We start from the raw sequence: 144,179 nt of genomic DNA, 5'->3' as shown, positions 1-144,179 counted from the left end.
ATTTGCATTGCAAGACAAGTGCATAAATAAATCAAAAGCATTGTACAGAACCAATTTAGACAAAAAAATCTGAATTTCAGAATTTCCATACAGCATTAGGGTCACATTTATTCACATCTTTACAAAATCTGACAAAATAAATCTACACCAGATGTCTGCTTAATGGAGGTTCAGCAGAAACTTCTAGAACTACAAAGCCATCCTGTTCCCATGTGAGGTAAAAAAGGTGGAAACACAGAAGTCTATGACCATCTATTTTAGTGTCCATTATGAACAAAATGAGGGCTACTGACACAGTGTCAGCCATGCCAGGAATAGAATGCAGCAGTGTAGCATGGTGGTTAAGGAGCAGGATTTGTAACCTAAAGGTTGCTGCTGTATAAATGGATAACATTGTAAAAAAACTGTAACTGATGTAAATCGCTGTGGATAAGGGCGTCTGCTAAATGCCAATAATACATTACATTATTGGCATTTAGCAGACGTTCTTATCCAGAGCAACTTATACAGTTTACAGCTTTCAACACGACAATAAAAAAGTGGGAGGAATAAACATAAGACTGGATCATATCACAGCAATGTTATGCACAGCCCCATGGATAAACAGTTTGTTGTTATGCCAATAATGTTTGCCTCTTTGACTGGAAAAGCCGATAACATTTCAAAGGATGAAGCAGTGCAGTAAGGTTTGCAGTGCAGAACAAACAACAGAAGACAGGTAGCTGCCTACTGTCAAGGAAATATGAAATTTGGACCAGACAATTTTTAGTGTATTCAAAACCATTTTGACCCTTGGACATACTAAAATTTATCTTTAAAATAGTAAAGGCATTGTAGAAAAAATATCATTAGGTAGTCGTAGGTGTTTCTTAGCTACTGCACCATTTGTAGAAGCTCAACTCAGTGGTGGAGGCATACTAAGAGGGAAACATTTGCCCATTAATTTACCTCTCTGCAAGCTCAGCAAGAAACATCAGTGTGACTATGACTCTTTGTAGGCACTGGAAAGTTCACAATGCAGTCTGTCAGGCAGCGAGCTGTTTGGGGCATCAGAGTATCAACAGGACAGTTCAGACATGGAAGACAGGTCCTTGCTGAGGCCTAATCACAATGAATTGCATACAGTGACAGGGGTGCAAGGTAAAAGCAGCTGCAAAAAATCAGTGGGGAGTCTAGATGAGATGGGAGGGAGCCATGGACAGGGAATGTGCGCAGAAGGATATCTGGCAGACATCACTGGCAACATATGATGTACTTCCATGCCCAAGAAATCAGAGCAGGTGGTATGGAAATGAAGAAAGCTGCCAAGCCTGTGGTGTAACAAACGCTTCCCTTCGGCATATCCTTTCAGGTTGTAGAACAGCACTTCAGCAAGGTCAGTGCCACTGGCACCATGACAGTGCTCTCCAAAAGACAAGCTGAGATTGGAAGGCGAGGGGAAAAAATGGGAAACAAATACAGGGAAACAAGCAAAAAAAAAAAAAAAAGAAAAGAAAAACACAACCATTTCATTTGTATGTGTGAAACAAAGACAACTACAGCTGAGTGAAAAGGGGGACTGAAGGGAAGTGTACTAGAGGAAGGCGTCATAGATTTTAGTATTAGATTACCACTAGTCTCTACACAGACTACAGAGACCACACAGAATGTGGTTAGATGGAAAAAGCAAAACAAAGAGCTAGTTTGGAACTCAGGCAACTCACCATCCCCAGGGAGATGAAACTGGACAGTGTCACGTGACCCATAGAGTGTGAATTCAGAGAAGACAGCATCAAATGGAAGAATACTGGATGGAGTGTATGGTCTGGTCTTTGTTCACTACTTTTTCCCCAGCATCAGAAGATGTTCTGGGCAAAGCAGTGAAATACTGAGAATGGACAGAGAACGAGTTCTTTACCCTCTGCTTGTCCTCTCTATTCACAAGCGATACAAGGGACAAATCTATAACCTAAATGTTATCTGCCTGTTTCTTTAAACTGATGAATGCAAGCCATCTGTTTTAGTTATTTAGCATATAGCTATCGTTATATTAGACCACAAACTATTTCTGATTTTTTTTTTCAGTTTCTGACTGGATACATTAGCTTAATGATACCTGCTAATGAATTGTCCAATAATCATGATGTTAACTGATGAGTATGAATCAGCCAGTAATCATGACAGTAACTGTTCTGATTCATCAATTATGAATTGTCAAGTGTGTTCAACTATGACCATGACACCTCTGAAAATGATCTATACTAATTGACACTAATTGATTACTACTAGATGACTCTTTCCTAATAATATATTTTATACAATGGCACACACATGAAAGCACACATGCTATGATGAAGGTCAAGAGATCACAACATTCATGATTCAGTAATGAGATGATATTAGAGGAAGTGATGAGTAGTGTGTGCAGTGTCTTTAAAACAATTTGAATGCAGAATTACAAATGTAGTAAAACAAGGATCATCATAAAATGTGCACTGTCTGGATAATTTGTTTTCTGTAGACATTTTTTATTTCATCTAGGGAATGTGAAGCCTTACTACATACTACTGGATGAAAACAGACATGTTACTGCATCCATATACTATAGATTGGTTGATTTCTATAGTGCCTTCTCCCCATTGATGCCTATGAACAATGAAATATCCAAGACCATTGCGATGCAGAAAAGACAAACCCAACTGGTTATTCATGAGCACGGACAAAAAAATGTTTTAGAGCAGCAGGAGCGCTATGTTAGTTCCATAACTTTTCCACAATAGATACACTGCGGATACTGTAGGTGGAAATTTCTTGGCAAAAGCTCTGTGTGGAATACATATAAACATTCAATGAAAATTTAGATCCCCTCAAAGTTTTAGCATTGTTTCACCTTCCATATCCAGTGAGTCTGCATACAGGTACACAGTAAACAATACATCTGCACTTGGGTACCAGACTATTGTTACATGAACACCCACTGCCACTACTTATTTCATCTGCAATGTCATGGCACACCTGGAAGAGGGTTTTATTTATTCTGGGGTTGAGAGTAACCTTACCTAACCTTAAGACTCAGTTTTGTACCATTGCACCTTTCATTTACACCCACAAAAATCATTCATGATATTGACCATCCACCAGTTTAATAATAAATGTAGTCTAAAAATTCAACAGGAGTAAATAAAGGAAAAATCTTCAGACATTGCATTGTTAGAATTGATTTTCAGGCATTCATTTCCGTAACTGAAAGCTGAGAATCAATTATTCACAAACTCCAAATTGCTATGAGGATGGTTGACTTTTAAAGAGGATTCAAACAATGCAAGCTTGAGGGAGGATAGACTAGTTGTCTAGTGCAAAGGTCCTATATAATTTGCATTTCTAAAGATCAAAGACCACAATATTTTGGGCCCTAACACCCTCCTCCAAAAAAAACAAAATAATAATATAAATTCATGTGAGCAAGTTTCACCCGGCAAGGCCATTAGCCGCCAGCAAACCCAGAGTCTCCCACAATATTCACTCTGGAGTAACTCCCAAGTTGTAGTCAGCATGTAGAATGATTATCAGTGATTTAGCAATTTGCTTTTGCAAGCATAAAAGTATATGCATGCAGACCCTTTTTACTATATGTTTTATTAGCAGAAAACACCCTATGCTACCCTTTTATAGTCTTGTATACTTTTATATTTAATGCAACAGCTTGTGGGATTGGTGATTGTTTGTTATTAAGCAGCTTTGGAAGCTCATAAGGAGTTGATCATTTGAATCAGCTGTGTTGTAGCAGGGAGAGATCTAAAACATGCAGGACAAGGGGTCCTCCACGAGAGGTTTGGGAAACGCTGTTCTACAGTATATGTAATCATGACTTTTTGGTCACAGCATGTTCAAATTTTATTTTTATTTTAAAGTAATTTTAGTGCTACTGGGAAATCTTAATATCTAATATTTTAATATTTTATCTAACATCACATGCTATGACATTCTAATTCATTTTTCATCTTTGAAAAAAAATACTAGATGACACAATGACAAGCTGTTAGTAGTGTGTTACATCTGTTATTTTATATACTGTAGGACTGTAGGGTCACTGTACAGCATAATATAAAATATAACAATATATAACAACTGTATAATATTATAGTTTTTCAGCTGATGATGGGACCTCAAGTAAATTAGGTCACTGCATTTCATTTTACTACTTGTATTTAAGCATGCTTAATTTCATTATTGCACTTTATTTGATGTTAGTGACAAGAGGAACATATCTTACTCCCTGAATTTCTATATGAAGTTCTGTAAAAAGGAAATATTTGCAAAACTGCTATACTTCTGACAAAAGACCTTGATCAGATGTAAAAAAAACTTCCACTTATGAACATATGCTATGAAGTCACATTTTGTTTGTGGAAAAATATGGACACTGAAAATTTGGAATGTGTTGTACAATCAAGAATACATTTATATACATTAAGCATAGATATCTAATTACATTTCTGTTGAACTAGGAAATAGGCTTTCATGGGGTAGGGGTTAAATATAATCGTGTATTATACCTCTGCATTAGAAATCATAATGTTTCAGGCAAATTAATAGTACCACCCTCCAATACATAACTGCATTCAGCACAACTTATTTTTTTCATGTAGTTATTTGCAGAGATCCTTAAAGACCTTATGCATGTGGCTCCAAATCTGTGTGGCATAAGACAAGGTAATGTTCCCTTGAAATGTGCTTATTTTGAGTTTATGGGTCATTATTTATCATAGGTGTTTTTCAACTATATGTTCAGCTCTGCATCGGGTATCTCAAACTATAGCATGTATGTGCTTCATAAGCTTTTATTCAAAGTATATGCCATTGAACTTATATATTCAATATGGTGGTCACTTGGGCTTGAAATCCATTTGAAGCTCTCTAATATCCACCAAAGTACATACAATTCAATGTAGGACAGAATATGTAGAAATATCATTTTATACATATATATATATATATATATATATATATATATATATATATATATATATATATATATATATTATAACCTCATGTGTGTGCCATACCTGGCCACTCCTGCAAAGCAAAAAGCACATTTGCATTGAGCTCATAACATATTTATTTTCTGATTCGTATTAATGCCACCTATTAAATTATATAGAGGGCCTTTCTTCATTTTTCCCAGGTCACACTGAATTCCATTTCCCCAGTGCTCATCATAATTTGAAATGGAATGAATTGTCTCAGTCAGAGAGGTACCCTGCTGCTTGCCACTTGACCTTATTGACTGACATTTGCCAGTAAGTTACTATCCCACGTCAAACTGCACCAGAGCAGCCCTCTGTCCTCATCCACTTCTGTTTTTGAGGAATTTTAATGGTTATGCCTTTCAATAACTAATGATACTGTAATTTAATAAATTACTTCTCGTTGGTTCCAAGAGGCTTGTCCTTTTTTTGTGGTTTTTTACACCATACAGTTTTTACAGTCATTTGCAGTGCTCAGCAGCCTTATGCCTAATGTTCTATTCACAAACACAAGAGACCTGGCTGCTTCTTAGCAACCAGTTAGCTTGGAGAAATCAGTTATGCATTCAATATGTTTGATTTCACAATGTGTTTTTGGCCAGAGTGGGTGGCATTTTCCAGTATTCCTCACAGTGAATGGAGCATGTTAAGAAAGCATTCTATTATGATTCAGATTAATGGAGTAAAATAAATGGATTTCTGACGTAAAAGTAAGTGGTTCCTTCATTATCTTAATCTGTCCCTGAAGGGGGTGCCTGCTGATGTTTGCTCTCTCACTCTCTCTCCCTCTCTCTATCAACATGACCTTGTCAGCACTTACACAAATCATGAACAGGTGTACGAATTTATATAAAATCAAACTGCAGAGCCATAATTTTGAAATACAAATGTACAAAATAGGTATTGTATTTGTTCCTGGTTCAGTATTAATAAAGATTCTTAAGAATGAATTCAAGCCACTCTGAAAATAATTACCAGGGAGTTTCATGTGGTTGTGTACTTATAATAGCCTTCAGCCTAAGTCATATGATTCTTTCTCAGACTTAAGTGAGAGCATGTATTATGTCATTGCTAGAGAAATGACATGAGCGTTGTGACTGAGCATCGTAAGGCCATGTTCCTTATGGGCAGGTATGTGTGTAATCTTGGATGGGAAGTTCTGTTGGCTAAGTACTACTAATGCTAAGTACTATTTTGCCAGTCCTCTTCAAATTCTCCCAGAGAATTTGCCATGCAGTGGTGTTGTAGTGAATACAATACTGAGAACATCCCACTTCCCTTCTTAATAAGGGAATTTAGGCATATACAAATTACAAATATTGGAGCACATCAACTGCTGTGTGCTTAGCTTCATCTTTCTGTAAGTATTGAAATAAGTATTGAGGATAGATTCATGATGATACTGCTAAATTACTTACTGTAGGTTATTAAGGTATGTAACTAATATAAACATACGAATCAATTTACAAAGTAAAGCACAAAAAACCTTACTGTCTCATTAAAACAAACGAAAATGTGCGCTTTTTTGTATTTTAAATACAAATTTATAGGTATGTGTTTTGTATGTTGCCTATATATTTTTTTAATTGTCATACTTTGTCATTGGCACATCTTCTAGCACTATTTAATATGGCAGTTTGGTGGAAAATACCCCAAACTTCACATTCCAAGACCAATAATTGAAGCTCCTTATCCGTATACAGCAAATGAACTTGACTGAATTCAAATACTGAGTAGAACTCCTTGGAGTGCAACTTGATTGCTACAAGTAATAGCATTGTAATGTTTGTGCATATAAAATGCGTAAATATGTTGCTTGCAAATTATTCATAGGTTTGGATATCCCAGAACCAAATGACTATGACTAATTGTTGTTCCCTGCCAACAATTGGACAATATAAAATTTGTGTGTACATCTTCCATTAATGTAGATATAGTGTACTAAATACTGTAAATCAGCACTGTTAACTGGACGAAACTAGCTAAGCATTGTCCTAGGGTATGCATGTATGTATATATCTTACACAAACTTGTCCTTCATTGGAGCCATTATGCATATGTGTGGGCAACATGAGCAATGGCAGGAAATCCAGCAATTGCTACAAATTGCTGCAAGTGATTTTTTCTGGACTGGCATTTGTGGGGAAGACAATAAACTGACTTAGAATGTATGATGTGGAGAGGGCATTGCCTGTATGGTCTAACTAGGTAATAACTTTGCTGACGGTAGACTGTGACAGTCCCAGATTGTCATCACTACACTGCCTCATCTTTCCTGAAGCCAGGTAATGCAGCGTTGTCAGAACTTTTATCTCAGTTGTGATGGTTTTATTCTGTTGTTTTGTGTGTTAAATAAATCTGTCACAAAAACAACCTATTGCTGATCTAGTCAATAGCTTGTTGACATACCCCTGTTATTGAGAATAGACATTTGTCCTCCCCTCAAAAAAATCTTGAAAAAATGCTTGTCACAAGCAGCAGCCATTTTCTGGGGCTGAGAAAATACTTGGCTTTTTAGGAGAGTGAGCACTCCTAACTTTTTCTATTTCAAGAGGACACAAAAGTGCTGAAAGGCATTAAGAATGACTGTGAGCCACATTCTTACACATACAGTAAGAGAAAATTGTTGTCACTTAAGAGCTATTCTCATTGCTGAAAATTTTTATGAATAGGGGCCTAGGCTGTGAACAAGGCCTCAATCTCTCTTCCCTGTGCTTTTAACTGCTGTTTATTGCCATCAGGGCTGAGTCTGTCTAAATCAAACTGAATTGAACACCCCAAAAACTGCACAAGGGTATGCCATTTTGTCTCACAGCACTGGAAACACTCTCAGCTATAACAGGTCCAGCCTCGCCTTGCTGAACAATGATGCATCCATCCTCATCTCAGACCTAAGGAATCTCGTATTAGAGGAAGTCAACCTCAGTAGCAAGGCAATGCATCAAAACCTCCTTTGTAAAACTGAAGATAACAGAGCTCAGGTTTAGGAATAATCGACCTGATCGAATTAGCCATCCGGTATTTGCTGATCTCATAAATCTAAAATGCCTTGATCTTTTTGGCAAGTGAATAGGGGCCTTTGAAGGGAAAAACTTTGCAGCCCCAGTGGGCCTTTAGTACCCAAACCTGGGGAACAATAGTCTGAGAAGATTCACCCAGACGTGGTTTCATAAGGTCTTTCTCACAGACTCGCAGGTGCACCTCAGGGGAAGAATTTAATCTGAGTGTGGGCTCAAGACTCATGACCCTGAATATGCCTGATTTAGAGGATCCCTTGGGGTTTGAAGTTTAAGTGGTGCATGGGGAGAATGCAATGTATTGATCTGTAGTGCATAGTCACAGCATTCTGAACCCCTGTAGAGCAGCTTGTTTCTGTTAGCTCATCAGACAAACTCACCCTCCATTCATAATGTAATAAAACACATCCTGACCATCTGGCTATCGCTGTCTTAGTACTGCTAGCTTTGTGTTTGCACCACAATGGACATCAGAACTGGCTTGCGGACCGAAATTGGCTTGTGTACCCTGCTGATGCCTGTCACTGCAACAGCAAGTCCTGTGAAGCCAATAAACCTCCCTTTATATTCCCTGACACACAGCCTGAAAGAGGTTATCTCAGCTCATCCCAACTCTGCTGGCCACACTGTCCAAGCAGGATGATATCCTTAAAAACTGCATATCTACACAGAATAATCTGATTCTCAAATATTTTGGCATACATTTGTATCCAATGTATTTTACATACATTGGTGTAAAAAATGTAGCTAGATATTCAACTACCACCAGGAGAGATGGTAAGAGTAACACAGAATGAATAACTTTGCTAGCTCATGACACAAGTCTACCTAACATACAGCTAGATCAGACTTGGTTAACGGACCATAAAATGAAACGTACAACAGAAAATTCATACAAGCAATAACTATTTATTATATTCTGTGTATTTTTTGCTCAGCTGATAATGTAACCAAACAAAACTTTATATTGACATTTATGATTTTTTTTGTTTTCATTTTCCCCTTCCGAGCAATGCCTTTTACATCAAATACTAAAAGAGAAACCTCATTCACATTCACAAAATTTGTAAATTCATGGAAATTGACAAGGTATTTTTCATACAGTGATTCACATTTACCTAGTACACAAATGTGAAAACATGGTTCTGAAAAGCATGAGCAAGGGAGATGGGAATACTGCAGATCACAGTGCTGCAAGGCTGCACAGACCCAGACTGGCACTTCAGTCCATTAATATTCTTGTCTCACAATGCCCTTTCAGGGAGGCTGAGATGGGACTTCTTCGATAACTGAAGTACATGGCAATGGATGCAATCCTCTGAATTGTCTGAAACCTGACCTGCAAGCTAAACTCTTTATAATCCTGTTTGGAAGCAAATCAATGGTTGTAATTGGGTAATTTTTTCTCATGCTCTTGTTTCAAACACTAACCCAGCTGGTCTTGTGTTACTTATTGTCCTTAAGCCAGAAAGACAGAGTGAGGGAAACAGTATTATCAATTAGGATTCCTTCAAAACCGTTATATTGGGGATCTGCATCAATGTTAAGATAATTCATACAGACTGATAGTCCACAGAATAAAACAAGGCAGATAAAATGACCATAGGTAAACAGAGAGATATGAAAGAGGTCGAGGACCACTGGACTGAAATTTGGTGTAACAGCTGACAAAACAATAAAGTGATTGTACATTCTTATTCTTTAGACAGTCTGCACCACTAGGAAAATTTTATGTCCAAGAGTAACAGGTTTTAATTGAATGGCATACAGTATCTGTCATATATTTATTGCATATTTTCCACATGTCAATACAGACAATATTACTAACATTAATGACAATAGCGTTTGACACATTCAGGGTCAAAACACCAAAAACATTGACTCTATTTGAGCAAACAAATAACTTAATAATAATAATAATAATTTAATTAACAAAACACATTTCACAATGGCCCTGAAGTACAATCTGAATTTCAGAATGAAGCTAGTTTTCAAAAATACAAGGCTTTCCTGCATTGTCATTCAAAAGATGAAATGTCTCTGGCAGAAACTGCCCTTTAGAGAAACGATGCTGTTCCAAAAGGCATGTGCAGAGTTCCCAAATTGCACAAACTTACCAACTTACTGATTTACCAGCTTACACACTTATAGCAGCAAAAACAGAAAAAGTCCATCATGGACCATGCTCAGGCTGCTTGGTGTAGCTACATCAAAGAGGAGAGTAATAAAAACGAAGTACAGCTTTGTTGCAAATAATGCATAAATTTATTATATTCCAGCACTTATGTAGCAGAGATGTTTAGCATAAAAGAGCTTGCAAGAGTCTGCTACAGAAGTTAACATCACCCACTAGAGCCGGAACAAGAGTGCAGTTAGTTGTCTCAGTCAAGAATCCTGGACTTTAGCTAAGGAAACATTTCTACATTTCTATACATTCAAACTGCAACAAACCATAGTTTTCACGATACCACCAATATATCATCAAAATGGCATATACCTAATCTTGTTACATCCACGGCCCACCGTAATGTTCGCATATTTATTTGCAGTCTGGCATAAGCAGCAGTTGTGCGTAGTACTCTATGGTCCTGAGGTTAATATGACTTGGCTAACTGATGTAACAGCGCTACCTTTTCCCTGTTTGGTATTAGCATATTTTCCAGTGTTAGAGGTTAATGCTGCCTATGTTACTGCTCAGCTTTAGTGACTGCCTCATTTACTGAACCATGTATATTATAATGGAATACTGGACATTGATGGAACCTCACAAAGATAGTGTCTTGCAATGATTGCTTTAAATAAGTTGAGACTCTCAAGGTAGGTAACTGTAAACAGAGATCTTAGTTAATTAAGTGACAAATAAAGATTAACAATGTCAATTACAGATCACTGGGTAGGTCAAAATGGCTTAAATAAATGTTATAGGTTGTCAAGCCAAATTGCAGTCTCTACATCTTACCCTGTGTTAATTCATCCTGCTCCCAAATTGAAGTACTTTGTAGCGCACAAGCCTCAAACGAGCTGCTAAGCATTTTGTGCATTCAAAACACAAATTATTCTCAAGGGACTTCATGTAGATTCCACCTCTGCGTGATGGAAAAAAAAATCAAATGCCGACCAAATGTTATGAGGTATTTGCCAGTGGTAATATATCACTATGCATAAATCATTCCTCAGAGATAGGGGAATGGAATATTCACTGCGTGACACCACAGCGTCTGACTGAGACCCATGATATATCACTGAACGTTCCCTTTTTAAGGTGATTTGATTATAATAGTTCAGTGATGAGCCTTAAACAAAGCATCAGTGACACTGTGGTAGCTGACAGCAGGAGGAGCAGAGCAGACTGCCTCATTCCTGCCCCAGATGTTTAGACTTACCCCAGGCTGCTCTTACTCATAAATGCCCTCAATCATTTATCGAGCAATGAGTGAGCTGAAACTGAGCTTGACTTGTGCCTTTGTGAATGAAATGACACGCAATGCCATTGCTCTATTGGCGCAGCAATATTTTCAATCGTTGAGAGAAGAGAGAACAGGGCGAACCAGGGAATATCAATGTATTCTTTTTCTGATACCTATTATTCAACAAAGGAATGAGATACACAGGGTTTTCAGATGCAAAATTAACTTTTCTTAATTATGAAAGATGACATTGCATTCTTTTAGATCCAATCAATAGATACAGCAATGTCAATACTTTTCATATACTAAAAAGTTTACTAGGAACAATGTGACATTAATATAAATAAGTGCTTGGCTTTGTTACAACTGGAGTACTGCCATGATTTTACAAGGATGTGTCTATATTTTATCCTACTGAGGCATGGCATAAATACCTCGTCTCTATAGGAAAGGCCAACCATCCATGTCTCCATGACAGCAAGGTTTCACAATATTGCTTTGGAACCGTTATTATACCAAACCTCCATCATATTTGTTTCAAGGGTTTTCAACATGGCCTTGACATGCAGCAGAATCATATGCACTCAGGTGAAATTGCATTACAAAGGCAAGGATGAGTCAAAGCCCTATGACAGGTTACAAGCATAAATTCAGCCCAATTAATGAGGATGAGTTGCATGAAAGGCCTTGACATGTATCTTAACACAAAAACGGATGGCTATGATGGGAGCATTAGCTGAAGAGCAACATATATCACCCACGTTTTGGTCTCAATTTCCCCTTCCTCAAATGTGAACAAGGCTCTGAGTAGCAGAATGTGAGAGGCTGCTTGCGCATCACTGCTTAAAAACTGTTGGGGTAAATGACTACAAGACCGCTTAAGGCCCAAGCACCCAGTGATCATAAAACTGTGTCCTTATTTGTGCTGCAGGACATGACACATGAGAGGCAATGAGACACTGACATGACGTGAGTCATTGCAATGTGAACATCTATCCACATGTATAGTTACGAGATCACTTCGATAGTAACAATGACTGTTTCACATAAATATGCATTTCCAGCATTAAAAAACTGTCCTCCCATCAGGCCCATGAAACCGGCCCAATCATTACGCAATTTGGCATTTTCTCCAGCACATTCAATAAAAGCAATTAACTAAAAAAAATCTTTAAGCCAGACAGATTTCTACTTCCCAGAATTATTACCCTATTAGCTGTTTCTGTGTATCTTCTTCTACACTGATGAGAGAATGTCAACTATAAAATCAATATAGCTACGTCAAACTTGAGTAAGATATGAGCAGGACGCCTCAGGGATAGCAAGTTCCAGTAATAAGTTCCAAGAACTGCATTCTATAACTGATATGACTGCCTCTGCTTATTCATACCATGATGAGACTGCAGTAAACTGATAAACTAGATCCCTTTTCCTTAGGTCAATGTACGGCATTGTGATATGCTAGCTGCATTTCCCTCTTTCCACAGATAATGAACATTGCCATCTAGTGACATCCACATTTCACCCAAAAGGTTAAAAGCACTAAGTGTAAGATTTCTCAGAAGGGAGCTATCACACTAACTGTAATGAAAGCTAAATGTCAGGTTCCAGGGGTCATGTTGTCTCTGCCAAAGCCACAAAAACAATACAGGAGAAAAGCCCCTCGATATTTTAGACAGAGAAGTTTTAACAAGCCTCAGGGAATTTCTCCATTCAGGTGCTTTTCAGAGTATGAGAGACACTGGTCTGGTGTCTGGCTTCAGCTATCCGTCTTAACATTTGTATTCAAATTCCCAAATCCCCACCTTCTTTCAATTAGTTTTCTTGGATTTACTGCTCTTTTAACTTCATCTTCTTTGACTCCCTGGCTGTAAAAAGAGGAGAGGGTGAAGTTAAAGTGAGCTGAGGCAATCAAGTGGACAATTAACATCCTACAGCACTGAAGTATTAGCCAAAGAGTAGCTGAGCTACTCTCAAAATGATTAAATGTGGCAAACTGCACATTGCTGCTGGGGCTGTGTGTTAATGCTACTGAAGGTCCACTGTACAGCAGCTCACTCTGATCAGAGAGGCAGAGAGTCCCTGATAGTCAGTTTCACTTATTGTGTCATTCCAAAGAGCTGAGCCTTCACTTTTCTTTAGCACTCTCACCTTACCTTATTTGTTCTAGCGCAGATGCTGGCGTTATATTCATGCATCCATCTCATTTATCAATAAACTGTTTATTTGGTTTTTTTGGAGATGTATCACTGTAGTCAAGGCATATTGATCAAATTAGTTGTTCCCTACACCAAACAAAAAAAAAACAGGGACCTGCACAGGAATAATATCCCACCCAAGTAAAAAAAAGAAAAAAACATACATTCTGAAAAAGTTAATGCTTAACATAATATTCATGAAAATACTGTTATCATGAATTTTTCATTTTTATTCCTCATGAAACTTCTTGAAGTAGTTGCGCAATCACATGTTCAAGTCAGCTTGTGTACAGTAAGACAGTGGATAGTACGCATAAATTCCAACAGAAAATGGTGAAGTGTGATTTAGTGCAATGTTGAGGTTGACATGTGATGTAAGAGTTTGCATTTCAGGATGTCAGGAGATTACAGTTGGTGCTAATTGACGCTTCCCTGAACGCACAATGGTAGGTATAGTAAACTCACTCCCAGATAACACAAAATAATGGCTTCATTTGCACATGTGCACAAACATCACATTCATTTGTCAGACACCTCTAGCATTCAGCAACATTTGTATGATGGACTTTCATATTCACTAGCATGAATCCAAAACAGAACCTCTAAGATACCCTTGATGGCCATGGTCATCGTCAGGATGCACAACCACATATGCTCTATCAGAGATGAATGAAGGCTCTTCAGAATGCAGAAGGTGCAGAATATTCTAAGGTTCTTCTAATGCAGATGGCATGTCAGGCACAAGTATGCAGCAAATGGAGGGCACAAGAAATGCAACATACTCGAAAACTGAATTGACTGAATTGATTTTATCAAAAAAATCATCCACATGTGTTTCACTTCATTTGATTTGATATTGGGGTTGAACATTAACGCATCATAAGTGTCCAAGCATTCAATTCTTTTCTTCCTAAAACTGCATTTTTTCCTGTTGATTATAAGTTGGAGCCATTAACATTTGTTGTATTTGTATGCATTTATAACATTTGACTCCCTAGTAGCTCAATGGATAAAGTATTCACCTTGAGCACAAGTTGAGTTCTACATCTTGGGTTTGGGTCCAGCTATGTCATTAGCCAATGATGACCAGGAGCCCACAGTGGACTAGGGGTGGGCAGGGTGGGCAGGCTTCACTCATCTTTCCATTCTCAAAGGCCTGAAAGTTTTTCAGATGGCATCAGCAGAGTAATGTCTATCCTCCAATGATTGCCCACTCCACTGCGACTTGCAGTGTAAAAATAGCTGTGTAAGTATATGGGAGGACTGCATTCTATCTCTCATTGTTCTCAGTGTTGTCATGGTGAGACAAGCCTGGTATACAATTCAGAATAATAAATTAGGGTTGCATAAAGCGGAAGAGCATTAAATATTACCAAAATATTACCAAGTGTATGATACCCTTAACACAGTTAATGCCAGTAATAATTAATAAAATGTAACAATTTGAAGATTCCTTCATCCTCACAGTTATAATTAAAGATACTGGAATGTCTTAGCTAATACTGTCTTGTTGAAACTAGAGTCTCTGTAGTCTCTACTTGTTTTTAATCCAAAGCCGTTGCTGAATCCAAACATTAATTTTTATGTAATGGCATTGTCCTGCAATAGATCATAGTAAGCCATAGCCAAAGACAAAAAGCACTGGATGCAGGATGGAACATATCCTGAACCATTATGGGGCTGACACATACACTGGGGACAACCTTGAGAGACATGGATTGACCTTGACAGTAAGTGATTGAATCAAAGGAAGAAACCGGAGCACCTGGAAGAAACCCACACAGACAGAACATGCAACCTCCCCTCAAGTAGGCCCATATTTAACCTGAGGTCCTACAGCTGACAGACAGTGGTACTACCCATAGCACCTCTGCATAGAATATTATGATATTTTAATATTTCATTGCAGCGCCATTTCTGTTGTATTCCATATTTCATAGTATCTTTCAATGAATGTACTGTGTGGAGTTGTCAGGATGCATAAGAGAAGGGGTACAATGGTCTGCAGGTCGGCTGTGAGATGTTGTGTGCAAACAGAGAACACAAGCAGACCACTTAGCGAATATGAAAACTTTATATGGCATGCTAACAGCAGGAGACCTTCCAATGTCACCAAGAGCACTAAATGGGTAATCGTAAAATGATTCAGATGGAGTGTCTATGTGTGGAGAAAAAGCCTGGCTTACTGTAGAAAGCAACTAACAGACTGGTATACTACTTTCTCGAATTCTTGTCAGTGTAAAAAACATGGCAATTCCCTCAAGTATTTCAATGAAATTCAGTACAGACAAAGCAAATGTCATGAACAAAACAAAACAACTGCAAAATGCTCTGCTGTGTGAAAGTAAGGCCTTGTTGATGTATTAAATTTTGCAGCTGCCTTTGGATTCTGAAGTTGTGAAAATGTGAAGCAAATGCATGAATTCTCACTTCATATTTTTTTATGAGTACAAACACAACCACCATTTAAGTTGTATGTGTTAAGTCCAATGTGAGACAAAATTTTCTTATATTTTAAGAATGCAAGCATCATATCCTTTGTGCAAGAGTGTAAGTAAAGTTGCACTTGTGCAATAACTAAAACACACCAAATAATCTAAGAAAATGAATTCATCCAACGTTCAGTGAATACTTTGGGTTCACTCACACAACAAATTAACTGTTCTTGTTGATTCTCTTCTTAATCTTGGCTTTCATTTTTAAAAGACTGTTGTTACTTACTTATAATACATTTGCAAGCACTGCACAATGGCTGCTGTGCAGATCAGCTGATCTTTAAATCAGCAAGATGGGCTGATGATGTGCACAAATCATTTGATTACTACACCCCAATGACATAAAGATGATTACATCTGCGCAGCCCTGCTTCAAACTGATGTCTGTGAACAAGTGGGGTGTCTCTTGCTCAAAGAGTCTCTTTAAAGGAAGGGCTGTTGATCTTGTAGATTCAATTAAGTAGGAACTCTTCCCTTGCAGTATATGAAGAAATATATTACAATATTCAAATGTAATACCACATTTTGAAGCAAAGCAGCTTCCCCCACACCAATGTACACATATGCCACAGAAATTTAAGGCATGGAAGCCAACACCTATGTGAGGTGAAGTAAAGTATATACAGTAATGCCTTTATCTAACTAGTATTACACTGGACAAATCAAAATGCCAGGTGTCATTGAGTTCTGCTGTTTCTACAAATTAAGATACCCGAGAGAAATTTGACTGATAGGACTTCAACCACTTTTATAAAATATAAAAATGTCTTTTATTTATTTATTTTTTAAATGTTACTTTTACAGCAAAAAATCAAACGCCAGACTGAAACAAGTTAGATGCTGGCATCTGTTCTGATGTGAAGAACAGCTGCCCTTATTTCCAAAGAATTTCCGACAAATGGCAACAAAGTGGCTGCTTCTACACACAACCACCACAGCTCCACTTATTGTAGCCCAAAGCCAGATTGCTTCAAGTGTGAGGGAAAATAATTTCACAGAGGAAGAAAAAGGACATCACAACAACTACATGACTGAAAATATAATACTATATTTGATTCATTGTTCATCTTTGGTAAATGAGTAACTAAGAAAGTACCTGACCTTTTTTGGCTAAATGTAAATATGTTAGTATGTGTAATACTTTAAATGCTAAAGGTTAACACCATTGATGAATAGCCTATGAACGACCAAGTTTTATATTAATCTGTTCTGTTCATCTGTTAAAATCTTTATTGCAAGATGTGTAACCTAATATCTAGAAAAATAGGTAATTTCAGGTGAATTTGGTTTCTAAAGATTAATTAATGTAGTATGCAAATATTTTTGACTGCTATATCCTATATATATGTATAAATATTTCAAAGAATTATCTATTACCTGTTACACATTAGAAACAGAAATTTTTTTAAAAAAACTTCAAAAATGGGAAGCGGACTTCAAGCTGACTGTATTATCAAGGGAATGGTGTGCCCACCAGAGCACCAGTGACAGAGCTGCAGATTGCTGGATGCTCTACAACATCCATAAAATCCGTCCATTTCTTACAACTAAGACAGCACAACTCCTGGTTCTCTCCAGACATGACTACTGTAACTCTGTTTTGGTCAGCCACCCGACAAGTGCTGAGAGACCTCTCCAGCTGGTTCGGCATGCAGCTGTTTGTCTGATCCACAATTTATGGAACTACTATCATATCATACCTCTCCTCATCTGTCTAATCTGATGACCTGTTATAGTTTGGATTGGAATTCAAAATTCTGGATCTAGTCTATGAAGCTGGAATAAAAACTGCCCCCCTATATTTATAGTCCATCAACATACCATACTCTCCTGACAACTTCACTCTGCTCACCTGGTAGTCCCCTCCTGGGAATGTCACATGTCATGTTCACATCCCTTTTCTACCCTTGGACCCAAGTGGTGGGGAATGAAGTCCACGCTACTCTCAGAATTACAGAATCACCGTCCATTTTCTGCCACAAATTTAAAATACACCTATTTAGGATAGACCTGGACATTCTCTAACACCCCCCCCCCCCCCCCCCCCCCGACTGTGATTTAAACCTAAAAAACAAAAGTCTGGCGACCCCTCAAGCTTTCGCAATGTCATTAACCCACGTATAAACATTATGACAATACAAATCTGTGGCATTTAAGGTTACAAGGTGTAATCTTACTGTTGATTGGTAATAATCTAAAGATGTATGATGTATTGCAGCACTTAATCCCTCTGTGGGGATGCTTTCTACACTGCATTTCAAAGATAGCACTAATATTTTTAGCATATGTGCAGCTCATTGCCTAACCTATTGACTGTACTTTTGTAAGTCACTCTAGACAAGACCATCTGAAAAATAACTAAATGTAAATGGGACACAATGTTAGTTAGTTTGTATGATACGCCTACTTAAAATGGGGGTATCTCTCTAACATCACACATTTGTACCATATTTGTGTCCCACAATATTGCATATTCATTTTTCCTTCTCATGCCTCACATCTTTAGCAAATTTAGTTCTACTGCTTGCATTGCATGCTCTTCTTTTCATGTTGCTCCATTGCTCTGATTCCTCCATTCCTCTACCAGCGAACTATCTTTGTGATCCCTTTGTTCCCCCATTTCTAAATCTTACTCTTTTCTCACTCCCCAGTGGTATAATAAATAACCAATCAGGATAACAGGTACATAGTCTTATGTTATCTGTTGCTTCCACAATTTTTCTGTTGTTCGTGGCTCATTAATTTTTGTCTTCGGTTTCCTCTGTGTTGTAATCTGTAGTGTCTGCCAAATGTATACATGTATGCAATTGATATTTTGTATATGAATGTTTGATATTGTGTTTGTTTCCATCTTTTTTCATCCTGGATCAGGGCACTCTCCAAGTGACTACTAATATAAATTATTACTTCTACGAGATGAATGCAAGCTTTAAAAAATTCCATTACTGCTTACTGGAATTTGACAGTATAAGTATGTGGTAAGAATATGGTGAATTATTATGCATGTTGGCATTCTCTCAATCCTTTTAATTCCCTCCCAACATGGGACATTTTTATGTCTTTAATGCAATATTGCTCATTTATTAAATTAATGAAAACTATCTTTATTGTCCTGGAATTTATTCTGTAAGGTTTTGGAATAAGGTTAGCTACAGTTCATTCATTTGAAAAATTTAATGACTTCCTACTTCTTCGACAATGACATGATTTATGGGGGGTACTTTTTTCTTACTACTAGCACACTACAGCTGAGGAAAAATCAATTTTGTTGTGGCCTGTCTAAGACTCTTCACCCAGGGGAGTCATTTATACTTCTTATTAATAATGCAGCAAAAGAAACTGGCTCATGTCATGCATGCAGTTAATTATTTTTTTGATAAATGTAAGTGCATTTCACAAATTCCGGATAAAAAAAAATATGAAAATTGTAATAATGGTAGTAGTTACCATGATGGTCAGGCCACCAGGGGAGGTAATGCCCATCAATCTTTTCAGACACACTAATGTACTAGGACCATGCTGAGCCTAAGGAAGGTGTTCTTTTGCCCTTAATAGGGATGCACCAGTGAGCACTATGTCAGCTTTCATCACACTTTTCTCTACTCACTGTGTGCTGTCACAGTCCTCAGAAGCTTGTAGAATCTCAAAGACAAGCTGTCTGTCAAGTGTGCAAGCGATATAGAAAACACTGGCCATGATTCTGTCTGTATTGTCAATGTCAGATGCCACTTTTCATGTAAATGACTGTGAGGCCAGAAAATGTCATCACCCGAATGAAAGGGCACTAGGTCCTGGATCAGGGATGTTGGGCAGGTCACACACATTCTGGTTTCTTTCCACACAACCATTGCTATCCATGCACATGGCAATGATTGAAAGCAGATATTTAAAATAGATTTGTAGGAAGACCTTATAACTTAACATCCTCTTCTTCATGTGACTGCTGTCTTACCATTGTTGTGTTCAAGCTTTGTTTTTGTGGTTGCCATTATTTACTGACATTCAGTTTAGGTCTCCGACTTTCATCTGATGCTCGACACTCAAACATCTACTGTGTGTTCTCTGTCACATATTCTAGTTCTCACCTCCTAGTCTACACATCATAATGCATTCTGTTATACAAAGGAAAGAGGAAATAACGCAAAACACCAAGCTACCTGACCTTGTGCGTCTTCTGCTGTACCCACTCAGGTCTGTCTGTCATACCTAGGCTGTACCGAGGGAAACACAAATGCAAAGCATATATCGGGGAGGAAGAAACAACTTCAGCAGAAGACAGCCTGCTCTGTCTCCCCCTCTCAAACTGAGGTCCTTCTGAAAATGAAAACGGTTCCCAGCGTGTGTGCCTGGGCCCGCTGATTGTCTTGGCTCTTTGGCCTCAAGTCTCACTGTTGCCATCCAGGCACATTTCAGGCCCGCCCCTGTTGCCTGGGCAGCCTGCAGGCAAGTGCAGCAGTCTTCAGGGTCGCAGTTTAACGCACAGCAACATGTCAACACGTGGACACTGCACAGCTTGCACAAGGCCCATAACTGTCACCTCCTGATGGCTCTCCTCCCCCCTCTACATCAGCACCACCCCGACAGACGTCATGATGGCTCCCCCAGTGAGCTGCCTCGTCATTGCCTGCTTCCTGATCTGCTCGATACACACAAAAGCCACGGTCTCATCTCTCATGCTGTTCACCCACTGCTATAGGGATGTCATGCAGTTTCACTGCCTGCTGCACACATGCACCTCTCATGGGCCATTCTCTCTTTTCCTCTACACCCAGGTGAGGGTTTAAGCAGGTCTTATCAAGTTAATCCACTAATCTCCACCTTCTCCCCAGCACTCCACCAGGAATGCAACAGCACCATACTAAATAACTCTGATACAATGAATAATGAGCTAAAATGCTGTGATATTATAGCTTGTTCACAGAGCAATAGACACAAACACTTTTAGACACAATTTAATATATTAGTAATTTAACTGGAATTTCATTGAAATTCCAAATCCATTTTTGATTTAAACCCATCTCAGGTTATGGCTTTCTATAGATTTAACATCTAAGGTTCATATAGTTCTCATCAAAGTATGCAAGACGTCATAGAACAGAAAGAAAAAAAAAACAGCTTGTGGCATTAATGTGTTCTCTCATTATTAATTTGATTAGAATTGTTAAACTTGTATTTCTGTTGTTTCATGAGTTACAGGTATGAGATTAAAATATTGAAACTATAGGATCTGATCCTTTTAGGAGAGGAGTGATGTGTATAAAAAGTGAAAATAGCTGCTTTTATGCCAGATATTCTTTTTTTTTATCTCAGAACCTTTCACCAGCCTTTTACTAGACTTCAAATGCTGGATTCAGTCTTTGTTCTCCCTGTGTTGCGGACTCTGAAAGTAAACCACAATGGCTCTGTCCCTGCTGAAGCTACACAGGAACCTTGTTTGGACCAAATACTGATGGCCCTGTGATGATGGAAGAATGTTCCTTCCCACAGCAGGTTTTCTTTAATTTCTCAAAGTACATTTGTGAAAAAAATCACAGCCAAGTCAGCACCCATGCATATAAATGATAAGAATCAATTGAACCTGCTTTCAAATAGAAAGATGCTGAACATGTCAGTCAAGATTTTTTTCAATGCTTTTCATTGAAAAAAACAGCCTGTTTTTTGTTGTTTTTTTGCTTTTCTTTCCATCCCCATTGCAGAATATTTTCTAGATATATGCTAAAAGTTACCAAAGGTATTTTGAGTAAGTCATTATTCAAATCCTGTGCAGCCCAATGAGTTTCTCCATAGAACATTACTGTACAGCAAATCATGGTTTGATTTTAAGCTGTATGCACTCCCTCAGTCCAAAAGGATTAAATGAGCTAAATCACACCCAAATGCTGTTCAGACTTGAGAGACAGAAACAGTAGTTAGTGTTATTATTTACACATTGTTGTTCATTCTGTTAATATGAGTGAACAAATCTGTCTTCGCTCAGGCTCCCACTACTGCAATTTACTCTAACTTTCTGTTTGTAATTAATACCATAAACATGGAACTCAACAGCTTTACTGATTGCATGCTCACGTCTTGGAATCCATAGAAACCCAAGTTTTACGCTTCAGTTAAACTATTTTTTTATTATTATTATTGGCTGAAACAAAAAAGACAACTCTGCCAGACATGAAATAGATTTTGAATATGCCTAGGAATACTCCAAGTATATGAGAAGGCAATTTTAGTCTCCAAATTGAGTGGGTTTCTCTTTTTGCAAGTAGACATTTTGTGCACATTAACGCAAATTTCCATATGCCAGGTGTGAAATGGTTCACTTTTCCGTTGGTATACCCATACAAGTATTGTCCTTCACCATTCCCTCCCACATTCCAACTGTTTCAGATTGGCAGTCACAAGATTATTTCAAATGGACATAAATCCCTTCACTGTATAATTAAAATTAAGTCTAAGAATGAGCCTTTATGAGTTTTGTCCCATGGGCTGTAGACCAGGCCCTCATCTTTATCTTTATTGGTTAAGATTGGGAAATAGCAAACCTTTATTTCAAAGGGATATAATCTGATCGCCTTGATTGCTCTTGAATGCGACAGAGCACTGTTGAAATTCTGTAATCTAAGTGGCACATGGTTAACACAGAGATGGCAATCAAGACACATGGTTAACACAGAGATGGCAATCAGTACATACCCAGCCATTGTGGCAGGGGACTGAAATGCCAGAGCTATGCTTTATGACAGTCTCATGGCTGGCGTTTGTTTCATGGGTGAAAAGGAAAAGCTAGTAAACCTTTTAAGAATGGCAACTGAAGGCAGGCTGGGAATTAATCAGTGAGTGCTCCTCATTAGATATAATAGCACAGACATCTGCGTTCCTGCTATTTCAGGAAGCACATGTGGAGAACAGTGGTAGGGCTGTGTTGCACAGCAGTGAAGACAAATTCAAATATTTCACAATTACCAACTCACTGAAACATAAGACTAAAGAGATGTAACATTTATATATTTTAATCTGAATATATATTATGAAAAATACTATTTAGCATTAAAGAATGTGACTTACATCAGGGGGAAGATACATTTCTGAAGTAATTCTAAGAAAATAGACAAACATGTTACATACATGCTGACCACTCTGATGTGGGGTACATGTAAGAGTACATGTAGATGCAACAAACACACAGATATACAGTAAAGTACACAGAGTTGTTAAAAAGGAAAAAGGAACGTATGCAACCTCTACCATGAGTAATAAGTACATTTTCACCAAACCGCTGCCTTGTCAGAGTTCTCATACCTGTTCTCCATGGATGTTACACAACTGAACCATACCAGTGTGTACTTGTAGATATTGGATTGCACTTCACTTCTTTTTTTTCCCTATAAATGACTCTACACGTGTTGCAGCCTGCAAAGTGTCCCTCACGCCACCTTTACGTCATTGTTAGCTCCTTGCCTTTAAGAGAGACATGCAGGGTAAGGATGAATGAATGGAGATGGTCATGCATTTTCATATTTTACATCACCGCACCGATGGGCCCTGAGGTGGCTTTCAGATTCAGTTGCAGTTTAACTGAGGTGGCAGTGTATTAAGACAGATTCTCCAGATTTCATGTGACAAAAATAAGGCAAAGCCTCTTTCATTTGGGATCTCAAAAATGTGTATAGTGAGGAAACTGCAAATGAATTCATTTTAAATCACAACAAACAGACTGCAGAAAGGTAACTGCAGTTACCCCAGTAGGGCCTGGACTTTTGTTTAGCCATCAGGGAATACAGAATTCTTTGCAGGCCATGGTGTCAATTTGGTGTCAAGAGTAAAGCTTTTAAAGCTAGAGTGCAGCTTGTTATGTATAATTCATACCTTTTATATATTTAAAATGAACTTCACAAGCAGTCAACAAACTGATCTGAACTATCCCTTCTAATCAAACAAGATGTTAAAGACCAGCATGCCTTTGTCACAGACCACTACACCTGATTGCATAAGAGAGGAAACCTAGCTGAAGAGAAGCTGGGCTCATCTACTGGAACCAAGGCTTTTTAATAAGGAGTGTGTGTTGATTTTGAATACATTTCTTGACTAATCTTAAACATCCCCAGAGCATAAAAAGGATGGAGAGGAGCTGTTGACAAAAGGCTTAATCATCTTAGGGCTGGATGAATCAAGACTTCATGCATGTATCTGCTAAGAAAGATAAGACAAATTCAATCTTTTTCTCCTTCAGCCCCAGGGCTTGTGTTTATCTGCTCACTATCACAGGACAGGAATCTCACCAGCAAACGCCTGGTCCCTCCCTGTGCTTCTAATGGCCTGGCCTGGAAGGGACAATTCCTCCACCTGCTCTCTCTGTCTCGCCCACCAGTGTCCCCCTTCCCTTATCAATGTGACACTTCTATCACATGTTGGGAAAGCAAGCTGCGATCACATGCCATTCTAACTTTCATTCATTTGAAATCCATTGAAAACTTTAACCCTCCACATTTGTCTTGTAACTTCCCAATGTTCTAGACTTATGGAATTTGGTTGAAATAAAATGAGTAGATCACCCAATAGTGAGCTAAAGTTGACTAATAATCACACACATATTCTAGAATATGGATCCTTGATATACTATAATTACAGATCATCTGCATCGCTACTATATATATATGTGTTGCACTGATGTAATAATATGGCCCCAAGGTAATAAAAAAGCAAATATTCTACACACAGATGTGAAATCATTTTATACCATACAATGGACATGTAAAAGATAACCCCCATTTATTGCATTTGTGCCTATTTTATTTGAATCATGAATCAGAAAGGAGCTCTTTGGCATGAAGTCCAATGATGGGAGGTTGTAGACCCATCAGATGGCATGGAACAGGAGAGTAAAGAGGAGGGGACAAGGTGAAAAGAGTTTATGCAGCACGGTTAATAACCTAATTATGTGCTTAGATCCTTTGATGTTGCCCCTATTGCTGCAGCTCCTACTGTCAATGTGAGCGTGAGCAGGAAAACACATGTTCTCCTCCAAAACATGTGGTGTCAGCTGCTGCTCATTTCCAACTGCAGTTCCCATGCTACACTTCCACAGACTTGAGTCAAACGAGGACATGGCATACATCACTCTTTTTGCAGAGTGACCTTCAGGCACTTGATCAGCCAGCAGGGGTCACTGATATGTAATGGAGCAGTCCCCTGGCCGCTCTAATCTGGCCTATAGTATATCTCTCAGCTGAACAAAGCCATTATTGGTTGATGACACAGCTCAGATTGAACCAACAGCAAGCACTTTTACCGTTTGAGCCACTCGGGAGCCTCCTCTCATGAGTCTTTGTCATTGAAGTTCATCAGTGACAAGGATTTATTTCAATTATTGCACCCTTTCGGTCAGTTGAATTTAAACCTACTGATATGACTAAATCTAGTGTCTATGCACATGCACATGGATCATATTCATGGGACAAAAACATAAAAAAGTATGCTTTGGAGTTTAGACCAATAGGTATCTCTCATACATTTACCCTATAATACAAACTGTATATTAAATGGTTTTGCCATAACTTTGTGTAACAAATTGCACACATAAAGGAAGCTGGAGGGCATTGGTGTCAGACTCTCTTGCTGAGAGATCTATGTGTAACTATGTTTTTGCTCAAGCCTCAGCTCTCAGTTTCATAATTAGCCCAATCATGTGTTCACCGTGGCATTTTTATTACAACAATACATTGCAGCTTACATTTACACTCATGTGCAATTACTATGGCATTACTGTGATGTATTTTGGGCATCATAATTGTATGCATCCTGCTACTTAACTCTTTTAACCAATAAATTCAGCACAATTGACAGAAACAAAAACCAGCACATACTCTAGCCCTGGGATAATTGAATTTGAATACATCTTTGCTATACAGTATACAACTAAAACGTGCAAATAAACTACACAGTGTATTTGAATAAGCTGTGGCCACTGAAAAATATGGAAGCACTCTGGGACAACAGCTATTCAGCAGTGCCAAGGTCACCACAGTCCATGTCTATACTGTTTAATGACAGCACTGACCTGCTCTCCTGGTTCAAACAATGAATGTGTCGCAGTTCAGGCCCCTCTATCAGACCCTCCCATCTGTCAGGTGATGTACAATCTGGAGAAAAATGACAAGCATCAGCCTGCTGTCACTTATAATGGAGACACACACACACACACATACACACATACGCACACACGCATACACACAAATAACGTGTGTGATGTATCTTAGACAGCTCCCATGACAGCCGAGCACCTCTTAGTCAGATCTTCTCATTTAGTGGGCTGTGTCGACTCCGCCACCAATCCTCATCTCATTTGCTATGTTGACCTTGAGAGTGATGAATTGGAAATAAGAATTTGCTCTTTTATTCCCCCCCCCCCCCCCCCCCATCTTTTTTTCTGATTTGTTCGACTGGAGCAGAAGACAATGGACAGTAGGAGAGAAGAGGAATGAAGATTTCCTCTGCTTTTTGACCTCTTTTCAGCCCCTCATCACGCTGAGATGGTTGAGACATCAATGGTGTTTACTGAAAATAGGTAACCTTGGGGAAGGATTTTAGCCAAAGGCTGATACGTGCTTCGGAAGGGTGCACTTTGACCCTGAGCCTCGTGGACTGAAACCAAAAATCTGCCGTCTTGCCCACTGCCTCCAGTATAAATAGTCTGATTCTTACAATATTCTCTCTGCTGTTAAACTAGCACAAATCTGCTGCCTTACCGTAAGTCTCACTTGGAGAATTGGAGTGAGCTGAAGGAAAATCAGATTAGTAAACAGGAGATATTTCATCCCTTAAATGTAATGCCCAGTTAAATATCCTGAAATGTTAGGAAACTCAAGAAAATACTTCCCACTGATGAAAGGTAAGAGGCTGAAAGGACTATGAATAAAAGAAAAATGAGAGGAGAGGTGTCTTTGATAACAGGGTACACCAGTGTCTGCTTAAATGCTTGGAGCTCATGCGTGTCAAGACTACCGACCCACTGGGAAATCAAAGCTGAGGAAGGAGACAGCAGCAGTCGAAGGATACCGAGCTCTAAGCGCTGAGATCTGACATCTCAAAATCTGTAGTGCTGGACCACCTGCTGTAATTGAGGTCCATACAAAGTCTGATTAAAGGGAGATATGAAACACTCCTCATTTGTTAAGTTAGATCCTGCATTCAAGTCAGCAGTTTGATCATTGAGATATAACTCTGAAACTGTCCAAGTCCTGTAATGAGAACAGCCTTACAGGGATTATTGATCTATGTCTTCAGTTACCTTCCAGAGCTGAATAATTCAACATGATGTTGTCCTTCCGGTAGTTATTTAAAGATTTGTACACAGTACATAGGCAGTGATTGTGTTTTACCCATATTCCTAAGTTGTGTGTGCTTTTCTGTTATGTAATGCTAAGATGTGTCAATTTATTCTTTTAATTAATGTTGATCTCCAGGCATACGTGTTGTTTATCATCTATGTTGATAATGTCCACACTTTTCCCTTTTAATCTCTTAATGTAACTTTAATTGAATAATGTCTGAAAAAAACACAGCACCTCACCCCTTAGAACCTCACACACCGTCTTGCAATTTCTGACTTTGAGATCTTTGTGCATCCATTCTTCAGACAGACACACAGGAAAAATACAGTATTTAGTATATTTTATGGTAATTCAATATCAAATAAGGGTATAAGAGATTGTTTGTATCTGTGTGGCCAATAATGGTATCCTGATTGAAGTTTAGTGTTTCGTTGAAATTATTGTTATTTTGAAGATTGGGGTCTAGGGTAAAGATAATAACTAGATTGTTTCTTTTGTAATGTATTTCTTTACCACCTAGAAGAGGAAGACATCAGTGGTAAAAACATGTTGGACATGAGCCTAGTCAGGCATTGAATCCCTTTTTTGTTCTGCCTCCTCTCCCCTGCCCACAAGTCCTGTAGTTTTATTCATTTTTGCACTAACAAACAGCACATGTAACTACCTTGTCCCTACTGTGTCTCCTTTATTTTATTATTGTTTCATGTGATGTATCATGTTAAAAAACTGCCTTTTAAGAGTGAATAAAATATATCTAGAAACCATTCTTGGGGGGCAGGGGGGGGGGGGTTAATAAAGGTAAACACTGCCAGCAATAGTAAAGAATTTGATCAATTCTGTGCTTCTGAAAGAGCCTTAGCTTTTTGGGCCTACAGGATGCTGGAGAGTCATTCTCTTATCCATTTTGAAATGGTCTGCTTTGACATTTATCACAGCATGAGGATCTTAACTTGCTACCTTGCTTTTAATCCAAGAGAATCCTGCAGAACACTTCTTTTCCATTTGTACATAGCCAGATAAATTTCAGTCAAAGTAAATGACCCATTACAGACTTTTTCCTCTCTCCATTTCCTCTGCATCTAATGTTGTGATTTTTGCAAAGCGTGTAATCCAAATCCAAAAAGAATTTTAAAAGCTGAAGAAATGGTATCCATGGCCAGAACATCTTTTAGCGAAACTTCTATTTATATATAATGTCACTTCCTGTTTTATGCATGCTTTTGTCAGCATGAATATCACAATCCAGAAATGTAATAATTCACCACTTAAAGCTTTCTGAAATGTGCATGTCACCAATTATGAAAGGACTACTTCCCCCGACTCATTCTTTTAGTCGTGTAATTATATCAGACATAGGCAACTGCTACTGATGTGCCAAACCCTTCAGCTTTTTGTTTATGCAGACATGAGACAAGTTTTACTCTCACTATCCAAATAAAAACATAACTATCTATAATGGGTTATAGCTATCATGTGTAATTGTTGTTTTGACCTGTTCAAGAATATAAGTAACTTGCAGAGTCATTGTATTTTCAGTATATGTTTTTGTGTGTGGCATTTCAGGAGGTCGCTGCAGTACATGGCAGCAAGAAGCCAAGGTTATCTGATTTGACAGTTCCCATGGATGCATATTGTTCTAGCTAAGTAAAGGGTTAACTGCTTCCAATCAACGTCATGCAAGTACTATTGAATCCAACTGAACCAACTAAGTTGCTGAAATGAAAAGCAATTATCAGTTTGTGGAAAGAAAATATATCTTGATCAACACCAGGTAGAGGGATGAAAAAATGCAGAAAAGTAGATGCCCATGCCCTTGCCATATGGCAACATGATATAAGCTGATGTGTTTGCATTTTGATTTACAGTACTTTATTGGCTCAGCAGACACCCTTATTGAGGGTATCTTACATTACAGGTTTGTTGACATTACATTATCTAGTACCCAATGCCGGCGCATCCATATAGGTGAACTAGGCAATTGCCTAGGGCGGCACTTTGGCAAGGGCAGCAAAATGTGGGCCAACCAGGGGCTAACTATTCAAAAAATATATGAATTGCTTAAGAATGTGTCAATCACACTGCACCTGCAGCCGCCTCCCTCCCCCCGCCTCCCGCCCCCAACACTCACAGGCCATGACTGAGGATAAGGAAAGCAGCATGTCTAAATGACCGAAATTATCTGGCTGTGAATATAAAAATAGGAAACTATTGAAGGAGCAAGCACTCCAAAAACAGAGGGATTCATTGTTAAAATATATTGATCCTGGGAGTGTTAGCAAGGATGACGCACCTTCAAGTCCACCACCGAACCAAGAGACCGCTGCATACTTTAATATTGTTGACACTTTGAGCACACTAGCGTTCCACTAGACTATTTGCGGTATGTGTCTTTGTCTTCCATTTGTGAAGCTCATAGTGTTCTGATTTGCCATCTCCTTATGAATATTCAGGAAAGGGCATGATCAAGGTTAGAACATCCATAGCTAGCACAGCAATATAGACAGAGATCTCATTTTTCCAATGGGAGATAGGAGTACAGAGAACAGAGGGAATACATAGCAGCTGTTCAGCAAATAGATTATCTGTCATTTCATCTCTTAGATCCTTTCAACACAACCGAAGACAAGAAAAGGTAAAGAGTATAAAAAATACCAAATTTCAGTGAGTGGTACTCACTTTCTGTAGGGTGTTTACACTAGGGACGTAGTGAAGAATCAATCTGCCAATCTTTGGAACATTCTGTTCCATAACTTTTTATCAGCCTGCACAGTGACAAGCATGTCATCAAACATAATCAGTCAAACTGGGTGTTAATTGGCAGGTTCCACAATCACACATTACTGCACTAGAAAAGCTGACAGAGGTTTGTGTCTTTCTGATTGATTGTATTTAGTAAGGGAATAAATGCCCTTGTGAGAATCAGTTTTGCTGTAATATAGTTCTGACCCATGCCTAACCCCCTTTAAAACTTTTCTCATTAGCACATAAACTGAACTGCACAGAAACGTGTTTCCTATCTATTGATGTGCGGCCAGATTTTACAAAATCACAACTTTTGAATGGAGTCCAAGAGACGATAAACTGCGGCAAATTTTTTGTCATGTTTAAATATTTAGTTTTACACTTCTCTTAATACTCAGAGACATGGAAATTATTAGAGGGTTGGAATATGAAGCAAATGGATATTAAAGCATGAGCATGAGAGGATATGGTATGTTATGAATGTAGTCAGGGCTAAAGGGTGTTGTTACGCAAGCATGTGTAGACATTTCTCCTTATGAATATTCATGATGTAGCCTCCCATATACAGTAGAAATGAAATCTATTGTAATATATTGCGATATATGTTATCCAGTCCAAGAATATATTGCAGATACAATTGAAATATCTTAATGCAAATCAGTAATATATTACAGTATACCAAAAAGGCAATCATTTACATATTTTAAATATATTGATGAAGTAAAAATATATGTACAGCCTCAGTAATACTTAAATATGAGAAAAGGGCCCATGTGCCTTTCACTTCCATTCCACTTCCATCAATTTGAGGTCTGCACTCTTTACTATCCACAATGCATTGCTTGAATGAACCAGAAAGAAAGGGGAAGTTAGCAAGTAAACGTTGACAGATTCCAAGTTCTTAGACAGGTTTAAACGAATGACTTACAAGTAGCTTAATTTTTTCTGAAGTTGTGGTCTCTGAAAGTTTCTGTCTGATGTACGTTCAATACCCACCTCGTGTGTGTGGGGAAAGTCTCTGCTGCGCACAAATTACTATCTTGCTGAAACAGGTTTGGGAGGAATGGAGTGTAGTGATATTTGCTTTTCATGATTATAAAATTAAAACAATTGCATTATGTTTTATTTATGTACTCAAAATGATCATTCAAATTGCTGACATTTTCCAAAAAATAAGAAAAATTCACAATAGATTACTTTTGATCTTTGGAGAAGAATTAAAATGTTCAAAGACTGGCCATCAAAATCACATTTCTTTCTGCTTCCGCAGCCAAGTGATGTAAGCACTCCCATTCAACTACACTTTGCGTGTTTTTCTTTTGTACAACCTGTGCTTGCTTGCTTTCACTTCAAAAATGAGCATTACGGCAGCTGCAAGGTCAGCTTGTACTTTGTGCGAGGATCTGGACCATTTTATGACAAAAGATATCAGGAAAATATTGCTGTCTAGTGTCTATTGTATCCTCCAGTGATGAAATACTGTCAGCATCACAGTATTTCTCAAAATCTGGGGAAAAATGTATTAGGTTTGAGATTTAAAAGATTTTGAGGAAGGTTGTGTATCTGTATAATTAATACTGTAATTATCTCCAAATGGAATATACACAAAAATAGAGTCTTAATGAAATGTTAACTTTAAACATTATTGATAGTATTTGCATAGCGTGGATTTCAACCTGAGAATCTACTAACATGTATTCAACTGCAGGAATGCCAGCCCTCACAATTCAGTTGTAATTGTTTAGATGCCCAGTGGGTCTTCGCATGTATTCTTTTCCCCAAATAATTAGGCCATTGAGAATTAACAGTAACAGGAATTAGAGTGAAGTAGAGTTGCAATATCTTATTATAACATGAAGCAGGTGTGTATGGCTTTAAGACATGGCTTTCATATTAATGTTGCCATTATTTATGATCTGCAGGGCAATGCAGCAAGTGGTTATTCTTACATGATAAAAATTAATAACCAATTAAGATGTAAATTCCATTTAGCTGTAATCCTTGATTAAGGTGTTGATCTATTCGAAGAATAACGAATAATAGCAAAGTTAGGCCTCTGGTCTGCAAGAATAAAAATGTGCACTTGTCTATGGTTGGCACATAGATGTCAATTGTCATATCTATAAAACACAAAGTTGGAGCAAGTGTGCTGTCCTAGCCAGCAAGCAAACATAATCTCTTTTTGGTTCAAATTCATGTTGTCTTCTCTTTTATTGTCTCCTTCATGATATTCAGTTTTACACAGAATCTTAGACATTGCAGACTGTGGAGTGGAGTGCCTACTTTTTCTGCTATATCCCTGTGGAGAAGCTGGCTGACACTTCTCACCAAATGGTAAGAGAAGGAGCAGATGTTCAAAAAAAAAAACAACAAATTAATTTTTAAAAAACAACAAACAAAAGGAACCAACAAGAGTACACAGCCAAACCCACTGATACCTCTGGTACTGCAGCCACACACCTGTATTTAATAGACCTGATTAGGCAGGTGAGGCTTTCACAGACAAAGACAATTATACTTGATTAAGAAGTAATCTGTTCAGATGAAATTGATCGATGAGCTCAGTTATTGACAAGGCTGAAAATGGAAAGACAACAATCCTTAGATATTCAACAAAATGACAGTTGAACAAAAAGTTTTGGGAGAAAGGGGAAGGTTCTCCATCAGAATCCCTTTTGTTGATTTTAAGACTATCAAAAGACTGAGGAAGGCTTTTATTACCGTAAGACAGTCCTTTGTTTTCCTGCAATGTCGACTAGCATCAAGGAAATCTAGGCTAATTTGCATAATTTTTTGTGAAAATATATTACTTTAGGTGTTTTGAGTAATCAGCATGAAATTCAACATTCACTGTATTGAAATTCTGAATATGCTTAACAAATTTATGCACCACTGCAATTGATTGAGAAAGTTATTGCATGTTGTGAGCGAGCCCAAAATGGCTGTAATAAGCAGGTTCCTTGGTTATTACAAACCAAGTACTTGAACAGTTTTAGTGTATGACTGATTCTGGCCCAGTGATTTGTTTACATGCAGTTGTTTTGTTTATGTGCAGTTGCCTCTTACATCAGACATGTCATAGTTAATTATTCAACAATCTTAATGGCATGAACCATTATTTATTACAGTTGTTATGCTATTATCCAACAATGTTTTTCATTGCAAAGTATGATTTATTTACAGTTACAGTTCCATTCATTCTGTGATTACCAATTCTAAACCATGATTTATCTTTTGATTTACCATAATTATTTGCTTTGGTTGGCATGCAGATGGCAGACGCTCACCAGCTTTCCATTAGAGGCTCTTGGTCCAACTGCTGGTAGCAGGCCAATGCAGACAAACCAATGCCATCGGCTTGCCTTTGTTACCCCACAGACAAGTGTCCTTTTGTGGGCCAATATCTGATGTCCGTGGTCCAGTTACCTTTGGCATACTGGCATGCTAACTTGTCAATATATGGCTCCGATTGGGCCTCTGTAGGCCTACAGTTGTCAGCATGGCACTCATTTACTTTATGTTGTTTAAGAAAACTGTTTACTAAGAACACCTGCTAGATTTTTGTACCGTCAAATATTTGTGTACACAAAGGTATATGAATGACATACTTTGGCGTTGCATCACGTAAGATTTGTAAGTGACAAACTGTGATGTGTAGTGGGAGTAACTATACTCACAGCCTGTCTCACTGCTATTTAAAGTGGAGCACTGCACTGAAACAAAAAAATCTCACTAACTGATACATCCATAAAAATATAAACATAAAGATACAACTGACCTGCACTTGTATAGACTGTCAAATAGTACATAAATGATCTTATAACTAAACATGTTTTTCTTTCCCAGGATTTGTAAACCACTGTTCCTATTGATTTACAAAATGTACATAGCTCATTGGGCTTTTGTGGTACAAGCATATCCTTTTTTCTCTCTGGCAAAGTAACCAATTAAATACTGTTTGGATGTGATTGTGTTTACCATACTTTTGTAACACTTGTCTAGTTTTTGTGCACCTTGATGAGCACTGATGTAATGTAAATTGTGGCATAACTGTTGCTTATACTCAATTTACATACACATATGGTTATGGAGAGAAGGTAATCATTCTGACTGATCTACAGAACAGTCACTGGTGTGGGGCACCCACCCTTCACAAGGTGATTTGTCATAACACAACCTCTGAAAAGCTGTCACTCTCCAGGCTGTGACACTGACATTGATTCCACCCATCCCAGAGGACAGTTTCTGTCTAGCAGGTTAATACTGCAACAGTTTGTCAACATATGGTGCACAGTGAAGCCTCTGATTTGGATTGCCACTTTCCACTCTTGCTGTGTGGTATTTAAAAAGGCACAGTGAATGCATTAGCCTTAATGGGAGAAAAATTCTTCCGAGCCAATATTGTGTCAAGCTGTTGAAAGTGGGAAATGAACTGGCAGAGGATCCATCCTTTGCTAAATCCTGGAGAAATTCAAACATTCAGGAACCCAAACAAGTTAGAGCATCTTTGTGCTTCCTCAACACCTGATAAACTGCTTTCATCTGCTGTTCTTAAGTATGTGATAGCGCTTTGTCTGTTCTTTCTTCAAACTGGGCTTCCTTTAATGCTGCTCCAGTACATCAGTACGGGTGGCCAAAATGCTTGAACTAGAGCCACATAAGGATTTGAATCATTCATGAGGACTCAGAAACACCTTTGAAATTGGAATACACAAACATTGTATGTTCCAAGACAGCACTGACTACTGAAGCAGTTAGGCTCTTCTTTAGATTCCAAACACACAAGTCAGTTCCAATTAAATGTAACTCAACAGACCATTTCCTTAATCCCTTGTTGGAGGTGGTTTGTGCAAATTTGAAACCCTGTTACGCTTGCACACTGGACATACTTTTACTTATCTCCTAATGATATGGCACTTGCAGTTTGTATTAAAGTTGAAGATGCTCTGAAAAAGAGAGATCACTTTATTTACATGCAGGACAAGGATACGGGATGAAGAAGCATCCTGTTTCAATCTCATTGGATTTTCCTCCAGACATTCAGTTAATGCAAACCAGCTGTCCCAGGGAAAAGGAGCTGACCCTGGTCTGGCATTGCAGCATACCGATGCACTCTGTACACAGCTGCATCATTTAAATACCCTTTTTATGCAGCATTTCTAAGTCTCAAAAGCCGGTTTCACACTGCCATAAAGTTATCAAAGACCATGTGGAACTTTGATCTCAATTTCACAGCTCTTTTTTGTAGCGGATTTCAAGTTTGAGACGTGCTGAACCTGATAAGCTTTCCCCGATGGATGGAGGAACAGGAAAAAATTAAGGGTTTGATATGAGCTGGCATGTGAGTGATTGACACACAGTCTTTGAGGAGTCACAAGGGAGCCACATCTGTCAACAATTAGCAATCTGTCCAGGTAAGCTGCTGTGTGTCACAGGGGATGGCAGTCAGCAATAAAGCACCTCGCCCCTGTCATGTCACTTTTCTCACACAAGTCCCCTCAGATTAAGTCATATTTTGACTCCTGTTAAGAAGAGTGCGGCCCTCACTGAATTTGGAGTCGGGGTGAAAAATAAAAAAAGATCTGAAAGCCTGATCCTGCCACTGTTGCCAGCTGCCTAATTGACTTTGGTGAGACTGAGACCTAGAAGGTGTTTATAACTGGTGAGAGTGTAATTCTGCCTGGTAATATCTGGTGTAAAGTTTTGAGCCTGAGACTGACAATATGTCCGTGTTTGGTCAGGCTGCAGGTTTTAGTCTCTTTCTGTTCTGTCTAGGTCATTGGATTAGGTGTGTGTGTGTATGTGTGTGTGTGTGTGTGTGTGTGTGTGTGTGTTCTGTCATACATTAAACACGAATTTTGCAGCAGCGTGCAAGCTTCTATCGTTCTCTTTTTATTATGCTCAACACATTGGGCTCTAGCAAGCCTTTTGTAAGCATTTCGTCTGTTTTAAAGAATGATTTTTGAATAATTTATCCTTGAAGCCTGCTGAGGTAGACAGTATTGTCATACTACATTGTAAAGATGCATTAGAGAAGACTTTTTACATTATTGGAATGGATTTGTAAAATATCCCTGGAGGGCCTAAACCATACCCTTAAATAACAGTAATGGAAAAAATAATCAGAGATGATGAAAGCTGATGAAAAAAGAATGTGTAAAAGCTTCTAATGGCAAAGGAAGGTTTTGTATTAATAATAGGATGTTAACTCTTAGGCAAACAAAGGTTAAGTGATTTCAGAAAAAGCATAGTTTGTCTTTAAAATTGTGGGTATGTTCATATCTATTCCTGGCCTATCTATGACCTGGTCAGGGAGGACAGAGTTGGGTAGGGATACACAGGTGTATGTTGACAGTATACAGAAAGGGATGATTAGGTAGTCAGGTTTAAAAACCAGAATTTCCCCAGGGCAAAAAAGAGCAAAAATAATTGAGAACTTTAATGATCATTGAGAGCTATAAACTCAGCCTGCTGCCTCACCCCAAATCATTTTATGACTCCAGATGTTGAAGAAGAGCACCGAAAGAAGGTACACAGGTTCTAATCTATAGCTTAAATATCTATGGTAAATGCTAAAGAAAAGGCAAATAGAAAATATTTTCAAAGTCTGATCTGAGGATTATTGCGCTGGAGCTTGAATATCAACACTCAAAAGTTTTGAACATAAATTATGATTTTTTGCAACTAGGCACCAAGAAACCAATCAGAGAGTAATTGTGAGAAAAGCAGGTTTGTAGTTTGAGGGGAAAGATAATTACAGTAGAGAGTGTCTGGGTTATTAACACCCTCCTGTGCCTCCCCATCTGTCTGCCTCAGAACAGCACATCACAAACAGCCCTAAACATCAGGTGTCACCCAGGAGGCAATCTCTTATGAAAATCTTCAGCAGAGACTGATTCTGAGTCAGAGCAATTGCCATTATAGGTATTTACAGTCCCTGGGGAAACAATTATTTTAGAAACCTTCATAATACAGAATGGCTGTAACCTCCCTGGCCCCATTTGTAATTTCTTAGCCCAAATTCAATGCCGCTACAATATGAAATCATTTCCTGGGATATGGCTCCCCCATGTGGTAGAGAGAAAAAAGTCTATTGTACCTGCATCACGTCAAGGTTGCAGGCAGTGGTATACAGTATATGCTGTAGTAAATGTCATTAGCTTTTTATTTTGATTCACTTAACTTCAGTGCAGTTCTTGGCCTTGGTTTCTGTATAATGATCCACAAAATCCGGGGAAAGCTGTAGAAATTGCACATTAATATTGCAATTAAACCAATTTTTTTAACATATTATTACCTCAATATCATGAGTTGTTTCTATTTAGTATTTAAATTTGTCAATAAAATGTATTGTTTGAGTATTGTTTCATCTGGAATATATCTCAGCTATATTTTGCTTATCAGTAATTGTAACATAATACAGCAGGTAGCATAACAATAATGATGAAGCATAACAATAATGACAATCAAAATATAGTAAATAAATAAATGAATGAAAGTATATGATCAGATATGAGTCCACATACCAAAAATACACAGAATAGATTTTCTTTTGATCCAAAGAGAAAAACACTGTAATTTACAAATTTTATGACAAAGACTGCAAACATGGTAACGCTATATGATATACAATGTTGAATAACAAAATATACTGTAAAGACTGCTATTTTGCTGGTTCAAGGCAGTAGCAAGCACACAGAAATGAAACTTTTTTAAAACAAAAGGAACTATCAATTTACATAAACTATCCCTCTCTCTCAAAATCAGCTTGTATCAATAAAACAAATGGATTTTATACAAATTTAATCACTTATTTCCATTTTCCAAAAAAAAAAAAACTGGTGTTGTACTGAATAATCTTGATCAGTTTTCAAACTCCTTAAAGGGAGGATGTTTTTCATTTCTAAGGTTGAAAACTTCCCTTTCCATGTTACTAAGCATCTCCATATTACTTGGCACCTTATTCTTCTGTTCACTTTAATGCAACTATGAACTGCAAATATGAGCGATAAGTTGATCATAGGCTTGCAAAGAGTTTTTTAGCATGCAACGTATGACATAAACTATAATTCTCAGAGGAAATGTGTGGAGTTATAAAGGTAATTTCAGAAGTAAACTAACCTCAGAGCTAATTACCATAATAGTCCATATGTCAACCTTTCAGGACTCCTTGACACTAGTTCAGAAGGTAGGCCCCTGCAGTTTATGATGCCATTGTCTCAAAATGTAATGCAATACAATTTAGTATAATGGCAAATTTGATCATCTGAAAAGAAGATGAAATTAAATGCAACACAGGATATGTTTGGATACGCAACTTTTGTTTATTGTTAGCAGCAGAAGTTTGGAATTCTCTTGCTGTCCTAGACTGCAGACAACTACCGCCCTCTGTCAACCAAATCAAGGTACTGCAGCACAACTCCCTCCTGGGTAATGATCATGATCATCTCAAAACCATCAGTCACAAAATATAAAAATAATGAGTCTATTAACATTAATTAGAATAACCCACCCTTCAGGATGCGTTGAGGGAATGAAAATGAGATGCCATTCATGGTAGAAACTGCTTTTTAAAGTCTGGCAACAGCAGAACCTAAGAGAGCAATGCTCCAGCCAAAAAGTGGGGCGAATGGTAAGTTAAAAGACAAATGTACTCAATAAAGGATCTAAACACATTTACAGTGGCCCAGTTCTTTAAAATTTCAAGATCCTGTACTCTTTTACCCTCAGCTAATAACCATAGTGGGACTTTCTATGGGTACTTTCACACATGCAGGACTACTCCATAGTTTTTTTTTGTTTTGTTTTGTTTTTTCTTATCATATTAGTACCATAGCAACAAACACAAAGCTATGGAAATTTAAAAGTAATTAGGGAAGTTGAGTGTGAGCATGTGAGAATGCAAGCTAGGCCTTCGTTGTTGTCACAGATAAACTAATAAACTTGAGGTGCCTGACTTTTATCTGTTCATTGCAGGTCTGACCTGTGATGACAATCCAACCCTTATGCAGTTCTGTAAATAGTTCCTATATTTATACCATGTACTGAGACATACCAACTGTACTGCATGTATTATTTGCTTTACACAAACAAGTATAAGGATACGCACATTATTCTACCAATTTAATTAATAACAGCCACATACACATACTACTTGTATAACTTTTGTACATCGCTTTGGATAAAAGCATCTGCTAAATGACTAAATGTAAGTGTAAATGTGATAATCTACAAATATTCTTGAAAAGGGCAGAAGTTCTCTAAAAATGATGATGGAAAATGCTCAGTGTTTATGCTCATGAATGTCAAACAAAACCAGCTTTATCTATCTTGGGACCCCCAGCACTTCTTAGTTTTTCCCTGCATTTTGGACAGGAACTGACACTGCACACCGTCAGTGTATTAGCAACTGCCCCATTCTAAACTCTATTGAACTCTCCTGAAGCAGCCTCTGTGCAACACTTGATAAGGGTTTAAATACCTTGTAACAAATCCTGACCTTGCAACTCTGCAATTCAGGCTGACCTTTTCCATTCAAATATAGTAAAATTCACATCCATGTGTTACTCAAAGTTTTCTCATCTACTAGTCTAAACAAACATGGTCTTCCTGAAGCTAAAGTCTACTGTGTATTGCAGAGTCCAAGCCAAGGTTGTCAACAAATCCTGCCCTTGATTTGAGCTTTACACTGCCCTGTACCTTTAATTGCCCTTGTCAATTCAAATATAGTGAAATCCACATGCATTGATTATCCAAAGTTTTCACTTCTCCAAAGCAAATCTTTGGAGATCTTTGGTTGACTCAAAACTAACCTCCTCGCGGCAGTGACTCCAAGCCAAGGTTGTTATCACTATTGTAAGTAGCCACACTGAGCTCTTTCCCAATAATTCAGCCTTGCCTTCATAATGTTTGGCAAACACACCCCATTCCATCTGCTACTAATACCCTTTAGTACGTTTAACTCCAGACACATGCTGACTGCCAGAGGGCTCCCTCAACCGTGTTTTCTATCATTCAGATCACAGAAGCATCTAGGCTATTCCCTGTCATTAATGCTCAACTTATTTATGATGAGAGACTGTTATTAAGTAACTGTTTTTAGGGAACAGTATTTTATGCAGCCTTTAAGTAACCAACATGGGATTAACTGCATAATAGTAAGAAAAAAAGAAAGAAAGACATGCTGCTATTTAATGTGTTCAGAGCTGAACTGTTCATTTTTGAACTCAGAAGTTACATCTCTATTTGTCTTGGGATTTATGGCTGCACCTTCTCCAAATAATTGATGTTTTCTTTTGTGTCTTCCTATCTGCTGTAAATTAGAGACTATGTGTTACTGTTTGGACTTATTTTTAGTAGGCCTGCATCTTGACAATGTCCTTAGAACCTCTTTCTGAGGCGTATTTTCTGATGCGGAGTGTTTTATGTAGTTGCCCAATTTAGAATAATATTTTTTTCCATACAGGGATTTGGCAGCCATGAAGACAGGGGGAAAGGAAGGGAGCAACAACTGAGATTCAGATGGATGCTTTCTGCACACTGTTGCTCCTACTGTGAACGTAAATTCTACAAGGTAAGCATTGCAACTTGGCCTTCCCAGGTTTGTCAGTCTGGTCCAACAGGTCTAATGTTAGGCAGTTGCCTAGGAAAGTGAGACTAGTATGCTATATCCCATCAGTGTGAATGGCCTATCTTGCCCGTTTATTGTTATTCTATTTTCTTTTACTCGTATGTGTCCAATTAAAGGCTGTATGTGCCTGGAAAAGTATTGGTGCTCAACATCCTTCCAGATTCCCAAACTTGTAAAAAGAAATGGGGCAATTCAGCAGGATATGGTGCTTCATCACTAGAGGGTATCAATGAGCTGGTGGTCATCAGCCCATGATATACTCAGTGATTTAGTGTCCACCCATACTGTACAATATTTGTTATGCCTGTTTGTATCTGGAGTAAATGCCACAGTTTCACATGCAAAGGTGAAAATGACACCGCATGCTCTGGTACTTAATGCCAAGTTGTTTAACAGTCAGCTGACAAAGTTGGATGTGTGTGTGTGTGTGTGTGTGTGTGTGTGTTAGAATACAATCATGTGTGTTCTTTCCCAACCAAAAAAATCAGCTTGTGACATCTGTGGGAAACAGATGATATCTGCATTTAAAAAATGATCCAAAAAGATTTTTAAAAAAAAAGAAAAGTTAAAGTAATGTATACTGGCTGAGGTTTACAGTAAGAATGCTTGAGCTTGTTTAAGTTTAAGAAAAAATGAGCATACCGTACTTGCTGTGCTTGCAATAGACAAGTTCTGTCAGCTTTTAGACTGATTACACCATTTAGAATTACACATAATAACTTGAGGGGAAACCCTTTGATACATGTCAGGTGACTTGCAGGTGGACTCAAGTTTCCATTCTGTTTTGATGTACAATGACAGGAACATATTTCCATATCACCCATTTTCAGACCTACAGTCCAACAGTTAAAACGCCTCTGGAAAAAGTCAGTCTACAGGTGAACTCACTTCTAGATAAACGTGTTGCCTAAAGGCAACGCCAACTGAGGATTACTAATGTAATATTGTGATCTACTCCCCCGTTTGTGTGTGATCATATTATTTTCACTTTTCTGTGTGGCAAACTCAGGTGATAAATTGTGGTATACATATCAGGAATGGTCAATTTCAATGACAAAGAACAAACCCATGCAATGGGATTCCTTTTTCTGACAAAATGTTGCATTTGTTTTCATGTTTCTTTCAATGCTGTATTATAAACTGGGGGGGACAAGAGCAATAAATCTAACAGTGCTTATATGCTTCTATGCTTGACTATGCTTCTTAACATTTTCTTTCATGTAACAAACATGGAATGTAGACATTGTGAGATATGGTGAATGTATGTACTAGATTGAAAGCAAACTACTCCTCCCTGCTGCTGTTTGCTTGAGTGATGTCAACCTATGCTCTGAATGCCCATTGTTACTGGTTGTTTGAGAAGTAGTTAACAAGGAAGTAGTAGTTGAAATACAGTGGCTGTTAAGATTGCGTACATTTGCTACAAAAGGGTTTGCACTGGGGATATACAGTTATATAGCCAGTTTACGCAACCATTTTCACTCCTGTTACCTACATGCTTCATTTTATAATTTACGATTGGTTTTTTCAGACTACTGGTTCTGATAACCGGGGGAAACATGTACAGCACACAGTCAGTAAATCCTGTTTTACTCAATACAGTGCTCGTAACAAAGCCATTTTCACAGGATAACTGAAAGAGTTACATTACAGGACAGTGAGGCAAAATTCTCACTGATTCTAAAAAAACATAAAATAGAATGGAGAATGATGAACAAGAAGGTGAAAAGAAGTGAGAAGACATTTTATTTCATACTGGCCCCTGGTCTTCAAACTGACATCTCTGCTGCTTCTTCTGATCTGGAATAAAGTAGTAATCTTGAGAGTCTGCTCTGCTTGCTGACACTTTAAGGCAGTCTTTTTTGACTGGAATAATTTGGACTGTTGCGGTGCTTGTCTGGCAAACCAGTTTGTTTGTAACAAATAAATAATACCTGTACAATGTGACTAGGAATTTCCATCTTAATTTTACAATCATGTTTAAGTTGTTAATGAAGCAATGGCACCCTGAAAACCTTGTAAAATCCAAACTACATGCGCTAAGTACTGATTATTGTAGATGTAAATGTTTTAGTTATACATTCATAGAAACCCATTTTAAAATGATCAATTTACCTCCATTGTGGCATTTAGATGGGGTAAACTGAACCGTTTGGGGTAATATATGGTGTAATACTGCAACTGCCAAACCATGAACTCAGAAAAGTTCATTTGTCCTAGTTTGTCTCCATGTGGTCTGCTCCATCACACAGTTGATGTCATGATTGATTAGCGTCACAAGGTTCTTTACGGTTTTTTGTTTGTTAGTTTGTTTCTTTTTTGGCATTTGGTTGCCTTGAAACCACGGACGGTTCATCTTACCCACAAGCTCCGCTTACCCCACTCCACCTGACACCTAAATGTATAGCAGCAAAACTTATATATATATATATATATAGTGTGTGTGTGTGTGTGTGTGTGTGTGTGTGTGGCTCCAATTTCATTTGCATGTCTGTGGTCACACAACATTTGCCTGTCTGTGGTTTCATACTTCATACGAAAAGACCTGCATGTAGTGTCTGTTTGCCATACACACCACAGCCGATAATAACCAATGTAGTGAAAGTGTAAAACGCAAACAAATGAATCTTGAATTTAAACGTATGAAACCAGCAGCTAACTTGAGCAGGCATTAAACCTACAGTAATAAGTTCTGTAACCTTTTTTTCAGGTGTGCGAGTGAAGGGCTCGGCTCTTTAAATATTGTAATTTACATTGACGCCACAGGAAGGCGGTTCTACTGACAGGTGTGTTCGTCAGGTGTAAGAAATGCAGGTACTGAAAAACAAGTTAAACTTCTCTCGATTGCCGTTATCTGAGAGTGTGTTTCGTCTAAATGATGGCTGTGAAATGTATTGGGAGATGTGTGCCGCTATTTTCTCTCGCTTTTGCTTTTGACGTTATCGGTTTGACTCTCCTTTTAATTGGCATTTTTGCTAATTTACGCCTGGACGGTAGGTTTTACGGGGACTTCCTCATTTACACTGGAGCAATTATTATTTTTCTCAGTTTGATTTGGTGGATCATGTGGTACACCGGAAACGTCGAGGTTTATGCTGAAGAACTGGACAGAACCACGCTGGACAGTTTTGCGCAGTGGGCGAGAAAGTTCTCCGAGAGGCTGTCTAAGAGCGGGTTGAAAACTCTAGACGCCGGAGAGAAGAGTATCGGTGGGAAGGAGCTGAAGAACGGACCTGTACCCGTTCATGCTCCTACACGCGTTACGTGGGAGAACTCCAGCAGTACGGGATATGAAAATGGAGGTTACGACCATAGTTTTGACACCGACCCAAGTGAGAAAAATGTGGAGTTAGACATTCTGAAAAACTCCGAAGTATTATTACAGAACATTGTGGAGGGGAAAGTGGAGAGACTTCTCTGACACACAGTAAGTTGCTGTGATTCGATAAATTATTAAAAAAAAAAAAAAACAAAAAAAAAAACCTCCCTGATATGAGTAACTAAGCTATATTACTACACCAGAAACACATATTTAGTTTTGCCAGCCGCCACTAAAGAGTAGGCTACGACAAGGACAGCTCATGAAATGAACGCGCTACATCAGAGTTACAGCAGATTCGTTGTGACCTCGTTAGGTTGATAATACGTTCCGCCATCCTGGCCCAACTTTCCGGGTGAAACGCTTCTAAGTTCCATCGACAACTGAAAACAAACAAATGAATCCCAGTTTTCTTGATGTGACTGTATGCGCCTACTCTATCAGGAAGACGATGGTAAATACTTGAACGTCAGTGTAATCAGAATGGATCTGCTTTCTTTTGATGAAACATTTTCACTTGAATCTGTACCGACATGACCAGTTTCTTTATGCTTGTTTTGCAAGTTTTACCTCAGGTGAATTCACAGGTCATAATTCACAGATATTGACTTAAGTAGTACGTGGCTCAGCCTCTGCTTGACCTGTTTTCCCTGTGTTCCAGGAGACTAGTCCTAAACCCAAAGTCCTAAACTGGACTTTTCTGTAGGGGGGACAACCTCTTCATGCTTGGAAGATAAATTAGTTGTCATTGTCATTGTACAGGTGATTGAAGGTTCACCTTTAATGTTACTAAACCGATGTCTTGAACAAAGTGCAACGTTAGTTCTTGTCATTTTATAAGGAGTTTTACATTGAATTTAGAATTATTTACTATTATTCACTGCACAATTGCACATTAAGTGTTTGTAAGGTTTGTCAGCTTATTTTTGAACAAATTCTTGTTTGTTTCTTGTTTAACTGAAAAAATACTCAATGCACATATCACTTGATGTAAGATTTTGTTCGAAGTCAGCATTGCACAATGTATTGCACAAGGTACAACACAAGCACATTATGGATGGAGTAAACTAAAGGCTCTGTTACAAATGGTGATTACAGGGTCTAAGCCAAATGTAAGCCATCTGAAAATTGGCTTCCTGTGTGTGTAAATGGCTAAAATTGTGTGTTAAGTGTGGCAGGAATGGTCTTCTATACCTTTCTTGTCTTGAGCAAGCTATAGCGGCTATTTTGTGTGCAATGTACACAGGTTGCCTTGTTCATCCTAGTTATAGTTTCATCACTACTGTAGTCAGGAAACAAAGAATTACTAGATATTCCTAAATATGCAGTAATGCAATGATGCACCTTACCAGCTAGGTTGTTGCTGTGATTACCATTAACATTTAACATCACTCAGTCACTGTGATTTGATCAGCTGTTATTTCTCCTTTGAAATGTTTATTAGCCTACTATAACTAACTATACAGTTATTCCGCCATTACTTACACAACACAAAAATCTTTAAAAATCAGTATATTCATATTTTCCTTACTAAACACTCATCTTTATTTTTTTTTTTTCATAATTGGCTTATTAGCAAATATCAACATGTAACATTTAAGTGCCATAACACTATGTGCAAATCCAGTGTTCTGCACCTCCCTGTTCGGCAGTCTGACATTATGCTGATCAAGGCAGTTTGTAACAGGTATTTATTTTCACTTATTTCACTTACCAGGTTTGAGATGGAAGAAGAGGATATTGATATTGCTTCATTGCCATATAGACTCCTGCCTTGAGATATCAGTATTACAGTAGAGTAGCAATGATGGACTTGCACTGTCTCTTTTAGTGAATCAAAACTGCTACATAGGGGGTCTTGGTGACATAAGAGACCAAATGGTTCATTCCTATAGGTGTTAAAACCTATTGGAAGGCCTGATTCTGTGTCCTCAAGCACAATGTAATAAAATGGAAGTGCAACTTGTGCGAGGAATACAGATGGGCCTTTCCTTGTGTTGTTCTGAAGAGGTGGGAATTTCCAATAATTTCAGTTGCTGATGGATTACATCATTACATCATTAAGAAATATTTTAAGTTCTTTCAGTAATGAGCATGATAGTAATGGGTGATTATTTCAGTGATTGTGTTTGGTATAGCAGTTTATCTGTATTGCTAGCTACTAATTGTAGTCCTCTAGCGAATGCTCTATCTAGTGTGTAACAAATGCAATTCACTTCTCCCAAAATGAAGAATAGAGGGACTTAAAGGGGCTGTGAAATGGCTCAACATGGCCATGTCTTAATTGTACAGATGGAAGAAATGTCCGCTACATGTTTTGCAAAAGTTACTCAACTAATCCCACCTTCTCCCTGTGTGACCATTAGTCCATCCTCCTCTGCAGTGGCTCCTTTAACATTATATGGTGTGTTGAACCTAGCTACGTCAGTTGCAACAATCTTGGCTACCGAAGTCTTTGTCTATATCAGACAATTACTGAAGTACAATGTGGAAAGGAGACCAGCATACCAAATGGGTCTTGCAGGGTAAAATTTTGTTCCATTGCTTACCTTTGAATTAACGAAGGTTGTGTTGCCATGAAACAGGCACTCACTCAACTGAATAAATAGCTGTGTTTGTAGTGCAATTTTTTCCAGAGGATTCTTGCTACCTTATTCACAAGCAGTGTAGTGACATCTTGTAAACCATCCTTGTCTCTTTTTTCTTTTATGATCAGCATCAGTATGTTTACTTAAACTTGGACTGTAAAATAGACCAAGATGGGGAGATCAAGTATCTTGGTTGCCTTCACCATGAAGGACTTCCTTCAGTGTATCATAGTTTTTTTTTTTTGTTTTGTTTTGTTTTTTTTTTTGTTAACAGCCCATGACATTGTGTAAATCCCTGACCAATGTGTATTATTCTTACTGGAAATGAGTCTCCACCATGAGTCTCCAAGATGTCATAATGTGAGCAAACAATGGTATAAGGGATGTGTTTGCTCACATTATGACATCTTTACAGGTTTCATAATGTTAATGCATTTTGGTAGATAATGACATGTGTAAACAGCCCATGCAGTAAAACCTGCCATCATGCTGTCATTTTAAACAAAGACTGGTGTATGAGACAGCGAATGTCACTTCAGTTGCAAAGGATTAGTTACCAGGTTGATTGAAATTCAGGCCTGTTTTAAGAATCCATTTGTTTTCATGTTCAGCCTGTTTAGTTGGTAAACAAACTGCATGATAGTGTTATGTGGAATATTCAATATTAGTTTCTTAATAATTGGGCTAAACAGAAAATATATGCCTCAACTATTCGGCAATTCAATATGCAATAAAAAAGGGGTGATTTTATTTCTGATTTTATTCATTATGTCAAGTTTTTTGGCTGTGAAACTACTCCCTGTGGTCTATCAAGGTAAACATAACCTGTGCTCTTTGGAAAAGCCTTACAGGGTAGGTAGCAATCTTCATCTTTTTTTATCTCCAGGATTTCCTTTTTAGTATTTACTTTGAGTGTTTCAGTTTAGTTTACTATTACTTCCTTCCCAGCTGTAAAGAGAGTACATTTCCTCTTGGGATTGTGTATGTATCCCTTTAGCGTTTCACTTATACATAAAATAATTTCAGTATATGAAATTCATTGTGCAAAAAATCTACAGAACCAAATAACCAGATTCATGGGTGGAGACATTATGAACGGCATTCATAATTGAAGCCTTTGAGTCTTGAGTCTTTCAGTAGGTATCCAGTGTCAAAGGGTACACGCTAATTAATAAGAAAAACAACACCTCAGCACACCATTTCCCCTCCCTGAAATACTTGTGACCGTACTTGATTTGCAAAGTTGGATGTTTTCACGTCTTTGCATGTTGGCTCACCTGCTTTTCTTCTGGGCTAAGGATACTTGATTTATAGTATGTCAAGAAGAAAATTCCTTAACGAGACTCCTGGGTGACTCATTCTACCTTCAGTTCTCTTCCCTCTTCCTTGTTTGTTAATGGAGTGGGTCCTATCTCACGTCCAGCAAAGCAGTACTACTCGTCACCTATATATTACTCTTATTTCAACAAAAATAGTTGCATAGGTGGTTGACAGGGGTTTCTTCTAAGTTATTGTGCCCAGAAATTGCACATGCCAGAGTTCCTCTGAGGGTGTGTTCACACATTGTTTGTATCTGTACAAGTTTGAATGGAATGGTGATTATTCTTCCATCTGCAAATTATGTGGCATGCTTTATGTGATCATCCAGCTGCTGTTCGATGCAGATAGAAGTGCATTAGGCAACTCCAACTGAGACTTTGCATGCAGGGCAGGAGGTGCTCCCACTTTTAAGAGGACATGAGTCTGTTTGTTTGTTTTCCGGTTTGCTTTCTTGCAAATGGGCTTAGAACAGGCACCATGTAGATACAAAAGTCTGTCTTATGGATGCATTACTCATTTGTGTAAACTGTAGGAATAGATAACCAATTAATTGGTGTCACCACATAAAACAGAGGGAGTAACCTTTAAAATATTAAGGACAAGTTGGTTGCTGAAAATGGCCAACTTACTTGATGTGAAGATGGCAAGTTAAATCACTTTGTTGGTTTTGTGAATCTATCGGGTTGTGGTAATGAAAGAGCCATTTATTTACTGATTCATGTATACTCCCTTATCTTTCAGGTCTCCTCACATTGTTTGTTCTGAAGAATCATTTCTGGAAATGCACTACTTTTAAAACAGAATGCATCCAACAAAGTGAAGACCTTTGCCTGAAGACCTCACAACAACTACGATGTACCAGGATAGCGAAAAGACTGCTTACTCAGGGAAGAGCCCTTACCTGAAATACAATATGAGGATGGGGATCTGTGTATAGAAGAATATAACTGTAAATTTGTCTTGTAAATACTTATGTGCAATATTTTATTTTTAACTGTCTTTATTTTGTGTGTCTGCAGGAAGATGTTTATTAAATAAAGTTTTGAAGATTTATTTTTTAGATACAATATAGATCTCACATTTTCACATTTTAGCACTGGCTCTCCTCTCAGATTAACCAGTGTCACTGTCACATTTCACTTAACATTATGTATAAAAGCAGTGGAAAAAGTATCACGCTGAACTTTGTGAATTTGTGTTAATTTCTGTGTAATTTATAGACAAAATTTATTAATTAAAATGACCTTTTTGATGCCACTGAAAACTTTTTTTCCTAAAGTTTCAAATATGTAATGACTGTTAAGTAACTTACTAGGTAGAATGGGTTGGGGACAGGGTGTGGTTAATAATTACCCCAGTAATGGTAGTACAAGATTTTATAAGGTGTGTGTGTTTGTGGCCATGTTTTTTCATGCTACAAGCATTAAAACAAAACAGTTCTGTTGTCCTGATTTTTCAAGTTTTGGAAATATTTCCTGTAATGGAAAATCTTGCATGTGAAAACAATTCCATGAATACGTTGTGGAAAAGTGATCTTCCAAACAAAGATCTGGGAGGAAGTTTTTCCAGACAATCTGTACGCAATTAATAAACCTGTCCTATCCACAAACATTAACATCTTGCTCACCACATCCTTTTTATGTCAGTTGTTCACAGCATCCCTCCTCCCCATCTGATCCTCCTGTATATATTCCTGTTATGAAGTCCAAATGGGGTCAACAACCTCAGCCCATGGCAAGGTGTAATCCCTTTATTGAATTTCAAGCCAAGGACCAGTACCTGTATACCACCCATCAACAGCAACACTTGCACTTCCTATTGTATTAAAATTCACATATACTGAACTGCCATTGTGGCAGAAGGAAAGTGCTAATACTTTTACATGTATGCAAACCAGCGCAGGTACTCAGCAGAGCACTATTTTGACACATCTAACTGTACCATGATGGTTTCACCTGAGTGGTGACCTTTCTCTCCCAAGTCTGTGCTGCATTTCAAGAAGTATTGTTCTATACATTTGAAACTACTTTTAAAAATGGCCATTCTTCTGGCCCTAGGTTTTCTAGGCGTTCATCTGTAGAGGTGAACATTATGGTGTTAGAAACATTTTTGTGAATAAAGCTGCAGACACTATTTAGGAATTCCTTTCTATTCTTTTCCTCCACATTACCCTCTGCATATAAAAGTTGTATAGCTCTTGCATTGGTGTCGATTTAAAAAGAATTGTGAATATTGGGTTGTGTAAGAGACATGGCGCAATGAAAATGTAATTGAATAAAATGCAGGAGATTATATATGTATATATATATATATATATATATATATATATATATATATATATATATATATGTATATGGATAGCAGAAGTATATATGTAAAAATTACACATAAACTTTTTTTCCCAAATGCCATATTATGACAAATGAGTAAAGCTCTAACAAAATACATTACATGAGAAAAATGCCCCACTGTTCTCTGGCCCTGATCATGCGATAGCTCCATGATATAAGCAAGTGTTATATAACCTTTTAAAAGATTCATTTTCCCACCTCCTTCTCTTTTCACTTACTGTCTCCCTTTCTCACATTAGTGACCTTGTCATCAGTATTCTTCCATTTGTACCTGACTGTATGCTGTATGTATCAATGGATGCTAATGATATTACATTAGCACTCCAGCTCTGATATACAGGGAGATAAACTGTAACTGTCAGCCTAGCAGGTCAAGTGGTATGTTCATATCAATTTTACAGTACAGTCCATTCTCTCAAGGGTTCCTTTATTATGGTTCAGCAAGAGAGATCATTATACAAACATACCAAGATGTTTTATCTCAAAACTACTCTGTTTAACATTAGGCTTTAAAAATAATCATTTAGGATCACAATCATTTCAGAATTTTCAACTTTAGAAAAAGAGCCCAAACAAACTTTATTTCATTTAATATTGCACAACATATGTTGTACTCTTCCGATAATGCCATGACATCAAGCAATTTGAAGTGATTTTAAATTAATTTAACTGATTTTTTTTGCTGAGTAAAAAACAGTAAAGAAATTCCTGCAAGAAATACCATCATTATTCCAAAGTCATGTTGTAATGAACTGTGTGATTTTTTTTACTGAGGTGCTTAATATCTGGCTCCATTTAAATAGGTGAATGTGTCAATTTAGCAGGGTCTTTGCATGTGATGTGTGGAGTCTACTGACAGACAACTAATTTTCAGACAAAGGGTGCGGTTTAATACCAAGGAGGAGATATGTGCATTCACGCGCAGATGAGAAAACATCCTTCATTAATGTATTGTTGTAACTAATTACTTGCACTGTTGCACCCTTGATTTCCACAGACATCAATAATCAGTAATCAATAAAGACAAAACACCTCTGAAAAGTTCTTTAAAAATTATGCAAATGAACAGTAGCAAAATTTTGTTTTGTTGTTTTTTTTTCATGTTTTCTTAGTTCTCAAGATAGCCTCAACCCAGCGAACTCTAACCTGAAATCACAACAAATGGCAAGCACTGTACTGTCTGTACTGCCATGAAGTTTCAGAAATTGTCAATTTTTTCTGTACGTGGTTACAGGAGCATTCACATTTCATAATCGGGGAAAAAAACTTCATTGATATTTTAACAGATTGAGCAAAAGTGTAATTTTAATGTGAAAAAATGAGCTGTTTCATGTCCCACAGTGCTCTATATAATAATAGTTCCAATGTAAAGGGCACGAAATATAATTAAATGATTGACATATTAGATTACTGATTTATTTGCATGTGCAAACTGTAGCAGTGAACAGTGTAGAATAAGACAGTGTGCTGATGCCTCATTTGCAACCCAGGTGTCACAATATTAAGGAGGATTTTGTTTTCGTGTACACAGCATGGACTGAAGTCCTCATGTCAGGCTTACATTGGTATATGTGAGGACAGTGTATGCATTCCTGAGGGCATAAAGTGGTCTTCTTGGTGCACTCCACCCACGGAAAGCATAAAGCCTTGATTAACTGGATTGAATTCATGCGCTAGTCTGATATGTCAAGCCATCTTAGACATACGTGATGTGTGTCAGTGAAAAGAACTGGATGGGTATAATGAGGCTTTGAGATGTAAATGTAGAGGGCACAGAACCAGTTGTCTATACTTAAGACTCATCTTTTTCTTCCTGTTGCTCTGCTATGAGAAATATGTGAGGTGTGTTAGACATTCAAAGAATGTGCTGCTACCTTTAAAGCTTTACACTTTCATTCGTGCTCCTCACTCTGGCTGTGTGCTTGAAGGTTGTTCTGTCTCCTCTCCCTGGCATGGATTATTCTCAGTACCTGGGACGCTGCCTGCTCTTTTTCTTCTTGGCCCTACTGTTTGATGTAGCTGGCCTGATCATCTTTTTCCTGGGGATCTTTGCTCCCTTCAGCTTCTGGGACTTCTTTGTCCTCTCTGGCCCATTAATCATTTTCCTCAGCCTGGTCTTCTGGATATTTTGGTACTTGGGGAATATCACGGTTTCCCATGAAGAGTTGCATTTACCACAATAAACTGCACTTGTGCATGATTTCTGCCACTACAGTAGTTTCCAATGAAAGCTTTTACCTCACACACTATGGACCAAGCAGAGCAGATGGAACTACATCAAGTACTATGGCAAGTTCTTCCATGAAAACAATACCGAGGCCCCCCTTTCCACCAGAAAGGTTAGTTTTGCATTCTGTGTATGCTTATATTATGTATTTATGAGAATGATAATGACGATGCCTCTGAAGTTCCTGTGTCTTTTCTGTTGTTAGTGAGGGTAAGGAAAGGAAGTAAGTAAGTGAGGGTAAGTCTGAAAAAGGAACACCCGAATTGGCATTATAAATTTCAGATGTCAGTTTGTCAACAGCACAGGATAATCTTTTGATAACTAACCAAACTTTGTTGCTTTCAACAAATGTTATGATCACCATTTTTCAGTTCAGTTTAAGTAACCTTGAAGTTGCTGCATCAGAGTAATCTGAGATGAATGAGAATTTTGTATTTGTGCGATTATGATAAGTAATGATGGATTAATCTTATGAAAATGTTCTCCTTTACTTAATTATACATAAATACAAGTCCTTTAATTTAAGAGGAATAAATCAGCTCTGAAAATTGTACATTCTACTTTTAATAATAAAAATAGAAAATAACCATAATGATTTGTTTTGGCGTGTTGTTTTCCAACTAAAATGTATTCTTATGTAAGTTATTTTGACAAATTAATGGAAACTGGTATGATGCGAAAAGGTGTATTGTGCAATGACTGAAAGTAAGCCATGTAATACAGTTGCAACTGTTGCAATAGTTTTAGGCTTGATCGCAATGAAAAACATATTACTGTAATGGTCATTGTCGCAATACCACATTATTATACTGTAATTACTTATTAGTTCATCATGGCTTGTTCCTAACTCCTCAGACTCATTTTAACTAATCCACTTATCCTACATATTTTCACACATTTACTAATCCATATTAGACTAGGTTTTCCATCATGCATATTTAATTTGTCATTATGAATATTAAAGAAAACTATTGATGCTTTTTCCCACAATCAAATATGAATGCTGTTGTAATAAACAAAAACAAATGTCTTTTTTTCATTTTAGGTAAATGTTGTTCCCTGAAAAAGACTACCCAGAAACTACAACTGAGGAATTGAGGAAACTACCAGGTGATATTTTCACCTTCTGTGCACTTGGGTTCAGCTATACTTGAAATGATAACAGTTGGTGAACTGTGTGGACTTATAGAATTTGGCTTTGGGGGATTATATAACAAATCTCCATCATAAAGCCTGTATCATATTCTTCTGTTTGATTTGTTATTTATATTCCCAACATTAATCATATATTTTCTTGTCTGAAAATGTTGTCTTTATGACTCAAGGATTTAAAAAATGACAAATATGACACTGTGAGCATATCCCTAGCTGTTGTGCAATTGTATTCTTATGTATATATGTTAATTATAATGATGAACAACTGTTTAAAATATGTTTGTACAAGGTATTTACACTCAATATTTGAGGTCAGTTTTTTGTTCTAGTTAAATGTCAAGCAATACTCAGGGTAAACGTTTGGCCAACTAAGAGCAGTTCTTGAAATGCCTTTACCTGGGACACTGCATAAATACATGTTCATTCTTGATGAATAACCACATGTGTAGAAATACCATGTTTTGGAAATGTCTGTGCCTCTGCTCTTCAGAGCCATGTTATCATCATTTCTCCAAGTAAATCTCTCCCAGTCACCACAAGATAAACCAGCCTAACTGGATGTGCCATGCCTGTGAGTATGCTGCCATGTGATCTCACCTAACAATAAGTTTGCTGAAGGAAAAAAGAGCTACCTTTTCACGATTGCTTTGAATGACTCAGGAGTTTCTCTGAAGTGGAATGATAATGACTATTATAGGAAAAACAAACCATGAGCATCATCTTGTCCACACTTCACCAAGTTCAAGATATCATTCACATATTTGCTTCTGTGATCTGAGGAAAACTACATGTGACAGAGACTATAACTGGTTTTTCAACACAATGACACACCCTGTTTGTGTCCTGACATTTAAGCTTTGCTATGTGTTAATCCCTGCACACAAAGAAAGAAAAAGGGGCAGGGAGGTAACCACAGCCACAGAACTATTGAAGCCAAGAGAATTCACTTAAAATGTCTGTCATTAGATTTGGTATTTTGTTTGTGTTCTTCCCATACGAATATTAATTCCTCTGTTAATTTTATTATAAATGTAAACCATAGCAATATGTTCAAAACGACAGTCTTACCTATAGCAAGTGGAAGAGAAAAACATTTTTATTTTGAAGGACAATGTAAGGTAAATGTAAATATAAAAGTCAGACCACTGTGAATACTACTCTCCTATACTAATACTACTATCTCCTAGCTTTTCCATTTGTACAGTTTTAATGCTTATTAATGTGTGATTAAGGAGAACTGTCATATTTATTAGAGGTGGTTACTTGGTTCTGAATTTAAGTAAAGACATAAATTATTTTGTTATATTTTGTTGACATGAGCTGTGCTTCTGTGCCAACACATTCAGAGAATTGTTTTGCGTTGCTTTTGTGTTGAAAAACTGATATGGAGTGTGTGTGTCATCCACCGCCCTTGGATTAATTTGCACCCTTATCCACATACAAAGTCTCAGACATTCTCACAAAGACGTGTGTGAGTGTCATCATTAATTCATCTCCCTCATCTGGTGTACCATCCAGGAAATAGAGGTTAGACTTTTGTCTTCCTGGGTGAAATGTGATGAACAGTATTGTGAAAAGCCTCATTACCCATGTGGGGTGAAGTTTCCGGTTAACACCAAAGGCAGCCTTGTCACGGCATCTTCAAATATCCAATCCTAACACCTCTGAATAGCCAGTGCTGGATACTGCAACAGTAGAACATGACACCTCTTTGCATCACTGGTAACAGAGATGGTGAGATAAAGTTCTACGCCGGCCGCTGTCGTCAAACAGGACACAGCCTCTCCTTGTGTTTGCCTACAGTCCTGCCTCAATGGCCCTGTTCTCTCAGTGAGAATATGCTGCTCCAGGAAAATCCCAGGTACAAGAGCCCTGCCTTAGCTGGTTCTCCTGCCTCACTCAGGGATCTAAGGAACAGTGCTGTTTTGAAATTATGTTTTTATTCACTATTTAACTGTATACAGAGACTGGCAACACTGGTACAATTCTTGAAGGATTTAATTGAGGTTTGCATTGATATGTATCATGTCTTACTTACTGTTGTTACCACTGAGCACCTCTGATACATATCCAAATGGTAAACATTCTTCACACAATGTTTAAATGTGCTTTGGATTCCTTTTCTTACTGTATAAAGAACTGTAGTCTTCCTCTCTCTCTGTTTAGCTTTCATTTTATGAAATTTAGTTACATTGTGTATGAGCTTTTGTGCACCTTAAAGAAGCCAGTAGAACTTGAATGATGCTTTGTTAAAGCAAATGAGTAAATAGCTAACATTCTTCACGCTGATATTTGAAAGGAGAATATGTATAATGTATATTAAATAATGGGTTTTATGCTATACTAAGTAAACAACCTGAATAGAACTTGGTCCACGTACACCTGATTTCTGTTTTTCATTTAATGTTTTTTGTATCCATTCACAGCTAATTGCTGCCACTTGAGCATACACAAAACCCTGTATACAATCACAACAAAAATCTTAAGGGTGGTTGATTGGGAAAAAATGAAAGGAAAGAAACAGTTAAACACTTTACAAAACAAGCTTTAATAAATTAAATAAAACATGACAATCAAAAACAGACTGTTGAAACATCTTGCAGCATTGGTCTTTCAAGTAATTCCGCTCGTGTTCCGCTCAAATTGCCTTCATTATGTTAACCTTTGTGAGTTCTCTGCTTCCAAAAAAATGTATGTAGTTGTGGTTCCTGTTCATTATGCTGCCTGTGGTCAAATGAGTGAGCACAGGAAAGAACAAGTCAAGGAAAACAGAAAAAAAGAGAAAAAAAAGAAAAAACAAGGAAAGAATTGTGATGAATGCAATGTATGTTACACTTGTTCATGTTGCCTAGTTGTTTTCCTGCTTTACTGGTATTTCCTGCAGTTGACACAAGCCCCACCCAGCTAGGTTGTTTTCAGATAATGTCTACTGACGCTAATCAGTTATCATGGGAACAAGAGTGTCAAACAGTTTTGGATTCTGTGTCCCCTAAAGTGGAACCACTTATTCTCATTCAGATTGAGGAGCTTAATCTGATATATGTCCAGATAAATAAATGTGTTCTTTTAGTATACTAACTTGGTTGTTATGGTCTCAGAAGTTTCTCAGCATTTCTGGCTAATGATGAAAGGTTTTGGCCCTGGAGCAGTACATTTAATTCAAACTCGTAAAGATTCAGTTCTTGTTCTAGGCAATATATTAAATATTCATTCATGCGATTAAGGATTAAGAAAGTCAACAGATCAAAAGTACTTGCCTGAACATGCTGATCAACAAGATTACGATGCACATTCTATAGACGGTTGTTTGTTCAATTGATTTTAGCTCTTCACCCGAATTTGAGTTCCGGGATAGCTGGAATCACTATGCTCGTATTCAGTGGGGTAAACACAAACATTTAATGAACTGTACTTTGCAGCACTACTCAAATTCTGAATGTACTTTCTTTAGTTACATTGTGATATGATAGAATTACATACATAACTCAATCATTAAGTGTTTAGTCATGCTCTTCTAGTTGCACATAAACAGCCCTCATCATGACAAAGCAAAAATGGATATCTGTCATTCTGCACATGCTCAGTATCATTTTACTGTCAGTGTATAAGGATCAAAGACAACAAACATTTTCCATTTCAGGACTTAGGAGAGAAATAAAGTGAAAGGTAAGAAAAAATAATAAGCAATTATAATATAATAAGTAATTAGTAAAAATAATAATCTACAGATTGGCTCTTCACCCACAGAAGCAAAAAGACCCTCAAAATATACAGTCTGAACTGCCCCCTTTTATTTTCATTTAACACACTGGAACTTCACCTGAAAAACAATACAGCCAAAGTTCTGAGGTCCCTTGACCCTTTGTTAATAAGTTTTCCTGTAAAATCTCATTAGTAGGACTACAAAGAATGAAAAAATTACTTTAGCTTTTAAAACCAGTTATAATGCAAGTGGTATTGTATGCGATGTTTTGTTGTTTTGGTAGGTTGTACAATCACATGTGTGTCCATTTGTCTATAAACACCATAAATAAAAATGTTATGGACAGGTCTGTATGAAGCATGATGAAATGACTAAGAAGTTATTTGATGTTAGGGCTAATATTATAACAGTTCTGGCTGCTTTAGGTTGTTAGTTTTGTTTGCATGCATTGGTACAAAATACAGTTCAGTATGTGCATACCTTAGCTTTTTTTGTTTCTGACAGTAAACAATAAAATAGCTTTAACTGACCCACATATTTAATGTTATGCTCCAGAGGCACTGCATGCTCAGTGGTATAGTGGAGTATCTGTTTGGTGTGGACATGTTGTACATAATACAGAAAAAATACCCCTTCAATGGAATAATGCTACTGTGATGAAAATATTGCGTAAAATAACTATCACTGTTTCAGTACCAAATCTTTTTCTTTAAATATAGATTTTAATTAACCATGTTGGATACATTTGCCACTAACAATGAATTACCAAATTTTTATTTTCATTAAATAGTGTGTACTAGTCCTGCCCATGTGATATTATTTCATAATATACTATAGCACACTTTTCATGCATGATCATTTACCCTACTTCTGTAGAATTCTTGCCAAGAGTCTACCACGTTTTAGATTAAAACCATAAACTAGGGTATCTTCCAGTGACCACAATGTGTTTATAATCCCATAGTTTTAGTCCACCTGAACCCACATCTCCACCTGCTGTCATCAACCGGGATTGCCACTATTTTTCATAGGGGGCAATACAGGGATGCGAAATTCTGGGAGACTGAAGAGTTTCCAGAATTTCAGGGTTTTACAAGGAGTCAGAGTAACGACAAGGCACATTTCAGTATGGTTTTGAATGGGAAGATGAAGTAAATGCATAGCTGTAGGCTACTGTCTTTAGTTAATCAGTTGCTTTGGTATACTAAATACATTCCATTTTTTACAGTATATGCAGTATATTAAAACAGCCTTACCTGACAACATAATTAGCTCTGTTAGCTCTAATGATTCAAAAAGTTGTTTTTAAACCACCAAATTGACTTGAATTGAATGTACTGTATATGTCAGATGATGTCATCAGCACTGCCACCTATTTGAAGATGACACTAGGTGGTGCTATCTATTCATTGTATGTGAGGGACAACTGATTTGGTGACTTTACTGCAGATGAAGAAAGGACAATGCCACACACCTGTTCCACTCTCAAAAATGAATGGCAATTGGTCAAAATGGCAGTTGGTCATTATTTAAAATATAAGTAAACAATAATATGCTGGTTAAGATTTTGTCTCTTGGCCATTATGCTATCAAGGATCAACCTCAAAAAAGCTTTATCTTAATCTCTGAACTTTTCAGAACCTTTCATAAATCTGCCTAATCAAGCAATGAAGGTAGCCTTCAGATTCTCCCAGAATGCACCAACTGCAAACCATAAAGGTATAGAGCTGAGTGACAGATTGGCTTCAACCCCATAAAATAATTTTGAAACTGCTGTGCTAATTTTAAGGATTTTCCTTTAAGCAATTGTCTGAGGAGAGGTGTAGTCTATCACATCTTGAAATTACAGGCCTGTATCCAGAATGTGGAAAATTATGATTACATTTTTAGAAAAAGAATATGATAATATGATGCCACTTTTTTGGAAAAGGCTATTATTATGCGCTGATGCTGTAGTAAACAGTGAAGGATGGATTGACCAGGGTTGAGCAGTTGCTGTGCAACAAAGCCACAGAATAAATCATATTAAGAGTAGTGATTTCAAACTGTAATTAGTCTCATCTGCGGACTAGCTGTGTCTCTGTAAATCAAGCATTGCATCCCATTGAAATTTAATTTATTCATTTAGTGAAGCTCATATTAGAACAAGCAAGCTTTAAAAGTTGCCTTTAATTCAGATATGACATGCTCTTTAAATAAGCTACAGTTTGGTGGTTAAGGTTTGGTATTCACGTCTCTTTAAATTAAATTTTGAATAAAATGGGCTGTGGTACAATATGCTATTTTCAGTACCAATAATGAAAAAAAAATCAATAGCAATGGCTGTTGTAGATTGTGATGTGAAGAGGATGAATTCGGAAGCTCTTCCACTACTGCAAAATAATCCTCCTTTCTCTGGCACAGCTGCCAGACATGAAGGGCACAACGCAGCTTGCAATTATCATTCTGAAAGAGTACAAGTCTGACATAAAAGAGCTCTCCCTCGCTCGTTCAGCTTTTTTCTGTTCCATCCAAGTAGCCAGCCAATGAAAGCCTTTCTAAGTGAACACAAAGGGTTCAACATATTGATGTGGATGCATCAAATATAAGCACATATGCCTGTTACAAATACTGTACAAGAAAATACTTTGTTCCTCTTCCTACACTGTCTTCATTCAAAGTTCATACAGCATATGAATGTATGGACTAAAACCACTTCTTGTCGTGGACATTATTGGAACCTCCTGACAGGTGTCTGCTTGTCTTCCCTGTCCATTGGCCTTCTTGTGTTGCCCTAGTCAATTATCCGGTGAGCTCTTCCTAGAGGGACAGTTGTTGCACACATTGCCACCCAGGAGAGGATATCCTTTGACATGATGATTATCTGCAACTTGTCAATCTTCTGGCTTACCGTGGTACAAAGTTCAGAGGGCTGGCAGCTCCAACAGTCCTCCATAATAAACACACAGCAGTGGACTTGTGTCAATGTGTCTGACAGTATCTGCCAGGGTTTCCATGGATGTGTATTCCTTTCAAATGTGCAGATGCTGATGCTGAACATGGAATGATGCAAAATGAAAATTAAACCATTCTATGGGCAATTATTCACCAATTGATTTTCACATAACATTTTAATCTTGTGTAGTGACCTATAGGAAAAATTATTATATTTTATATTTAGGAAATAAGGATGGACTAATGTGACCCCTTTGGGATCCTACCATTCATATATCAATATCAATCATAATTTATTTCTTCTTTAAACAGAAAAGTGCTGTATGACTGACATGTGTGGTAATTCTATACATTTTTCCATCCATTTTTTCATCTGTTACCTCATAATGTGTAACCTTCTTTTTTTCAAGGCTATAACATTGTCTATATCTCTACTGCCAGATATTTAAGGATGTTAATGGATCTTGTAACAAATGTGTCTCATTTAATGATGTACAATTTACTTGATTAGTATCAGACAGATGAGCAATACCATACAAACAGCCTCCATTGTAGTTTCATAATGTTCTTTGCTTTCCATGTTCAGTTGCCTACATGTTATGGAAATTGATTGTGATAAATATTAAACAATCTTTCAAAGATATTTTAAAAGATTGTTTAATATGTGTACCTGTGGCATGGGTAGAACTTCATAATACTGTCACTAAAAACTAGAAAAGAGTGTCATACTTGCAAAAGCAAAATGATTGTTTTTTATATGTACTTATTGCAACTGTATCATTTTTTATAGAGAGGATAGAGGGGATATAGATGTATACCCAATGTTGTCTTAACACAGACCACATTTCTACAGGCCTTCCTTTACAAACCTTGTAGTGACTAATGTATGTTCAATATCATGAGTACACACACGTGTGTATACACAGTAATAGTGATAACAGACAATGGTGCCATGAAGTCTCTAAAGCACTTATATATACATATATATATATAACATACAAAACATTTAGGTAGTTTGAGAACACACAAAAATATATCAGGTAGAATTTTCACTTATTTAGATTCTTCCACATTCTAGAGCTTTGAATATATTTCACTGAAATTGTGTTCCTTCTGGTATTATTTAAATGTAGGCATTTATTTCATATGAATCCAATTTTTAATTTCCTAATTAGCATATCTGTAGGTGGACTGTCCTCTTTTAACGGTTATTAATACCTGTTTTAATACCATTTTACAGCATATTTACATGTAAAATACGTTCAGTCGAATTTAATTATGCCCATGCACCAGGAGCACCTATAGGCAGGATGCAATCCTTTATTTGGTTGCAATGATGTAATGCGAAGGGGAGAAAGATCTGTTATGGGTAGAGTTGATGGCTGATTCTTCTTTGCAGGGATAATTCTCAGTTCATTTTAGATTTTCACACAATGTCAGACATTCTTTCAAAGTTAAGAAGCCATGTCTAACATGGCTATCGTTTAAAATAACCTAACGATCTACATAACAATCAGCAGGATGCTGCAGTAGACACCTAGAAGTGTTACAAATGCTTGCTGTTGCATTTCAAACCGTTTCACTATTTGCTATCAGTGTCGACAAAAACGTAAAAAAAAAATCACAATTTCGGTAAAGCGAGGCTGCTACAAGGGTTAGGACAGCTGCAGATTTATATTTTTATTGTCATTTTTATAGTATCGGCATTAGTAGGGCGTAGAAATACGTTGCAGAGTACGTGTTGGTTGAATTTGTTTCCACGCTTGATATCTGGCAACTAATCACTCGCCTTTAGGTGCTAACGCGCCCCACCCCCACCGCCTCCCTCACTGTTTACAAACAGTCGCTAGCATAGGTCACTTCTAGACTTCACGGATGACGTCACCGTAAAAAAGCACATGTCTGAGAGCAACATGAATCCGTTGCTAGGGTTCTATACGAAGTAAACGACTGAACCGTCACGCGTTTGCAACAACACCTTGTTACGCGTTTATGATCTTGAAATACATATGGGTACGTTTGTGATGCGTTAGCATGAATAACGATTATTTTAAACGTCAATTTTACCGAGTATGACCTCCATAGTAAACCAACTTGCCCAGAGCATTCTGGGTAGCACGAATTGTAAACCTAAAGCTGCCGCAGACATTTGTGCTGAATGGAAAACCTGGAATGAATTTTGAAGGATCTGTTTAGGACTTGACAGAATTTTGGGCTTCAGAAATTTTAATGTCTATTTAAAAATGCCCTGTTGACCTGATTTATCAGAGGTCTGCCCAGCTATATACAGTACATACATTGACAGTCATTTCCTTTTGACACGAAAGCTAAACTAACTCTTGGATTGCATGTAGTTAACATTTTGTTTTGAGTAAATTAAATTGGAGTGTAAATGTTTCTTAGCTGGCATATACAGTATTGACAATTATTGGCTGGTGTTATGGCTAGGCATGTAGAGCGTGCTTTCATTAATAATTTAATGTGGGATAGCTAATTGGACAAACAAATTACCGATTTTTAGCTATCAGATACTGGAATATTTAGCAAGAACATTCTGATCACACTAATTTGGCGTACATATTCATACACTGCACCCTGGACGACATGTGTGCAGCTAAGCGACTAATACATACTGTAGCTAGCGAAAACTGTTTAACATTTCTTTCAGGCGACTCTAGCTAAAAATGACTCCACTGTTACCGAATAACGACGCCGCCTTTTACCATTCACCATTAATGAGCGTGTTAGCCCACGGTGCAACCAACCTAAATTTCAAACAAACCGGTTTGGGCCTCGTTAGCATTGGCACTCAACGCATAGCTCCATACAAATTCTCATTTATCATTGGTTTTATAAAGTGTCAGTCATCCCACAACCGCCCCCTCGTTCAGTTTGGTTGGTCCTTTCTCCTTCTCTTTCTCTCTGTGTCGCGGCGGTGGGTTGGAGCCGCTGTCCAAGATCAGGCACGTTCCCTTTTAAATTTTTCAGTTTAGAAAATTTTGCTCCCCAAATCTGCAGCCCTGTTCACAACCCCTAATTAAGTGTTTCCATCTTGGTTCATCATTACGCCCGATTTATTTATTAACTAGACCCCCTGTAAGATGGCGGTGGTGAGTGGGGTGTCGGGGCCGGCGGTTGCCCGGCTTGAGGGCCGAGAATTCGAATACCTCATGAAGAAGCGCTCGGTGACCATCGGGCGGAACTCATCACAGGGCTCAGTGGATGTGAGCATGGGCCATTCGAGCTTTATTTCCCGCCGTCATTTGGAAATTTTCACAGCCGGTGAAGATGGCAGTGGCGGCGGAGAATTCTACCTGCGGTGCCTGGGCAAAAACGGGGTATTTGTGGACGGGGTGTTCCAGAGACGGGGGGCTCCTCCCCTGCAGCTCCCACGAGTGTAAGTGCATATAATATGACTAGATAGCTGATATTAGTTGTTTGATTTCGTAAGACAACAAAATTATTTCATCCTATTGTTATTGTTGTGTTCGTGCAACACGTGTTAGTAATGCTGTTGCCTAACTAGCTGGCCATCCAGTTGTAAGATGGTTAAAATAATTAGCCAGCTAGCGTAAATTAACTATGCTGTGTGTTATGATATTGGGAGGATTACAAGTAACACCAATGTCATGTTTTGTGAATATTGTTGTATTACATCTCTACACCTCTTATGAGGTGTTTGTTCTTGGCTAACTAGCTGGCCAAGAAAGCTTTAGTTAGCCGGCCATACGCGGCTTCACTATGTCGGCAGGCTTGCGAAGTGGCTTGAAATTCCCTTTAACTTGACTAATGTTTGGTTATGTAGGCTATCGTTGTAGCTGGCTAGCTGTTGCATCTCTGTGAGAGAACAGAATCAGCACGCGTGTTTTCCACGTTAGTTAATTAACGACAGTAGTGGGTACGCTAGCTAACTGCTTGATTTTTACCCAAGTAAGAACATGGTAGCCACTTGTTTTTAATTTGCTAACCAAGTGACTTAGTATTTTGCTAGCTAGCGCAAACTGTTTGTATATGGACGTAGGCTAGCTAGTTGGCTAGCAATATTAATTAGCTATATTAGCCAGTTATACTTGCTGGTAAGCTACATATAGTGAATGTGTTACATTATAGCTTGATATAGCCAACATAGTTAATCAGTTGAAACGGAAACATCTGAATGCACGCTTTCATGATACAGATTACTACATAAACGATCGTGCATCACAGTTCACTACCATTACGTGACCCAGTCTATGACACCCCCCAGAGGTTACATTTCCACTTATATAAACTATATTCGGTCAGTGACGTTATATTTATCGTCGTTTATTACAACATTCAGTGTTACAGTGTGTTCCCTGTAATTGGAAAACTGATAATTGCTTTTTTTCGTTTTATTGCTCAGCGTGCAGCTGGCCCCATTTTGAAATGCATGAGTTTCTATCGCAGCATGTTTCCGCTGAATGCTTATTTTTACTTCATAATACTGTTAAGTGCTTTTTTGTCCCATCCTCGCTTTTACAATGCGTTTTACTTTGCATAAGTGCATAATTCTGTCTACTAGTTCAGTAAGCCTTTCGTGTGCGTGTGCATTTACTTTATTATCAAAGCGATGCTTTTAAGAGCATACACGAAAAACGGAATTTAAGGTGCTCTTTATGATTACACAATAAATAAATTCTCTAATCATATGAGGAACTGGTACATTAGCTTTTTGATATTTGCTATTGTTTGTTATTTTTTAAGTTTTGGTGCAGAAAATGGGTTACACTGGTAAATTTAAGGCAATAGGACAAAGTCATTATTTTATGTTATTTTCTCCAGTGAAGTTAAGGTCTGTTTTATGCACCCATCCAGTGAAGTGCATTACATTACAAAGTGTACCGTTTTCACTTATGACTAAGTTGAGACACTGGAAGAAACCCCCTGCTCTCAAGTCTCACACTGAATCATTCATAAAACACATTTATTTATGGATTTCACGTAGCTGCCAGTTGTGGCTTCTTTTCGTTGTCTGTTGGTGTGTCTAGCAGCTTGCAGGGTGAGCGGTAGGCTGCTTGATATGTTGTGGTTGACACTGGAAGTTAATAAAGCCATTAACGCATTATGATTTTAAGTCATAGGATAAATTGAATCATTTACATTGCAAAAGGAAATCAAGCATACTAGCTCATTTTATTTGGTATATAGTGCCTGTAGTATTTCCAATGTACTTTGCCGCACACTGCTCACTAGCTTGCTAACAGTAGATGGCTTAAAGCAATGGAGTGTTATTGGTGAGTTAATCTCAGAATTTGATACCTGAGATATCACATATCAATGGGGACTACTGTAGCTTAACAGTAGTCAATTAGGTAACTTTCTAATAGCATTACATCTTGCTAACTGACCATCTGGTGTACAGGGTGTTGGGATGGACCAGTAGATCTTCTATGCAGATACTGGCATCTTGTATTTGTCTACCTACTTTGTTCCTCAGATCAATCAAAATTAAGCACCCAGGTGATCATCATTTCACCAACCAAATGATAGTAGCTGAAATAAAGCAGTTATTGTCATCTTGTTAAGTAATCTGTCCACACTTCACAAATAGGCAAGGCTATTTTGATATACGAAATAGGCTAGCACACTAAGTAAGCAAGTTAGATAGCCACTGAGCTGGTTAGCTTGTCAATGGACTATTTGGCAAGTCTGGATGCTGCTTTGCTACCCACCAACCTACCTTGCTGGTCAGCTAGAGATTTGGCAGTTTTTCATAATTTTTTTCACATTAATGTGGTAGAAATGGAAGTGGCTTGGTAAGTCAAGAAAACATATTAACCTGTGCGTTCAAATAGTTAAATCTGTTGTTATTGTAAATGAAGGAAATTAATTACATATTTATGTAGTAGGTACAAGTTTAAATGCAAAACATAGGCATAAGACATGCCGGTGTTCCAAGCGTATCTCGTGAAGTTTGTTTTAACATGATCGGTGAATGGGTAAATGTCAAGAGGCAATGCAGAGAACTACTAAGAAACAGCCTGCTTTAGAGTTTAGCAGGTTTTGGTGTGCTTTTTGACAAGATGGCTCGAATCCAAATCTACAATGTAAATTGTTTGACCATAAAGTGCAGTAAATACTGGTACCATCATTTCTTGCGCTTGAATTCTTGAGATGTAATTTCTCGGAATGTCTGCTGTCATTGCTGCTGTCATTGCTCCGTATACAGCTGCTTTCACACATCATGCTAATTGCAGCAATCACTTCCTGGTAACAGTTTTGCTGACATGTTTATTTACATTAGCATCCATTTCCTACTGTAAATGTTGCCACAACCAGGCTTAATACAGTGTATGTTTACATCACTTCTATTCCTTTGAGAAATAAAGTCACAGGGCCAAGATACATAAACTGAGAAAACCATTGGTTTAGCATTAGTTTGGAATAGTGGCTCTTCAGTATGTTTGTGAGATAATGCGTCCACAGTTGGTAGTATAGGCATGATGTCACATGTCATTTTGTGTGTCCAAGTTTATAGTTTTCATAGTTTATAGTTTTGAGTTTGCTGGATAGCCTTACTGATCAGGGTTATTATTGTTATTGTTGTTATTATTATTGCATGCCACAGGAAACCATGGTCCACATATGAGATTCACGGATGCACATATGTCAAGGGTGGTCAGGAAGTTTTTAGTTTTGTTATTATTTTGTTTCTGCACAATTGTGTATGTACTGACGCATGGAGATGTCTTGAGCGGACATGTGTGAGACATGAGTCATAGGTTTGGCTGAGATGACATTCTTCAATTAGTGAGCAATCTCTGTCTAAAGTTATACTGTATATACAGTTAGCATCACAGTTTAACCACATTTAATTTGCAGAGGAATGTCTGCATTTTATACATAAAAATAATGATCTGGTTAATTACAAAATCACTGAAATACTTGAAATGGACACTAATATAGGTATATAATATAATATAGGTATAAAAGACAAAGTGAGGTTTGTGTGCAGTTGGGGAAGTTGTTGCCTTCCAGTATTTACATTACAAAGGTAAGAACCAACACAGAGGAAAGACCTGTGATGCTTCAGGTGCCTTGTCCTAAAGTAGCAGTTAGGCTAACAGCATACGTGTATCTGTAACCAATGGAGGCCTTTTTATGGAGTCTCTCCTACATTTGTACATAAGGGTTAATGAGCTTCACTTTACTGATGTAATAAAAGGACATCTTGTAGGAAGTTATATACTAAGGAGACTTCCCCTATACTCAGCGTTACCTTTTTGTGTTAAATGCATGTTTAACTGACTGGCTAAGTTTCAGCGCATATTTTCATTATTATTGTATTATGGTACACTTTAAGTATTTTAAGTATGAAAACATCTAGTAAAATGCAGGTGGGTTATTGCCTCCAATTCTGAAAAATGTAGGTAGCAATTGCAATTTTACTGCTGCTTATGGGCACATTGGAGTTCATGGATATTGAAAAATATCCGTTTATTAAACAAGCATAGGAAAACTAATTTGCATTTTTGTGGAGCTGAAACTTGCAGCGCACATACATTCAAGTAAGATTGAAAGAACACATCAGTAGTATTTCTAGGATGTTACCGATGTTTATGCAGCCATATTTTTTGTTTAGTTTAGGGGCTGCCTGATATTACACACAGTTTGGTTCGTGGGCAGGTATAGCAGAAGCTCCACATTCAGGTGTAGGCTTTCCCCATGTTCTTTTTAGAAACAGCATTGTGAGTAAGGCCAGTGAGTAGAATCAATGCACGAAAGATTATGTAGAGCAGCTCTTAACTTTAATTCAAAAGGAGCCATTATAAGTTTGACACTAATTTCTGTTTCATAGATAGTTTGATGTAAAGTAAAATCTTTATTTTTAATTTTTAAATGATCAACAACAGTCATTGTACTAAATGCATTTGTAAACACGGAATTCTATTGATATTTGTGACAAAATGAGGGCATTTTATGTGATGCAGGTTTTCTGTGAAAATGTGAACAGATCAATGTGTTATTTGAAACGGATTAAATGGCTGATAGAAAGGCCTGATTGATCATACCTTGGTACAATCCCATGACAAACTTAGGAACTACTAGTTGTCTGTGTGTGGTTAGTATGTGGTAAAGAATAATTTATAATCTCTATTGATTGGTGTTGATTTGGTAGTGTTAAACAGCTTTTAATCTGTGATGGGATCCTGTGAAGCATTATGGAGTGCGCTGAGCTGGAGAGCATTAAACACTGCAGTGATTTGCAAGCTGCAGGCATTACAGCTGTGCAAGTGGGGAGTTAACTGCCATAGTACACCACAACATCACAAATAACCACTGTATCATTAATTGATACATTTTACACAGGGAACAGTTGCCATTGCAAAATCTAGTCACTTATATACACTGCAGCTGTAAACTTGTACACAAAGAAGGAAGACTGCAGCAGTGACCATCTCACCTCTGCGTAGAGCATAATCAGAGTATCCAGCAACACTCTTCACTACCATGGTTACTGTTGCTAAGACCAACAAACCAACTCAGACAAGCGAGACTACTGAATGGCAGAATGGTGAAGGGAAGGTGCATAAAATCCTGCATTTTCTTTCATTTACAGTTGCACTTTTGAAAATACAGGTCATTCTGTCTCGCAAAGCCTAATATCCCCAGCATGACTGCTTTTCCATTGCAGTATCTACAACCAACACTATTCTAAATGACATCACATAGAATGCAAGCGTCTGCCCAGATCAAGGTTACTGCTTAGACTTTCTGCAGGCCAAGGCTTAGGTTTTTTCCAGAGAAAAAGTTTCTATATCATTTCTAACTGCTTCTGGTAGTTTTCTCTGATCAAAAGTGATTTACTCCTATCCATGTTTATCTTCTTAGTCTTTAGCACTGGCAGCAGTGGAACCAGCATAAGCCACTTTTACTGACTGCACAGAGTCAGCTGCTTTTAAGCAGAGATACTCTGGAATATGAAATCGGTGTCCAGTTATTCTTCAGGTATATCAGCTGGGCTGATTCGAAAGAAAAGGTTTACTTCTGCATATGTTTTGTCTGTTGAAAAGAATTATAAAGTGCACCTGAGATTTGAAAATTTGTCTCCATGAAAGAAAGTATACATAAACTTTGTAAAAATTAATGAAAAATAGGCACTACACAGCTAATAAGATATCTGTCTAGCTCACAAATTAGTTACTTGTCCAAATAAATATGTTTTCAGTCTTGTTAGTTAGCTCGGTAACTGTCTAGTTGGCTGAAAAGAAATGCACTGTACTCCTCTTACCAATCACATCTGTCTTGTATGATTTGATTCTCACAAGCAGTGGCTCTTAAAAGTGGAACTCCAATGTTATGTTAATTAATTGTAATTGTCTCCATTATAATTGGGACAGTGTGCCTTCAAATGTGCTGTGCCAGTTCAGATTTGCTTTTTCGTCTTCACTATCAGGACTTTTAGAGTCTTAGACAGTGTACAGTGGAATGCCTGGTTTCTGTGCTCCATCTCTTTTAGTCTTAAGACTACCGTAAGACTCAAGAAGGCAGTGTTTTTCATCCGCAGAAAGGTGTCTTTCTTCCTTCAGTGACTGACATCCAGGCAATTTGCTAATATTTTTCTAATCACATTTTTTGTGCCTACTGGGTGCTTGATAAGTGCTGCATTGTATTAGTATTCTAAATTATTTTTTCCTTTGTAATGTATGCACTCAGTGTGCAACCATGGCACTCAAAGCATCAATTTATCCAATCTACATAAACTACATACATGCACATACGTTATCACGTTCTGTCCAAGATCTCGTCAGGCACACCAGCTCAGAGCCAGCATATTGGTGGAGTAATTTCCTGGGATAAATGGCAACCAGAGCATAAATCCAGTTTGTCTGAGCAGGCTTAAAGGCAGTTTACTAGATGTGTGACGGTATATATTTACAGATTGCAATCCTTGCCCACAGCTCACTGTGGACATTACTGAATGTGAGTATTCATTGTAGATATGAGTGTAGGTAGTGAATGGGGAATAGCTAGTTAGCTGTAGGGTACTTTCCACTCTTGGAACCTGAGATGGAGAACTGAAATATAATCATCAACTTCAAACAATGCTGGCTGAGAGTTTCTGGCCAGCAGCCATGCCTGGCCAATCAGAAGATATTGAGCAATACACAGGATCCTAGTTATTGTACCACTTTTTGTTGTTGTGTGTATACATCCCTCCTGTTATCAGGGAACATATTTTTTTAAAATTTGTTTTGCCCTTATGTCTTTTTTTTCTGTGGAATGCACTGGGTAGGGATCGATAAAACGTGTATATGTACGTGTGTTGGGTGGTCCACTGAGTTACATAAAGGTACTAAGCACATATTCTGTAAACGTCAGCAGAGACACTTGCAGAAGTAGGTCAGCCATTAAAATGGATATCAAAATGAAGACAAGTTACTGAACTATCTGGGCTACCTGGGCCAACTGAACATGCGTTATTCCAAAGGAAACCTGCCGAGTGTTTTGTAAATTCTTTTGTGTAACTTGGGCCTGTAGTTGTGTCACTTCTGTCAGTATTTGGAAACAAACCCAAGCAAGTATTTGAAACAATGAGAATGGATATTTTTGTAATAAATTGAGATTTCCAAGGGAGATTTAGTTTGCCTTGTATCAAATCCCAGCATTTGTAAATTCAAACACTCTGCTTCAATCTGCCTGAATTCTAAGAGGTTCATGTAATTGGCCTTTCTGTGCAACAGGATACGTCTCTTTTGATAAATGCACACTTTTAAAGACCCCATCTCCAGATGCTGTGACCACTAGGTACAGGTTAATTCTGCATTTAAAAGTGTAAAGAAGAGGGGCTCCTGAGTTACGCAGTTGGTGTGGTGCTGGTCTTGAACAGGAGCCCCTCTTTAACTGTGAACAGGAGTCCAGTGGTGCAAGCTTGCTTCGTTCTGCTGGGGATGGCTAGGAAACCCACAAGCTGAAAACAGAATAAGCCAGGTAGCTAGTAAGCAAAGTAGATCACCCAAAGTTTACACTAGGATAAACTTTCATTGTTTAAGATGACAGATAAAAAGCAATTCGGAATTCCAAAAGTTAATTGTGGATATATAGTCCTTGATTTTGTACACAAACTTTGAGGTATCCCTTGCAGTGAGTGCCGTTCTGTGACCGTAAATGGTTGCTGTGACATAATAAGCAAAAGTGAACTTGAATAGAGGACCAATATGAAACCTCGTAAGGGGTGGAGTGAGCAGATAACATTTTTTATACATGTTGAGGGGTTTTTTTGTCCATTAAATTGACAAATAGGATAGGATCTTCAAATCTTTGTCAAAGCTAGCAAAATTGGGCAAAATGACAGGTAATTGAGACTTGACGGAAACAATGGTAGCCCAACTATTTGTAATCCTGAAATGATTGGTCACAGCTGGCTGTGAACAGCAAATCTAGAAAGAGAACCATAAGGCCTGTCTCTTAACCTTGCTATCTGTTGAGAGTTAACATATGTAATATTGTTAAATTGTGGCTGGGGAAAGTATGTTTTGTGGCCTGTTGAGGTTATATTTGCTATATTGATAGTACGAAACTTTTGGTTTGGAACGTAGGTTGTTGGCTAGCGAACAGCAGTGAGTGATTTGCAGCTGGCAACAATGAACAGATGTAGGAAGATAAAGGTGGGCAAGAGGAGAATGAGAGATGAAGAAAATGGTGAAAATTGCCCAAGAATGGGAATTTATTGTCCAAATTCTGTATGTTTATAATGTCACATGGCACAGAAGTATTTTTAACTTGCCATGAGAGAGACCTCACTAATTTCTGTAGAAAACTCCGTGATGTATAGGTAGGGGGTGTACCTTGCCAACTCATAACTTGGCGCATGGAATGAGCTAGGTCAAGTTTAAGATCGTATGCTGTGTTTCTGAAGTGCATTTGGATGTTTTTGGTAGCATTAATTTTTTTGAATAGGTTTTTACACCATTTTATTAAATATCAAAATCTGTTGTATGGTGTAAGACCATTGAAGAACCTTCATTATAATGCGTGCGAATGTGGCTGCCTTACATTAACTAAACCTTGAACTGTAATTTTTGTGGGAAGTACAGAAATGAGTGGCTGCTGCTGTCATTTCCATTCATATATGAAAGGCCATCCTGCTGCTTTTGTGAAACAATCGTAAAATATATTCACAGGAACAGGATTGACAGGGATGAGGATTATCTTCTGTACTGGCAGCAAAATGAAACACTGTTCCCTCTGATAATGAAGCCTGCAAAAAAATGTGCACTTGCACTGTAGGAATTAATGAAAGGTGTCAGATACCTGAACAAGCTGGAAGAGAAAGGATATGGTTTTGTCTGTGTCCTTAACTACTTGAGAGTATGCAAAATGTGTTTCCTTTTGTGCTACATCTCTGTATTAAGGATGGTTGGTTGGTTAGTGGTACGTAGTTGGTTACCACTTCTAAAATAGGTGAACCCAGTTAATATAGCCTTTGTTTCATATCCCAATTCTTAAAAAGTAAGCTTTTTAAAAACTTTTTTGCAATGCATGTTAAAATAGCCCTTTTGATGTTACATGGTTGCTTTACTAATTTCATTTTAAATTTAGCTCGCTTGGTATTTACATTTGTGGTTGGCAGGCACAAACTGTCCTTGCTCTAAATAACATCCACAAAGTGTGTGCATTAATGGTGCATATTTGCGTAACTAAATTAACTTGGCTTCTTTCTATGTTGTCAGGTTCACATGTCACAAATTAAATTTTTACTAGACACATACAGTATTGGAAGAGCTTATTTGGGCTATTATTACTTGGTTATTTCAAGAGAAATGATAGAAAAAATGTAAAAATTGGCTTTCTTGCTGTATCTTATTTTTTCAACAAGCTAGTCATTTTGCCAAGTACCAGTTCTGGGTCCATTAAAAATGTGTTACTCATGTTATAATCTTTTTTCAAAGAAATAATGGTGTAAGTACCATGCCAGTCATGGTTAAGCTTCTGAATTGTTTCTTTCCCTTTGTAATTAAATGACCCTTATCTCAGGAAAGGAACCTCTGATATAGAGAGTTGCGCTCTCATACTCATTCTGACTACCACACAAATTAGGCCAGGAAAAACTGACACTGAAAATATCTCTCAAAAATTACGTTAAAATTACAGTGATTGATGGTCGTGTTCAGAAAGAGGATGAGGAATGCACAAGACACGTCTTTGTCAAATGAAGCTTTTCCCCCGCAAACACACACTTCTCTCAAGCTTACTGCTGCAGGTAGTGACAGAAGGACAACAGTGGGTGAGTTCCAGTCTTTTACGTCACCTCTCCTGGGAGGGTCCCTCTGGAAAGAGAAAATAGCCACCAGGAAACAGCACTGCAGATATTGTGTACTTGTTCAGGTTCTGTGCCTGGAATGGAGTATATTCGGAGCATCATCCCCTTGCCCAGAATTTGGAGTTTGACACAAAACTGCTGCCCCTGCCAATGATGACAAATGACCAGGTGAACAGGTTTGCTTGTTTGGCTGACATTGAGGGGGGAGGACACACTTGTGTTCACCATCTCGTTTTGTTGGTGGAAATGTGGTGTCACGCAGTTATGGTGACTGTAATGCGTGTTACACCGGAGCCAGTAAAATAATGAGGGTGGGGAAAGGGTGCAGTCTTAGGAGTTAGCTAGTGTGCAGGAGTGCTGTCCCTTTTAGTTAATTTATTTAAAAACTCAGCTCTGCATACAGGACCTCATCACTGTTGCCCTGTTTCTTTTTTCAGAGTCATTAGATGCTGTTTTGTCAGTTATGAGGCCATCGTTTTTCTCATTTTTGGTTGCTTCATAACGCGAATACAGAAATGACAGAGCGTAGGAGTCCATTACGAAGAAATACCCCACTAGCGTCTCAAGCAGTCTTGCTTGGAGTGAGAGAAAAGCTGTGTGGTGGGAAAGGTAGCGTTTTCTTTGGAGTGGTGTGTTCGTGTGTCCGGGATTCCGCTGGAATGACGGCAGCAGCTTGGAACAGGCTTCTTCCTTCTGCCCCTGACAACTCTTCTTTCTCCGGACCAACACACACAGATCTCTCCCTATTGACATTCTGTAACACTTTTGACTGTTGGGGATCTAGGCTGATGATATTCAAGCATGTGACCCTTGCATGCCAATGTATGTGCCACGTTTTAACATTTCAAATGAAATTATCTGATCTAAAATGTGATTGTTTTGTTACATTTTTAATGGGCTTAGCTCTTCCCATGAGGGATGTTGCATGTGAGAGATGCTTAGATTAGAAGTTGTCACTTAATGCAAAATAGCTATCTAACTTTAGCAAGGATCAAAGAGTTCCACTGATACGAACATTTTCAATCTTTCTCAGCCAATACCTGGTGAGAGCTACACAGATTTTATTTACTTCTCTGTGGACAGTGGGTCATTTGGTTCCATCAGTTCAATGTTCATTTTGCCATTACTAATCTCAGACTAAGAGGCCTTTCACATATAGCATTTGATTTCCAGCTTGTCACCTTCTAATGGAGCACATTAGGGATGGCAAGATTCACCAATTTGCATCGGTGCACCGGCATGAAAGTTCACGATGCGATTGCCCCAATTAAAAAAGTGCGCACCGGATACAATTTGGGATGAACTTGGGATGCATCGTTTTTAACATCTTTTCATCAGTAAAATACAATTTATCTATATATAATTATTAGTCGAGGCTCATCTCCACTGCTGTCAGTGGCCAATTCTCAAGTCTCTCGGGCAAGTCTTGCGTGAGTTGGAGGCGTGTCTGGGTGAGTCACAGATTATCATGAAGGAGGAAGAGCTACACGTTCCACCGAGTTGCTACAAATCAAATTTTTGGCGACACTTTGGATTTTTCAAGAGAGAGAGACGGACAATTTGACAAGACGCATGCAATTTGCAAAATATGCCGTGCTGCTATAAAGTACACAGGCAGCACAACTAACTTGCATATCATCATATTCTTTTGCATCGCATTGTATCGCATTGAATTGCATTGTGTTGAATCAAATCGTGTCGAATCGCACTGCATCACAATAGGGTTGAATCATATTGTATCACGTTAGTAGATGTTTCATATGTATCTTTAACGTATCGGATCCTTGGCAATGCATCGAGATGTGTATCTCATCAGTCTCAGTGATGGAGATGTACATCCCTAGAGCGCATAGGCGCAAGACAGACATCCATCTGGCTTCATATTGGTAAAATTCTATCTGTTTACACCCTAGAAATTAGGGATGTGCATTTTGGTCATATTGTCAGCTCAAGTACTCGACAGAGATAATGAGCAAGTGCTCGAGTACTTGTATTCTGTAGCTGGGGGATTGATCTCACAACGATTGTAATCACCAGTAAACACAATATAATTTGGACTAAAAATTAAAAAATCTATACTTTGGATAATTGGATTTTATTTAAACCTCAGTTTAACAACAGTATTTTCTTGAACATGACCATTAGGCTACTGAACCTCACATATTGCAAAAATAATAAAAACTTCAACAAAGTTCAACTTCCACTGTTAACACATCCCTGGCATTAATTTCACATTCTGACTCATTCAGGCTCTGCAGCTGGCCTACACGTTCTTATTTAAAAAGATGAGCCAGTCTACATGCTCAGGTGAGAGCAGAGTCGTATAGAGCGTCTATTCTTGGGGTGATTGTCTTGCGAGAAGGCACGTCATATTGGGGCTCAAGGTAATTAATTAATTCTCTAAGTCCTTCCCCCTCAACAAAATTTAGAGGCAGCAAATCTTTGGCTAACTTTTCGGCTATTAGCTGTGCTGTTCTCTCAACTCTGCTAGCATCGAATGTACGTCTGAATGTAGTGAAAGACGTTATTCGTGTCTGGCTAGCGTCTTCGTTTTCACTCGTGTGTGGAACTGTGAGTGTGTTCTGCTGTGATGCCTTTTTTGTACTTGGATTGGAGGATCCTGAATGTAACACATCACCTACAGTGACACCCGTAGACTACAGTACTTCATACCCAGAATGCATTTGCTGCAGAGGGCTCTAAACTGAACGTGTCTGATTTGTTCGGGGGTTCGCATTAGCAGCACTATCTGCATTCTGAGCGCAAACGAAGGCCCATTCAATTTCTGATGCTGTATATAAAGGCACTGTAAGGTAGAGTATGTGGTTCTGGATTTAGGCCAAGGCTAATCACTTCCGTCATGCAAATTAACGGTTAGCTAGCTGCAACCAGCCAAACAGCCATATAGCTTGGTGAGGGATGTGGGCAGTGCCAGCTTGTCAGTGTGTCTGTTGTGAGAGCGACTATATTGTCTAATGGGAAGCTGTTCAGTGAAAGCAATGTGAGCTGGAAGAAAGAACATGGTGGTGCCAGTGCACGTACATCTTGTACCCAGGGACAAGAAATCAGCTTGACAGTAAATTTACTCATTTCCCTACATTTATCTTTGCGCAGAAACATTTGGGTCTGGAAAATTGTAATATAAAGTTATTTTTCCGAAGGCACAGAAGAGTGACAATGCTATGGGTGAAGTGATTGTACAGGAAAGTAGATGAGTGAGGAACCTCTTTCCCTCTGGTTGTACATGCCAGTTTATCTGTTTAATTTTGCCAGAGGTGAGGGTAACACAATGATTTAAAAAAGTCCAGTATTTAACATGTACAGTACTGTTGCAGCTCTAACTACATAAGGTGCTATAAAAGTTCCTTTTAACTTATCTTTTCGCTGATGCCTAGTTTAATTCCAACCGACTGAAATGCTCCTTTGCAGTGGTAGTAAGTAGAAACATTGTGCCTGTGAAACCTAATGCCAGACAGCCAGAACATATTCAGATACTTTAGTTGTGTGTACTGTTGTCAGCTTTTATCCTTTACTTTTTCATTTATACAGCTTGCGAATAAACTGAAATACTTTCCAGTATTCCAAACTGAAATATTTTTTAACAGTACGATTGCTCAATTTTTTTTTCACAATACGGATTAGTGGGGGCAGCAGAATAAATTATGTGACTGTTGATCCCTGGCTTTTAGTGTAGACTACTTGCTAATCTCAAACTTAAGGGAAGCTTTGGTCAAAGGCAGTGGACAGCATTTGCTGCCAATAAGTTGCTCCAGTGTCATTTGTGGCCATCCTTACTGAAGCAGTTGATTATGAAAACCATGCCCTTTGTCTTTTCCTGTACATTCATGGTCATTGGTCGGTTGGTAGTGCTCACAGTTTGGTTGTACAGAAATTGCTAGAGCATTTGAAATGTTAACCTTTTTTTTTTTTTACTTTAGGCTACATTGATTTAACTTTTTCTATGCTCAGATGGTTTTGGCAGAATATATTTAAATCCAAGTATACATCTTTAAAATGGAAGTATGTGAGTTTGAAATTTCAGTCGTGTTCTCTCATACCCTGGCATGAAGTGTGTATGTATGATATAAACGCACACACACACAGTATACAGTAACAAAATGCAGTAACCCTGTTATATCTGATATTCTTTCTCTTTCTCACTTTGGCACTTGCAGTATTGTTGAAACTAGCCCATGGAGGTTGAGGCTGATTAAAACTTTCTGCATAGTATTGTTACTGTCTAATGTTTCCTGCAGAAATGAGCTACGTTAAGGTGCTGTGATTTCTGTGGGGGAATAGGTGTGCTAAGGATATGTGCCCACATAATTGTTTGTCTGTAATGCTATACAATGAATGAGTAAATAAATAGTGAACCTCAAGTAATTTAAAATGAATGCATTATTTTTTATTTTTCCGGAAAGATGAGCTAGGCAGTGCATACATAGTAAAGTGCATTCTAGGTATTTGAAATCAGTGGAATGCATTTAATTATTAAATGCATTCATTGTACAAATTATAGCACATTACAGTAACTTTGCAGTAAATGCAAAATATGTCATCCCTTACCTCACTATAGTAAGTATCCATGTGGTAATATTCTACATTAAGACCAGGAGTCAGTTTAACCTACATTTGTGTTTATTAAACATACTTCAGGCTATTTTCCCCTCATGGAAAGCCCTGGAATACATAGCTGCACATCTCCTCTGTAGAGTATAATAAGCAGTGTAAGACATTCACACTGTTACTCATCTACTAAAAATGTTCATATTCAAGCCACAAAAATGCTTAATCTCCTATTTGTACACTAAGGTGAATTGTGCCTTGCTGTGTGCTTTGAGTTTTGTACCAATTTTAGTAGCGCACTAGCCTTGTGCTAACAAGCAGCAGGGCGTTCACGAGCCTGTTAATGATTTCTGTGAACTGAGGTCAAACGGGAGTGTAAAAATGACTGTGCACACTGTCTCGTCATCTGAAATGTTAAATATCAGCATTTTCATAGAGAATGGCTGAAATTCTTCAGTATGGCCTCCTGCACTTGTTTTGAAGGCTCATATGGGAATGCAAAAATGACTCATTGCAGGGGGTCGGACATGAAGTGTCTGTGTATTGGTTATGCATTCGTTGGGGGAAATTTATCCTTTAACGTTTTCAAGTTGCCCTATCTTAATTGGTGACAGGTTACCTGGATGTCAATCAACAGAAAGGATTAACAGAAAGTTTAGTAATGCTGGATGAAGGAAGACACCTGAATAAACAAAATGATAATGCCTTACATGTGCAAGAGCTTACTGCAGTCTCAGTCAAGGACACAAACAAAAATACACAAAAAGGAGAATGTCTACTTTTTGTGCTTCTCATAACATGCACATCCTACCAGACTACATCCCCTTGCAGTTCCTGATAGTCAGTGTGTGTTCAGCTCATATGTTTGTGGCCTTTGAATCAGGGAAAAGAGGTAACCTATTAAACTGTGTTATAGATTAAGTTTAATCTCAGAGAAGTACAGGAAGGAGGTCTTTTATCTTTTAGATGAAAATGGGTAGCCAAATATTTTTTACCATTATTTGGCCCACACCTCTAGGTAGTCAGTATCGGTGCACATTCACTTACTTTGTCATCTCACATTGTCAGTCCTGGAAGTCTGCTTCTTCGTGCACTGCTGATGAAACAGCAAGTATTTCTGTGTTAATGTGGTTTTGTCGGCTTGTGTACATTTGATGAAAGTTCTGCCGCAAGGAGATTTTTCCTCTTGTTTAAGACAGAAGTGATAACGCTGCTCAAAGGCCTTTTCCATACACTGGACAAGGTGGTAGGATTTGGAATGCTGTAAAAAAGTGTCACAGGAGAATGTGTGCTCAGATGCCTCCACTGTACCAGCTTCCTGTAGCTGGAGTCTAATCTGTTGTATTTGACCCAGAAAATGGCAAAAAATTACTTCGGAAGACTTCAGCTCCCTGTTTGTGTTCTTGCAGATGCACTTTCAGGTTTCCTAGCACAAACATCAAGATCACATTCACAGCACTATCCAGCGACAAGAAGGAGAGGAGAGAAGCACCAGAGTCCCCTGTGAAGCCGGTGCAGCCCCAGATCTCGCCTCTGACCATAAACATTCCCGATAACATTGCTCACCTGATGAGCCCTCTTCCATCGCCCACTGGCACCATAAGGTAATGTCTGCTGATTGGCTGCAGCTTATCCGCTCTCCTTAAACATTAGTGAACAGTAAATTAAACATTAGTAAATCAGTAAAGGATGCTTCAAACTGACAGTGACAAGGAAATAACACTTGCTGTCACATAGACAAAATTAACTGATAGCTAATAAGCATACCCTTACCGTAGTAAAAGTGCAAAAGGCCTCTTGGACCAAATTGTAGCTTTGTGTAGTTTTCCTCTGTTTTGTGTAAACAAAAACTACGCCCAGCATTGGGGAAAATATATGTATTTTTGCGTAAAAGTAGGTGCATGTATTTCCTAAATGCCATTCATGGTATTTGGTTAGCTACAATGAATTTGATTGCATACATAAAGAATTGCATAAGAATCAATGCATGGTCAAGTTTTGATGATTTTTCTCCCCAGTAAAATATGAATGCTGTGCATGAACTTTGATGGCAAAGATGATTCACTGATGTCAACAGTAAAATATCACACACATTTCCTGACTTTTTTCTAATGCTATTGTTAACTTATCATGCGGCTGGTAATGGAACAACCTTCACAACCTTCGGTCAAGTTGGATGACTTCATAATAATTTTTGTGGCATAGTCTGTGCTTTCACAGGCCAAACAATGTCTGTTCATTTCAACCTATCGAATCGCTTTGTGCATGAGCCCTTTAATTTCTGTGGGCTGCGCCTTAATTAATATTGCCATAACTGTACCCCCCATAGCTTATGTATTCTCTGGTTGAAAAGCAGTGTGTTCTACTTCTGAGAGTGTATCTTGAGGGCCTGTTTGTGGCCAGGGGGACACTTTCTGAAATTGTTTCATTCAAGATTTTTTTTTTGCATTCTGAATGGGAATTTGTACCTGAGGCTTTGTTTAATAATGCGCTGTGTTGAGGGAGAAGAAAATTACAGATCTTTTAAGGTGTTCTAATCCAATATCACTCTGCAGGAAGCACTACCATGTAATTGTGCCTCTGATTATTCACATGTGCAATGTTTTTTACTCAAACGTGTTACATGTAAATAAACTGGTGTAATTGACACTTTTTTCATGCACACATGCTAGACAGAAAGGGTTGTTTTCAGTATTGGAGCAGGTATATTACCAACAGTTTTACCAACAATTGGCTTCTACCTCATGCATATTACAGTTTTTGTCAAATGTCATATTATCATGACTTGAGGTTGTGATAATGCTGTCCAGCACAGGAACCTTGTGTGGCCTCATGGGGACTGATCAGCAGGTTAGCAGGGCGGGAGAATGGTGATTCAAATAGTACTTCACTGTGGTAATGTTTATATTTCTGTTTGCAAATAAGCCAAACACTGGCTTAGTCAACAAAAGCAATATTCAGAACAGCTCAGCTGAATACTTCATGAGCTCAAAGTATTTGACTTTGTCTGTTCTTGTTTTGCTATGGATTGCTAAGATGTTGTCATTGAAAGATGATGGCTGTTTTCTGCTAAGAAAGTAGGCAATAATTAATGCACTTGATCTTTGAAAAATGGCCCTTGTTTTTGCAATGTAAATTGCAAAAACACTGCCTGTGTTGTGATGTGTGTTTATGTCTGTTATATATATTCTCAGTAACCTTGTTTTATGTTCTAGGCTTTCAAACCCAATTAGCTGGCACATTACCACTTTTCCTGAAAGCCTGGAGAGAGTATTCATTACGAAGATGCTCAGATGCCTCAGGCTCTTTTTATTTAACATGGTGTGCTTAGATCGTTCGCCGTTTAATTGAAAGCCGGAGGTGCAGTACTCAGTTGGCATTACCGGACTCCGTTCCAGTTTGAAGTGTCTCACTGTTTGAATTGTCCGCAGCGCTGCCAATTCCTGCCCCTCAAGTCCGCGGGGCGCGGGAACGTCCGGCTACAGAATGGGGCGCGTCCTCACGTCCGACCTGCAGCTCATTGGGGACAACTCCCAATCTGAGAACGACAAGGAAGCATCCGGCGGAGACAGCCCTAAGGTGAGCACACTGCAAGCCAGGTCATTTTCCAGATTTCAAAAATGAATATTCCTGCTGAAGGTATGCCAATTAAAAAGTAGCCAGGAAGCGTATTTCACAGCGGAGAAGTTTATATTTACAAGAATTTCACACACAGTCACTGTTCAAGTAGCAGTCAATGTTAAAGAATCACAGTTTGGATGACTGTTCCTGTTGCTGCTGTTGCTGCAGTTTGGTTCAGTGAAGTCCACTAGCTTGGTGATTGTTTGCTTTCCAGTATCTATTGCATTCTGCAATGGAGGACAGCAAAATGTGCAGGCTAGTACATGACAAAACATAGGTTACGGTTCATCTCTTTATGTCTTAATTTAGTTTTTCTCATTTTCCAGCGTTTTGGATTAATTCTTTAAAATGGGCTTTCCCTGGTAGATAATAAGTGGATATTAGAACTATATTTTGCTTGTAAATTATTCTCTTGAGAGATCAGCTGTGAGCTAAAGCAGGCATACAGTATGTTGGCATCTTAATGACAACACGATGTAAACATGTCTGGGCACTGAGCCAGACTACTATCAGGAGGGGTTGGTCACCATACTGTCAGTTTGTTGTGGTTTGCCTCAGGTATAGGTGGCCAGCTGCTAGTGCAGTTCAGTGGAAATATGCCTCAGTAACTGGTGAAAACATTTATGTGAGCCTCCAGTTATATAGTCAGAGTATTATCCATCCTCCTGTTGTACCAGTTAACTTTATTGAAATGCATAGTTCAGAAAAAAAAAATTTTGCTTAACAAACAATAATGGGCCAAGTGGAGCTGAGGGTGCTGCACACATGTAACATGTACTCGCGTCCCGAGTTTGTGCACTTACACCAAGGACAATTTCTGACTCTGGCTACTGTGAAGTGCGGAGAATATGGTTGATATTGGCCTATGAGAGCTTTGTTGATTAAATACATATTCTTCCTTCTCCTCCATCAGGATGACTCCAAGCCCCCATACTCATATGCACAGTTAATAGTACAAGCCATCACCATGGCACAGGACAAACAGCTTACCCTAAATGGAATATATACCCATATCACCAAAAACTACCCCTACTATAGGACAGCGGACAAGGGCTGGCAGGTGAGTTGGTCTCCATAGGTCTTTCAGATATTGCATGTCAAAACGTCTTCATATGGAAACTTTTAGTACTGGTAGTTATAACCACTGACTCATGGCTTGAAATAAACCACAGTAATGTAATTTGCTATGTAACATTGCAGTTTAAACCAGCTCATGGAAATAATATCTCAGTATATATTTCGATGTATCTAAAAAGTGTTTGACTCTGCAGTGTCATACACTGTAGTATGGCAGCTTTAACTGAGACAGTTATTCATATCCATATGCTTTCAGTTCTGTTTGATACTGGTGTCTGATGCTAAATTGTGAGCTAAACGCGTTGATGTATATACTAACACTGGTCTTCTGTTTTAGAACTCAATTCGTCACAATCTTTCTCTGAACCGCTACTTTATTAAAGTGCCCAGATCCCAGGAAGAACCGGGCAAGGGCTCTTTCTGGAGGATAGACCCCGCCTCAGAGAGCAAGCTCATAGAGCAGGCCTTCAGGAAACGAAGGCCAAGGGGTGTACCCTGCTTTCGAACACCCCTTGGGCCTCTTTCATCCAGGTAATCTTACGCAGGATTGGGGCACCCATATAGACCTTAATAACGATTGCACTGACTGGGCTGAGGCTGAAGCTCTGCTGTGTGCAGGCACAAAGGCTTCTCCTTTACTACAAGCTGTTTGCACTGTGTTGTCATGGCAATATCAGATTGTCTCACAGAAGGGATGTTTTTACTACCACCTTGTGGGCATAATCTTGTATTGCTGCAAGGCCTTGGAGCAAAGATTTCAAGGTTTTGGAAAATGCAAATTCACTTCGGGGGGGGGGGGGGGGGGGGGTGATCTATATTTTGTTTGGCTTCGTATGCCTGTCTGATCCCGGTATGCGTTTTCCCTCTCAGGAGTGCCCCAGCTTCCCCAAATCACTCCGGGGTGTTGTCTGCTCACTCAAGCGGGGTGCAGACCCCTGACAGCCTGTCTCGAGAGGGCTCCCCTGTGCCCATGGAACCAGAGGCAGCCTCTGCCCCTGCCTCAGCTCCTGCCCCTGCCCCTGCCCCCGCCCCTGCCACAGCTGTGCAGCCCAAGCTAGCTGTGATTCAGGAGGCCCGCTTCGCTCAGAGTGCACCCGGTGAGGCCACTGAAATACCGCTGCGCCATCATCCATAAGACACCATTCATCTCTTAACACAAGTCCTTATGTCTCACTTTATACCACTGATGTGACAGGAATATGCAATAAATGAACAGACTGATTCCTAGGTCTTTGTTTTCTAGGTACATTAATTCATGTATTTCTTTTTTTAAATGTAGGTTCCCCTCTGAATAGCCAGCCAGTTTTAATTACGGTTCAGCGTCAGCTGCCCCAGACCATCAAGCCGGTGACGTATGCAGTGGCCACGCCCGTCACCACTTCCTCTACTCAGCAGCCTGTCATGCAGACTGTTCATGTTGTCCACCAAATCCCGACGGTTTCGGTCACCACTGTGGCTGGGCTGACTGCCGCGAACACCTACACTGTAGCTGGGCAGGCTGTAGTGGCCCAGGCTGCCCTGGTCAACCACCCCAAGGCAGAGCCGCAGGAGAACGGAGAGCACAAGGAAGTCAAAGGTGAGGCGGGCATGGACATTTGAGTACCTAGTGCCATTAAGTGCTTCTGCGATGTTTTTGCCAGTTAAAAGACTACCATTTTCCTGTCTACCTGAAAATACATAGCTCCTCTTCTATGCTAACGGCTATTGCCTTGTCTTTCAGTGAAAGTGGAACCTGTTCCTGCCATCACCCATGCCTCTATAGGAGCTGCTAGTCGCATCATCCAGACCTCTCAAGCGACACCCTTACAGACAGTTACCATAGTGCAGCAGGCACCCCTGGGTCAGCACCAGCTTCCTATAAAGGCCATAACACAAAATGGCACCCACGTAGTGCCCATCACCACTGCCATACAAGGACAGGTTAACACAGGTGAGAGCCTTCATCCTAAATCTCTTCCACAAATAGCATTACTCGAATGTAGCCTGCAGGTTTGAAAGTGTGATTGCGTGTGTTTATATTCCGCCATTCACTGTACTAGAATGCATTTTCCAAGGAAGAACGGATTGTCCTCTGTCCTTCTCCATTATTGCACTCTTAGATGTACAACCCTAGAATGATAATGAACGAAGTTGTACATGTTTGATAGTTACTTGGTTTGTGCGTAGAGTAACTACTCTGTCAAGCATCACACTGAAGATGCTCAAGTGAACCGCATGCTCTGGTGGAGTCTTCCACGTGGCCCATTGCTAAACCTACTCTCTCCCTTCCTCCTCCAGCAGTTGCAAGCCCACTACACATGCTGGCCACCCATGCCTCTGCCTCTGCCTCTCTCCCTACCAAGAGGCAGAATGGAGACCAGGCGGAGCAGCCGGAGCTAAAGAGGATCAAAACGGAGGAAGGGGAGGGCATAGTGATGGCGGTGAACATGGACAGGCCAGCAGTCAGCGAACAAGGCAGCCAGAACTAGAGCCTTGACCTCATCATCCTGTTTTATTTCCCTTTTTTTCCTTTCATCTACTCCAAGGTGCCAAAAGGAGAAGATTATAAGTCAAACCATCTTTGAACTTTGGAATGTGTTACCTACCACCCAACGGGTTTAAAAAAAAAAATAGATGCAAAAAGTCAAGAAAAAAAAGGCAAAATGAAAGTAAAGGTGCCCCTGTGAGGACATTGAAGCAAAAATTAAATAAAAAAAAAAAAAAAACAAAAAAACACAGGAAGCCTTGAGAAAAAAAAAACTAACTTAGGAGTCAAGATCAAAGTGAACATCCAGACTGAGGCCCACGTCGCCAGGCTGTGCTGCACCTCCGTCTCGACTACCTCAGCGCAGACTGGGGCCGGGGAGTGCTGCAGGACGGCAGCCGGGCAGGCCGCTAAGCTGACCTCTCAGACTCTGGACAAATGAAATGAGCCCACAGCAGTGTAACAGCAGCATGACTAGCGCTTAGTGTAAATCAGATTTTAAAAACAAATAGTGTGTATTCCATAAAGGGAACAAAACGTGTGGAGCCATTTCCTGTACCTTGGCAGCTAGCCTTCATGTGACCTACCTAATGCAGTTGTTAGTAGATATGCAGTATTTTGTTGTTCATGTGGAACTTAGAATCTTTATTTGGGTGTATTTTCATTTATGTATGCGCAAAAATCCGACAAAAAAGAAAAAACGAGCAAATACAAATTGTGGGGTCATCAACATTTCCAATCACTCCACCTGTACTTTGGAATCACAAACTGATTTTTTGTATGTGGACTTAGGTTCAGTGAAAATGAATGTAGTTTCTTTTCCCTTTTTAATCTATCAATGGAGTGGTTCGGTTTTTGTCTGTTCTGTCAAATCCAAATGAAGTTTCTTTATTACATCTACAGATTGTCATATTTTTAACAGATAACCGATATATAAAATTATTTCCTTGTGTAGTTGACCAGGTGCTTCATGAAGCTTGCATGTAACTGATTAGAGAAAATGTACCTGAGCCATTAACTGAAAATGGAACTGAAAAAACTGCTATGAATCTGACCAGAGCTGCACTTAATGTGTTCCTGAATTTCTGTTCTCATTTCCTTTCTTCCTCTTTGTTTTCCCTGTTATCATTGGCTGTATTTGTTACTTTGTGTTGGAGTTGGCAGTCTCTTGCTTGATTATTTTATTCTGTTTAGGCAACCGAAGTCTTCAGATTATATGTTTCCAAGAGGAAAAAGTGATAGATGTTTGTTCTGCTTCAGTGGGTAAATGCTTTTTTTATATATATAAATTAATTTAAAACCTTACATAAAGTCTAGCTATTCTCCATATTTTTGCACACCATCCAAATGCATGATAAATGAAAAAAGTCATTTAAAGAAACTGAGCTTCTTAAACTGGGGCGGAAGAAATGTGAAAGCAAGAAGAGGACAACACTGAAATGCATTACTATATCATATGAACAAAGTTATATTACTATACATTAGGAAAGAGGTTACACATGCATCACATGGCTGGCCTCCTCTCGGATATCTGTAATTGCAGTGGACAGACCACACAATAAACCTTTTCATTAGTTGGTGAATTGCAGTGGAAAAAGCAGCTTCCTATAAACAGGCAGTACCCACTAAAACCATGCTGAGGTTGATGTAGTCCAGTGTTCATTTGCAGCATTTACAGCTTAACATTTCACATGCTGTAGGTATAATATGCTAGTCAATGCATTGGATTATCTGGTGGAGTCAGGAGTGATCAGCAATTATTAGTGTTGCTCTATGGTCCTACTTGTCAGTTTTTTTTTCTGTAACTAACTTGTCTGAAATTGCTTCTTGCACTTGGGTCAGATGCCTTAGAATTGTTAATTGTTCATGATGACTAATCTAGTTTGTTCAGCTGCAGCTTTTACATACAGAAATTCCATATCTACAAATAGTGTGTCAAATAATGCCACTACAACCCCACTCCAGGGGCAGACTGCTCCCACACAAAGGGGGGCTCTGGAGATCCCTATATACCTTTAACCCGAGGGAGGTACAGACTGCTACAGCACTGTCTTGGCAGTAAGGAAAATAAAAAAAAACGGTGCCGTCATCACTGAATAAACCTGGTTACAATTCAGTTGTTTGCACGTCACCAGTTCTGTAGCCTCTTTGAGAGAACATGAAATGGCTCCACAGGTCAGGGGCATTCTCAGAATGAATCCTGACCCATCAATTACAGTAAGATCTGGGTGAGTTACGACGTCTGCAGAAATTTGTATGACAAGGTGAGTTCTGATGTCCGTCTCATTGGCATGTTCAGTTGTGATAAGAGTACAATATGAGTGGTTCCATTTCAAGAGCGAAGGTTGTCTGCCCGTTTCATTAATCTAATCTGCAAAAATAGATGCGTAAATAAGGAACTTATTAGGAACTCTTACTTTCCAAAAAATAGAGGTTTGAGGCCATGACTAGTGTTTGGTGGGTCCTTTGAACCAACAGCCAATTGCATATCAGGAAAAGTCTTTCTAGTTCTCATCCAATCATTGGGTCAAATGAAGTGACTGAGCAAAACCAATTTGCCATTGCCGCTCAAAAGCAAGTTCCCAGTCGCTGACCGTGATCAGAATTAGTTAAGTGGAGACTAGTAACCTTCAGTGAAGCAATTTAAAGGACTTCTGCCGTTTTAACAAAGTAAGCATGCCAATGTCTTCATGCTACTTTTATATGACTCCAGAACAAGTTTGCCCATACTAAATGGTTATCACCTCACACAACATTTCATATGAAAATAAAGGCATGTAACTAACAAAACACAACAAATAGTTCTGCACTTACACTTTCATAGTTTAATTCCCAGGTGCAATTCTCCTTCATAAATCATTAAAATTGTTGGCCTGTATTAACCTTCCTTCTGTTGATAGTTGGAAGTAGGGCCTAATGTAGTGAGTTGTTGAGGCAGAATGACTTAGTTATGGGCTTTTTCACATGAATCAATTCAGATGCCGCTACCAAGTGTGAAACAGCAAAGTTTTGAATGTGTCTGGTTTATGAAGTTCTACTATCATGCCATGTCTCAAGACACAAGCAACATAAAGAATAAGTTGTACCCCAGATTAAGTAAGGGTTGATTTAGGGCTTTTATATACCAAACTGATGTGGTCAGACGAAATGATTTGATTGCAATTTTGAGAAACAGACATGTTGATTTAGAGAAGTGTCAAGTTGTTTCAATTTGTAAAAGAAACAAAATGCAGAATCCACCCAAAAACTGATTCATAACAGTAGGCACATATACCCAGAGGCACAATTTGTCTCTGATATGAAGTGTACAGCAAGTGACAGCAAGGGTACATGAATGGCTTATGTCTCTAAACCTGAGCAGCTGAAGTTTCCCCTGCAATGTGAAAGTATCTCAGTGACCCCTGACATCTTACTGGTCTCCAAAATACAAAAGCAGAGAGATTCACTAAAGGTGACAGTCCCTTTGGAAGAACAGAGTAAAGGAAGGACACTAATAAAAAAGGGGGATAAACATAAGGAAGGACAAACAACCTCAAGATGGCTGTAGATCAAGATCACCATGGGTGATAGCCAAATGCCACTTGGACATAAGATGAGGTCTGATCAATCGGCAGAGTATGATGTGTGTAAATGCAAATGTTCAGATCAAGTTGATGTGCATCTTCTTTCTGAGCCTTCCTCACTTCAACAGTGCAGGTCTTAACACCATAAGACCATATTCTGTCACAGGTATTTCGAAGCAACTGCCATAGGAACTGCACACCAAAATCCGGCTAACCGCGTAAGAAATGTGCATTGAAACGAGGTAACTTATTTTTGCACCTACTTTTCTTCACAAATTTCAGAAGGAAATCCTGATGTTTCCAACACTTCAGGCATAAAAACATAAAATGCTGGATTAATAAACCATAGCTTTTAATTTGAAACATCACAAAACACAGAATTTGTGCAGTGTCCCAAAACTGTTCCTCTGCTCAGGCCAACTTCTGTGCAGAATGCATGGCTGACATGGATGCTCCATCACAATTCATTCATAGCACAGACCAGAACCTTGTCTCATCGGCACACATACATTCATGACTTATTATAGAGGCAAAGATCAGCATTCAACGTTTTCTCAGAGGAACGTAAGAAATTATACATAGGGTTAGTTGAAGGATATACACTGAGGGTAAATACATTTATTGATAATATACACATTACGCATGAGGCTCATTTAAGTGGTATGCATGTTGTGGAAGATGGGAAATCATCTCCAAGGTATGATTTCTCATCCACTGTCTAAATCACGAGAGGATCCATCTAAGAGATTTGTGAGAGTCAGCTGTGTGCTGAGGTGGCCTAGAACCATCACTGTAAATAAACCAGAAGCAATTAGCATACCAGTCCTGGCCCAGGCTCCTCCACTTCACTGAAGGTGAGCCTGATAACCAGACCTGGAGGACATCCCCATAAAACAAACAGAACATCTTTGATATATTGAAATCTCATACCTTCTAATATTTACCTGGCATAGGCAATACTGAATGCTGATTTAGACAGTGGCAGAGAACGAACAGCATAGGAGAAGAGCCTGACCACTAAGCACTTTACTGCAGTAAACCTTGTTGAACAATGAGCTTTGTTCAAAGTGCTCTATTCATAATGGGGAGGGTAAATTCAAAAAAAAAAAAAAATCAGAGCAAAGTATGTCAAAAAGGAGTCCACTGGATTGCAAAGAAGTCATTTTTCAGTTTTTATAGGCAAGGTTAATTATGAGGTGGGCTGCAATAGAGATACGCAACACCTCTGTCTGTATTTTCAAATTTCAAAGATGAATATCAAACAAAGCATTAAGTCCTGTTGGTCTAACTGTGTAATTTACATAGCTGCTGAAAACAATAACGACATCAGTGTTCTTCATATTTTCATTTCTGAGAAGCTGTCCTCATTGGTTTGTGATGCTAAAAACATGCCAAAAAAACACAAATTCGAGCACTTTGACCAGTGTTCTATGTTCTTGCCAATCAGAAAAGTACTGGCATCTTAGTGTGAAATGTGAAGGAAAACAGCATTATAAATACAGGTGAGTAGCATGAAATGGGAAAAAAAAAAACATTTTTCACCATCAATGTTTTTTTTTTTTCATTTTCTATACATATATCTATACAGTTATATAGGTTCAGTCTGGCATATTGTGTTTACATTGTAAAAATCAAAATCTAGCACTACTAGATATTTTATACATGTATGTATGACCCCCTCCATACACTGGGTCATGTGGTGTTAGTTGACATGAGCATCTGTACTATCTATCGAACAAAATCAACTCTATTCTTAAAAAAAATCTTGGTGAATTCCACAGAAGACATTCTTTAGTGTGTTTCACGCTTAAGAGGGGCCTCAAAATGGACAGGCAGTCTTGCCCATGTCGAAAAAGCCATTTTAAAAAAGCAACAATTGTCTTTTCAAAAATAAACTTCCCTCTTCTCATCTAGTTGTAGGAGCCAACCCGATTCAGTTTTTTTTCTGCGTTCAGATCGTCCTTCACTGACCAGTTAGACAGGCCTGCTTTTTTAGTTAACCCTCAGGGAAAAGGAAACAAAAGTCATTTGGACACAGGGGCTCAAGTCCACTTGGTCTTCCCTCTCCTTCTAGTCCTGTGTCACCACCGGGTCTCAGTGATGGTACCCCTCCCACCTGAGACAATCATTAAGCCGAGATGTACTGTTTGGTGTCCACCCACAGCAGGCAGGTGTGAAAAGGCTGCTCCCACATTGCTCCGCACCAGTCCCATCGGTGCCTCTTAGATTTTCTCGTCTGTCATTTCCAGAAACTGTGCATAGACATCCCTTGAGCATTCCCCTTTTTGGTTGAACAGGAACTTGTAATAGCTGCCATCAGCACATATGGCTAAGAGAAGGAAACAAACAAGTAGGTCATTACCACAGTCAAAACCAAGCATTCTGTTCACCACTACACTATTTGCACAGATAGCATTGTACTGCCATTCAAAAACTCGGATCAAGGCATGCAAAGGCTGCCTGCTAGTCAAGCCTTTGACACTGCAGTGCATGTCCACAAGGGGGCAGTGCAGCTGGTCTGCAAACAAACATGGCTGGGGGTTGCTTTTCGCAGCCTGTTACATCAAAATATTTGTTTACAGAAGAGTCAGCCTGCATAATAATACACTGTAAAGTATTGTGAGGCTAGCTTTTCACAGAATGTGCCACATTCAGTGATTTCTCACTAACAGTTATGCTGTTAACAGCTCTTAAATATAATGAACAGGATTCAATTCTCTCACTTCATAGTATGGTCTTAAACATTAAAGTAAACATTGAATTTACAAGCGTTTTTTTTTTTCAATAACTTGATTCATTTTTATTTAAAGCTTATATTACTGAGAAATGGTGCATAAGTAACAAAAAGCAACATAAGTAAACTGGTTATTCACTGTGGAGGCTAAATTGGAAAGAAAAAACTGACCATCACCCAATTAACCTTTTCCCCCTCAGCAAAAAAAGAAATATTTGTAGTTTTAGGCTGCCATATAAAACTGTCAATGTAAAAAGGATCAATAAAACTTTAGCAGCACAGTTTTTTGACTTTATGTTGACTTATAGCGTATAACATGATTAAAGCAGCAGGTTCGGGTGAGACCTCAAAGAGTGTGGCTCTTTCCAGACAGGGCAACTGTTTGAGATTTGGCACCAAGGTGAAACTGTCTCTCTCTCTCTGCCAAGTGCTCTTTGTTCGGTCTGGATGTGCCACGCCCTGCAGCCAGCACTGTCATCATAACTCCTCTGCATTAGCCAGTCTGTGCACCAAGCTCCACAGCAAATGCGCTGCAGTGCAGGAAAATGCTGACGTTTCCATTAAGCAAAAGCCAGGATATCTGATCTCACTTTTCGGTTTCCAGTCCAGACCTTTGTCTACTCCTCTGCAGCCACTCCAGGAACTGAAGGGCACAGAGCGCCATCCCCATCAGAGCAGTGACATAAGTCAGCAGGCCACCGTACCTATGACTGCATTGGGCTCCGTTCCAAAGGCACAGACACAGGGGGACCCAGATGGGACCTGGAACTTGGAGAAGCTCCACTTGGAGCTGAAGTATTTGGGAAGGAAGCTTGCTGAAGCCAAGCTGCAAATAAAAAGAGAAAGGCGAACGTCAGCATGGGCTTTAAAAACGCTGTTTTTAATAGCTTCGAATACCTTGTTCAGCTTGTACTGAGCAGCATTAAAATGTGACGTCAGGTTACACAATACCACTGCAGATCTGGACAAAACAGGTAGTTGAACAGAGCATAGAGGGCACCAGACCTGGATTGTTTGTTCCTTTTTGGATCTTCAGCTGCAAATATATGTACAGTTCCATGGTCACTGGACACACAGATGAGAGATGCGTCCTGGTTGAAATTAATACTGCAGGAAATATAAAGGCGTGTTTTAGGGTAACATTCGCTGATCTGAAGTCAGTGGCTGAACTGATAGGTAGGGTATGAGTGACTTCTGTCTGAGTTGGTGTTGATCACTCACCAATAAATGTTGGCTGCTTGTGACCCCCGCCTCAGTTCCTGGATTAAGTGGCCGGCTGAGGTGTCAAATATCCTAATGAGAGTCCCCTGCAACACAAACCATGAACACTTATGGTCAGCAGCTGGTAAAAGGGCTTTATATTATACTGCTGCTAGTGGCAGTCCAATAATGTCTATCCCCTGTCAGGCCTGGGTGTACTTTTTCAGATGCGGTGGCTATCCGCGTGCCCTGAAGGTTGAGAGCGATGCAACACAGAGCCCCTTCGTGGGCAGGGATGTCCACCGGCGGTTTCTCCGTGTTAGCCAGGTCCACTATCTGCACGTGCCCTGAGTGGGTGCCAGGGAAGGCCAGCAGGGAGTTGTTGCTGTTTGGACACAGGACACAGAGACCTTCCGAGAGACAGGAGGCCGGAGTTAATCAATCACTCTAAATCAATCCCACTGACTGAGCTAAAACACACTGGCTTTCAGGTTCACAGGCAGGGTCCTTTTCTCATTTACATCTGACTGTGAAGCACTGCAATATAATCACTTCTCCCTGAAGCTAGGTATAAATGGTATATTCCAATTCCCTTAAAGCTTATGATAAGACTAGTAGGTAGGCGATAGGTAGTACTGCACAGCTATTAATTAAGATTGCACAAAATCATGCCATATGGTTGTGTGCTCCGTATGGAGAAACATCTTTACCAATGCACACTTATACTGAACAGTCTATCTGAGCTTTCAGACTGATGATGCAATAAGCGTATCAAATCAGGACACAGCCACAACACAGTAAGGATGACAGACATCTTGTCACTCATTTCCTGTCTATCACTTTGAATTGAACAGAAAAAGGAAAAGTACACACCGAAAATCCTCAATGACAACTGATTCTCTTTTCAACTTAATTCCAAGCAAACTTCTCCACAATGTCTTTCTATAGTGTCTCCCAAAAATTAAACCCCAGAGGGTTGATGCAAGTAGATGCAAGAAAAAAATCGTAATAAATGACTGAATTGTTTACCACTAATTTCCTATTACTCTTCTGTTTGGTGAGAACACAATGGTGCCAAGTTTCCATTTTTTGGAATCAAGTAATTACGCAAGTAAGTTCTGTGATCTCTTGGTGGGCTACCTGGATTTTGTACATGAATTCTATAGCAACAGCTAAACATAAAGACCCTTCTCTACTGTATACAGAAATTAACACTTGTCTGTATTAACATTTTTCAGCATCAAACGCATGGGGAGAAAATACAGTTTTAATAGCAATCATTTCAAATCCCTCTAGGCCATGATTTTTGGGACACACCTTCTTCTTCAGATCTCCAACCCCTCTATTTGACGATCTTTACAGATGGACACAAGGATAAACATGTGAGGGGCATGCTATGCTTAGGTCTGCGCCAAACCCGGCGGCTGGCTCATTAACAGAGAGCGAGACGCTAACAGACTGACCTTTGGGGTTGTAGCAGGTTTCAAACACATGCAGCTGGTGGGGGTTGTGAGTAAAGGTGAACACTTTGATCATGGAGTCTAGAACCACCACAATTCTGGAACCAACAGAGACACATCCACTGATCATTTACCCTTATGCAAAAAAGTGTCAGGAATAAATGCAAAGTTTCACTAGTGAGAAGCATACGTAGTACAAACAAGCAACTAGTGTTGGTTTTAAATGAGTCACAGTATTTATTGCAGAGATGGATGCAGGAGAGATAACCCCTTTTAATGACATACTGCTGCCTACTCCTGCTCTGTAAAAGCAATGCTAAGCAGGAGCTAAGTGAGGAATTACTGTACTCTGTCTGGACCTTAGATTACCATTTCAGAGGGAAATTGAAATCAATCTCCAGCTCAGTCTGAAGCTGAGAGGACATCTGCTAAGACTGCCTAGAGCTGGAACAAACCAGTCTGCCCCAAAGCCCCTGATGATGAAACCCCTCTAGCAGCTGGAGCAAGACTGCCAAGAGTTAGGTAAAAGATTCCAACTTACATCAGCCCTATCAACATGAGCTCAATGCAGCTCTCCCACTGAGGGAATGAGGGCAAACAGCAGCAAGCATTTGCTCTGCAAGTTCCATTATTTCTGATTTGCTAAGTAATGAAAGAGTTTCATAAGAGAGTATAAAGACAGTATGCATAACTACCTGTCTCGTCGTAGCTTCACTGCTTTGACCTCTGTGGAAAATTCAATCTCTATCACCGTCTTCTTCTTCAGATCATCCCAGATCATCACTAGGAAGGGGGTATTAATGAGAGCGGTCACATTTTTGGCATGAAGCAATACATCGTTATGTTATAAATGTTCTGATGGTGAAATTAGAACGACTTCAGAACTTCATACCAAAACAACTTTATTTTACCTAAATTTTATACACACTTTGTGGGGAAAGCTCATTCTTCACAGCTTACAGTGTGATATACAGTTGTAATTGGAAATGAGAAGGAAAAGCTACCTTTGTTTGGCGGGTACTTGGGCTTCTTTCCTCCGCCAACAAGTGCTAGGTAGTTACAACGGAAAAGCATCTCCACGTGGCCCACCCCACCTTCAAGGAACTCTGAAAAGACACACAGATATAAGGTATTGGTTCTTCAGCTGCCATGCAGACAAAGAGACTGGAAGCAAGAATCCAAAGCAGACACAATAGAGACTTTGATTGACATGTGAAACCACTGTGTTTTTATTTGTCACACTGTCTTTGGTTTATCAGCCACAGATAGTCGGCATCAGAATGTCAGTAAGATGAAAAACACACCTTTGAATGGTCACAGTGCACTGGGATGACCGAAGCAAAATCCTGTTTTCAAGGTCAGAATCCAGGAGCACAGCAGACAGCTCAGACCTCAAAGCCACCTCCATTCATTGATTCCACAGTGCAACCACATGGTAAGTTAAAACAGATGACCTTAGTACTGGTCATGTGCCATGTGTCACATGTTCAACTCTCTCCTTTGAGAATAATTAACTTCTCCTTACAGTCTTATTCATCCAAAGAGACCACGTCTCAGACAGAGGAAGTAGGTATCTTCAGTCTTATTGTCAAAACAGTGCACTCTTAAAAAGTTCCTAGGATAAATGCATACACGACTTCAGCTAAGTTCACTGAAGGCTGGTAATGACAATCATTAATGGCTGGTCCCTCCTGTCTCTGCTAAAGAGGTTTGGTATACATTTGTATACTCATGAATATGCATGACCAAGTTAAGTCTCAAGTGTCTGATTTTGAAAAATCTGTAGTTAAGAGTCTCCATCTGATTATAACTAAAAGCAAATGAATGACAGTTTTGCTGCAAATTCATATTCATAAGAATTTCCCTTTGTTGTAACTTTCTACATTTTGTAAAGTTTGAAGAGTGTGATGTCCTGCAGTAGTAAACAAATTATCAAATGGTGTTATGACTGCCCTGGAGACAATAGTTTTGCAACTGATTAAAATATTTTGGAGTTTACTTCCTCTACCAAACATCCATATTGAATATCCACTACACATACTTGACATACCCCATAAATTTCCATACAGACAGGGACAGGTTAATCATCTCACATTTACCGATGTACCGATGAGCAAACTTTACCTTGCTTTTCTTTTTCTTTAAGTGGATCTGTGTTGTACACTCTGAATCCATTTTCCATTCCACATGCAAAGCAGCCTGGAAAAAAGGGATAAGATTTTTTTGTTTGTGGTTAACATGTTTTTGTCTTATGACTGAGGTAACATACCAGATAAGACAAACTGAATCCAAAAATATTCGTTACCACACAGACCCCTGTCTGAGAAACTACACTGAAAGCGGCACTACCGGCATTGATTAGCACATGAAGGCTTACTTAGTAAGTATTTACTTAGTAGTCACCTCATATCAAGGGTCACTTACAATGTGAACAATACAAACAAGGTTGTACTAGAATGACTGAGGTAGAAACTCCTTAAAAAGTCAAAGTATATTCATATTGTTTTAAATGCCAAAAAATGTTAGAAGTATGCTGAGGTGCAATTCATTGAGAAAATTTGCTTTATAACAATTTAGAACAATTTAGAACAACAGTACATTTGGTCTTTCTTCATGTCCAAAGCTCTGTATGCATGATCAAGACAATAGGCATATGGAAAATGTTCTTGTGTAAATGATCGTGAATTACATTACTTCAATTATGGATTGTCCATGCATGCATTTTTACAAAAGCAATTGAACTGATCATGTTGTTTATGGTCTTTATCTGTTTATCTGTTCTTTAAGTGCTAATCATTTTCAGGACATACTGTCAAATAAGTGCACATGTAAAGTTGGGTCTGTGTTACCTCTGACAATAGTTGGACAAAAAAGCAGACGCCTCACAAACACAAAAGCTCAAACCCTTGAAAAATATGAAACTATGAGACAAGCTGACTTTGATTACAGTAGTAGCCAACACAATCAGTCATGTCTATAAATGTCTCTCAAGACAGCCTAGGGCTCAAACAATCTTGACAAGGTACATAGATGTTGCATCCATCAACATCGCATAAGATTCTGACACAGTGACCATCAGTTAACACAGCTCTAACATGTCTATATGTTTTGGGAGAAGGCAAATTCTGGTAAGATCCTTCTACTGTCGTTTGGAATCATTGCAAGTTTGATCCGAGGCTAAAGTTTTGCTGACACAATGCTTGAAAAATGATCATTTCTCTTTGGGGGAACAATACTCAAATGACTACCATTTATTAAACATCTTATTAGAAACAGTCAAACCAGATGAGCGCCTTGCGTTTTAGTATACAAATGATTGCTAGGTCAGAATAATCTTTCACTTACACACTACCTTTTAAAATGAAAAGTTGCACTTCAGTTCAGACTTGCAAAGCAATAAGGCTAGCCACTCCTTGAACTCCATGCCATGAATTGAAAGGTCCTTGCAATTTACCCTCCTTTCTCATGCACGTTAGCTGAGACAATCCAACATGGGAGAGGAAAAACAGCCATGATCTCAGATTTATCTCTGGGACTACAGAGCAGGTATCTTAACTAATGTCTAATATCATCATTTATTTACTTTTCTACAAGTCATTATGATGTATGCAGCATGTATATTATGAGAGATCTGATAATTGTTTTGACATGATAAAAAGATACCAGAGCCTCCCTTGGATATGTGCACGAGAAACTGAGGGCAGCATATGTACAAAAAATTCACTGGAAAGAGTATGAGGAAAGAAGTGCTTCAGTTCATTTGAAATTCTCCCAACATCTGCAGACTGCACACCCCTGTCTGCAATACCTGAGATACTGATAACGGTCTGAAAAGGATATCGGGTCACGAAGCAATGAAAAAGGTTTAGTTAGGAATCACATCTGAGCTCACTCCAAAAGCATATGAGCTTTTCATGATTAAATTAATACAGTGTGTCATACAACTCTTATTATAATAAATCCTTTGTTTCAGCAAAGCTCCAGCTACTTCTGGTTAAATTAAATCAAATCATCTTATCCCTGTCAGAATGATTAGAGTTTTGCTTTTTGTGTTTAATATTTCCCTGGAATTGTGACATTGGGCATATCTCCATATTACAGACAATGCCCCCTAGAAAAACAGATCTTACCACCAAAACTTGAGATTCTAACCATCCAATCAAATTCAGTCAAAGCACAAAACAGTTTTCCCAAATGTAAAACAATAATAACTTTCCATTAGTCTGATTGATTCAGTTACAAATAAATAAAAACAGCCTGTTAGGTGTCTTCTGGCTGGAGGTAACATTGGTTTAGTTTTTTACCTAGAGTTAAAGCCTAACACATTTAAACCTTCCCCAACCTTAGTTCTACCTCCAATGAAGGCTGTGTTCAGAACTAGACATGGCCAAGAAAAGCATGTCACCACAGTCCAAAATGAACCCCAGCCAGCCTCAAACATGAATACATTTTCTATTTGGCAGGTTAAATCTGCAGGGTCACTAGCCACTCTGACGGGTGTTTTTTGCGAAAAGAAAAAAATTTTATATTTTAAAAAATGAAAATGATCATGTCGACTATGTCAGTCAAAGAACCCTTGTAAAACACAAGATGCCCCCCCCCCCTTTCAGTCTGGTTAAAGGTGGTTTTTATTTATTTGTTTTACCTGTAAATCACTGACAGGACCCCTCTGTCATTTTCCATTTGTGAAATCTCATGTTTCTCATCTCTGTACAATCGCTAGTTGCCCAGTTATGAACTATATAGCCTAATACAGAGTGATGCAAATTCATCTGAGAAGTAGTTACCCTTCACCATGTCTGTCACATCACATATTCTGGCTCTACTATCAGTTTAAACATGTGGAGACACTAACTACACTGAATGAAAAGATGGCAAATGAAGACTATGTTCCAAACAGTAACATGTTGTCTGAAAATAGAGGAGACCCCTCTCAGAATTCAAGTGCCTATCCAAGAAATCAATCCCAACTCTAATTAACTAAACGTAATAGCTAACATTAGCCATCAGCTTTAACTATAAGGTTATTTTGCTGGCTAGCTGTTTGAACTAATAATATACCACGTTGCTACCATAAAGATGTGTGCCTCGCAAGAACCAGTTAAAATGTAGTCTAGCTTGATTTGCAATTAATTATTTGTGCTGGTGAAACAAACCCAGCCGGTGAAATTTTTAATCTACCAGCCACCCTAGCTGATGGACCAAAAACCTCATTTTTGTACCCTGTGTCACTATAAAAAAGTGTCTAGACCTATGGTGCTGTGGTATTGTGTGAGGGCAGTTTACTTAGGCATTTTATTTGAAACGAATTGTTTCTCCAGGATTCAGTGACAACAGACTTTAAGAGTTGACTTTGAAATTAAGAATATTTGAATCAGTTCAGTGAATGTTATGCAACATTAAATGGGAGAGCATACCCTGTTAAGCCCACTAAATTTATGTTGAACTGTATTACATACATGCATACATAGACAAGACAGTTTATATGTCAGCAAAGTGAGGTGAAAATGAAAGATCTCTCACATATTTTAACACTTGCCAGTTAGAAAAAAAGATATCTTCCTCAATATGTGAAAAGTTTGGACTGGGCTCAATGGGTACACTCTGTAACACTTAAGCCAATGTGTGTTCTAAATTAGTCCAGAACTGAATATTGAAAAAATGTTTTTAATGAATGAAAATTAACAAACATCAGAGACATCTTTTTGCATTACAAATACCAAGCCAACATGCAGCTCAGCACAGGTAACTTCATTTAATAGGAATGTCAGGGCCGCCATCTCATTCTTGCACAATCACAAACCTGAAGATTATGAGTATTATTATAAATATTATGTAAGGTTCAGAATGTACAGCACTGCACTGAAAGTGTTATTTCCAGTGGTGCAGCATGCCTCATAGTGGTCTACTGCACCATGTGGCATCACTCATTTCAGCCTGTGTCCTGTAATGCAATGTTTTTGGTTTACTGGATCTATTTGGTGGTACTTTCACACCTAATTCATTTCACCGTTTCATTCCAACTGATGTATGGCTTGGCTCATCTGCAGCTGCCTGTGAAACAGCAATGTAATCACACCTGTATGCAAATTTAAAAAATCAAATAGAAATCACTGGATAGAAGTGAATGTGGTGCATTCATAATATTCGTCCACCATAAAGGTGTACCATAAGAAGACAGACGCAGTCAGGTTTAACTGGAAACAAACAGCACAAAAAGGAAACTAACCTGGTAGTCACATTTATTCCCAGAGCTTGAGCTGCCTGCCTTGTATAATGTTTCCAAAAGGACATGACTCACTGGAGTGCCATTTCATGCAGAGCAACTACAATCAGATCTGGCCCACAACCACAGACAGCAAAAGGATCTGAACTCAGACCAGCTGAACTAATCTATCGCCTCTCTGACAATACAGACAAATAGAGTCCCTGCACACTCTTCTATCACCCCATGGCAGACAATGTCACAGACATATGAAGTAATGACTAACATATACGAATATGAATCATCTTTTTCCATTTTCTGTATTTGAAGCAGTGTATCTTTTTCTCGTTTTCAAGGAGTCAGTGAATAATTTCAGCATTTCCCAATTAGCATAACTTTTTCATCATTATTCCATGTGCCCTGTTAATCACCCTGTGACAATTTTACCACAAAGACACAACACTTTTTTTTTTTTTTTTGCAGTGTTCCGTTTCTTCAATAGTCACATGATGAAAACACCAATTAATGAACTAGAAAAGCAAGACCACAGTAAGGCTGTCTGTGTTCTCCATCCTACCTGTAGATCCATCAAGGAACTTCGACTGCAAAGGATGGCTAGCACAACTGATGCCGCAATGTGAAAACAATGGAATTCTAGTCTGTGAGTACTAGCAAGTATATATATTTGAATAATCATTTGTATTTTGTATGGTTGAAATGAATGAACCTTTCCTGAAAAGAATTAAATTTGTTCTTTTTTTCCCTCTGCAGGTAGTGCATAAAAATGGCCTTTCTCTATCTGTGTAAATGGGTTACTGGGCTTAATAGGGGATTTCTGGGCTTAACAGGAACAATAATAGTTGGCAATGGAGAAGACCGAGTTTAAAACATCACAAGTAGGAAATGGGTAAACAAATTATCTGGGGTATAAATACAGATTACAACAAAGTTACTGTAGAATAATACATGTAGAAATGTTTACTTTACATTTTACTTTCCATGATTTGTAGTGGTACTTTACCCTTTAAACCAACCTAAAAATAAATTACAAAAAATATGCCATTTGTGCTAACGCACGATAAAATAAGGAAAAGGCATATACAAGGCATTACAGATATATCCCATCAGGAAGTGCTGACACATGAACACGAATAACTTAACAACAGAGACTGTGATTATCTTGAAATAAAGCCAAGATAATCATCAGCAGGAAATACATATTTTTAAATTTGTGTTTAGTGTTAGGGGGTTTAGGGGATCCATGTGCTTAGGTAAGCTAACTTTTAATAGAAAGACTCCACATACACAAAATTATTCAGCATGTGTGGATATATCATGCTATTTTCATGATGAATGAAGCTCTCGTGCTTAGGTTTATACACATTTATATGGGGCAGAAACCCTGCTCTTGTAAACTTGCAATGCATTAAATGCTTCTTGCAACTGCTTTTAAGAGACCAGCTAAACTATTAAAAACTGAGAACATTATGTCTGGGTGCAGTGTGGTGAAGGCAGATAATCCACTTCACTCAACAGGAATTGCAACGCTCTGGGGATAACAATTAAATGCATAACAGGAAAATACTAGTATGAACACACTCTAGGCCAGCTGCAAATACCAGATCTCTTCGTCCAAGGATCCACGCTGACACAGACGGTAGGCACAGCATACTAATATTTCTTATACCAATTCACCAAAAACATTTTCAGAGCTCAAGGTGGGAAAATGCAATGATAACATGTTTGCTGACTTTACAAAACCAACAAACCTTGATGTACATTCTAAATGAGCTTTAACAAAAAAAAAACCCAGCCTCAAACGAAACAACACCACCATAGCCCATTTCATTTCGAGCCATTTCATAAAGCCAAAATGCTTCAAAAACTTCCACCCATCACACTTCTGTTCCGGCTTCTGATGCCACCCCACTACTCTTGACTTCTGGGCCAAGTATGCGCAGAGCGTTATCCATGCCAGCACAGATCCACACACAGCACAGGAAGGAAAGACTGGAGGCCCTCCTGCCCACAGCTGCATGACTCACAGAGTGAGCAAGCCTGTGCCAGTCACATGTGACCCCACGGTGCTGTGGAAACAAGGCACCAGCATGCACTGTGCACACTGCTGACTCCAAAGAGCACCGCCCTCCACATACCCATAAGTGTCTATGATAATAATGATGGACTGAAGCAGAGGGGAATGGGTGGGGGACATGTGATATAGCGTTTCTTTTGTTCCTCCTTTTTTTTTTTTGCAAAGTCCACAAAATACTGGCCTGGTCTTTAAGTTCAAAGTTTTCAACAGTTTAACAGTTTTAATACTTGACCTGACCTTTATCATCTAACATACCAACCCAGCATTAAAACTTGTGAAAAGTCATAAAGAGATCAATAAAACTCAGGAAACAGACATATCAATTTTTACTGCAAGAAACCAAAAACACATTCTAAAAATGTGCTTAGTAGCTAGGTGCTCATCTGTTACGAAGCAGGGACACTGAAAACATTTGGATCTCAGAAGATTTTAGCTGACAACAGGCAAGCCAACATTCTGAACCCAAAATTACTAAAAATTACTTATTTTCCATTCCTTAAAACACAACAAATAAATCCTACATAGCAAATGTGTCACAGCTCCAACTTCAAACAAAATCACCAAACACCATTGTAAAAGTTACAATTCTTAAGAGCACTGCTGACAATTGTAAACTTGTAATTAATCAGAAACTCAAACCTTATTTCCACTGGCCATTTTCCACTTTTTTAGTCCAGCACTTTTTTATTTACCATCTTTTACAAAATAGTGTTGTGCAAATGTTAGCATGAAAATTTCATCCAACGTAAGACAGGGTGAATAAAATGAGGACTGATATCATCATCACTGATATCAACTTAGACATCATCAGGGTTAATCTTCCTTCATATGATACACCCAATCAAATTCATTACTCTGCCACATCATTTCCAGTATGAAGATGGATTTACATGCAGATGGATTTGATGCATTTATTAAACATTTAAGTGTGCAGAATCTTGGTTTTGAATCATTACCCCACAATTCAAGGAAAATAAAAAGGTATACATATTTGTATAAGATTTATATGTAATGTGTGCATATACATACTCAAACATAAAATTGACAGTGCTCAAAGTGTATTCATATACAGTACTAGATGCACAGCAATATATCTAGCACATACCCTCATGCATGCTGTCTACCTTTTCACCCCTACCAAAGGTTAGCTGAACATTACAACAGTTACTGTGCTAACATGGTGTCAGCTTACTTTAGCTCAAGTTGGATAATTCAAAAAAGTTGGTCAGATAGCCAGCTAATTAAACTCAAGTTGAACCCCATTAGATTAACTGACATTTAATATGGAAGGAGTGAGTATAGTCTATAACTGGCTATTTCAGGACAGTGCAGTAAGAAACATGAAAAGTAGAAAACCTGCTTCAAACCTGGTCAATCCTGATCCTGAAGGGCCTCAGTGACTAGAGACTTTCTTCCTAGCCAACCAGTTAACCAGCTGAGTCTATGGACCTGGCTGAAACTGTTTTTTTAAAAAACGGCACTATAATTGATTAATTGATCAATTAGTTTCCAGAAAGCTACCCCGACAGTTAAGAAATAAGGGCTATACCTAATTAGCCTACAAACAATTTTGGACAAGTTATCTTGACCTGAATGTTGCAGTTAAAACCTCTCCATGGAACGACTTCCCCCCAATCAGGGAAATGCTCAGGTGTGTATTCACATTATGCTGTTATGTGGTTTATGTGGCACGCCAGGCCATGCATATGTAATCCATTTGCAATACAGATATCACATGGTCTGTTCACATGCTAGCAGCAGTAAGGCAACCATGAAGACAGTACATTAAAGTTTATGATAGTCACTGCAGTAGCAGTAATACTGTGGTTTTCCCAAAGGAGAGCATGGTCTAACACTACCTCAGTGCAAATTCAACTTTACTTTTCACCAACAGTCAACAGTCTGGACTACTATCTATGCCCAAACAAACCAACCAAAACATACAGTGAGCTGTTAAAACAAACACAAGCATTAAAAAAAAACACTGGTTTTACATATAAAATCATAAACGCTTTACCATCCAAAGGTTTTGAATAATTAGAACAAAAAAATAAATTCAATGACAAGAGCAGGTGACTCGTTAATCATTTTGTCTGTAATCTAGAGTGTACCCAGCACTGTGTACAACCTGTCCTTGGACATTATGAGGGTCTCTGCTTCTCTGTGAAAATTTGATAAGTATTCCATGCATCAAACACTCTGGGTTAAAACACACACACACGCACACACACACGCGATGATTTCATGATTTATACGTTTTACGCCTGGAATCAGTCATGTTTCCCTTCTCTATACTTTGTCAGTAACATCTATCCTGTAACATCTATCTATAATTATACTGATCCATTTTTGTTCAGTTTTCACACTCTGTTAACGTTCAGTGACCACAGCTAGGCAGCACTGTACATCAGGCAATGAGCTAGCTAACGTTAGCTGCCTACCACAGCTGAACCCCCCTGACCTGGGCTTCAAGTGGTCAGACAGTGTAAGCACAGCCCACACGATCAAAATAGCTAAAGGTAAGCTAGCTACTTGTATGTAGGAAAGCTAACGTAGCTAACGTTATCTAACAATATTCAAGCATGTTATTTTATCGCATCTTGTTTCCGAGCTGACATTTTCGATACATTTGGTTTTGACAGCCAGACAGCTAACAAGTTAGTTATGCGAATTAAATTACTGCATTGCTAGCTAGAAAATAACTCGCTAGCTAGCGTTACCAGCCATAACGTTAACTACGAACGCAGTAACAACTTTAGTAACATTACTCATGATCGCACGTTGGGTAGCAAGGTGGCTATGTAACTAGCTAGCTAGCTCTTAAAATGGTTTCCCTGTCACAGAATAGTCGGAAAAGTCATCAGCAAACTGAAGAGGACGACACTGTATCGAACGTGTCTTATTAAGAGGGCGCTAGCTTGCTAGCCAGTTGATTTAAGACGCATGTACCAAACAATATATATAACGTTAGGTAGCCATATCCGCAGTCTCAAAATGCCCTCAAGTTTAACAACAATACCAGACAGGCTGCGCCTGTGGGCCTCAAATGATAGCGTACGATGCAGTTGGAAAACACCACTGCCAAAAAGGCAGCACCTAAAAAATGCTGAGAGAAGTTCTCACCGTGATCCTGGTTAAACCCGGCGTAAAGGAGCCCATTCCCGTGAGGGTTGGACGGTAAAAGGTTCATACTGCTGGCCCGATATTTAGGAATAATGGTAGGTTTAGCTGGCTAGCTAATTTCAATTGAACGACACCATTCCTCCCCCGTAGTCAGTGTGTCAACATACGGAAACAACCAGAGCAGGGCTCTTCCTCCCTCGCCAGTACGCTTAGCAGCACGCCGAGCGACCGAGCAGGAAAAATATTTGGATTCAGACCATCAAACGGAACATTCTGACTGGTATCCACCGAGCCAATGGGTGTACAGTAAACAAGAGATTTATTATCTTGAGCATTTTTATCATTTTTGGTCATAATGGATTATATACCAATCATCATTACCTATCGATGATGATGATAACGACGATATAATAATAATAATAATAACGAACAATAACAATAATAATAATAATAATAACGTGTTTATTAGTTTGACATTTAATGTGACCTCATCTTCTTTCAGAGTAGAAAAATGAACTATGAAGATGGGATAAAGTTGACTTATTTGTTTCTCAGATTGGACATTTCGAATAAGCAGTAGGCCTACTTGTGAGGCACTCCTGAATTAGATACATTAAGACAGCAGTTGACGATAAACCTACGGGATTGTGTGTGTGTGCTGGATATTCGGAAAAAATGATACTTTCATTTCAGCCGAAGTGCACCAAGCAGGCATCCATTCAGAAAACAATATACCAGCTGATCCATTCTGTATGATAATGGAATTGACTGACCGAGTATTAATGAAGGGCTATTGTGTAACCAATGCCTGCATGTGTCTAGTTACTATACCAAGTGAATTATATTATTTATTTATTTTTGTTTTATTTGCTTTGCATTTTCAGCTTTGATAGCATGAACAGTCATGTAAAACCATAAGCATGGGGCTATTATTATTTAGTGAAAACGACTTACGGGCACAGACACTTGAGGAAGCTGAACCGCATGTTTTAGATGTGCTGAAGGTATTCCTCAAATCAATTTGGTCGTCCATTCTCCCAATGGTCTTGAAGAAGGTGAAACCAAAAGACCATCACTTCAGATAAGGTTTCAAACTACCCATTATTCATCAAGAATGGAGGTTGTCTTACCATTTGTTATCATGTAAGCATATGAACAATACTGAATCTAGTACTCAGACATACTGTACCGAGTTAAATAGGCCTTGCTGTTCAGGCAGCTCTCTATGTGCTGTTCCACACTGGAGCAGAAAGGCTGTGCTAATCAAGGACATGTCACCACCCTGTATCAGATTATCTATGATAAATACATCTCCCTCCCAGTTTGGTAAACATTTCTCTGACAGGAAATTACACAGAAATCTTGCAAAGGCCTTATGGAACATTAAAGCTGCCCTCACCCCTTCATGAAGGAACAAAAATATTTAAGAGAATACATACTTTCACCAAATTATTTGTCACCACACCATTTGCACTATGCTTTAGTATGTCAATGCACCGTGGCTGCTGGTTTTAAATGTACATGTGTGTTTTTAAAGATTGCTTTAATAACTATATTTCTGTAGTTGCTTGATAGCTTTATTTCTTTCATTATAATGAACTTTGTCTGTTTCATATAATAAACAGGCCTAATATTTACTCCAACAAAAATGTTTAAGCAGTGACGACAAGAACAGTTTATCCTATTTGCCATGTTTATTGGAAAGTCGTAGCATTCTTTACTACAAAACACTTTTCCGTGCAGACACCATGTCTCCCCACCTCAATGTCTTTGGTAACCTCCCGTTGGAAGGATTGCAGTTCCCATGACTGTACACTTTTATGTAAGTAAACTGATACAAACCAAACAGTAAAACACAACAGTATCAAACATCATTGTACATATCAAATACATGTTAAAAGAGCTGCATTTTTTTCTGCAATTACACTTCAGTATAGATTTTGTCTCTTTCATTCATTCTTTCATGATTTCCCACGCTGACATACCAGATCTTATCTGGGATATTACTCACACACAGGGTCTAGCTTTAATGGTATCAAACAACATCTGCATTGATATGCGGAATGATGACATATTATACCCATTCCCTTCTCTGGCTTGCAAACCTTTGAACCCTGGCCAAAAAAGTCACACATTTATAATATATTTATATATTTTTAAACCTTTTATACCGAACATGAAACAGCAACAATGGCTCAGACCAGATTTTGAAGCAAAACACCCTTGTTATTCCAATCCATCTCCAAATACAGACTGCGGTCAAGACACTGTCAACCAGCTGAATCCCAAGCGGACCTCTTCGACGATACAGACCTAGCAGCAGCTTCGGGAGGAAGATGACTCCCGGTCATCACCTGCTAGCTGAGTCTCAGAGACGGTTCTCTGGTTCTCCCTGTGTCCACTGCACAGGCCTCCAGCGGGACGTCACCCAGAGAACACACAGAGCGGGCAATGGCAGCATCCCCTCAGCCCTAAGAGATCTTGCAGCTGTTCCTGGAACAGCTCTGGGAGGGGCTCTGGGGGGGACGGATTAGCTTTGACTTCTTCAGGCTGTTCCTCTTGTTGGCGCTGTTGGCAGTGACAGAATAGGAGCGTCCGTGCATCATCCTGGCATTCAGGCCGTTGGCCATTGAGAAGGACTTCAGGTGGCTCTTTAAGGCAACGGGAAGGGGGAGTTTATCCACCAAGTGAACCGGCGTGCAGGATACGATGGAGCGGCAGCACAGGTCCTGCAGACTCAACACTAAGGAGCCAGAGAGACAGGGTGAGGAGGAGAGAGAGTGAAAAACCATTAGGAAAGTTACATTCTTACAGCATGCCTCATGAGCACAGAAAAAATAGCATCTCCTGATGTTGTTCGAGTCCCAGACTCAAACAACAAACATGAAAAATACAGACATGAGTCCAAAAAATAAAGGCCAAATGTGGCCCCTGTCCCAAAAGTACATCCCAAACATAGCCTCAGTTGTACAAATACATGCCAAATACTGTTCCAGCAACAGCAAGGGGGGAGGGGGGTCACTGTTTCTAAGACCTCCACAGTGGTTGCATCTGTTGTTGATTTTGTGGATGGTATTTACTGGCCTTGGTGGATAAGAGACCGTATTCTTCTCACAACATAATTTTCATGTTCATCTGAAATATTGTACTTGGCTGTTGTTATTAAATAAGAGTAAATGCCGTTACATTTTTATACTGGATACTGCAATGATCCACGGATCATCGGTATCTTAATGACCTACAAACTGAATTTCATGTTACTTGCTTGCAAATTAGTACATCTGGCTCCTTGCCCAGTTATTGGACTAACAGAATCTTGAGTTTCCACTGAAAACAATTATTATCCTTCACTGTATGATCTCTTTTAAAAGGACAGATGTGATGTAGGAGCAAGACAGGACCAGAAATATTCACTCCTTTACTCTATTCATAATTCACTGTCATTTTCCAGAAGGAATTTTTTTGTGTACAATGCATGATCATGTTGTCACAAATCAGTGATGGAGACCGAGCAATCTATTTGTGGTTACTGACCCTGAAAACCCCTTTTGGAGAGTATTACTACATTAACAACAAGTACATTACATCTCAAAGACATTAATCTATTGTTTATCTTAAGATGGATCGTGCATTACTAATGTATTTGTAACACTTACATCAGATAAGGCTGACAAGAAAAGAGTTGGTGTACCATTACATAATTCCTACAGTGACAAAAGATAAAAGTCTGTTAATTATTTTATTGTATTTTTTCTGGTCGTTAGACTGAACATTAGTTATAGTTCTAAAATAACTGTAAAACGCATCTGCACACCTGGTAATACTTGTATGGCAGGTGCGCTGGAGAAAAAATAGGTTGACAGAAATGAAACCAGTTTGTCAATAAAACAATGTGAGATGCATTCTACATTGTACACATTGTTCACTCTGTAGCCTAGGTCACTCTGTGTGGCTGTTTTGTGTCTATCGAGTAAAGTTCCATTCAAGTTCCCATGAAGGAAGAGTATACTTCAAACAACATTATTTTAACCCTGAAAATGGCACAAAAATGTTACAAAGGCTTTATGGAATATTCAACAGGCTGCTATTGTCTCCCTGTTCAGGAAGGTCTGACCACATTGTCATAAAATAGGAGACGCTTTACTTTTTTCCCAATAAATTGTCAGTATATGAATTTTGATTTGATCTAGTACTGTATGTAAATATATACAGGATTCTACACTAAACAATTAAACAAATTAAACACTTCTTTAATAACTCAGGCACAGTCTTCACTGTGTATTTCCATGGTTACTTGATAACTTAACACATTGCACATAAACCTGTTCCTTCTATAGCCTAAGAAGTTGATTTCATGTGTCTCTTTCATGTCTATTAAGGAAAGCTCCAATATAAAGCAACCCAAGTTCCCACAAAAGAAAATATATATTAATTAACTGAGATAACTGACCTTCAGCTACCTCACCAGCATCTTCGCATAAGAGCTGTTCTTAATGTATTTTATAGGGTACCTTTCAGTTTGGTAGATCTGGATTTTAATTAGTAATTCTAATGTTCTTTACACTTTAACAGAGTGTAGGTATTCTCACTTCATTCCACAGAATACACTATGAAACTGGCTGTGTCTTCTTTGCCTGTGAGCACATGGCTACCAATCTGCAAAATAGACATACATTCAAATTCCCCAAAATCAGACACAAACCAGCTTACTTTACAAACATTTGGAGTCTGTGTATATTTAAGTGATCAATAATGGGTTTTAAAGACAGTAAAAACAGTGCATTTCACAAGCTTAATTTTCAGAGAGAAAAGTGCAGCAGTGGATTCCTGGAATTCTATAAGGGATAGCACATTGATGTTTTTGGTTACTAAGAGCTATTCAATATAGATATATACTACAGTAAAGGTATCCAATATAATATTCAAAATTATCAGTGAAGTTATCCTTTAAAGACATATTCTTGTTCAAATAGTATGTAACAGTTTGGTATTTTAACACTAGGGGGTGCATTTTCAAAAATAGTACAGACGTTTTGGAATTTGCCATGTCTATTTTGGGTTCAGAATTAGACTGCTAGGAGAAAGCATACTTTTGTTGTGGTCAAACCACTGCCTCTTATCATTAAATTTGTGTCGACATTCCACTATGAGGCAGCTAAGTAAAATGCCATCTAAGCACTACTTACACTGGAAACCAGGCCTACCACTAATACAAACCTCAAAATCAAATAAATGTATCCTTAGCATTTTCTCATATTTTCTGTCATGGGGAAAATTCACAGAAGATGATTACTACCAGTGTATCTATTATAATAAAATGTAAAGTAATGCCTTCTTCTAACACAGAAAGTATACGGCTTCTGGGATACCATTCACGGAGATGACAGACAGGGCTTTAAAAGAATCCCTTTTCAGTATAGCTGTTGAGCGTTCACCTAATGGAGAGCAGGCAGTTAGTAGTATCTGTGGTCAGTTTAAGCTTGTCTGAGGGTTAGGACAATCTTGAGCTCACCTTTGTTGGGCCTCCAGAGACGCTCCATACCATGGCGGAGGAGCACAATGCGGGCCAGCTCGGTGAAGGACTCTGTGATGTTGAAGTTGCAGAGAGGGCTGACTTCGAAGAAGGTGACGCCCAGACGCTCTGCATACACCTGTGCCTGCTCTGTGCTTACTTGACGCTTGTAGGCCAGGTGCAGGCGGTTCCCAACCAGGATCTTGGGCACACCTGGGGCATGCTGGAAGGATAAAGAGAAACTGAAAGTAGAATATATGGCACATTGCTGACAAGCAGCAGACTGTAGGCACAGCATACCTCATCATCTCCAAATGGACTTAAGATTGTGGGGATGAACTGGGAAAACATAATGCAGATGTGATTAAGGCACATTCATTTATCTATCACTTATTTACTAATCATTTATTAAGAGGCGTCTATTAATTTTTTTGTTTAACCTGTTAAAAAGAAAACAAACTCCACGGAAAGTGCTCAGCAGAATATATACTGCACCCAGGACAAATTACAGTTGACCCTCCCACATCGCAGCTTCGATCTTTCGCGGGTCGGCAACAAACAATTAAATTTTTTTTGGGAGCTTTGATGCCTTGTGCGGGAGACTGCGTAGCGCTGCAGATGACGCGCGTAGCAGACGAACAGTAAAGAAAACGTAGAAAAGTTTAGTAAGTCATAAATGCATAAAATATATGTATAATATTAATGTATTTTATCGTTTAATATCATAAATATACACAAATGTATATGTAAATATATATAAAATTTTATGCAGCTTTCCCACATCGCAGGGGGGCTGACAAGCTGTGTCAGAATGAGCCACATACTGCAGGGAATGCCCATCTCCTGTGACCTTTGAAGGTCACAAGTGTGAGGTTTATGTCCTCCCGGGCATGACCGCAATTTTACTGACATGAGGCTGACTGAAGTGGACAAGGGCCAGAGTCACATCCTGACCATCTCAACAAAGCCTACTGATGACACTGTCACTACATTTAAATTCAACAACATTTACTCAAAAATACATCTTTTTCCTTTCACTATGCCTGAGTATTTGCACTGGGAAGAACACTACAGATGAACGCTCTACTGCAAAACTGTACTCACAAAATGAGCATTTGTAGGTGCAAATACAGAAGAGAAGGCAGAAGTCAAACAACAGAAAGCAAACATTACTGTAAACAGAGATAAAAACAAGTTGCACTGCACTCTTGGTTGGGGGTGAAAACCACAATTAATCCCTTTGACTTGATTTTGTGCCTCTCTGCTGGATCGTAATCCTTTCCTGATGATGAAGGAACTCTCCTGAGAATTGAGTCTGACATTGTCAACAATTTGTGAAGTTGTTAGACTGCTGTACCACCGTGCTAAATATACTGCAAGGTGTGACAGCACGTGTGCACTTCCCAGACAGTCTTCTCTTTGAGGAGACATGGCTAAAATAAGGCAGATTCACACTTGCACGGAATTCCTTTTTCATTAATTATACATTCCACTGAGTACATTTTGTTATGGAAAACAGAGAATTACAGTTAAGCTTAACATCTACCTTTATTCTCTTTGTTTTCAGTAAATGTTAGTCTCGTGTAGTATCTTTTAGGTGCCCGTTTCTGCTTTCTTATGTTGCACATACAGATAAAGATTCCTTTAAGAATGCACAATGCGGGGCTCCCGAGTGGCTCAGTTGGTGAAAGACTGAATGCTACGGAGGGCTACGGCCCGGGTTTGAACACGACCGTGTCACTAGCCGGGAGTGACTGGGAGCTCACAGGCAGAACACATTGGCTTTGTTCCGCCGGGGATAGGGGTGGGTACGTCGGCAGGGGCTTCGGTCCCATTAGCAACAGCAACCCCTGCTGGTCGATCGGGCACCTATGGTCCACGTGCCAAAGCTGCATATGAAATGTCTTCCTCCGACTCATCTCTGCGCTAGCTTAGCTTGAGGACCGCAGTGTGAAAAGAAGCAATGACCACAGGGTGTCAAAAAGATACCATCTTCTACAGCACAGTGTCTACATCATTTCATTGGGGCATTAATGTTTTAACAGGTCCAGAGAGAAGAATGCCCCTCACTGGTCCATCAACATGACTTCCAGCAGCAATCTGTTTTTTGCAGAACTTCCATTCCAAGTACTAAACATGTCCAGCTCCACTTAGCTTCAGCCATAAGACAGAGAATAGGCACAGGGTGGTATCACTTGTAGCCAGATAAATTAAGCAAACCAAACTCATTATTATGCATGTTTCAATTCAAGCAGGAAAAGCCAAACTAGAGAGCTTTCTCATGTTGGAAATGCCAGCATTAATCAAATATCTCTCACAAAGAAAACAAGGGTTTTGTTTAATTAACACTATAAGCCTGACACTGACAGACTTCTTAAGTTAGTGGCCTCTGAGATTTATTCAAGGTGAGACTGATTCAAGGTATGTGGTGGAGTGTTTTTTTATCCTTGTAAGAGCAGCCTCCTAATCCCACACTGCTATAGCATATCAAGGAAACTCATCTCTCACTATATACCTCCATGTGCCCTGTACTTGTCTACACCTGGCTGTCTGCTTGTCCTTCTGCATCGCAAGGGCCAGGGCCACCGTGTTCATATCTGGCCCCTTAATGGTCCAGTGGTGTCTGGTGTTAGGACATGGGAATCTGTTTTTGTAATTCTGAATACTGGTACTATTTGCTTGTAATGTATCATTTTTAAACTGTGCTTTGTGCTGTACTCTGCAAATGTACCTTATACATTCTATGCAATGCTAAATAAGGACACCTGGCACAGAAAGAAGTGACAATTAAAAAACTGCATAATCTTATCTGTAAACAACAACACAGATTGCTTAAACTCAACATTTACAGCAGTGGCGTAGGCAGAATTTGTGTGTGGGATCTGATACTGTGAGTAAGAACCTTACCTCATCAATCTCTTTGATCCATCTGTCAATGCCATCAAAGGACCAACGGTTGGTGATGTCATACACCAGGATCACGCCCTGTCAGGATGCAAAACATGGTGTGTTTCTCTACAGCAAAGGATCCTGGTTACAAGGTGAACAGCCATGCCACTCGTATGGCTTTGCTTCATTCATCCTCTGTTACATAACTTAATTACCTAGAGAACTCTCTCCCACACATGACTGAATACAAAGCAATGCTCTCTTTTCTGAAGCTGTTTCTGGGAATTTAGCAGCGATTTGTTCTTTAAATGTGACCACTGAAAAGGGCACAGTCAGGGTGTGCTCCAAAAGGTTTATGAAACCCTGTCCTCCATAATCAATCCATATACTATATATATATATATATATATATCAGTGCAAAGAAAAAACAAAATGTACCGTAATGCTGCCAGCTAGCTGAACTGGAAGACAAACTGTAAAACAGAGCAGTCCCTGCAAAGTGTAGTATAATGCCTCAACATTCACACATCGATGGGATGTCAATGGCTGTCTGAGTCACTGGGTGATGACTTAACACAGCTGCTGGAGGGAATGACATGCATGTATGCAGCTTTATCATCGATTACACACGGCAAAGCACTACTACAATCTGCTAACCCAGGATGGGGTCTGTCTTTCATGCAATGACGCAAGAAACAAAAACAATGAGCTTTTAATTGTTTGTTCTGGATTGTAATTCTCGCACAACAACAGAGTATTGTATGGAAAGGCAGAAAATGACTTGACAAACAGCGTGGCGCTGCACTAAGGAATAAAATCCGTCCATTGTTGCCGTGTTCCTGTTCAATCTGTCAGGCCCACAGCACTGGAAACTTAACTCTTTCCGTTATCTGTTTGTTGGCTGTAGACCAAGGTACACTAGAGTGCAACACTGTTAACACCAGTTCACCATCAAGTACTTCTGAACTAATGCAGAATGACCGTTAAGGTCTTACTCAACATATGTCTGCTACCGTATCAGAATCTTATGCAATAATCTTCCCTGTACAAACCTAAGGCTTTTTTTCCCAGTCTTGAATAGGAAATAATCATCTTCTGTTTTCTGAAGCAGAATGAACACAATCATTGTGACAACAGACAATCCCTTCTACTGTCCCTGACACTCTGGGTCAGTGAAAACAAATGAGCATTTAATTTCATGAATAAAGAACTGTGAAAAGCAAACAAGACATCCAGAATTTCACATAAATCTATAAATGTAACAGCATTCACTCAACTGCAGTTAATTCAAGTGTGTAAATCATATGCAAGATATTACTATCAATGTTGGAGCCACAGTAAAACCAGGCTATATCAGAGCGAGTGTTTCATTACATTACATTACATGTCATCATTGACAGAATTTCTGATTTAGCAAAACAATGTACCTGCAGTGTTGTAGTGGCAAAGTTGCTTCTTAAAAGTTCTTTTCTGGAGGTCCAAAAGTAAGAGTGAAAATTACTGAAACAGGTGTCATGCCCATTTGAGTGTACCTTCTGTTTTTAGTGTGGCAGATAGGGTGAACGGTCCGGTTCTACTGTTGCCTGTTTGTTTCTGTCTCAGGGGAAATCATAACCAACAACACCGTGGTTGGTCATTTAACACAGCGTGCTTGTGTGTTAACAAGTGCTTGTGTATCACACTTGTTTCTTCCCCAATACACATAAAGCTTCTGCACTATTCCTACTCACAGTCTGTACACATGCTCCCTGTGCTCAAGTCTGTCTTTTCCTTGGGTAGAGCCTGCTAACATGGCTCTTTTCTGCATTGGCTTCATTCTCGCAGGGGTCAACTCTGCTTGAGACAGTGTGGTCTGGCAGCCAACAATTTTAGTCTTTTTTGGGACAGAATCTGAGATTTTAAGAAAAATGAGAATGTGAGAGGCATCTTCAAACCTGCTGATGATAAACCACCAGCTATTTAAAGCAAAGGAACAAAGATATTTCTGAAGTGAAATCAAAGTTTCCCTGAGCCAGCTTTTGATACCCTATGAGCTGGGTTTATTATTAGGTGGTAGAGGACACAGTGTACCACTGCAGCCTGCTCCTGTGCTTGGTTGGGGGCGTCATTTCCATGGTAACCCTAAGCCTCCGCAGTGAAGCTGGCTTCAGGGTGCCTGGCAGGTGAAGGTACAGTATCCATTGATCTAGGCGGTTAAACCCACCACCAAGCCCAAGCCCATCAATCTTCCCTCCATCCTCTGCTGTAGCACATCTACCCGTAGGATTATTGATGACTGGCTCATCCACCCTTCTGCCCTCCCTTCTCTGCACACACGTAAAACGTCAGATCATCACACCTCCCTTGCACAGGACATGACACAGACCCGTGACCGTGCGCAAGAGCAGCCCTGCTGCTACTGAGTACAACGGAGCAGGTCCTTGGGATAACCTTCACCTGCGTGCCCTGATGCACAGCTGTGTCTGGGTAGGGTCTTAGAGGTAGCAAGCTAACTTTAATCACAGGTCCCTGCCACATGAAGCCAAACCTGAAAACAGAATGACCTACACTGACTTTGCACCATTACTACAAATTTGCTTAGCACACGGCATTTGCTGGGGGGAGGGGGGTATGTTTATATGTTAACGGAAAATATCTAGCCATCTGATAAATTGAGTGTTCTTATCCAAATACCTTTTGAGGCTGTGCTTACAGTAGTAAAAATGATTGCTCAGTCTATGAAACCAAACTTCTACAGCACAACTATGCAAGCTTAATGCTCTTGTTATACCATTTGTACATGCAATTAATGTTGAATAAATTCATAACTGTAATATAACAGATACTCATGAGGAAAACAGAGAGCTTATTTTCTTGGGAGAATTTTACCTAAGGGAGTGCCATAACTTGGCAGTGTTGTGCAAAGAGTCTTCAGAGAAATATGCCTCATTGGTGCCAGAGTTTCGTGAAGGAGCAATTACCGTACGGTAGGAACTACATCAAGTCGCCTTTCAAAAAGGAAGCTTTGATGTGATACATTACTATTTTAATCCATGCGTTTAACTTGAGTTGAGACAGAGACAATCACTGCCTCTTCATCAGGACCCTACAAATGCCAGCACACAGCACGATGTGGTCAACATTAAACTTGGCTCCTACATCCACTGTTTTGCTTTTCTGTGTTCTTACGGGTGGGGAGACATAAGAACAACACATGATCCTGTTTTGCCACATAACATAGCGTTCCACAGGAAATGTTGAGCTACGGGTGGTGCTTTTAGAAGTGCTATCAGTATAGATACAACACCCTTAGGAATTTTAAAATGTACGATTCCATGCAATTGACCTTGAATGCATCTGAAACACCATCCTTTTAATAACATTCTCAAGGTACAATTAATGTGTCTCACTTCTAGGTTATACACCAACTCTCACCTGACTGACAGTGCTTTTGGCATGGCATGTTACCTCCATTTTCATACTCATTCCAGTTATACACCCTATATATTTTTATCATTCCTTTCTGTCAGGACAATGCATGTCATCACACACACACACAGACACACACACACACGCACACACCTTGCCTGCAAGTGCGTCTTACCTGCGCTCCTCTGGAGTAGGATCGGAATATGGTGCAGAATCTGCCCTGGCCAGATGTGTCCCTAAAAGAGAGCATTATGAAGGCTCATCTGTTACACATATATGGACAGTGCTACACTCACTTACAGTGCAAGTTGGGAGTTAGCCTGACTGCTTTCCACATTAAGCATGGACAGAACAGAGTCAAGTTTCCAGGTCGCTATCTTTCAGGCCAAAGGCCAAAGGTCAGAGTCAGTTTTCTTTGGCTGACTCACCGGCTCTGGAATTTGGACATGGACAATTTGTGACAGAATATTAAAAACAGCTGCTTTGGGAGGGAACATTATTCCTACTGCACACTTCACACACAATGGAGCTGGCATATTCTTACTCTCCTTTGTTAAAGTACGTTTCATTGTGTTTAACAGCAAAAAGAATTGGACAAAAAATTGGGTGCATATTTAACTGTAGTGACAAACTGCTTCTTGCAATTAAATGCTTTTGTTCAAATGTGTGTTTCATTTCAGGCATACTTGTGTTTATGTATGCACTATTGTCGAGTTCAGGATTTGAAGGGACATGTCAGTGCGGGGGTGTCAATCTGTGAGTAAGCCCATGGAGGAGGAGAGGGTGGGGGCAAAACTAGAGCTGCCGGATTTTTCACTTCAGTTACACCCTTATCTCACTGCAACTTTTAGATGGATTTCAAGCCATGTCATGTATGTGGTGCCATTTCACCAACTACTGTGGTTACATTGTGACGATGTTAATTTAACACTACACATGAGACAAAATATTATTATCTAATCTCTTATTGTTAGTTAGGTTACCACAGATGGAAATGTTTACCATCTCTTTTGAGAGATGTAGTAAGCCAGGAGCAAGCCAGTATCTAAACTCTACTGTGTAATGTTAACAGTCTATGAAATAATCAAAGGCATCTCAAAAGTCAGCTTGTTAGCTGTCTCATTTACTGGCTAGCTAGTGAATTCATCAGCACCATTTAGATAATGTAAAGAAAATTACTGTAGGTACTGTGACAAGGGAGGCACTACTTTCCTTGGCAGCTTCATGTAATTTATATAATTTATTCATTCTGGTGTCTCTTCTTGTTTCATGTAGATTATAGCTAAGTAGAGCTCTGCAAATGAGGATTTATTTTACAGAAGCGATACAGCACTCAAGCCTGTGGTACATTATGGAAATTGGCATGGCTAGAAGTTTGACTGAAGATGGGAAAGACAAGAAAACTTGTTCAATCATGTTACATTTTTTTGTTTTCTTATATCAGCATTATTTGTCAGGGACGAAAGGTTGACACGATAATATTATGTATATCAAGGATAATGACTACATTTTAATAATAACTACTATAATAATTACTACAAAAACCATAACAAGCTTCATGTTTGCAATGCTTTTTAAGTTCTGTATTGTGTCCTTGCACATCATTATCAGATTCAAAATGTTTTTTTTTTTTTTCAGCACAGGAAATAAAACAAGGAAAAAAACAGCTGATCAGATTAAAATAAAATGTTTTATTCAAACAAATTAAATTAACCTTTAAATTAAGTTAATTAAATTAACGTTTCTGTGACATAACATATCTTGGCTATTTCCTTCTGCACTGAATACCTTTCACACTGTACCTGCTGATTCTAGTGAAGATTATTTAAAATGGTCTAACACATTATTTGTATATTTTTACAGTGGCAATGAATAAGACTACTCTGTGGTGTGTAGCACAGTGTAATTAGTGTAATTAGACATATTAAGGTCAAAACGCCACACGAGACCCATTAAGTCACAGTGAAGAGGTGCTGTGATGTCAGCCTCAGGTCTCTCCTGGTGGGTGGGACATTTCAAAAGTATCTTGAGGTCTTCACCAAGACATTATCAATTAGTCTGATTAGTGGCATATACTGTCCCACAGTATCAATCTGTAGACTGCAACGTGCAGCAGTGTCGAGGATTCTAGGTCTCAGACTCATGGGTTTGCACCCTGAAATAAACACTTTTCCTAAATTGTTCCCTGCCACTATAAAATGGTTGCATAAAGCACAAGATGAAAAATTTGATTTAAATAAAATCAGCACACATCATTTAATGTGTACATGTGCCAAGAAGAAAACACAATATTACACAGAAAATAATAGATTCATGCCCACGGCTTTCATTCCACCAGGGGATTTACCAGTTAAATTCACACCAACATTTAAATGGACTGCATTTATATAGTGCTTTTCTACTCATTTTGAGTACTCAAAGCACTTTACAGTTATATGCCTCACATCTACCTACCAGTGGCAGAGGCTGCTATATACAGGCTTACCAACTAGCCACTGGGAGCTGTTGGGGGTTCAGTGTCTTGCTCAAGGACACTTCGACACTCTGCCAGGACGAGCCAGATTCAAACCAGGGACCTTCCAATCCCCAGTCAACTGCTCTACCTCCTGAGCCACTGTCGCCACCAACATTTAGGACATAAAGAACTTTTGCTGGTATCTGATAAGGATCTTCATAGCAGAGTGCCTGAACCTATTACTTCAGAAGAATTACAAGTTAGCCTGAATAAGATTTCAGCAAAATGGCCACAGGAAATATTTACCATAATTAATAATGGGATCATTGTGCTTGCCATTGCTTGTCGTTATGTCCATGTTTGATTCAAAGTTTCCATTCACTGTTTTGGCTACTAAGACAGATATGTAAGGCCTAAAAGATTAATTTTAAGGCATTGGGGAACCCCTCAGGAAGACGCTTGGGAAAGGTTTTCAAAGAGTTCAAGGAGTTGGAGGTGTCAAACCTAAATCAATAAACTACCTTCTACCACCTCCTTGTTGGCAGAGATTAAGAAAGCCAGCACTGGAGGCCATCTAATACTCTGATAAGTTGATAAGCTTTCTTTTACTTTTCATTTCTCTTCCAGGTCTGTCAGAGCAGAGCACAGACTAATTAACAGCTTGCACTCATCATTATAGATGTCAGAATGACCCATCATCACCATTGCCACTTTTATATATCAAAGCTGTTTTATCATGTAAGAAAGACCATTAACAAAAGACTTGACTGTATATACTTGACTGTATATGACGAGGAGAAATCACATTTTCTTTTACACTTCTACATATCATTCTGCAAGCCTCTGAGAGAAGCCTCATGTTTCCAAGAGTAAACTGTTATAGTTTTCTGTAGGTGCTCATCACACCCCTTGGAATTCATTGTGTGATTTCTGACTGAGATGAGAGTTTCTGCTGTGATTAGTTTATGTTGCATTTGCTCTTGTTTCTAGACAAGAGTCTGTGGGGAGGAGTAATGTGTTAAATCATTTCCAAAGTAGTATTTCAGAGATGTAATTATTGTGCAGCTTGGGGACATGGGTGGAATGAAAAAAAAAAACATTTGCTGAGGCACTGTGTCCCCTGGGACGTCATGTGCAGTTCCTAATTTAATCATTCAATATTTATTTAACTTAAAGTCCAAACTTCGATGATCAGCTGTATGAAGTAAATCTGAGATGCAGTGAAGAGAATGCTGCTGCTCTTCGGTCAATGTGTGTGCCAACTGCATTCTGCAGATTGAATGCTTTTGGTGGAGCACATCTATAATTACGTACTAAGAAATAGAATGCACATGCTTTGCATTTTGTGTCTGATGAGTGCCTTCTCATGCAGCGCATTCTCTAGAAGCAGCTTCGATTCATACATCAGGCTCCAGGCTTCTCTTAGTGTCAATACGCTATTCTTTCAATAATGAGATCAACATTAACTTACTGAAAGCATTCTGCAGCCACTGACAACTACAGCACTGTAGCCTCATGTGTAAGTCCAAGGCTCACCAGACTACTATATATGTTGGTGAGGAGACACTTGGCTTTACAAGTTGTATTTTAGGAAACTTTTCCTATGTTTTCATAAATATGATAAATGTAAAAATGAAATGTTATATAAGCCACCTGCAAACTCACTTACAGCTATGCACGGTGAAACAACCCTTTGCACAGCATATCACAGCTCCTAACGTGTCCCATGGGGGGCAGGACAGTAACAACGAATTATGAGATATTCCTGGTCTTTTCTTTATGTTCTCTTTTCTCTATTTGGTTTTGCTATTGAAATTTATTCATCTTAAATTTGTGTTAACAAACTTTGGAATAATTGGTTAATTGAGCGATGCTAAAAAGCCTAATGAGTGATTTGCATTTTCCCATGTAAAGGTTACAGAAAAATTTAAATTTTCTGAACTTACCAGAGCTGCAGTTTAACCCTCCGTCCATCAAGCAGGATAGTGGTTGTCTTGTAATCGATTCCTTTGAATGACAAAACAGAGGAGGAGCATTAATAGAAGTGAGACAGCCCTTAATGGCTAAGTTACTGTGTCACCATGTCACTCTAAAGATCATTCTGTGTGACAGACTGAAGCTCGCACAGCAGCTAATTCAAAGTGACAGTAACGGATGAGCAAAGGGGGCTTTTAACAGGGCTTCAAATGTGAGGAAAAGAGAAGCAGATTGAGGAGATTAATGTTTCAAATCATACAGAATCAGTACATAAATTCCCACTTCAGCTGCATACACAGGAAGATGGAGAGCTGATTCATGTGCATTTAAATATGGGAAGCCAAATAAGCAATATCTCCAAGACAACCGCCCCCCTGTGCCCAACCTCTATATTCGCCCGTCCTCTGTGCTCCCTCCCCAGCCTGTCACGGGGGGATATGTTTTTTTTTTTACCCTGTTATCGTAATCATTTAAACCACGGGGTGACAAATGTGACTGTAACTGTGAAAAACTTGTATTGTGTTTCTGTTGCCAAGGGGAATAGTCTGCCTGGTTTAAAACAAAAATCTCTGTGTGACTTTGCACAACATGATGCTCTTGACATGTCAGTGATGTGACTTCAAAGTCTCGGCTCTGGGGTGTTACCCTTTCGGCTGTGTCTTTACCGCAAGTTTAGTGCCTGTGTCCCTGTGAGAGCTGAAGGCACAGGGGGTGACACCTGCTGGAACCCTGTGGGACTCAAGCAGCGAGGGGTCTCCACACTCATTATAGCATTCTACACTAATTACACCCCTGAGCATCTGCAATTCCACAAATCTCTAGCACACAAACAGAAACACTCACACAACCACAAATTGCTTAAAGTGATATTGCACTGATAACCCACGTTTTGAGTAGAAATATATAATTTTGTGTCTCTTCCTGTGGTATTTTTTTAATATCCTTTTAATATCCTTTAATATCCTTTTTTGTATGTATTAAAGGTCAAACCATTAAAATATCACATTCCAAAACAGTGATGAGACACTGTGGCAGAAATGGGGGCACTTGGGTAACCAAAAGCACAGTGCACCAGATCTTTGTAATGACAGTAAACGAGTTTGGCATTACCCCGCTCAATCATGTGACCACTGAGGCACACATGTGCGGGGGGTCATCAGGGCTTTGGGGTTCAGGACCACTTCTACTGTCGCTCATGGCACAGCCCTCCCACTTCTGACCACAGTCCACCAAGCCGATGTTTATCCAATAAGCCCTGTGTAGGACTACTTCAAAGGGGCCTGAAGGTGAACACACAGTAGGGGTCTCAGTTGCTGAGATCATAGGAACCATGGAGACAGTTCTCCTCTACAGTATGTCTTCTTCTCCCCTCCAAACACACACACACACACACACACACACACACACACACACACGCACACACACACACACACACAGGACAGCACAGATTACTTCAGAAACGTAATACTTTCAAAAAGTAGATACAAATTCCAACACTGGAATGCCTGCTTTTCTGTGCCCCAAGGGTTTGGCGCTTGATCGTGTTTCAAATGTCCACACCTGCCGACAGACAATGTTACTAAAACAAATACTTTATCTTCCCCCTTATATCCGCCACCCCATTAATTATCAAAGCAAAATAAATGTCCTTATCTTGAAAAAGTAACAATAAATACGGGGCTGAAGCAATATGAAGAGGATCATTTGTAGCGTTCGGTCAGATTATTTTACTGAAACACACATTCCAAAGGCATTGGTCAAAAATGTATAGTAAATGCAGTGTGAAATAAAAAATAAAATACACACTGGAATGCAGTTTTTATTACATGGCTTTGACTGAAATGGTAAACCACATATTAATCAATTTTACTGAGCTGTACTATGTGTGTGGGAAATAATGTGAGTAATCAGCACAGTTAATTAATTAACAATACTGAAAAAATTCTACACACTTTCACTGTAAGAAACGATGTTGAATGAATCAAATTACAATAAGCTGAAAGCAAATTAAAAAAACAAAACATCCCCACTGATTGAACCACCTACCAGTTTCTTTTCTCTGCTTTATCTGCAAAGGATTTTTACCACCAAAGTAAAATACAAGCCATTAATACATATTAACTCCTTGCCCCCATCTCTCTACTTACGGCATTGTTCTTTGAAATGACATCAGCAGCTCCTACAAGCAACCTACAGCAAAGTCTCTCTGCCTCCCATCAACTACCACCATACCTAGCCTCCTCTCTGAGCATTTCGACTCATTGCTGGTGCTGACATCTTGCACCTGTCCAACAGATCCAATCCCCTGTCCTCTATTCCAAACCTGAAAGTCTTCCATGGATTCCCTTCCTGATAAATGGCTCCTTAACCACTGTGTTACCCAATTGCCTTCAAATAGGCTTATGGCATTCGTCTACTTAAGGACCCTAATTCTGACTACTCTGGTTTCCCTTCTCCCATTCCTCTTTTGAACTCTTCAGTATCCAATGCAGTATCCAACCATCTATCCCACTTCATTGTGTGATCCGGATCCTCTTGGTTTGAACTGCTGCATTTGACACAACTGACCACCATGTCCTCTTACTGACTCTGTTTCTGTCTGACACCTTTTTGACAAGAGAACCCCAAGGATCACTGATTAGTGCCCTCATGTTCTTCCTTGGGTCTGTTATTTCCTCTCATGGCTTTTCTCATCATTGCAATGCTGACAATACCTAAATCTTTCTCCTTTCCTCCCTCTGACAAACAAATCTTGGTATGCCTCTGTGCATGCCTCAATGACATCTCCAACTGGATGACTAATGGGCATTTAAAACCAGATCCAAGCTGTTCTACCTCCCAGCCAAACCTTCATCCTTCAGATCTCTCTCTTACCCTCTCTTACAACCTCATGCGACAAGCTGTCCTTCACCATGACTATAGTGCCAGTGACCCAGAGCTGTGGATTCTTTCTACACAACATCCAACTAATCTGCCCATTTCTCACCTCCTACTCAACCCAGCTCCTAGTCCAGACCCTCACGCTCTCCCGTCTGGACTATTATAACTCTTTACTTGCTGGGCTCACTGCATGTGCTGGTAGGACACTCCAGCTTATCCAAAGTGCTGTAGTTCAGTTTGCCGAGCCTACCAAAATTCACATTTCAGCTCTGCTCATCTCTTTCGTGGCTCACATTAGAATCAAAACTTTGGTGCAAATCAATAGGGATAGCATGCAGTTGCAGGCTAAAGTCACCTCTCACCTAAAACTAACATCCATAATGCCACAGGTACTTAATTAATGGTGCCCTTTGTGACTGCTGTCAGAGTACATTCATGTTTCACTCCTGTTAGGTTGTCTCCATCAACATGGCATTTGTGCATAACAGTATGGTGAGTTTGTAAAAATTGTAAAATTGTAAAAAAAAAAAAAAAAAAAAAAAAATGTAATGGACCAACAAGCTCTGGATAATAACATCTGTTAAATGAATAAATATAATGTGGATGCAGGCAAGCTAAAACAGTAGATACATCAATGCTAGGTCCTCCTTTTAAGTGTAGACTGACCAGCAGATTTTTTTTTTTAAAGTATGTTGCGTTAGATAGTTTCAGACACCTAAGAGACTGGGAGTCAAATCAAAAGTCATATCCCATTTACCAGTCCTCTGCAAGTTTCAGCAAATATGATGCAACTAAAGTGGAATGATATTCTGATGTGTGCATGCTTTTATATGTATGTGTGTCTTCAACAACTGGTATTAACTTAGAAACGTTGACATTTTCAAGCAAAAACACTAGCATTCAAAGGTTTATGCTGCCTCTGCCTGTTAATGTAGTGAAATCAAAACCATGATAAGTGCTACCCCTCCCTTAATCCTACAAACAAGTGGAATTGTAAACTGTGCTGCCTAATCTTTGCCTGTTCTTCCAGATTTGGCCAGGTAAAGCAGCCATGTGTGGTCCTAGCTCACTCTTTGATATACTACACTGCTGAATGGAAGGGATGAAGTTGCTTATGTACAGTTAACATTGGTCTCTCTTCAATCTCCTGGTAGTACTATTATTTGCGTGCTCACAGTACTAAAAAGACTCACCTATTTTTGCTCACTAGACTTAGTTAACATTAGCGTACATGGCAAGGATTGAGGGTGGATGTAAGAACAAACATTGTTTTACAAAAAGCAACAAAAAACCTACAACTGTGGTCGTTTGGGACCATCTCCGGTTTCAACCTAATGAAAGAGGAGAGCCAGCTCATGCCAAAGACGTTGCCTGTCAGCTTTGCAAGAAACAAGGTTCACTGACAAACAGGAATATGACGAACCTTTGTTCTCACTCTGATTTCACTATGCTGTGCATGGTTGAATCATCACCTTATAGCTTTATTCTTAAATAATGTGACTAACTGTAACGGATGTACAGGTTGTAATATGTAAATTTTCTTAGGTTAATATAACAATATTTCACAATAGTACATAATATTAAAAAATGTTGTTATAATGTAATGTGAAAGCTGTTACCCTTTAGAGAAGTTTGTTACATTACTGTCACCCCCGCCAACTCACACACACACATATTGCTCACAGATACTCCACCAGCAACGATAATATAATATATTAATATAAGGCATCAGGATGCTTTTTCCAGGACAGTATCGTCCAACCCTACTGCACACAAACACACACACACTATATTTCTCCAGAGCACGTTCAGTCACACGTGCCCTTGTTTACATTCCCATATGTTTTACCACTGAAAGGTTCTGTAGAGACCCTCCTTATGAATTATGAAAGCCTGGAGGATGGCACACACAGCGCTGTGCAAAGATATAAACGGAGTTGAAAGTGCATGCGTGAACACAGAGAGGGAGAGAAAGGGGGGGGGGGGGGTGGGGGGGGGTACATCCAGCTCCCAGCCCCTCACGTGCTGAGACGCATGCCTGCAGATACGGGAGAGGCGCCGCTGGAACGGAAGCCTTCTGCTTCCATTCTGCCTATTCAGGAAGGGAAATAAAAGGGTCAGCAGGACAAAGGCGATGGTGCAGCCAGGTAACTATCACTGTGTGTGCTATTGTGATGTCCTTTCCTGTCATTACAAGGAGAAAGAGAGAGAGAGAGAGACAGAGAGAGAGAGAGAGAGATGGCTACTTCAGACTGCCCACTGAAGCTTTCAAAAGCACCTTTAAAATCCATGAAGCCCAAACCCTCTGCTTCTGCTTGTTCTTAAGGGCAACTTTCCAAATTCAGGATCCACCTGACAGACCGCCACAACCTGAGGGTGATGGAGTGGAAGGTCCCAGCAGCAGGAAGGTGTTTTTGGATGTTACTGCTTTAAAAGTTAATTGTGTGTAGCTACTAAGCAAAAAGGGAGGACGCTGAAGGCACAGCTGATGGTACACAAAGCTGACGCAAAATTCAGTAGACAGAACAAGGATCTTGATTGTTTTTGATGTAAGGGAAAATGTCACAATCCATTCCCTTTTCATCTAACATCTGTTTCATGTTTTAATTGGGTTCAACTCATCTTAGTTAAAAAGCATTAACAAAATGCCAGTAGGTGATCTGGACATGGCTGCAAGGCAAATACAAGCCTGATTAAAAGAAGTGATTTCCCATTAAAATTTAATTTGAATTCCATCCTTTTCAACAAGATAAATCACACACAGGACTATTGAAAAGCACAAAGTGTTAAATGACAGGTTAGTATTGTTAAAGTAGAGAGCTGAATTTATTTCACTGTAAAGACTGAGATTCACACTTGACCCTTAAATCAAATGGAGGGCAGAAATCTGCAATTTAATTCTTTGTTTTTCACAATATCTGACCATGGTACACCTTTTTCCTTCCTGTGTGGGTGGCTGTGTTGATTCATTCCTTACAAATTTAGAACACTGTAACAGGAACAGTCAAGGATTCATGGTGTGACGTCCTCTCATTTGATGTGGGTGTTAATCTATGAAGATATTTTTTTCTCTCATTACCAGGCAGTGATAGGTTTCCCCAACAAGGTTTCTCATGGATTTAATAAAGAGAGCTTTACACGAGCAGCAGAGTGGAAAATGAGAGAGAGAGAGAGAGAGACAGACAGATCTGAATCTAGAAAAAAAACAAAAAAACAATCACACTGGGCCACTGGGCAGGAGCATTGCTGTGCTCTGTTATGCCATAACTGTTGATGAATTTCCTGCGAGGGTTAGCCCATGCACATATGCTATTAGTGGAGGGCTTCCCAATGTTAACCGGCTCTTCACTAGACAACTCTACCAACAGCAAAAGACCCTTCACATCACTGGCCCTTTAAAATAAACTCTGTGTCCAGTTTGTTTCTCACTGCTTGCTTCATTCACAGTATTTATACCAACGATCATGACCTGAACTATCTCTGTGTTTTCTTAGAGAGGTACACCGATACCTAAACAAGACACTGACTGATGGCCTCATTGTTCCCTCCAATTCCGGCCTGCTGCTGCTCTCAGCCAAATGGCCCTGCTCAACCACCGAGAAGTACAGACCAACCCTGATAATATCTGCTTACACTTGGTCATGTGCCCTGTCCCGTATCAGTTGAGGTTATCACGGCGAGCCACAGATCACTGTACAACAATAAAATGCGGCAATTTAGCTGCTAAAAATAGGCCGCAGAGTAACGCCAGAGGCGTTTTCGGGCCGGTGTCGGGAGCCACAGCACCTTCAAACAAAGCTCCACCCGGACGAGACGGCTCTTCTCCATGCAGAAAGCGGGGAACACTCTGTGGCTTTCAGAGCTTAATGAAAGCCTCAGTGCACAGCGACACGTGGGCAGAGAGTGTCAGATGAGTGCAGGGGCCGAATAAACACAGCAGCATGCTGCAGGCCTTCAGTGGCAGGGATCCAGCTGCCGCCTGTAGTGCCAGTTGTTCTCCCCGCGCACTGCGACATCTCGTACGTGACCCCTGCGCGGGGAGAAGCCGCATTACATAAGAGGTTATGACTGTAATTATAATCTCTGCTGACACGCATCAAAACAAGGCCTTCAGATGGCTGGCAGCGTCACTGCCTTCTCCAGGGGAGCGTCACTTCAGTGAGGGGAAAAGCAAGACCGAAGGGAGGTTCTTCCCTTCTAATCTTACGCCCCTCTGCCATTGCTGAAACTAGGGGATCTGAGGACACTGCTGCTAAATCATGAAAACGGTGATCGGAGGGCTTCTTACCGCCAGTACATTCCACGAGTCCCTGAGTCAAGAATTGTGGAGTTACATGTGATTCAAGTCTAAAGGGACACTTCTTCATGTAGATCAAAACAAAAAAAAAAGTTACAGGTGACGGCAGAGATCATGATTTTTGTGTGTATTTGTGTGTGAGGAGGGGAGGAGGGGGGAGGGTTGTGCTTCCTCTTTACAAACATAATGTTGAAATAGAGCATGTATCCAGGGCACCTCAGCCAGATTACATAACATAAACAAACGGACAGTTATACGCCACCGATGTGAGAACTAGTGATAGAGAGTTGGGCAATTCTGAAAGCATGTGAAGCAATCCTCCAAGCACAATTTGACCTTTCTAAATGGGTGAACCTTATTTTATATGTGTGTGTGTGTGTGTTTGAAAGCCATCCTTTTTACACATGCATAGAATCGATGAATATACACAAACAACCTCAAACTCTCACACCAAACACATTAATCAGATAGCCCTGGAGATGGATGAGTGTTTGTGGTCTCCTGCCTAATGTTTGAATCTGGTAACAGATGGAGACATGTCTCTTCTGCTATTGACAAGCACACTACACCCCATGGGGAGAATATAATGGATAGGGTCTCTGCTAAGATAAATTTCATCGGGTACAGAGGGAGAACTTCAACTGCTTACTTTAACTTCTTACTGCTCTCCGCTCAATCTGTCTCAAGGCAACAGCCTATCTTAACATTAATATTATATATTCTTGTTCATCTTTACTTGTTTGTGTGGCATTACTTGCATATGTATATATCATCATTGGCTTGGCTGCACAATGTACCCCTGCAGGGGAAATGGCTGAAAATGTCACATAAGTACACATTCACAACCTCAGACACCGTGAAAGTGAAGCAAATGCCTTCACAAACAAGTTTCCCTTCTTATGAACAAAGCCCACAGTCTGAGGTATCATAGAGCGGAATGGGGGTCAGCAGACACTCAGCTGATGGCTTGGAATGCCAGACATCCCCCGCTCAACCCCTCCACCTGTGTGACCATTCCTCATGGCCAAGCATTGGCTGGATGTCAGAGGTCAGCTACACTTCAGAGAGATAACCCCCCACCCAGCGAGTCTGATCCGGGCTCCAGAGCATGTCTTGCACTCTATCAAATTGGATAGATGTCAGAGAATGTCTTGCAGGAGAAGCCTTCCACCTCAGAGAGCACTGATGTACTCAGGCCAAGCTGCGTCACATTTGCGGCTGCATTAGTAAGACGTCTGAGCGGAGACCGCAGCAAGTCAAGGTCACAGCAGATACAGCAGGCTGTCCTAAATCAACCACACTTCAGAGCACTTCACAAAATACTGCCGTGACCGCATTTAATGTGTGTTCAAAACATGTGGCCATTTGGGGAAGACGCATTTATTTCACAGTGCCGCTGTCCTCCTATGCAAAGGGAAGCAAAGCATTTAAATGAGTGTAAAGTGAAATCACTGATCTTCATGGCTGAGCTGATAACAATTGTAACACCAATACCACATATTTCCCTACCTGTGGTCACCTTTTATGTATCAGTGTGCCTCTGCATGTCACACAAGTGGAAGGGAAAGCCATGTTGTGCTGCTTCCTGCAAACTAACCTATGAAATGAACCACAAAGCCACTGAGCGAACACGTGGATTAATTACGACAGCCAAGGAACATACATGCCTTTCATCTTCTGAAAGCAATATCTGTTTTATATGTTCTGTTTCAAGGTTGCAACCTGATGGGCTTATTTGTACATTCATGCATGCTGAAAAGCACCTTTATAAACATGGAAGACGACCCTTTAAATAACTTGTTTTACCAATTCAAAACAGTATGAGTATCTCCAAAACTGCAGTTTCCACCTTCATTGTAATCCCCTTCTTGGTATTATCAAATATAACCAATAACATGATAATCCACACTTTCCATTAACATCTTCCAGCAAAGCATTCATTTTCTGAAAATGAAGTTTCTCCAGGGTATCCCTCAATTCTACTATGTACTTTTAGCGAAGTGCATATGTTTACTAAGCCTCAATTACTATTGATTACCTTGCTGCATCAACGGATGGGCAACAGCAAACATCTGTGCTCTGTGATCACCAACTAAAGCCGGCGTAATGTGAAACAATGGCCTGGCATTGCCTCCGCTCAGTAAATATCAGAGGCATATGTAATCTGGCTTTGGGTTTCCCTTCACTCAGTGTCTCCTTCAGAGACCCTGAGGCTGATGAGCCCAACGCCTCAGCACACAAATCCAGCACAACCTATCAAAATGTGTACTGCCCCAGAGGCTATAGTAAACACATCTTCAGATATCACTGCGCTGCTGAATTCCTGCCTTTAGATAAAACTCCCACATACCAAACGATATAGAAAGATACCAGCCCAGCGCAAGTCCTTCCTTCCCCAGGCCAAGAGCAAGTATGGACAAATCATGACGTACTCTCCAGAATGACATGTCAGTTCTCAATGAGATAATTGCACTGACTCCTCTCTGCTTTTTCAGTGATAAAATATACTGCATCAAAGTATATCAAAGCATTTAACTCATAGTTCCCAGTGGACAGCAATATAAAGGGAAACATTTCATAGCTCTTAAGTCCAACATTACCATAAAAAGGCAACTACCTTAGTAACATGTCTCAGAGGGCCGTTGAATGAAAACGCATGGGTTTTGTGACCCATCAGCACGCCTTGCATGTTATTTCCTCTATCTAAAAAAATCAAGTGTTGTAAATCTCCATCTTTGCTGCCATTGTTTCATTGCCCCATTCACAGTCTTTTATTTAGCACTGCGGGTGAAATTCTTTTTTTTTTTTTAAATTAAACTTGGGAGTATTACTGGTCCAAGCATATTTTCAGAATAATTTTCAGAGCTTATTATGTGTAAAAAAAAACCATAGCAATGTAATGGCAGACTGTATAATGTGTTCCTGCCAGATACTACATTATCCAGTGCAGCCTCTGCCAAGAGGCCATGTTGTGTTGATATGGGTTTCCAGCAGGAACAAGACCCTGCTGCCAGGAACAGGCTGTGTAAGGCTTTATGAGTGTTCAGGGGATGTCAGGCCACAGATCCAAGTCAGCATCTGCCAATCACAAGTGACTTCATACCACATTACAAACATTCTTAAGTCAGTGGAAGATAATATTTGTGCCTGTGCTGTTACCAACAATTATACTTTTCAGTGCAATATGATTTTTTTCATGTACTCCTTTGTTTCAAAAGCTACAAAAAGTGCTTTGGGCACTGGGCATTGGACGTTAATACTTAATGATACTTCCATGATGCCATCCAGTACTGCTATAGGTTCTGAATAAGTGTTGAATAATGAACAAACATACTAAATTTAAACATTTGATCTGTTTTTTTTTTCCTCCTCAAAAGCTGTACAAGTTCTATCACTGAATGGCAGACATAAATTGAGTCTCCTGAATAACACCTGCAGTAAAAATATATTGGAAAGGCAAAAATGTTTAACTTCAGTTTAAAATAAAAACCAGTGAACAGTAATCCAAGACCGTGAATATTTAAAAGACAGAACTTCTTTTAAAATACAGCACTAGGGTGAACCAAGATCTTACTTGGCTTATCTCCTATTATTCCAAAGACACACCTGCTCTTTCCCATCCCAGTCATGCCTGCACACACTCTGGTCTACGGATGAGTAACTTCTGCCTGCAACATGTGTGGGAAATTTCCCAGCGAACTATAGCAATGGTTGCTTTTCACAAGGATTCCAACCCACCGCAGTAATGAGACCTACAGAGGATCTGGCTTTAGCACTGCTTTAGTACATTGTTATACTGACAATATTTTTATTCAGTGGAATCACAGGATGGAAGTTGTCTTATTTCCACAGACAAATAATGATAGTGCATTATCAGATACTGAAATGTGGCTAATAAACTTCGGAGAACAATAAATCCATTGATCTACAGGATTACCGCTTTCCAGCATGTTGTTAACCTTATAATTAGTAAATGTTACAATATCCTCTACAGAAAACATGCAGTTTTAGAGGTAAATCAGCTAATAAGACATTTGAATTACACACTCCTGCCAAAGAAATAACTGACTAGGTAATAACTGGGTTGTAATATTTATTTCAGTGCCAATTCAATTTCAGCAAGGACTACAGTGAGCTGGCAGTACACCCCCTTTGAAACAGATAGCCCTCCTGCAATTTCCATCAGGCCCAGCTCTCCTCACACAGGAGCCATCTGTTTAAGACTCTGCAGACTAAGCTACATACATGTGCACCTTCTTCATCCAGAGCAAGGGATTTTAAAGAAAGAGGGACAGGCCATGGGACTCGTTTTACAGGAGTTCAGCACATGCTTGAAATGAGCTCAAGGAATTGTCCCTTCACTTCATTTGGGTCTCTTTTGTCACTGTTTCGCTCGAGTCAGTGTTTCAAGGAATTTAATCATGCCAAGTGCTTGCCTTACACAAGCACAGACTGCATATGCTGAGCTGTTGCCTTGGAAACAGACTTGAGTCCTTCTTTAGGGGCCATTATTTACTGTTCCACACATGTGTATTACAAGTGTCCCTCGTGAATAAATCTCTTTTCTACTAATATGGGTTTTTTATCATGATACCACATTTGCATCATTATCTGTAAAACCCCCTTCTCCTCCTTAAATACTACTTGGCCACTTTTTCTAATTCTTGTAATATTGGCAACATTGACAGACTGGTGTCATTCATTGCCCATGTCACAGATTTGAGGATGGTTGCAACCCTTTCAGTTTAATCTGGAAATGAGGTATAAAGCAGTCATCTTGTAATGGTATGGTCTTCCATTAGAGGTCCAATTGTGTAATTACTGTTGTGAAAAAGGAACATATAAGGACACACTGGGTGGTATTATGCTGATGATGAAACTTTATGAATGACAAGCGTTATGGAATATTACAGTACAATCCTGTCTGTCATATAGTGGCTGCATGCCATTTTATGACAGAGTATTTAAAAAAATATTTCATCAAATATTCCTTCAAAGATCAGTAGAAACATGCATACAGCAGGCCAAATGTTACGAAATAAACCTATGGTGCACAGGGTTAATAAAAATCAGTGGTAAAAAAAAATGGAGAATAAGACTTATCCAAGTCTGTATTCTTTCTAACATCTAATTTTCCAGCTAGAGAATAAATATCATGAGTACTTCCATATGTTCTGAGTTAAAATGTAGTTGGGAGAATTCTGTTTGGAAAAAGTGTGGCACCAAGAAGTCTAATAATTGTGGTTTATGGGCAGGATTTCCTTGGAGAGGAGAGTTTTCAGCATTTGGAAGCCTGAGATCGCTTCTGGTGTGAACTCAGCAGCTTGGCAGAATTCTTCTGATTCTGCAGGCATGCTTCTAGGACTGGAGAAACTGGCCACAGAAATGCTCTGACTGACCCTTAAATGTTTCTGTGCTGTCAACCTAGAAACCATCACTGAGAGCGCTAGAGCAGGAATCTGGCTGAGAGGGAAAACTACAGCTCAAACCCAAGTGGTTTGAGGAAAATGTATTTCATACTGTTCATGCTGAACATCTTCTGGAATAAGTTAGAGCTCACGTGTGCACAGCAATCTACATTGATATAAGCCTCTTGTCAAATGCCAACATCAAAATGATTGCTAAAGCAGCCCTAGGATACTGTATTAATTGCATTGTAATGTAAAGATAAAAACTCAGTTATCATAATACGGTGCCATGAGGAAATGTGCTGCACCAGAAGTATACACAGTGTTGATGATTATAGAATCATTATCATCAATGATGACCTAACATAATATGCTATGATATGTGTGAAATCATATAAGTGAAAGCAACGCTTCTAGAAAGATTTGTGAAATAAAGAGATAATTGGAGAAGGAGGAGGAGGAGGAAGTGAATCAGAATCTGGTTCCATTTCCCTGCAGCTCCACATTGACCAGCTCTTTTCACCTATGGCTTCAGGGAAAGATCATCTAACAGTATTTGTTCACCTTGCAGTGTTGTTAAATCAGAAGGTATACACCTCTGCAGAAAGTGATTTTGTTTACCAGTCATCTAACACTCACTGGACACCATGGTTCAAAGCAAACAGATATGCATTTGTCAGTCACATTAGCAAGGGCTATCATTAAAAGTTGACGGCCATAGCAATCCTAGATAAATGAATATAGCCTCAAGTTGATGCAAGTATGAGATTAAGATCTACCAATAAAGATCTAATTGCAACATTAAGAAGAAAAGATAAACAAACAGGGAAAAAGTAAAATTAATTGTTCCCATCCTTCTTAGCATAAATCCCTAATTGCACATCTGTGCATGCTCAAGAAGCTAATTTAGAAGATGAAAAAGCTGCAAGGCCACACACTAATGGGAAATACAGGATCAGGAGGATTAAAAACAAAACTAATACTTCTAATGTTTCAATACAACACAAGACCTGGCAAGGACACAAAGAAACATAATACAATTCAATATGAATGCCTTTATCCATTCAGTCCTATCAGATACAGATACAGCCCCCCGGACCCTTACAAATTTCCAGCAATTACGACAGTTTAAATCTAGCCAAAGACCTTTCTCCAACTACCGCATGAGGTACACTGTGTATGTGCAATATGCACCTGAGCAAATTACAATAAGGTTTGTCAATGTCAAAATAATTATATGATTAAACAAAACATTAATGAAAAGTGGTTGAATGCCTGAAATGACATACAAATATCTCAACCATACCTCCTCCCATAAAGGGAATTTCAATGAACAAGTTGGCAGGTCAGAGGGGAATGAATGAGGTATTTCTTTAAGAGCAGCAGTTTGAAATGGTAGTGAATCATACAAAATCTAAAGGAATTTGCAGGCTCTGTAAAAGGTTACCCATACAAAACTAAAGCCTCTGGGAAAAACAGATATTCAATGGATGGCACAGGAACTCTACTTGTTTGGAACTTACTTGCATGATATATATAGAAATACTAATAACAGCACCTTATTACAATAATGAAAAAAAGTCCTTAATTTGACCTTTCCCCTTTCTGCTCCAGTACCAGTTGCCATACCAGCCCAATATAGGAAGGTCTCCCCACCATGTCTGAATCATATGGGGATATGAGTCTATCCTAGTAACCTGCTTCCCTGCTTTTCAGCAAACTAGCACCTGTCACTACTTATAAATACCTCACAGCTTCACAGGAGAACAAGTGACCAAATGTGCAAAGCACTCTAGCTCCCTAAATAGGAACCTGCCACCTTCTGACCTCTGTCAAACAGGCCTGGTAGTAAGAACCAGCACAAAAGTCTAGAACACTGCGGACATTTTCACCTACGTTGACCAGAAAATATTTCTACATTTGACAAAATAAGCACTTTACAGAAGGGTGACATCTTTTAAAGATGAGGAGGACTCTTACAGGATAGGCTTGGTTGCATTAGAGAACTATAATGTCAGGTCATATATCCTAACAGCCCCTAAAAATGTATGTCTTATATGCATAATGCAAAATGATGTATATACAATATCAAATTCTTATGTGATCGTCTTTGTGGGACACTGTACCTTGTTTATTGGTGTTGTTTCTGTGTTCAAATAAACTTATAACTTATTAAATAACACTCCAATTTCTCATAGCTCTAAGTGGATAAGGGCTACTAACAGCGACTCCACCAGAAGAACTTTGGAAGCTACGAAAGTACAGATTATGCAATGAACTGCATTCAAGTATGAAAGGTAGTATACCTTCAAGCATAACTTACTGCTCTACAAAGCCAGACAGGAAAAGTATTTAATGTGCCGTAACTTCAGCATCTCCAATTCTCCAAAACGAGAGCCTGAGAAGGAACTGGCCCCCAGTGACACAGACAGTTTGAAAAGGGGTGCTGCAGTTTGGGCTTAGCACAGTTTCACTGAGACATACTACCATAAATTGTGTTCACTTTAAAGGGAATGAATGACGATTTTTTTGTGAAATATCCCCTTTTAAGTCTTCACTCAATGACTTCACCAGCAGGGTTAACTGTATAACTGTTCCTCTTGCTAACAGTCCCATCCTTGTAGACTGTGTCATTAATTACACTCATCAGAAACATTTCCGTCATCTACAATGTAACATCTACATGAGCAGAATCATCGCTCCAGGTTTCTTTAGCAACTGTTGCTATGTATTTCTCAATGGGGGCACAGGGACAAGCAGTGACTGTCCTGGTATTTAAAGTGACATCCATCCAAATAAAAAGGGTTTCATACTGCAGGTTTCCTCTGTGGGGACCATCTAAAGTAGCAGCAGGTAGGAACACTGTGAACCACAGACCTAGGAATGTTCTGTGCAAAACCATTACTCCTGGTGAGAGGGAGAAAAGACTAGATGAGGACATCCCTGAGATGGTGTCATAGGAATTACAATGCAGCTGCAAAATATTGTAAAATTATGGCTTTGCTATGCTGGCAGAACTGAACTCAATCTTGTATAATGGTAGTAAGCTGCCAACATTTTCACATAAAATAAGCATTCTTAACACAAGACACATTGCTAGCGTCCAGCTGGATAGCACTAACTGTAAACGTGCTTAATCTAATGATAATCCAAACCAAACCAGTACTGTGCGCTACTTTCATTAGCAGAACTGGCTTGTGCAATACTTGCTTGTAAGGCACAACCTTGAGTGCAGAGAGAGGCTCGTTCCTGTGATCCATCTGTCTTACATTGCTGGCAGATTTAGCCCCTCAGAAACACTCAATTTCATATGGCCTATTCCATTTTCCACAGCAACCTGAGCCAACGTAGTCTGAGACAAAAGCCAACATCATTTTTCTTTTCCTTCCATCAGACAATGTTGGAGTACAATATACTACTGAAAATACAACCTGAGAATGGTATTATAATCAATTAATCAAGATTGAATTAGTTCTCTAGCATTTCCGTACCAGTCACTGCTGTTCCACTGAAAAGCCATCACTGTTCTGCATGCTTCACTAGCCTGTTGATTAGAAGGTCTTTCAGTATTGCAGTGGATTCTAACAGATATTTTTAGCTTTGAAAAACCATCTGAATAACTGAATATTACGTAATCTACAGTTCCAACATTAAACAACAATATCAGTTTTCACACTGCCTTTCTAAAAACAAAATATCAAGTACAATGTATCAATAAAATGGGAAGTTCTATCGGATATAAATTTTATCATAGATGTGTGTGTTTTCATCTGCACCTCTGAATAAAACACAAACCATGACAGGAGGTCCTGAGCAAAGGTATTTACACTCTGTGAAGCTCTTTAAAGATGTAAAACATTAATGGCTGGCAAGCTATCAGTACGGCTGAGAGGGCTGAACAATCAAACACAAACTTAGTTATTTGAAGGTGCAGATGTAAGCTTCTGAACACTACATTACTTTCACGTCAAAGATTTTTCGCACGACAGCTAACAAGTCTGAACATGTCATGCAGATCCAGAACTGCAGGTCCCAGTTGCTTGGCATATTGTAGACGAGCCAATTAACATGCTGATAAAAAGGAAGAAGTGAAAGATATTATGCCCTGCCTCTGATTTCAAGTTTCAATGTTTCAACACAGTGGAACTTTGTGGATACTATAATGGAGAAAGAAAGGCATACAATTTTTTATTTTGTTGAGGATTACCATATCAGCACAGCACTGTTACTTTAATGGAGAAAATGAAGGTCATTGGTTACTTTTTGACATGCAAACCAGGGTAAACTCTATGTCCTCTACCCTCACATCATATTTTGACTATAGACTGTTGGAAAGAAACAACAAGGGGGCAATGTTATGCTACTTGGCTGATGTAGGAGAAGACCACATTTGAAATTAAGATATAGAAATGACTAAGCATATTGCTTTTTACTTGAGGTCTGTCTTTAATAACTATGTTAACCAGTGCATTGTTTCCTTCCTTCTGGAATATGTATCTACCTCTACCATTTTACATATTGTTTATTTTTTTTATTCTGCCAGGGCGTTTCCGCCTTACCATCATGGAAAATGTATGCCCATATTGTGTTTTTGCACTCTGAAAACAAACAGAAAGAAGTTTGAATAAAACCATGGTTTGTTTACACTTAATGAAAATGATCTTTAGCAGTTTTCATGTAACATACTGTATATAATGAAGCTGACTTTCTTCTCTGTGGGAAGCTGGCTCCTTGACTCCCAGTCCAAATCTTCTTCAAACAGAATGTTCCTGTGGCTCTTCCACTCAATCGGCACTGAACACATGAAAGGACACCCTCGCCCCACATAAACATTTCCATCCACAAAGAACACTCTGAAAAGGCTTTTCCTCATCTGCATCCCAAACCTTCACTCAGTGGTAGAGTCCTGACAGTGGACAGTGGTGGGCTTGGTTCATAAGGGAAACGTTTCAGCTGTGCGGCTGTGCTAAATTCCACCTGAGCATTTTGAGAGCGTTCTTCTCACAGTTGCCATTCTTGTCTCAGAGAAAAAAAGATTTAGTTTGTTCAATGAGATATGTAAATCCATTTAGCCAATCTGGAACTATAAAATGACGTCCCAGTATTGTCATTTTATTAGCAATTGTTGATAAATGTCAATATCAGTGAACTCCAACACAGCACTCCAAAAAGATGGATATAATCCAAAATATAGCTCAAGTGACCACTGCTAATTAATTATTAAAATCTGCTGATGTTGATAGAAATGGTCACAGATAGTGACATTTTTTGGGGGCATTTAGCAAGCTACCAGTGCCTTCAATAGCTACAAAAAGAGATATTTTGTAGAACAGGCCAGAAAAGAAAGTCTATGCAGGATTCTAAAGGTCTATGCAGGTCTCTAAAGTTTGTAATGGTCAAAAAGCGAGATATGCTGATTTTGGACCACTAGAAAAGGGACACTATCACAGCATGTCACATCCATCATGGCACTGAGCCCATGTATCAGTCACACACTGTCCCAAAATGTGTAAGGCAAAATGTATGCAACTCAGGGCTGAAAAGTAATTAAGCACGGTGTCATTAGACATGCAAGACAAAAATTATCTTGTGCTCTTAATATGTAAAATAAAAGATGTAAAAATTAAAACCTACTTATTAGGTTTTCTAAAAACCTTACAATAGCAATAAAAAATTTAAAAACAGAAGCAAAGAAACTGCACTTGAAAGAGCATCAATGTCTCCTCTGCAAAAAGAGTACAGCATCACATCACTGAAGTTCCTCTACTCATGAGTCAGTGTTTATCCTGACATTTAAAATGGATGTTACCTAGTGGATTATATCCTTGAAATTTCATAATATACATTTGATACCCTACACTCCTAATTCACAGAATTCTATCTGAGTACATCACTCTCTTAATTAAGCCAGACAACACCAGAATCTGAACACATTCAGAAAGAGGAAATCTTAAGGTACATGTCTGCACTGCACATAAGTAACAGTTGAGCAAAAAATAAAAAGGATTCCACAGAGGAACTGTAATGAGCATGTGTTTTTTTTTTTTAAGTGGGATCCAATGAAACAGTAAAAACCTTTGTCTGCAGTGCACTGACAGGCTATGTGACACCAATTAGAATCGCAAACTATTTAGAGTTCAGACATTTATTTTGAAATGCAGCAAACTATCACTGCCTGAGGAGCTGTTTCACGCTTCTGTTGTCCAAATCCTTTGCTTTTCAAAGTTGTATTGTGTGTATGTCTTGTTACATTAGTTCTGCAGTATAACCTTTCTCATTCCCACAGGCACAACAACTTCATCTAAACAAATAAAAGGGTTTTATTGAAATAACATCCCCCAGGGAGCGTGGAGGTGAAATTCAGGGACAGCAGACTGCCACCAGGGCCTACACCAACATAGCAATATCTCACAAACGGGGTAGAATAACATGCACACATTCAGGACACCCACACTGACACTAAATGTTATGCAGTAACACTGCTCATACATCTCCTTGACAATACTGCAACAGGCATTATGTTCAGGGTGCTTCACTCTCTTTTTCTCTTTCTCTGCAGGGTCATTCCATGTAAAGTACTGATATCATCCTCTTAGGTGTTCTTGTAAGCTGCTATATTTTCTGCTTCTCCTGTTAAGAAATGTTTTTTTTCTGCTCAGCCAATTGATAAATTTTTATATTTGAATTGTGATTGGGTGAATATTTCATTTGTGCTTCTTCAAGAGGTAACCTTGTGTCTGTGGAAGAACGGCAAAACACAGGCTCAGTATGAAAGTCTTCCACATGTGCTGCTAAATCAACTGAATGGCATGTGCAAAAATGTAAATGTGCATTTCAAAAACACAAGCTACAGCCCTGTTGATACTGCTCACATCAACAATACCTCTTTACATGGTCTTGGGGGCTAGGGGTTTGCTACTGTAGAGAGCAGATCAAGGGAGCTGGGAAACTTGTTTAAGTAATATTTAACAACAACAAAAGTCTCCCCTACACTAACCTACAAAAGAAATGTGTTATGTTTTTTCTTTGGCTTGCAGTTTAGCATGAATCCAAAGGAGGCACATAAAACTGTGTCAGGTGCAGAAAACGGTCCATTTTATTTCTCATGTTTTTTCACTCTGGTTTATGAATGTTACATTTTTGTAAATTATGAGTGATTGGACACTTGATTTCATACTCCTAGTCCTCAAAGCCCTCAAAGCAGGTTCAGGTGGTTGTCTTGAACTAAGTTTATGACAACTTTAACTGCTTTGGAGTTGGTTACAGAATCATGACAGAATTTCCATTAAGCTTGCTTTACTGCTTCATAAAAAATAATGGTTCTTAATTGTACATTCCTACTTTAGTAAAGATGAAAAACAGGAGATCCATTTATAAAATTGTTGTTGCATTACATTTTAAGAGAGGGTTTGTTTAGTCGTATTTCAAATCTTGACATAAAACAGGATTAATTCATTGATGCTCCATAAATTTTAAGTTGCTCTCTGGTCTATGTTTTCATTTCACACCAACTTAAAAGTAATTCCAAGAGGGTCATGTATGAAGGCCTTATGTATTTTACAAATACATCACCATTTATTAGCTATTGTCTGCTTATGCATTAAGTCACACAGAAACACACACGCACGCGCGCATGCACACACACACACACACAAATTTTGGCACATATTTTCTCTTTTCATTCTCCAATTTTAAATCCTCTATTATGAACCATTTACTCACACACTGGCATTGGCAGTGCAATGTGAGGCAATGTGTGCTGTCACTCAGGAGCTTTGTTGACTTTCACATTTTTATGCTGCTCCCATGAGGAACACAACCTCCATGATCTTCACTACCAATCAATTAAACTCAAGGTTTATAGACTACGTATTCAGATGAACGTAAGTCAGACATGGCCAGGGTGCAGAGGTGGGCATTAGCATTACACCCTCAAGAAAGAGTCAGAAGTCATTTTCCCACGGTTTTGTCACGCTTATTGGCGTGGTGTCCTGTTAAGCGTCAACACTTACTGAAGAGATGAGAGCGCTTTAAAAATAGCATACATAAATTCAACTCAAATTTGGAAACACAACAATAGGGTACTAATATCTGATTATAGCTATACGTCTGTTATCTTCTACGCTTTCACACATAGACACAAACTTCAGACTATTTTAAAGTATTGAAAAATGACATGTTGGATAATGTCACTCACCCATATTGTATCCGTATGGTGATTCGCTGGCTCCATCCTGAAGACTCGCCAAGATCTCTCCCTTCCCAACATCACTGTCTCCAACCAGCAGAAACTTAAGCAGAAAATCGTAAGCCTTTGCGGGGCTACTTCTGTGGGTCATCCTCACGGCGTATCACTCCTGTGTCCCATAGTGGAACACCCGCAACTCGTTGGTTCACTTTCCTGCGCGTTTAACTTTGCCTTGGGACTTGCTGAGGGAGGCTAGGTGTCACTGAACAAGTTTTAACATGCGCAAAGTCGCCGTTCCAGAAACATTCTATCCAAACCACTGCCTAATGATATCATTAAGAGGTTCTGTTCTGTTCTTCTGAACGGATTCATCCGGCATAATATGACTCTCGAAACATTTATTTTCGACGAAGCACTCCCACCTGTATAAATCAAGGAGTAAACAAGTCTGCGCAGTTCTGATCTCTCACAACGCTGCTCTTCATAAAGGAACCCCTATGTTCACATCTAGCACGCCATTTAGAAATAACGCTAAATGTTTCCAATTAGTATGTACGCAAATAAAAACGTAATAGTTCACCCTTCAAATTATCAATACTAAAACTAACATGTCCAGTTTGAGTTATGTCATATAGTCAATAAGAGCATTCCGTTGCAAATGGACACAAATGGTCAACAATAATATCTCCCTCACTGTCGGACAGCCCCACGCTCCACGTATACTTTCGTTGGAAAGTTACGTTTGCAAACTTAACCCTGTCACGTTTTCCTGTAAATGACATCCAAAATACCTGACAGTCCCTTCTCAGACCTCTATTTTCCGAGAACCACGCTGTTCGTTTGCCCTGTCCTCACGCGTTTTCTCGGTTTCTTTCACTCCAGCCTTCTCCAGCAGTGAAACTAGAGTCCTGCCCATCTATCCTACGGTTGGTCCCTCCACTGAGTTGCTAGGGCAGCTCTCTTCCTTTAGTAGTTATTGAATACGTCTGTCAAAATCCATAAAAGCCCGTTTGATACAAACGAGGGTGTGGCTAAAGGCGACAGGCAAGCGTCAGGACATTGTAGACCAGCACACAGTTACTCTGGATCAGTTTCGGCGTTTTCTGAAACCGCTCGGAATAATGATTAAGGTTAGATTAGCTGATCCTCGATCAGCACCCGGAGCAAGACGCGGTTTAAGGGGCGGGGTTTGTTTGTTGTTGTTTATCAAGGCACGATTCTTGACGTAGTCAGAAGCAGTCAGTGTAGCAACTGATATTGCCTTTGTTTAACAGCAGACGTTATTTTTTTACTGTTACAATACCACAGTAAAGAAAACTGTTGATATACATATCGAACAAAGGAAGAAACGCACAGTGT

At 39.1% G+C, this 144,179-nt stretch overlaps 3 protein-coding genes across 5 annotated transcripts; 1 reads left to right on the top strand and 2 right to left on the bottom strand.

Moving 5' to 3' along the window:
• The first annotated feature begins 63,321 nt into the window (after positions 1–63,321).
• foxk2 (forkhead box K2) lies at positions 63,322–86,185 on the top strand. 2 transcript variants are annotated; one of them, XM_036535857.1, is made up of 9 exons: positions 63,322–63,810; positions 79,674–79,868; positions 81,696–81,843; positions 82,799–82,945; positions 83,300–83,493; positions 83,833–84,059; positions 84,242–84,538; positions 84,683–84,892; positions 85,240–86,185. In XM_036535857.1, the coding sequence occupies exons 1-9, from the start codon at positions 63,515–63,517 to the stop codon at positions 85,428–85,430; spliced, it is 1,905 nt and encodes a 634-aa protein (XP_036391750.1). In that variant the 5' UTR covers positions 63,322–63,514; the 3' UTR covers positions 85,431–86,185. The 2 variants fall into 2 exon arrangements, with proteins under 2 accessions (XP_036391750.1, XP_036391759.1); XM_036535866.1 differs by lacking the exon at positions 63,322–63,810 and adding an exon at positions 73,751–73,866 and having other exon boundaries at positions 85,240–86,184.
• A 3,792-nt stretch (positions 86,186–89,977) lies between these two features.
• On the bottom strand, positions 89,978–106,023 carry wdr45b (WD repeat domain 45B). Of its 2 annotated transcripts, XM_036548237.1 has the most exons (10): positions 105,807–106,023; positions 96,508–96,582; positions 95,388–95,489; positions 95,079–95,166; positions 94,387–94,481; positions 93,143–93,333; positions 92,945–93,030; positions 92,729–92,830; positions 92,428–92,549; positions 89,978–91,318 (listed from the first exon to the last, which is right to left on the bottom strand). In XM_036548237.1, exons 1-10 carry the CDS (start codon positions 105,871–105,873, stop codon positions 91,212–91,214), a joined length of 1,035 nt encoding a protein of 344 aa, XP_036404130.1. In that variant the 5' UTR covers positions 105,874–106,023; the 3' UTR covers positions 89,978–91,211. The 2 variants fall into 2 exon arrangements, with proteins under 2 accessions (XP_036404130.1, XP_036404138.1); XM_036548245.1 differs by lacking the exons at positions 96,508–96,582; positions 105,807–106,023 and adding an exon at positions 95,688–95,766.
• Positions 106,024–107,495: 1,472 nt separating this feature from the next.
• rab40b (RAB40B, member RAS oncogene family) lies at positions 107,496–143,937 on the bottom strand. Its single transcript, XM_036525346.1, has 6 exons — positions 142,830–143,937; positions 122,017–122,077; positions 117,791–117,851; positions 114,226–114,303; positions 111,319–111,541; positions 107,496–108,549 (listed from the first exon to the last, which is right to left on the bottom strand). Exons 1-6 carry the CDS (start codon positions 142,969–142,971, stop codon positions 108,278–108,280), a joined length of 837 nt encoding a protein of 278 aa, XP_036381239.1. The 5' UTR covers positions 142,972–143,937; the 3' UTR covers positions 107,496–108,277.
• Positions 143,938–144,179: the final 242 nt, after the last annotated feature.

Source organism: Megalops cyprinoides, chromosome 1, assembly GCF_013368585.1.
Source record: "Megalops cyprinoides isolate fMegCyp1 chromosome 1, fMegCyp1.pri, whole genome shotgun sequence".
Classification (NCBI taxonomy): Eukaryota; Metazoa; Chordata; class Actinopteri; order Elopiformes; family Megalopidae; genus Megalops; species Megalops cyprinoides.
This window is presented reverse-complemented; position numbering and strand designations above follow the sequence as displayed.

Excerpts from the sequence above, each read along its gene's own strand:
- foxk2 (XM_036535857.1), top strand. The coding sequence starts at position 63,515 with ATGGCGGTGGTGAGTGGGGTGTCGGGGCCGGCGGTTGCCCGGCTTGAG. Across the intron at positions 79,869-81,695 it reads TCGCCCACTGGCACCATAAG|CGCTGCCAATTCCTGCCCCT; the intron begins GTAATGTCTGCT and ends AATTGTCCGCAG. Across the intron at positions 83,494-83,832 it reads CTTGGGCCTCTTTCATCCAG|GAGTGCCCCAGCTTCCCCAA; the intron begins GTAATCTTACGC and ends TTTCCCTCTCAG.
- wdr45b (XM_036548237.1), bottom strand. The coding sequence starts at position 105,873 with ATGAACCTTTTACCGTCCAACCCTCACGGGAATGGGCTCCTTTACGCC. Across the intron at positions 95,490-96,507 it reads TAAAGAAAAAGAAAAGCAAG|AGTTCCTTGAAGGTGGGGTG; the intron begins GTAAAGTTTGCT and ends GTGTCTTTTCAG. Across the intron at positions 93,334-94,386 it reads AACCTGCTACAACCCCAAAG|GTCTCTGTGTCCTGTGTCCA; the intron begins GTCAGTCTGTTA and ends GTCTCTCGGAAG.
- rab40b (XM_036525346.1), bottom strand. The coding sequence starts at position 142,971 with ATGACCCACAGAAGTAGCCCCGCAAAGGCTTACGATTTTCTGCTTAAG. Across the intron at positions 111,542-114,225 it reads GGATCAAAGAGATTGATGAG|CATGCCCCAGGTGTGCCCAA; the intron begins GTAAGGTTCTTA and ends TTATCCTTCCAG. Across the intron at positions 108,550-111,318 it reads TCTCTGGAGGCCCAACAAAG|TGTTGAGTCTGCAGGACCTG; the intron begins GTGAGCTCAAGA and ends CTGGCTCCTTAG.